This window comes from Phoenix dactylifera, chromosome 14 (assembly GCF_009389715.1).
Source record: "Phoenix dactylifera cultivar Barhee BC4 chromosome 14, palm_55x_up_171113_PBpolish2nd_filt_p, whole genome shotgun sequence".
Taxonomy (NCBI): Eukaryota; Viridiplantae; Streptophyta; class Magnoliopsida; order Arecales; family Arecaceae; genus Phoenix; species Phoenix dactylifera.
In genome coordinates this window covers 11,333,034-11,443,849 of record NC_052405.1, presented here as the reverse complement: position 1 = coordinate 11,443,849, position 110,816 = coordinate 11,333,034, and the positions used below count along the sequence as shown (strand labels likewise).

The 110,816-nt window shown below is 38.3% G+C and overlaps 9 protein-coding genes across 24 annotated transcripts; 4 read left to right on the top strand and 5 right to left on the bottom strand.

Annotated features, from left to right (window-relative positions):
- Positions 1–1,807: 1,807 nt before the first annotated feature.
- Positions 1,808–2,602, bottom strand: LOC103714734. Its single transcript, XM_008802114.4, has one exon. It carries the CDS (start codon positions 2,421–2,423, stop codon positions 1,938–1,940), a length of 486 nt encoding a protein of 161 aa, XP_008800336.1. The 5' UTR covers positions 2,424–2,602; the 3' UTR covers positions 1,808–1,937.
- A 469-nt stretch (positions 2,603–3,071) lies between these two features.
- On the top strand, positions 3,072–8,462 carry LOC103714745 (protein THYLAKOID ASSEMBLY 8-like, chloroplastic). 2 transcript variants are annotated; one of them, XM_017844721.3, is made up of 3 exons: positions 3,072–3,465; positions 4,823–5,209; positions 8,022–8,462. In XM_017844721.3, the coding sequence occupies exons 1-3, from the start codon at positions 3,121–3,123 to the stop codon at positions 8,073–8,075; spliced, it is 786 nt and encodes a 261-aa protein (XP_017700210.1). In that variant the 5' UTR covers positions 3,072–3,120; the 3' UTR covers positions 8,076–8,462. The 2 variants fall into 2 exon arrangements, with proteins under 2 accessions (XP_017700210.1, XP_008800347.2); XM_008802125.4 differs by having other exon boundaries at positions 3,083–3,465; positions 8,046–8,396.
- An 836-nt stretch (positions 8,463–9,298) lies between these two features.
- On the bottom strand, positions 9,299–23,996 carry LOC103714753 (TBC1 domain family member 22B-like). 3 transcript variants are annotated; one of them, XM_039133686.1, is made up of 10 exons: positions 23,686–23,996; positions 22,523–22,679; positions 22,246–22,429; positions 21,293–21,363; positions 17,986–18,123; positions 17,799–17,890; positions 16,356–16,627; positions 15,822–15,907; positions 15,631–15,732; positions 9,299–10,636 (listed from the first exon to the last, which is right to left on the bottom strand). In XM_039133686.1, the coding sequence occupies exons 2-10, from the start codon at positions 22,556–22,558 to the stop codon at positions 10,475–10,477; spliced, it is 1,143 nt and encodes a 380-aa protein (XP_038989614.1). In that variant the 5' UTR covers positions 22,559–22,679; positions 23,686–23,996; the 3' UTR covers positions 9,299–10,474. The 3 variants fall into 3 exon arrangements, with proteins under 3 accessions (XP_038989614.1, XP_008800360.3, XP_008800378.3); XM_008802138.3 differs by having other exon boundaries at positions 23,776–23,995; XM_008802156.3 differs by lacking the exon at positions 21,293–21,363 and having other exon boundaries at positions 17,986–18,101; positions 23,776–23,996.
- A 2,865-nt stretch (positions 23,997–26,861) lies between these two features.
- Positions 26,862–39,040, top strand: LOC103714763 (uncharacterized GPI-anchored protein At1g61900-like). Of its 9 annotated transcripts, none has more exons than XM_039133682.1 (10): positions 26,867–27,044; positions 27,264–27,319; positions 29,436–29,499; positions 32,011–32,420; positions 32,498–33,352; positions 33,932–34,177; positions 34,582–34,596; positions 34,685–34,825; positions 35,001–35,048; positions 38,306–39,040. In XM_039133682.1, the coding sequence occupies exons 4-10, from the start codon at positions 32,384–32,386 to the stop codon at positions 38,371–38,373; spliced, it is 1,410 nt and encodes a 469-aa protein (XP_038989610.1). In that variant the 5' UTR covers positions 26,867–27,044; positions 27,264–27,319; positions 29,436–29,499; positions 32,011–32,383; the 3' UTR covers positions 38,374–39,040. The 9 variants fall into 9 exon arrangements, with proteins under 9 accessions (XP_038989608.1, XP_038989612.1, XP_038989610.1 ...); XM_039133681.1 differs by having other exon boundaries at positions 29,335–29,499; XM_039133685.1 differs by lacking the exon at positions 32,011–32,420 and adding an exon at positions 29,335–29,347 and having other exon boundaries at positions 26,869–27,044.
- A 3,457-nt stretch (positions 39,041–42,497) lies between these two features.
- LOC103714816 lies at positions 42,498–57,467 on the top strand. Of its 4 annotated transcripts, XM_008802254.4 has the most exons (9): positions 42,498–42,702; positions 43,071–43,158; positions 44,494–44,574; positions 51,496–51,574; positions 51,994–52,027; positions 54,111–55,698; positions 55,807–55,900; positions 56,017–56,876; positions 56,985–57,467. In XM_008802254.4, exons 6-8 carry the CDS (start codon positions 54,216–54,218, stop codon positions 56,054–56,056), a joined length of 1,617 nt encoding a protein of 538 aa, XP_008800476.1. In that variant the 5' UTR covers positions 42,498–42,702; positions 43,071–43,158; positions 44,494–44,574; positions 51,496–51,574; positions 51,994–52,027; positions 54,111–54,215; the 3' UTR covers positions 56,057–56,876; positions 56,985–57,467. The 4 variants fall into 4 exon arrangements, with proteins under 4 accessions (XP_008800476.1, XP_008800458.1, XP_038989607.1 ...); XM_008802236.4 differs by lacking the exon at positions 51,496–51,574; XM_026807705.1 differs by lacking the exons at positions 42,498–42,702; positions 43,071–43,158 and having other exon boundaries at positions 44,478–44,574.
- Positions 57,468–58,359: 892 nt separating this feature from the next.
- Positions 58,360–73,052, bottom strand: LOC103714835 (putative RNA-binding protein Luc7-like 2). Its single transcript, XM_008802265.3, has 13 exons — positions 72,789–73,052; positions 72,221–72,273; positions 71,506–71,674; positions 71,350–71,413; positions 68,190–68,269; positions 67,854–68,010; positions 67,154–67,215; positions 66,871–66,933; positions 65,811–65,869; positions 65,408–65,489; positions 62,669–62,718; positions 62,264–62,524; positions 58,360–58,885 (listed from the first exon to the last, which is right to left on the bottom strand). Exons 1-13 carry the CDS (start codon positions 72,933–72,935, stop codon positions 58,858–58,860), a joined length of 1,275 nt encoding a protein of 424 aa, XP_008800487.1. The 5' UTR covers positions 72,936–73,052; the 3' UTR covers positions 58,360–58,857.
- A 3,145-nt stretch (positions 73,053–76,197) lies between these two features.
- LOC103714843 (ER membrane protein complex subunit 10) lies at positions 76,198–93,759 on the top strand. 2 transcript variants are annotated; one of them, XM_039133678.1, is made up of 9 exons: positions 76,198–76,672; positions 77,328–77,390; positions 77,481–77,576; positions 79,839–79,886; positions 81,135–81,206; positions 92,198–92,256; positions 92,522–92,612; positions 92,782–92,937; positions 93,341–93,759. In XM_039133678.1, exons 1-8 carry the CDS (start codon positions 76,340–76,342, stop codon positions 92,932–92,934), a joined length of 915 nt encoding a protein of 304 aa, XP_038989606.1. In that variant the 5' UTR covers positions 76,198–76,339; the 3' UTR covers positions 92,935–92,937; positions 93,341–93,759. The 2 variants fall into 2 exon arrangements, with proteins under 2 accessions (XP_038989606.1, XP_038989605.1); XM_039133677.1 differs by having other exon boundaries at positions 76,199–76,672; positions 93,348–93,759.
- Positions 93,760–94,700: 941 nt separating this feature from the next.
- Positions 94,701–101,711, bottom strand: LOC103698388 (probable transcription factor PosF21). Its single transcript, XM_008780386.4, has 5 exons — positions 101,372–101,711; positions 100,420–101,296; positions 96,821–96,953; positions 95,655–95,739; positions 94,701–95,268 (listed from the first exon to the last, which is right to left on the bottom strand). The coding sequence occupies exons 2-5, from the start codon at positions 101,112–101,114 to the stop codon at positions 94,937–94,939; spliced, it is 1,245 nt and encodes a 414-aa protein (XP_008778608.1). The 5' UTR covers positions 101,115–101,296; positions 101,372–101,711; the 3' UTR covers positions 94,701–94,936.
- A 2,207-nt stretch (positions 101,712–103,918) lies between these two features.
- Positions 103,919–107,875, bottom strand: LOC103698386 (F-box protein SKIP16). The gene is made up of 5 exons (XM_008780385.4): positions 107,561–107,875; positions 105,731–106,450; positions 104,864–105,082; positions 104,616–104,722; positions 103,919–104,405 (listed from the first exon to the last, which is right to left on the bottom strand). Exons 1-5 carry the CDS (start codon positions 107,768–107,770, stop codon positions 104,327–104,329), a joined length of 1,335 nt encoding a protein of 444 aa, XP_008778607.1. The 5' UTR covers positions 107,771–107,875; the 3' UTR covers positions 103,919–104,326.
- Between the last annotated feature and the right edge of the window lie 2,941 nt (positions 107,876–110,816).

The window sequence follows — 110,816 nt, the reverse complement described above, 5'->3', positions numbered from 1 at the left end:
CTATTGCAAATGGCATGTAAGGCCGTTTTGTCTGATAGCCATCCATCTCTTGATAGCAACTATTGAGCACTGCACGGCACTCTACGATGCAATCTAGGCATTGCAGATGATCCAAGCTTATAGGGGCGAGCAATTACCACATTATAAGTATGTTATAGCATAAGATAAGGAAAGGTAGATGTTTTCGGCTCATATGGAATGGTGGGGTTAACTTAAGTTGGACAGTTTATTGAGCAATCAGTTGCGAAGAGGCATTGGCAACCTAAACAATTTCCTGATTCCTTGACAGCCAAATGAGCCATGAAGCATGATCTAATATAGATTTAATTCTAGTAATATGCTGAGAAGTATTAGCAGGTACTTCTCTCCAGAACATACTGGCTTAACAAAGAGCTAAGATGAGTCGACATATCTCAAGTCTCTATTCAGTGGCAAAACAAGCGATCTAGGGATTCAGTATGCTCTTGACAACACAAACAAAGTGAAGGCTGTAGCAACCACTTGATATTTTACTCTGGACCTGCATCATCTTGTTGCTAGGGATAGGGGTTGTACCTTTCGCACAAAAGAAGGATTCACCTTCCTTCGTGCTAATCCACCATTGGATCACGCAAGAGTCACTTCGAGATCTGTGTAGACAGTTGAACGAAGTTTGGAGTGCTTTGAGATTTGCGCGGAGCAACAAGCCAAAGGTCGATGTTGCAAAAGAAATCATTTTTTACACAAAAGATACAACCCGTACCCCTTTGACAGATGTATATCATTTATAATTTTCAATGCAGACAGATTGGTTAACCATAATAACAAAGAAAATGCCTGAAAAAGGAGAGAGAAATTATGTACTTTGAGGCCCAATACCATATTTTGAACTAAGGAAGCCAGTCCAATGTATAGCAAGACAAGAGCAGGACATGACCAAGGTTGGCAGAAATGACAATAGAACACTGTTGATGCAAACATCCAGAGCGAGACTGATGCATTATAAAACTACACACATCACAAGATCTATGCACTGTAGATATGCTATGGCTAGTGTCCTAATATGAAGCGGCTTTTCTAATGAATTGCCTGATATTATGTAAGTTTGATCCATCATGAGCCTTCAGTTGATGGCTACAATGGTCTGCTAATATTAGAATCAACAATATCACCAAGCAGAGGGTTCATCACCTTGGTCCTTGGCATCAGTTTAATAAAAATAACTCAATCTTCATACCAAGATTTACTCTTTTGATACCAGATCGCGTACCGATGCCACACTAGGATAGTATCAGTACTGTATGGATTTTTTTAACGTACCAAGTGTTGAACTAGGTATACCATTCATACCAGATACTAGTACGGAACCGATATGATATGTCTTATACCACTTGGTTCGGGCTGGCACACCATATCTTATCTTACACTATTTGATTTTTTTTTTTCACACCATGATCTCGGCCTAGATACAAACACTCCGCATCATTACAAGGCAAAACCTTGCTAAGTTTCAGCCCCTCCTCCTCCTCGATTAATTGAGGCTTTGCCTAAAATTATAAAGTAGTGTATAATTATGTATTTTACTAAAAGATACATAAAAATTTATTTTTGTAAAATCCATAGAAAAATAATGAAACATGAGTTTGCAAGTTGAACAACACGATCAGTTTTTCTGAAAGCAGGTTTTATCAAGAGCAAGCAAGCAAGCAAGTTCATAAAGTTGATTTATTTAAAATTTTTGCAAACCTATTTTAATAATATCAACATCAAAAAAACGAACCTAAATTTTTCACTTTATTTTGTTTTAAAGTTTTGAAGCAATAGCAAATAAGAGAGAGAATCACACCTGATACTAGAATATAAATTATAGAATACATAAGCTTGACTTCGAAATTGCAAAAGCTTGGCTTAATATTTCGCCCCTAATATTTACAAGATCTACAACCGTAGCCCTGGGATTAAGACAAGCTGAGAAAAACGGCGGCGACGACTCCGACGGCGTAAACCCCCATCACCCTCCCGACGACCTCCGCCCCCGCGTGCGTCACCATCCCGACGCCGGCGATCCCCGCGACACCGATCGGGACCCTCCGGAGGACCGCCGCGCCGGCGCCGGCCAGGATGGCGTCCTTGAAGAGCTCCGCCGCGAAGTCCCGGAACTCCGCCGAGCCCAGGGCCTCCGCTTCCGGGTCGACCCGCCGGAGCGCCGCGTCGACCTGGGCCTGTCCGGGGGGCGAGGGGACCCACCGCCTGACGAGGGGGAGGGAGGCGGAGAGCGCGGGGTGGAGGCGAGCGGCGGCGCCAGCGAGCTGGTAGGGGCGGACGCCGGGGAAGGCGTGCTGGGCGTCGGCGATGCAGCGGTCGTAGACGGACTCGCAGGCGGCGTCGAACTCAGGCGAGGAACGGAGCGATTTCTCCACTCGCTTCGATACGTTGAGCCCCATCGAGATCGAGAAAGAAGGTTGGGTGGGGTGGGAGATGTTGGGAAGTGTACTTCGGGAATTAAATAGTCGGAATTAGATATCCAGGCCCGGGCGGTGAGAAGAACGAGGAACCAACCATTGGCCCCTGGCGTCATCTAGTGATCTACTCATCTGTTTGGTCTAGCTCGGGTTTCCATAACGGCGTTATTCAGTTAATAAAGGAACCCCTCGAGCTTCTCTCAATTAAACATTTTCAACTTTCCTTTTTTTTTTACCAAATATTACTGTATCACCTAAAAATTGAAGGAAGATTCTGCCATCTTGATTGATCACCTTCAGGCAGGAAGATGGAAGGAGGAAGAGCACTCGCTTCTATATGACATACGTCGGATGCTACGAAAGTGTCGGACTATTCAAGTTAGACACGTCCTTCGGAAGGCGAATCAAGCAGCTAATTGGGTAGCCTCCTATGTTGCTCAGCATTTCGGAGAATTTTTATGGATCCAGCAAACTTCAGCTCCTTTTGTTTTTTATAGTCTTCTTCATAGAGATGTAGCTGGTTGTGCGCATTTTAAAAAACCGACCCTCCAAAAAAAAAAAAAATTGGCCCACCAAAAAGCTCTGCCAAAAGCCGTAAAGGCTCAGATTAATCGCCCGTGGATAACGCCGTAAAAGCTGTATATATCTCCTTCATTGCCGTCCATTCTGCTTCGCTCTGATGGGTTCCCTCGGGCTCCGCTTCCCCTCTCCATCTCTCCGAATTTTTTCTCCTAAAAAGCCGAAGGCGCCGCTTTCTGGGATAATCCGATGCGGGCTGAGAGGCGGGCCGAGGAAGCCGCTGTGGCGGGGGCGGGTGCTGTCCACGGAGGCCATCCACGCCGTCCATGCCCTCAAGCTCGCCAAATCCTCGCCAAAACCCAAACCCTCCTCCTCGCCCAATACCAAACCTAATAATAGAATGGAGGAGGTCTTCCGCGATAAGCTCGGCCGGCTCCTGAAGGCGGACCAAATCGCCGTGCTCGCCGAGCTCCGCCGCCAGAACGAATGGGAGATGGCCCTCCAGGTTTGCCTCTTCTTCTTCGTTCCTAGCTTTAAATCGATGCATTCGTTTTTAAGCAGAATTTTGTGGTTACTAATTTGGCCGGAGAAGAAAAGAATGGATATTAGCAATCCAATCATCCGTGTTGGAAGCTACCTGCTACAATTGATGATGATTAATTTGGGACTGTCGGTCAAATATAAATTTGACTGAGGAGACCATTTTCTTTTACGCGCGCGCGCGCACAAAAAAAAAAGAATCATAATGCTTAAATAAAAAGTTCAATTGGTTAAGGTCTTGGTGAGTTGGTGGTGTCGATTTTGAAGGTGGATTCATTGTCCTCTTCTGGTTTTCTGGCCATGTAGTGTGGTGCATGATTTATGTCCCCCTAGATTTGTAATGCCATAATATTTGATATCCGGTTGCTGCTTTGTCATGCCCTGTACATGAAGTTATCGTGTTTGATTAAATGTTTATGAGAAATTGGTCATCTGTGCTGATAGTTTGTCTTGATATGAAAGATGCAATTCTTCTAGGTTTCTAACAGGATTTGGGTCAAACAAAAAGTGGAAGTTTGATTCCTTCGGCCGATTCCATAATTCCTGTCAAACTTGAGTATCCATGTCCTATGAGACTATGCTCTTTGTGTGTGCATATATGGCTTGTACATGCACACATGCATACATACGCATGTATGCTTGCAGATGTTTTATCCTGCCGATGGAAGATGACCTCGAGCTTGTGGCCCACATGTGGAAAGTTTGTACTTGGTCTCCCACTTCCACCCCTGAAGCCTAGCTTCTCTTAGCATGGAAGTAATGGAATTACTTAATAACTTAACACCTTTATGAGGGTTCTAGCCTCTAGTTTCTTGATATAAGGACTTGGCTACATGTGGATGTATGCAAATAGTGTTGTCCTCTGGATGGATGTCCTATCATAATTGCACATGTCAACGCCAATAAATGTTTGTAAAACATTCAGAAACAATGTTTCAAACCATGATCAGAAGAAACATATAATTTTATACGGTAGGAACAAGTAGGAAAGAAAAGACGCCTAAAAATTGCAGACAAATGGGTAGATTGTTGCAGAGGATGTTAAATAGCTTACTAACTTGCCGTTTTCATCAAGAGAATCCAGAGTATCCTTGTTTATCTTCAACTGTACGAGGGACAAGTTTTGTAGAAGAAAAAGGGACAAAGGATCATCTCATGAATTAAGAACTAATCATCCATGCACTCAAATGCTATGTGAGACTGTTTTGAGTGTGCTGTCCTTTTGATGTATTTAAAATCATCCTTAATTGCCTGATTTTTCTATGTTATTATTGTCCTATTCATTTTTTTTTCATTTATCTGATAAAGAATCAGGGTTTTAGGTGTTTGCATTTATTCGAAAGGAGGTGTGGTATAAACCAGATCTATCTCTCTACAGTGATATGATTTTCATGGTGGGAAAGAACAAGCTGATTGAAATTGCTGAGCAGCTTTTTTCTGAATTAAAGAAAGAGGGCTTGCAACCTGATACCAGGACCTATACTGAAATGATAGGAGCCTTTCTGCAAGTTGGTATGGTGGAGAAGGCAATGGATATGTACAAGTTGATGAAGGAGTCAGGCTGCAATCCAGATAAGTTGACCTTAACCATTTTAATCAGGAATCTTGAAAAAGCTGGAGAGAAAGATCTTGCCTCTGCTGTAAGGAAGGAATGTGCGGAGTATATGGACTTCCCGGAGAAATTTCTTGAAGAAGTTGACAAAAAATTTGTGAGTATCCTGCTTGGCAAATTGCAAATCTTTTTATTCTGTATCTTGTGCTCTCTTTTTTTATTGTTTTAGCTCTATGTTGTTTCTGTTGTTGACACTATTTGAGGAGTCATTTCACAGCAATATGATTGCCCAAGGACAGTGAAAGGAAGATTTTACACATAAAAACATACCAACACATAATTGCATGGGAATATCCTGCATTTGACATGTAAAAATGGAGAACAGAAACCTCTAAGACCATCAGTAAGGGAAAACTTATGATATGGGTGAAAACTCTGTTATTTGAGTATTGTTCTACATTCTGAAACTGAAAATGAGCTTTTATATCTATTGGAAGAACATTTTGAGTAGAGGTAGCTATGACAGACAAGTTATTGAAGATATCTCTTAAAAATAAAAACAAAAAAGAGGAAAAAAAATGTCAACCTGAAAACCAGCTGTTTCTCCTTTGGGATTTTCTTTTAGTCTGCTAAACTGCAGAACATATTTCATCTCATCTCAAAAAAAAAAAAGAAGAGAAAAGTCTTTTCATCTCCATACATTCCGGTCCATGATAACTTTTTTATTAAAAGCTTAAGTATAGATATGTTTCTTTTGAAAATGAAAAGAGAATGATGTTTTTGACTCTAAAATTGCAATGATTTTATCATTTCTCATTTTAGTAGCTTTTAACTTAGCTTACTCATTGCACAATTATTTAGATATATTCATCAAGTTTGGTTAGGATGGCTGTTGATCTGAACCTCAAACAGTAAACCTTGTTTTGCTAATTTTAGCATGAACTAGTTTAGTCAATGAATTTGAGAATAGGGGATGTTGCACAGGTAAGATTCCAAGTTACTAGTAGGACATTTTGACTTTGAAATGTCTTGGTTTTTTTCTCAAAATTGAGTTTGTTAATACAAAGTATTTTTCAAGAATCAATTGAACAGAATTCAGCTTATCACTGCTTCAGCTAAGGAGTTAATTGCAACAGCAATTAATTGTCGGCATCTCACCTCTTTGTTAGTGAGATAGTAGACAAGCAATTTTTTAAAAGTAATCACCTTAAGATCTTTTTACATAAAATATTCTTGATATTTCATTTTTGGAAAAATATTCCCGATCCATTACAAGTCAAAACCATTCAAAATTTACAACCTCCTCCCCTCAAAAAGAAAAGAAAGAAAGACAAAAAAAATCAATGATAGAATATGAAAAAAGTTAACCCAAAATTTCAAAATTCATGTTCCCATGTAACCGAAGAGAAACTGCAAGTATAATAAGACATATTTATAACGACTAGTTATAATGCGCTTGCTTAACGTGTATAAAGAAAAATTTAGTTATTTGATATATTTAAAAAAAATAAAAGGGATTACCTCTGATCATTCCTTATTAAATTATTTAAATTTTGCTTTTAGTCTAGATTAGTTTAAGTTATACTATGCCCGGCATCACTAATTATTTGAACCTGGAGGATATGAGACTTATGGAACCTACAATCATGGACTAATATCCCTACAAGAGTTTCTCCTTCAGCTTCTTTCTGATACTTTAGCAATCTTAGAATCCCTTTTTTATATAATAGTTTAGTTGCAGTGTTCTAAGGTTATAATGGAAATTAAAATGTTGGGAAATATAGTTGCTTTTATATAGTGTCGGGATAGCAACTTTTTCTTAGCCCAACCTATGCCAATATGACTCTTGGACGCTACTCTCGTGCAAAAAATTAATGCCTAAACAACAGGGATCCTAATGACACTTGAACTCATACTAAAAGTGGAAAACAAAGGAGTGACAAAGTTCATATATTGGGAGAAATTTTCTATGCAAAAGGATTTCTATGTGATGCAGTCTCTATATTCTTCCGAGCCATCCTAAGATTACTGCAATTTTGCAATTTTTATTGCAACAAATGTCCAGTACAACATCCAAATAAAGAGGTTGGATGCTAGCAAGCAATTTATAATATGTATGCTATAGAATTACACAGCAGCGCACCATGCTACCATGCTTGATGCTGAATGAAATGGTACAACTATTACACTAAAATGCTAGCTCAGACGAAAAATTTGGAGGGTAGAACTACATTGATAGTGAGTCACAAAAATTTTGATGTTATGGTAACTCAGATTCACAAGACAATTGCTTGTCATGCCATGCAGAAAGGCAAATTGATTTCTCCTTGCTTTGCCTAGTCTACTAAGATCCCATCATAAAATAACTTTTTTTTTTATGCATATCCTTGAACTAAGATGGCATCTAGAATTTTGAGTTGGATGCTTTTGATATCAAATTGTCGGTCTCAATGTTTTAAAAGAAAATGCAAAAATGAAATACCTATACTTTCCCTCGAATCAAGCCCGACATTTGAGTGTACTATACTATTATGTAATGCCCTAATCAGTATCGCGGTTGTTATGTGTTTAGTCTTACACTGCAATATAGAGCTATATATGTGAATACGTGACAAGATTCGCCTATAATTATGTTACTTATAGATGAAAGTCGCAGACTAGAACCACTAAACGGTCTTATAACACTTTTAAATGGATTTGATAATTTCTTCTTACATATTGTAATGCTGTTATTGTAGTGGCCGTTCTAAGCCATCAATAATGGCTTATAACAGAGATATGACCCTCTTATTATTAGCTTATTTCAAGAATGTTTAGCATAAGATAAGGAGATAGGGCTCAAGAAGGTACTGTTGAACATAGGTGAAGTGCTTGAATTAGTTCTAGTTTGTTAAACAAAAATAGATTGAAGATGATATTGTTAACAATATACCTCTGTAGTTAGATTTTTCACTTATGTGATGCATTAGCATTTTTCTATTTCCCTTCTGCAGCCAAAAAGGAGGTCACTCGAACTTGTTTGAATTACATGAGATCATTGCCCATGAAAGCTGATACAGTCCTCTTGCAAGGACATAAACTTGGTTCACCATTTGAGGGGCACATCAGAAGTTATGTCAATGGCATGGGTGTGGCTATCTTGAGGTGCCCGCTAAGCTCAAAGCATGAGATGGATATATCTGGAGCTTGGGCCACATCTGCAACTTCTCGTGAGTTTCTCAATTCCATCAAAGGAGTATAACTCTGCAATCATCAGGCAACAGATATTGTTCATCTTTGTAGCATGGAGTTAAAAGCAGTAGCATGTACATTTCTGATTCAAAAATCCCTGAAGTTATTCATGACGATGGCTTGACTGATTCACTTAGAACTTTCTCATTAAATAACTAAATCTATTTCGGTTGCTTGTTTCTCTTGTGTTGAGTTAATTAAGTCCAATCATTTCTTAGTGAATAGACATTATTTCTGTAGTCATCTTAATGCAGTTCAGACTGGTTGTTCTTATCCATGGTTTGGAAACTCGAGAAAGTGCCATATTGAGGACCACTGCCCATGGACTGGGGACGTTGATCCCTAGAGAACTTGGAGACAGGAATTGACTTTTCCTTTGACAATTTTGTTGGTTCGTGCTTTACATAATCCTATCGTATAGGAAGTAATCATACCTTTTCCCATGTCTCTTGTTTACTTTGATGCAGATTTTTGAAGTGCAACCACATTGATAGCACCAAACAATGTACAAGTAGGATGATTACTGATAAATAGTAGGTGCCTTAGAGTTCTATTATGCATTCCAGATCTGTGGGTTAGCAAATCAGCTCCTAGGAGGAAAATTTCTCAATTTGTAATGGAGTGCAGAAATAATTTATTTGATTAGATCTAATCAAAAACTGAAAATGTTTTATTTTCACAGGTATCTATGGCTTCTGATGCCCTAAGATTTTCACCATTGATTATCCTTGATAATGGTGTTATGTTGGTTTGTTGTGGGAGGGGGAGGGGGGTTGGTGTGTAAAGGAGAACCTTCAAAATAGGAACAAACATTTCTCTAGGGTCCCCAAATTCTACCATTCCCACATTTTATTCCCACTTGGTTATTAAGAATACCCAAAAATCCTTTCATCAGTCCAAAAGAAAGCAAGAATTGCCTTTTCTTTGAAATAATGACCAGCATATGCATGCTATACTTGATAATGATATTATGGGGATAAACACAGTTATTGCCACTTCATTTTTTGAATTATCCTTGCTTAATGCACTTTATTTGGGAACTGGTTGTACCCATGGAAGATACCAAGTTGTCCCCAGTTGCTTATCCTACTTCCGAAAACTAGGCCTGAAGTTTTTAGTATTTGCTTATCCAGATTTGACCTGAATTAAACATCAAATCTCAACTCGGTTGTCTCTTGGTTTAAATCAAAACTATATGCCTTTTATTGGCCCTGTGGATTAGTCAGCAAATCAGCATCGAACCTACTTCCAGTCCCAAGTGACAATGAGCTTTTGCATGTTGAGTGCATTATACTGAGAAACTTGGCATCCTGTTGCAGATCCATGACTTACCTTTTTATGTGTACATACCACGTAGCATTGCATAATACATCTAAAAACTACAAATACAGCTCAGTTCATTTCCGTAAAGCATAGTAAACTGCATTTAAAAGTAATCTAATACAAATATCCCTCTCACATATCAGATCATAGATTTTTTTTTCTTTTTTTTTTTAGTGAAATGTCATTCTAAAATATCATTCGCCTCAACATAAAGGGCACAGACTATCTGCCAAAATTTTAAGCGACTGCAATCCTACCTCATTTATAGGTTACAAATATCAAATCCCTCAGCCACACCCTATATGAGCACCAAAAGACAACATTAGCAGTAGCTGCTTCTCAATAAGCAAGCACATTTTCTTAGCCATCTCCAACTGTTACTTCCTGATCACTGAAATGAATACCAAGCCAGGGTCTTCACTATGTTGGGAGATGACAATGAAACTGTCTGCTAAATTTCCACCTCGCTGATCTCCAAAAGAGAGGCTTACTAGTCTTGTTATGCACCTAAATAAAGTTTAGATTCAGGTTAAATAGCAGGCTTAAATCTTTTTCTAGTCCTTGATTAGCTCAAACCTATATACCTGCTAAAATGAGCAAGCAGATAACAAATATAGTTTACCAAACAAAGGAAAAGTTGCTTGCTTACAAAAACCCCCTGAAATTCATTAAAAGTACTACAAAATAATGTTGGAAATTCATATGCTGACATTTACAGATTCTGTCACATAGCAAATACATGTATAAGATTACAAATGACAACTCAACCTTCCTCCGCTGTTGGAAAATAATATAAAGGAAAATGATTTAACTGCAGAGAAAAGAATGGATAAAAGAAAAATAAACTAGGGAACTAAAATTAGCTTGCCTAGCTTGCAAGGTGTCTAGGAGAGTTGTTGAACATCACGTGCCACATGTATGCTCTTGATAGAACCATTTCCAGCTCATGGTGGGTCCAATTCTGCGTTGGAAGATGTTGGAGGAACATGACCATCTCCTGGAAATCAAGCTTTAGGAGCTCATCTGACCACTGTAACAGGATGATAGCACATTGAAAAATTTCTTGGTGGATACAGGAAATATATAATTGTTAACGCAAGCAGCTGAGCACAGATGTCAGATAGTACTTGCATGTGTGATACTCATTTATAGGTTAAGCTAACATCAGAAGCAAATGAAGCCTCTGGATTAGTTACGTATGATAAACCAAAATATTCAATACGAGAACTAATTGAACGGCAATATGCTTCTTTACCAACAAAATAAGACTCTAAAGGCCTGCTTGGATATTCCTACAAAACTGGGCTAAAAATTCTATAGAATTTGTGGATTGGGCCGTCCATTAAGCATAGCCCTGTATCAACCGAACACCACCCAGCCCAAATCCTGTGAGAAGAAAATAAAGACCTCCATGGTTTTTTGTTTCCCCTTCATGTAGCCCAAAGGCTAAGACCTGGGTTTGGACAAGCTCTTAGATGAGCCAACAAGCCCAATTCCTACAGAATGCCTAATCCTGTAGGAATATCCAAACATGTCCTAAGATAATATGTAGAGAATGAAGAATAGATATTGCATGTTACAAGACCCCAGTGCTTCAAGGGTGCCTGATTGGGGATTTTAAGATAGAAATACTATTATTTCTCCCTTGGAGTAAGCCTATCAATCTTTCAAAGAATTTATGAAATCATAGCTAGGTATGAACCATATATGTGATTGCAATCTAGCTATAAGATGAGGAAGAAAGGAGAACTCTTCATCATTAACACCGACAAAAATTGGTAGAGACAGGTAAATATTATTAACTTTCCAAAAAGGCAGGTTTTGCTGGCATTAACATCACCTGTCAGGAAATCTCTGATCATTGTAATCTCATTTTTGCAAATTCTTTTCACATTTCTGATTATGAGTTTGAGAGATTAATCCTAGACAAATTTACAACCTTAAAGCTCTTATCTTGGTTGCAATACTCACAAATTTTTTCTCCAACCACACAGTATAGAAGTTTCTGGATCATAACCCCATAATCTAAATTGTTCCTCTATAATAGTGTTCTAGACATTTGCTTTGATTGTCCAGTCAGAACTGCCAGCAAGCAAATAGAAAACAACCCTCATTAAATTTCCAAAAACCTGTAACCCAGCCCAAAACCAGATCTGAGCATGCAATACCGACAAAGAAATCTTATCTGATATCTTCTACATTTTCAATGGGCATCTCAAAATGAATGTTCTGTTTTCAGCATTCTAACACAAAATACTAGTGAATAAAAGGATTTGGATGTTCGAATCATTCACTTGCTGGTGCTCAGGGTTTAACACCAATGTCCCATGTTAATCTCCTTAAATATCAAGAAAGAAGGTCCTGGACTTGTCTGCCAGCTGGTTAATTGGCTTAAAACAATAACATGACTGGATTTTTCACCTCAACGTGAAGCATATCTGAATCAAATCTATCAAATCTGAACCTACTCGGACTGCCACTAAGTTGACATGACAGATTGGCCTCCATCTGATCCTAGGATATTATATGTTGTGATGTGTTAAGAGGCCAATACAGGCTGACACGAGCTGCCGGTTGCCACATATCTCTCATGCCTCGGGCCACCTCTTCAAAGGAAGAAAGAGATGCCTTGAAAGTAAAAGAAGATGATGAAAGAAAGGGGTATGATGTGTGGAAATGAATGTTTTTATCATGGCATGTGATATTCCAAGCAGATTCAAAAGCAATGTTCCGAGACTTGTTGGGGTAAAACAGGTTTACCCACCCAAACCAACACCCACTATATGCCTAAAAACCCTTTTGAATTGCTGACCCAAGCAGTTCAGCTGTTCAAAACAGATGGGCCAGCAGCCTGAATGACCCTCATGTCACTGTTGTGATAAGATCGGCACAATCCCAAAATTTGCTCTTTTCAAAAGCTAAACCCTGGGCTCTATTGTTCTTCGACTTTTTAGCATCCAATGGCTCAAGCATTACCATCAGATGCTTGGAGGAGGGGCGATAAGCAGGAGGTCCATACTAGGATGAGGATGGATGGGGAGGTTGTGGGGAAGGGTTTCTGGTTTACTTGTCTATGACATTGAGATGATAGTTGGCTACTGAATGAAAGGTCTAGGCCTCATTAGAGTGGGAAAGGGGGAGGGGAGCGTGTTGCCATATTTTGTTGGCTAGAGCCCAGTCCTGTTGGAGTTTGGAAGATAACCAATTTAATGACAACTGGGGAGAACCTATTCTTCTTCCTTTTCTTCTCATCCTTAACCAGACTGCATACTTTTTTTATCTCATCCTTGATTAGATCCAGGCCCTTGTTCAGAGAGAGAAGGGGGAGGAGGGAGGGAGGAGGTGTGGTAGCTTCAAGCCTTCAAATTTTCAAGAGTGAAAATGGTAAGATCAAAAAGGAGGGGGAATAATTGGCCAGTTGAGTCACGATTGATCATAGGTTGAACTAGGAAACCATGACTCGGCTACTCCAGCAGTTTGATCTAGGTCACCAGGTCCAAAACACTACTCAAGAGAAACATATAGAGAAATTAGTGGATCTCTAATTAAAGACAATGAGAGTCTTTTTCTCTCTTGAATTCAATATGTTGTAGTTTCTTGGCTAAAAGCCTAGAAAACATATTCAATAAGATTCCAAAATTCTCTATCGTAGTAGGCAGGTTCCATTGCCCCAGATCCAAAAGATATTTGTGGTGGCTTTATTGGATCGCCTAAATTTAAGGAGCTAAATGTGGATTTTCATAATCAGTGAAGAGCTTCAAACATGGGTTGCTACAAGATTTTAGCAAAAGACAACTATTTTCATGGTTTAGCTTGATATTTCTGAAAATGCTACAAGCACTTTTATCCAGATTTTACTGATCAGGATGTATGCATTTTTACGGAAAATATTACACCCAAGGCTTGGGACATGTGAGCCTAATTAACAAGGAGCCATCTGATGCTTCGATATATGATTGACTTTAACTGAATGCTCCCATATACAATTGAGTTTATACTCACTTATTTGATTTTGAATTAATTCAATGGACAAGGTATTGCTAAAATATGTTATTGATAGTTAGAATTTGGCCATATATACATATTGCCACTTAATGCATGTTAATACGATAATAAGTTGGTCATGATGTACCAGGAATGAGCTCCATATGCACATTACCAAATGGGCTACGGTCATTAACACTAATTAATGGCATCATGTTGCTAAAAATCTCAACCGGTACCAGACCATATATAGTATTAGGTCGAAAAAGCTACTTCTTTGTTCCGTTGGAGTAGGGCAACCTGCAAACTATAATTGAGATGATATCGCTAGAGAGTTGGATGGGCAACCTGCAAACCCACCACACCACCAACCTGAGATAAGCTGGTCCCGGTTTAGCATAAACAGATTCTTGTTGTAAATGCATCGACTCAACTAATTAGGTTTAGGTTAAGAATCTTGACATGTCTAACCCAATTTGATTTCTTTTATAACTGCATAAGGTCAGCAAGGTTACAAGCAGATGCATTTAAGACCCACTTTAAATATTTTCTTTCATGGATTAATACATGTGTCAGATCATGTTAAGAGGTCATCCTAGATCAATCCTGACTCAACTTATTTATTAAATGGGTTACATGTGTTGATTGTGTTACCTCTTTAATAACTGCGGTGGTTTTTTTTTTTTTTGACCTATTTAATAAATCAATCGGAATCGAGTTGATGGGCTTTTCCTAATACCTATGCCTCAACATGACCCGAATATGATTAAACCCAACCAATTGCCACCCCTAAAACCAATCAGACTTGGATCAGTTGCCACCCTTAACCATCACTTTCCTTGAACTTTGTTTGCTTTAGACAAACATTGCTATTGGACTATAATATCTAATACAAGGCATATATCAATTCTCTAGAACGCAAGTCAGTTAAGTTGCATTAGGTTTCTAGAAATTTTAAGGAATCTATCACTGTCCTTGATCACTGTTTTTCTATATGTCAATCGCAAATGTCCCAAGAAGAAATGTTATTCATGGAGTTGTAGCATCAATAGCTTAATCTACTTGTCTGAAAGAGATCTTCAACATGATCCAGTTGATAGAGTTTCTTGACTTGACCAAGTTTTTCCATTTTCCATCAATACCTTCTGCAGTTTGATGCCACAATATCAATGCCTGTATCGTTAGGGGATAATAGGAGGGCATTACTATTGCTGCTTCATGGAACCCTAGGAAATGGAGCAAGTAATGAGTTGAAGATTCTCTAGAAACAAATGAATTTTATGCTTCATCTATTAGAAATTAAAATTTTGGATAGTCATTGATCAAGAAACAGGGAACAAATGCATAAAGCAGGAAAAAAGCACTGCAATTTGTTGAGGTAACTGGTTTCTGGGTGGCTATTTTGAAAGTGAAAAATCGGGCATGAAATTGTGTTGCAGTGCCATTGTTAATGAAGAGCCAACTATCAAGAATAGCAATAATCCTAAGGGATTCACATCAAATGTTTGTTTGCAATTCTACATGGTCATGTTCAGTTCTTAGACTGTGTTCAGTTTGGAGACATAAGTTCAACCTTCATCGTATGTTCACCCTAAAATTGGAATGTCAACTTTGCAATCATCAATATTGAAATCATCTATGTTTTGAAACCATATTACCATGGAGGCTAGAAATACAAAGCTTATGATAACATTTTCCAAGGTCAAATATATGATTAGATCAATAGGCAAAAATGTGTTCCAAGTAATAAGGCAGGAATCAGGAATCCTCCTAAAGTACAAAAACTAAGAACCGGAGATTTATCATTGATAACTATAAACATTACCAACAAGCCTTATCCCATCTATTGAGTCTACTGTCAATATTGATCAAATTACAAATTAAGGATACTGCATTTTTTTTTAAAAAAAAAGAGATACGAAAATAGCAATTACAAGTTGTTGGAGTTCTAAATTTCCAGGTATATGATTAATAAGTTTATTTCAGGCAGGCAGTTTTCAAGGCTTGGAACAGAAATCAAGTGAAGACCAGTAAACTCACCGTCAACAAAAGGCTAGCACATATATACACAAGAAAATCTGGCAGTGCATCTCCTTCCGCAAGATAAGTATCCCATAAACGTGTAACTAGGTGGAATGGGATCTGCAAATTTTCGAATTATGATACTTTAGATTAGTTTTCCTAATTAGAATCCCAATCATACATTAGTTAAGAATCAGCGAAAAGCTTACCTCACGTATAAGGAGACAGTTCAACCAGCGAAAAGCAAACTGAAGAAACTCCAGCCCTTCCTCCTCCATGTGCCTTGAAACTCGTTCTATACAGGCCCAAAATTAAGTCAAAGGTCAATGATTGGAATTATGTTTATATGTGGAACTCAGAAATTGTTACTATCTGAAGTAACAAGTAACACTGGATACAAAAATACCAGGTGACTGACTTGGTCAAGAAGTTGGTATAGGCAAAATAAAATTTTGAATAGTATAAAGTTTTTCTCAGGTAAATGTAAGTTTCAGGCACCCTTTAAATTTAAATTAATAGAATATATCTAGTATTTGGATCTTTGTTTGAATGCTGTGCACATTATTTGGAATTCCTACATATTGAGATACTTGCACTGAACAACTTGCAGCAAAGGTTGAAACATGGCACTAAGCCAAATAACTATATACGAGTAGTGATTCCAAACTTGTGAAAAAGCATAGGACAAATTTTTTTGGAAAAGAAAAGACAAAGAAGCGGATATCTTATGAAAATGGAAGTACCATCAATCCGGTGAACTAGCTCTTTCAGTTTGAAAATAAGGCGCTGAATTCCTGGTTGAGCAAATGTGTAATGGTCTTGCATACTATCAAGCAATTTGGAGAGACACCAATAGCAGTCAGCTTCCACATTAGAGATTTTCTGAGGTGAGAGATCCGAAACAGACCAACTCTCCATGCCACCATCTAGATGTTCTGACAAGAACACCATAAGAAATGGTGTAACAAGATCATTAATTCCTTGAACATATCCACTTGCTGGATGACGAATGGCCCTGGAAACATTTTTTGAAGGCAACATTCATGAAGAAAATAAAACTGAACTTAGGGCGAAAGCTCATAAAAAATGTATTTTGAAACAAGAGGAGTGAGTGAAATGGCAAAGCAAGACCATCATTCCCTACAAAATCAACTAGCTTTGCCATCAAAATCCCTCCAGAAAGATCAGAGACATCATGATCTTCCAAAAACATTTGAAGTTTTAGATTTGTAAAAATTAACTGCACTCCCCAATCCATTGCATCGAGGCACACTAATCTATCAACTACATTAGTTTCTTGAAACCTAACATCAGGTTAGAGCAAAATCATGATTTTTGATCTGTGAAAATTGTCCATCCTAAATCAATGGCCATATACCATTGTTGAAAACCGTTTGCTTGAGTTAACAAAAAAATGTTAATTGACATGAATCACCAATCATTGATTTAAGTAGACAGTAAGAAAATAAGAAAGATACAACCTCTAAGGTAACAAGGTTCAAGAGAAGAAGAAGACATGCAGTTCAGACTATTCTGGGTACTTGAACTGGAATTAAGAGATAGACTATTAACTATTTGTGGATCTTCACCCTTTGCACAAATTGCAACCCAACATCAATGGTACAGGTGGGTCTGATGATCAATAACATTCGTCAATACAGAAGCAAAGCTTTATTTAGAGATGGAAGTCAATCCAAGCTGTATTCTGGAGAAGCAGCAGAAAGAATATGCCATTCTGACCTCATAAAACAGAGTTTTAGAGACTCGAAAAGGCAAAGAGTAGAGCAATACAATTGGAAACATTGAGCAGTAATTCACATTTGCATGCTGCTCGAAGCAGCGAGTATAGCTGCCATAAACCAGAACCTCAACTCTGATTGTAAAAATGACTTGAAGATGAGCTCTATGAACATCCTCCATTCAAATTGTACTGAGATTAAGATGTTTGAATGAAACAAATTGCAAAGGGAGGGAGTTGTCAATGAACAAGAACAATGTTTCTTGGTTTAGTTTATTTTATTTCACTGAAGTAGATACAAGTGCTTCTTATTATGCACTTCCACCAGAAACTAATTCAATATAATTCATATTTATGCGCCACTCTGTATACTCAAAAGTGAGGGTCAAATTCTACAGCTGGAAATCACCTTTTGATTCAAGCAACCATTGAATAAAAGAAGTCTAACCATGTATAAAGAATGCGCTCCAAGGATTTCTGAACTTGCTCTTGCTGGAAAAAGGTGACATCAGGTACAGTCCTTGGGCAATCAACAGCAATCTGAGCAGCAAGAGCAAAAAGTTAATGCAGATATAAGAATTGAATCTCAGCAAAATGAATGAGTTTAGGTGATCATGTATTATGCTAGTAATAACCTGGCGAAGCATATTGATCTCATCATCTGAACGTTCAGTTTCAGGAATATCATAATACTGTGAAGCACAATCGACATATTCAAGTCGTTTCCTCGTCAAAAGTCTCCCGCGACTATCTGGATTAGGTGATGCATATCCCTGTCGTCAGCTGATATTTAAATTACAACTTCTTAAGAACTCATGCATAAGCAGTTTGGTACTCCTACATAAGTGCACTGGCAAGGAACATTTTCCACAGGAAAAAATGTATGTACGGATACCTCTTAAAACCACATGGATAGTTACATATGGACCAGAACAGAGATAGTCATAGCTTGAACTGTATTAATAAAGAATAAGTTAATGATTGTTTGGTTTGGGTTTAATGTTAATGAAGTGAACAGAAACAAGGTGTTCTTCTAACTAATGAAAAACCAAACCCAAGGTTGAAATAGTGGCACCGGTACCCATACAGCTATCTTATTGGTACAGTATGTTGGACTAGTATGGTATAATACCATAGTGACATGAAGCATGCCACTCAGTGACAGCACAGAAAAAATGAGGGCTGATGTACCGTGTGTCAGTAGTCAATACATGATAGCACCAGTACCTTACTTAAAACTTTAGGTTCAATTTTGATACTTTCTAACAAAGTTCGTCGTCTCGATACTAGACCTCGTACTAGTGCCACACTAGCACTGTATCAGTACAGTATGGTACAGAGCCTTTTCGGCATACCGAGTATCGGTACGTCATCTGTACCGAGTACCAGTACTGAACCAATACGGTATGGTGTGCCCCATATTGCCCGACTAGAAGAACCTTAGAACCTTCTCCTAATCTTGCTTTATAACCACAACATGAAAAATCTATGCACTATTCTGAAAACTCAAATAGCCATTTGAAAATATGGCAAGTTATTGAAGATTTAAAATCTTTCCTTTTCATTCCTTAACCCTAGCAGAGAATCAAACTAACACAACAATTTATGGAAATTTCTGAAAAATATCCTTCATTTGAAAGTCTGCATGAGATGTAGATACCTAAAAGGGCCATTGTAGATCAAGATCAACTTAATTGCCGATTCCCCTATGACAATAGGGAGAGAGAATTTCATCACAAAACCAGTTAAGCACTTATTAAGCAAGGCCAACGGGCTAAAATACATCACATCTATGTCAGAAAATTTTGAACTTTCTAAGCCACATGTGCAAGCCCCATAAAATGATCATAATAACTTGTTCCCACCGAACCGACAAAGTTAAAAGCATAGCTAAGACTAAAACAAAGATCAAGGCACATGTCTTCGTAAAGAGCAGCTCCATCACTTTTGGTTTATTCACACCCAATAGTGGATTGCAAAATCATAATGTTGCCTAAATCTATACCTATACATTAAAGGAGAGTCCGACTCTCTCCCAGCATGCCATGTGTCAAGCATTAGATGTGCAATGTGGCCCATCTTTTTTTTTTTTCCTTCTTGGTGAGTATAGCTTGTCCTTGGTTAGTAGTGGAGAGGGATACACCCTCTCCCACACGCCAATGTGGAGAGAGGTGCACGCCTTCTCCTATCTTGTTTACGGCTTTTTTTCCAACCCTCCCAGCACACCACATGTCGAGTACCACTATGGTCTATCCTTGGTTAACAGCTCGGAGAGGGATGCACGTCCTCTCTAGCACGTCAATGCGGAGAGTGATGCACGCCCTCTCTCGCATGCAACCCATGTCTGTTTTTTTTCTTGGGGACTGCGACCTGTCCTTGGTTAGTAGCACAGAGGGGACGAATGCCTTCTCACGCACATAGACCCTCGTACGCCCCTCACTGCCCCGAGCTAAAGAGTGACGCAACCCCCCTCCCCCTAATCTAGAGAAGATGAAAGAGGTTGGATGGGTGGGTGGAGAGAGAGAGAGAGAGAAGATGGATGCTAGGCCAAGGTTTCATTGGAGGTCAAGCAGCAATGGCCCTTCGCCTCCCCCTCTCCGTTGCTCTCTCCCTCCCTCTCGTCTTCTCTTTCTCTCACTCTCACCAGCCCCTTAGATAGCTTACCGTGCCTCACTGGCCAAGGAGAGGGGTGCATGTCATGACCCCTCTCTCTTTCCTATGACACCCACCTGCTCCCCGTACATGAGAGGTCAATGGCAGCATGGCCACCCGTCAGGATGAGCATGGCTCAAACAAGGGAGAGCATGGCCCTCCCCTATTTCTCCCACCCTCTATCCATCCGATCCACTACCCACCATAAGTAGATAATGGCGACGCACGAATACTAGATACGCTCTCAAGTCCTTTCATCCTCATCCAATCCGCTGCCCACCATCGGGTATTATATAAATACATGTATCCCATTGCCTCTTCTATATGTGTTCACATTCTATCGTCTTCTCTATTCTTCTCTCAATTGATCAAAAATGGGGAGGAAGAGGAGCGTGTCGACGCTAAAGGATATGGATATGAAGAGGAAGTGAGTGTTCATGAGGATGGATCTGAACATGCCCTCGATGATGGTCTCAAGATCAGCAATGACACCCGGATCAGGGCCACCATCCCCACCATCAAGCACCTCATGGATCATGGCGCCCGTATCATCCTCTCTAGCCACCTGCTGAGCTCTCTTTTTCTTCTTCTTCTTTTTCTTTATTTTTTTCCTCTCATTATGTCTATTTTACTTTGATATTCATTGTTCCTTTGTTGTTCTTTTGGTTAGCAATCACTTGCTGATATAGCAGCTATAGATAGAGAGACCTACTTTGAGTTGTATTTATTACAATTTTTACATCCTCTACACCTGCCTCCTTTGCTTGGATTCCCTCTACGGTGGACTAAATCCTACCACAGAGCATGGGTTACTTGCTAGTTTGACATTGTAGTTCAGCCTCATGGGCAAGCTAAGATGCCTGGGATCAGAGACAGTGTCAACAGGAAAATAAACACTTCAACAGTAAACTATTTATCCAAATAGTTATGATGTTAGGTGCTGACTTGAGTTACAAAAACTGCTCAGTCTAGAAGCAGTATACTTGTATCTTCTAGTTAGAGCAACATGGAACTGAATTTGGTATTGCTTTCTGGGGAAAAAATAATATCAAAAGTAACCATAAAGGTACCAACTTCTGACATGGATAACCATGTTATTAATACCAAAGAAGACAAAAAAAAAGAAAAAGAACAGCATTCATTAGTAAAACGTGAGCAAGTTCTCTAGTCTGCGCTGCAGAACTGCAAATTTACACTATCATGCATTTGAGTCAAGCAGAACATTGATGTACCACTTCTAAATACTTAAACAGCTTCCTAGCCTAAGCCTATTATCAAGTAGTCCCATACCAATAGAAGCCTCCATATGCTAGGACGCATATCTGGTGGTACGCCATTCCAAGCTAATTCACGCAATTTTTCTGCATGACAGAGATCATTAAAATATTTGAAGTTCACCAAATTCTAGAATTAATACAAGAGACTATGCTTGATGCATACGTAATTAAATTTAAATAGAAAAAGAACTCAAGCCCTACAAAAGGAAGCTTTTTGAAAGCTTCAACAATGCATAGAGCAGGTTTTTTATGTGCAAGTTTGCACCAGCCATATGTTGGCATGGCAAACGTGCATGCAGAGATATCTTGCACATTGTAGAGCAACAACCCATTCCAGCCCATACAGATCCCTGCCAGTTTGGCATGCCTTGACATGTGTTGCATTGCTTAGTACCAAGCCAAAAGGTCCCCTCTTTCGTTTTAAGTTCTGACATGGCACAGCACCTGCCATGCTGATCACATGGCACAGCACCTGCCATGCTGATCACATGGCCTTTCATGCCCCATTTCAATGACTGTTAAAACCTTCATATTGAGAAGGTATTAGCAGCTCCTCTTTATGTCTATCCTTTTTTTATTTTATGTTTTCTTTGTTTAGGTGAGAGAGGAAAAAGAAAACAATGCATGCTCCCAGCATGCTGCAAAAATTTAAATAGGTAAGCAACAGACCAACAAATTCCTGTCTCCCACTTCTTTTTGGTTTCCAACATTTCAATGTCACAGCAAATCATAAATGTGCCTTCTAGCCAACTCTTTCCATTTTCCAAATTGGAATGTGTCCAATTCTTCTAGCTTTAGATCAAGCTTTGTTGAGGATAGGGGATAAGGTTGTTGCATTTGTTCAAGCACTATGACCAAGCATGCTAAGAACCAGTGCAGATAATAGAACAAAGGTTACCCATAAAACTGACTAAATAAGTTTGCAATCATATCTGGAACCAAACAACAAGAAGCAGGTTAGTGTACCTAATATGACAGATGATCCAGACAGTGCTTTTGTGAACTTTGTAATTCTTGCAGAATCTACAGCTCTAGCTCCAGAAGCAGATCTCAGGGCATCTGACAATTTACTCTCACTGTTTGTCATAGTTATTTTCAACTTTTGAAATTCTGCACTTTTTATCCTGTTCCCGGAACTCTGAAGCTCTTCCTGTAGTGTAAAACACTTGAAATGTTAATGAAGAATGTTCAAGTAATGTGGATTAATTAAATTCTAGTTTTGAAGATAAAGTCAACATGTTACCTCAGAAGAATTATTTGCCCTTTTACTTTGGCCCATATCATTTTCAGAGTAACTTCTCTCAAAGTTTTGTTGGCGTACAGGTGAGGTCAACTCGCTCGAGGGCTCAGATTTGCGGGTCAGCGAAACTTTACCAGGAAAGCTGCTGCCTAATAGTAGCCTGCATAAGATAGAAAAAAATGGGGAAATTTTTAAATATTTTGACAAACTACATGCCTGGTCAGCATTGCACCAACCATACTAGGTTAAAAATCACTAGTAGTAGCTAAAACATAGTTTAAAAGATCATAGGAAAAGATTTCGAATGCAAAAAGGCCTTCATACAATTTAGCTGGTGCAAAAGAAATTGGTTTTACAAGTTAAAAAGGTTACAATAATTTCCAATTTTCTTAAGAAACAGACATTTGTTATCTTAATATGTTCTCTTATAGAGCTAAATGAATGTGTCTGAGAAATTTAACCATGTATGCAGTATTTATCCCACAATAGTTTTCGCTTATGTGAATCAGAAAACTAAATTTGAGTGGAAGACAGACATATGAACTAGATCGATGCTGATATAGATAGAAGCACTGAAGTTGGGAAAGAAACTAATGGAAGCAGATAGACAACTCTTTAAAAGGAGAGGGGGGAGAAAAGAAGTGAATTATTTTAGAGACAAATTCAAGTTTCTTTATTTTTCCCATATAAAAACATAACTGTGACTTGATCGATTAATTAACAACTGAATTCCTCGCTTCACCGATGATTGGATCTTTATATACCTAAACATCCGATTGCCGCGGGAATCAACCATAATCTCCATTACACTATAGACAGACATGCATTAATAGCCAAAATGTTCAACAATTCGCAAGATTTACGACCACATGATGTCAGATTCCGAGACCTGAAAACCTCACGAAAGCTTTCCAAGAAAGAAGAATTCTCTTCAAGATTTCCAAACAACAGATCCATTTCAAAAATACCATTTCAAAATAATTTCCCATCCAAAGTAATCGAAAGCTTATTTTAGCACAAATCCAGATCAATTTTCTACACAGGCCATCAAAATTAAAGATCAAACACTCAAAGAACAAACAGGATTCAATCTTTCTGCAATCCCGAGCTATAAAAACGTAAAAATTGTTCAGAAAACTAAAAAAAAAAGCACAAGATCAACAGACTTTCCACCAAGAATCGGTTGGTTTCCACATCGTCCGAGACAAGCTAGAAGAGAACAAATCTAATGCGAAGGCACTAGATCAAGATCGTACTCCTGGACGCTTCTGAGGGTCTGATTGAACCTCGACTCGAGATTGGAGGTCGCATTGCTGCTTCCCTTCTCCTTCTTCTTCTTCTCCTCCTCTCTTGGGTTCTTCATGGCGTCGTCTTCTTCTCGGTTGTAATAACAATCACCATGGCAGCGTTGGCTTCTCCTTTTGCTCCTTTGTTCCTTCCTCCTTTCCAGCGCCCAAAACAGCACTAAAAGGAGATGGGTGATGTGCGAAGCCACCACAAAGCTTGAGATTTGTATTGAATAAAATCTCATCCGTCGGTTTGGTGTTCTCAGTTGATTTGGTCCGCTTGATCGGGCTTCTGAGATTGGTGAGCTAGGTGGTTAAATTCGTTACCAGTAACCAGAACAGGAAAGGTAGGGTACCGATGCATCCCCAGAGAATAATGGTTTTGAGCTTCACCTGCAATTTTAGGGCACTCATTGCTATTATTTTGTCACAATGTTATTATTCATCCATTATTTTAAGATGTAGCTTTGATTAAAAAAAGAAAACAAGAGCATTAAGCACCATCAATTATTGAAGCAAGATGAGAGCATTAATTATCATTGTGAAAGTATGGCATGAGTTTTTAGTTTATTTTAAGTCTAACATGTAATGCACCATAGTTTGCAATGGTTATAATCATCTTGTAAAAACTTACTTTTTTATGCTAATTTGGAATCTTATCATATATGTTTTGGTAAAGTTTATAATTGTTGGCCAAAATAGTCTGTTTCGTATTTTTAGAGCATCCAATGTAGTCAATGAAGAGATATAACTCGATTGCTTTGAAAATTTGAAAATTATAATCATTGATCGACTTAACAATATCTTATGCTATTTTTATACTGTAGACTGAACATTTATTGTAATTGAATGTAAGCACTTTAAAGTGCAAAATGTGCCATGAATTTCACTTCCATTCATACTATACATATTTGATAAATATAAACAAGCAATTAAATCATTATTTGATGTATAATATACTTTATTGTTTCTTGTGTTAAAGAGTTATTGCCTATTTTAATAATTAATTGATGATTAGCAATGCTAGAAAGAAGCAGGATGCTTACATGTTGTATGCTGGCATTAAAAATAACCATTAGTTTTTCATGAGTTTGAGTTCTGGAGAGGGCATGATTTCCTTTTAAGTATCTGGGTTTGCATGGTGGTTTAGGTGAAGAGGAGCCCCTTTCTCTCCCTTTTAAATTTTTATATTAATATGCATTTTTTTGAAATATAGAGATATTGGTGGGATCTATCTGAAAAATCACTCTAAAATCTAAATCCCTTTCATTCATAAAAGTTACTCATATCAAGTGGAATATATGTCCCTTTACAGGAAGTAATGAGTTATATGTTATTTATAAGGTTTCTAAACTCATCCTTCTAGGATCTAATTCTAATAGGAGTAATACAAAAAGATACTTGTTTGGTATATACAAAAAGTGTTAAATGGCCCATGGCAGAAGAGCATTAGTGTAACCTTATAAACAAAACTTTTTAATGCAATTTGTGAGAAATTTTTATAAACAAAACTATGAAAGAAATGGTCATGAAATGCATGTAGGGGAAGATTTGGCTCCTGTCTTTGGGAGGATGTCAACAAATTTTATTAGCTAAAAATTGTGTACCTCTAGACATTTTGATTGGATAGAAGAACTTGGACATATCATAGAGTTTTTCATATTTTTTTTTAAAAAAAAACACTTAAAACCAACTGTCCTAACATATTTGATGTGGGCCCAAGTTGCACAATCAATAATAATTTTCAGATACCTTCATCAAAAAAATTTCAGCTCCAACACCCACCATTATTCCTCATTGCAGGTTCCTGCTTTAAGATGTTAAGTAGTAATTAATCAAGATAAACAGTGAATTTCTAGTACTTTCGAACAAATTAACATCCATTGTCATAGACTGGTTGGTAATGTTTAAAAATTGTTTAATTTAGAATCTAATTAAAATGGTTATGAGCTCTGCACCTACACACCCGTGTATGAGGCGCTGTTGTACTTAAAAAAAATAAAAAAAAAAGATGGTTATGAGATCAACCCAAAACCGAACTAGAGCTAGAGTTGTCACATGGATCTAACATGAGTTGGTTTATTCAGATGTATAATTTAACCAATTTTAGAGTATTTGCTCAAGCCTAACTCTAACTTATCAAACTCTCTCTCTCTTTCCCTTCTACATAGCCAACTCCCAAGTAATTGCACAATTGGACTCACACCCAACCTTTCATGGGTATATACTTCACTTTTGTTTCAAGAAAAAAAAAATACATTATGAAAAAAAAGTACATTTATCAAGTTGTAAATAATAATTAAAAAAATAGACGAGCGGATCACAGCCATCCATCCTTCCTCTCTCATGTTCTTTTAATTTAAGCATTAACTCAAACACTCCCCGACTCAAACCTAGGCCCCAGCCTTAATAATGAAATTATTTTATTCCAACCCATCTTTAATGTATTGTTATCCCCACCGCGTGAATAACTTTATAGGACTAAACACAGACATGACAGTTGTGCAATATCCCCCCACCCCAATAAAAGCATAGTAACGAGCCAATTCCAACGTCTTTCTTTTAGCGTTATTCTAGGAACAACTCACCGGACCCCACGCCTCCAAATCTAATTTCTTTTGCCGCCCCCTTGACCCCCGCCGCAGAATCCCAGGGCACGGTCCAATTAAATTGTGACGCTACGAGTCCCAAACAAAACTCTAACCACAATTAATTTGGTATCAGAGTTGGGTCCCGAAGTACTCTCTTACATTAAAGAACGCGGAACCCAAATTTCCTATCCCATCAAAATGACCGAATCAAAAGATCTGCCGTCCATCCGGTGGATCCAAGCTCAGACTTGGGCACGGTCCATATTTTCTCACCACTCTCAAAGCAACGAAATTGGCTCTCCGACCGTCCGATTAGTGGAGTCCGCTTGCTGTTCCATGGTGGTAATTTGGAGTCACTTTTTTGAAGGGCATTTTGGGAAGTCGGTTCGGACAATCATTCAGATAGCCGAAATAAATTGCCGTTTGGCATCCGCTGGTATAAAAGAAAGCTAAAAGCGCGAGAGAGAGAAAGAGGGAGAGAGAGAGAGAGAGAGGGAGGGGAAGAGAGTGAGGAGTATAAAAAGGAGAAAGAATTATGGATGGAAAAGGGGAAAGTAGCGAGGAAAGGAAGAAGGGAAAGGGGTTTTAGCGGAGGCGATTCGGAATCTGCATTTCGCGATTTGTGGTGGAAAAATCGCAAAAAAAGAGGTATTTTTTGTGGTTCTCTTTGCTGCAGATTTGTCTGATTTGTTGATTTCTTCTCCTGTTCCTAACCTAAGAACTTGTTGATGAAATGTGGGAGAAAGAGTAGATGTATAGGATGCTTGGTTGTTTTATTGTACCATTTTTGTTCTAAAGTCTGGATTCCTGCATTGCATTATAAAATTCTAGCAGTTATTGAGTTTAAAAAGGGATTTTTTTTTGCAGCTGTTATATGTTTGATCTGCTGATGAGTGTGGATTCTGAGTTACTGTTCGATTGAAGTATGGAGCGTCAGATATTTAGTGGATAACAGTTTTTGTTGTGTTATTTATCTGTTTATCTGTTTCTTTTTAGCTGTCACTTTTATGTGCTTGATGTCTGTTGAAAAGTTTTGGTTTCTCTTTTTTAATTTCACTGTACATGCTATGATTAATTGATAAAGCGGTATCTGTTTAAAAAAGAATGTAGACAGATTTTGAAAGTATATGAGCAGATCAAAAATTGCATCCCTAGATTTGAGAAAACAGGCTTGATCTTTTGCAACACAAGTTTGATGATGATATCCTGAATAGGGCGATCTAATTGAAATGGGATTGTAAGCAGTGTGGGGTGATCTATGAGAAGAACATTGTTTTCTTTTCGTGAATACCTACAACCCTTGCTCATTTATTGTGATTCTTTGTGGAGATTGTTTCCACTTTCAATGCAAAAATGTGGCTGATCTTTAATATTAATGCAGAGATAGTATAGATTGTGAGAAGTGGTTTCATTTGCATCTTTTCTTTTCATAGTCAGCAAACCTGTAACCCAAGTTAGATGAAATCATCCTCATACTAGTAGTAAAGCTAAGTTTGCTATGTCTTTCACTATTCTTGTATGACTCTTTTTGAGTGGAGGTCTAACACATGTAAGATCCTTTAGAAGACTCACTTGGTTGACAGAACTGGGTAGATATTATTTGCTTGTGGCAATGTTTGAAAGTGTGAGGTAGAGGGGTAGCCAGGGGTGCACTCAAAATTACCTAGAGCGCAGAAATTACAGAAATAGGCACAAGATACTTAAAACAAATTTAGCAACAATTAACAATTGAATGTTCGAAATATTGTACCTTATTTTCATGTCTGTTTGACCATGGAGCCATGAGAAAGCAATTGTTCAAAGTGGTGAAGAATTTCAAGAGAGAAAGTGGATAGAGAGAAGAAGAGTGCGGTTCTTTTTTTTTTTTTGGGGGGGGGGGGTCTAAACAAGCTTTCATCATCTAATCCTTTACCCGGCAAAATGGGGTTGATTATGGATCATAACTCTTAGTTCACTGGTTCTTTGGAAGAGCTGAGCAAATATTTATGATTAGCTTTTGACTATAGATAAACATTTAAAAAATTCACTCTGAATTCCTTTCCAGGGAACTCTAAACACGAGAGGGGCTTGCGAAAGAACCTCGAAGCCAACTGGTTGTAAGAGGCTTTCCTTAGTAGTTGTAGTTTAAGATCACGCAACAGGGAGCAGTCCTCCACTACTTTTCTAAACTCGTGAAAATCCTAGAGGAAGAAGTATGACAAGGTTTAGTCTTTTATAAATGAATGGCCTTCATCTATAAGGCACATTTTATAAGACAGTTAAATTGAATTATAATCTTCTAATAAGTTTTGAAGCTCCAACATGCCTCTTTCTTCACTGTATTGTGCTCTTGGTTTCATCATATATGACGTGGCCATCTTTGTCATTATACCATGTATTATCATCAACCGATATACCAGTCACCAGATCTTATTGTCATGTCAAATCATTTAGCGAACTCGTTCTTGGCTTTGCTTTTCCTAGTTGTACTAGAAATACTCAACATCTTCTACTTTTCTGCCTGGGTTTTTTGCACGTACACCCTCTTTATTGCCCAAATCTTTGATGCGTGCAGCATGATTGTGCTTTCTGCAATTCTAAAAATTTTTCTGTAGGGACTCATCTATCTTTAATGATCAGATCTTTCTAGAAGTGCATCTCCACATTATCCATCTTGCTTGATACTGCTTCTTGAGTCATTTTTCCTGTAAATCTGAGACATTAGAAACAATTAGCGATCAAACTGTGGTATATCATGAGAATCAATTTAATTGGAGTCTGTAATGACACATCAAGCTGCCTACACTAGACAATGTGATTAGCTAGGTCACCTTTTGAATGTAAACAATAATTTTATTGCTACCACGGGTAAATAGATTAAAGTATATTATGTTAAGAAGTACTTGCTTCTTAAAATATCTATCATTGAAGTAACCCTTCTGCATTCTCCATCCTGAAGTTTGTAGCTGCAGGTAATCTACAAGGCATTTCACTATATGCTGGAACTATGGTGTGTTGGTGAATAAATAACTGGGTGCCTTGTGGCACTTCTTCTTGCAGGCACCTATGTCATCAAAAGGTTGAGGAGATATGGAGCCTCTTAACGCTGATTTTCACCTTTGCAGTAAGTGGCTAAAAGAAAATCTCAGATTTTTTTCTGAAAATTTTCAAAAACAACATCTTAAAAAATTGTGACTTCATGACTGTCTGCAAGGCACTGCCATTTCCTATCCTTTTTCCCTTGTCATTATTTATGCTTTTGCTATATTTTCTTCATTTGTTTTACCAGTTTATCTATTTAAAGAGAATGTCTGAGTTAAATGGTTTTAATTTCTCTATTTGCTAGGATATAATGACTTTTTCAAAGATATGATAAATTGTTCTGTAGATATTTACTAACCATCGAATGAATAACACTCGAAAGGTTCTGGTCAGATGCATTTTTAACCAAAAATAAAATTGAAGCTGCATTAGAAAAGGCCATTTAACTTTTCCATAAGTATCTGACACGAGAATCTTCTAATAATCTGGCATAGAGACATGTTTGTGTCTTATAGATATATATGTATATGTAAGTGTGTGTGTGTATATTATATTCGAATATGTATTTTTTTTCTTTAAGGAGGGAGCGGGAGAGGGAAGAAGGGAGAGCACTGGGTTAGCATGGCTCACTTCCTGCGGGTTAAAAAGAGATCTTTTTTTGGTCTTGCAGGAGCGGCCCCACAAGCCCTATGCTCTTCCTTTTCCACTCTTCAGCTCCCTTCCTCCCCGACCTTGGCGCTTACTTTCTGGCTATCCCACAGGATCTTGTGTGAAGTGCGCAAATGGGCCCTTAAGGTGATCTAAGTCTCGAGTTTTATCCTTGGAGAGAAACTAGGATTAGAAAATCTTGATGGTCACCTGGTTAAGTGGCTTGAACCTATGACATCTTGCATGTAAGCAAGAGGGTGCTACCACTAAGCTAAGCTCAGTTTACATATTCAAATATGTATCCATGTATGCATATAATGAATAATGAGCTAATCCATGCTACTTAAGTTCATAATGTCTGATCAAATGACTGAGAGTTGCTATGTTAGACTCGGTAACTTTCATAAAGATGTGCCAAAAGTAGACATGTAACAATGGTAGCATCATGATTTGATAATATGAAGTGTCAAGCACTGTCATGAAATGTCCCAAGTGTCCAAGTGTCTGACACATCAAAATACCCAAAATTTGAAGTGTCCAGCTAGCACTACATAAAATCATCTACGCGTTAAGCATTCATGAATATAGCAATATGACATTTCATTGGCAACGCTGGCATATTGATCAAGCAATTTATATTTGCAAAAATCCATAAATACAAGAAGGAAAAGGGTGGGATTTTGTAATGTTTATACCAAGGTCCGCCGTACCGGTACCGGTCGGCGTACCGGTGGCCGGCCGGACCGGTACGGTACCGGTCCGGTCCGGTACGTACCGGCTGGTACCGGTCCCGTACCGGCCGGTACGCGGTGGTTTCAAAAACCACAGCGCGCGGTGCGGGGCCCAAACTGGCCGGTACGCACCCGTACCGGCCGGTTCAGATAAAAAATCGGAAAATACCGGTTTTTGATCCGTTCCGGTACCGGTCCACGGCCGGACCGGTACGTACCGGCCCGTACCGGCCGGTACGGGCCGGTACGGCATTCCATGGTTTATACTGGGTACACATGCCTGTAACATAGTTGAGCATGGGAATTATAAATTTTGCTTGTTAGTGTATTAAGCAATGAATGAGCTCTGTTGAAGTTCAACTGTACATATTTAACATGCAAATAACAAACTCTGACCATGATTATGGATATTACTATCATGGATTCTAAGTCCACCTTTTCAATACATGTCCCCAAGTCTTATGGGAAACCCAAAAATGTCCTTTTCCAACCATGATAGCCCAGCAGTTTGTTCTTCCTTTTTGTAGCCATCATCTCATTAAAAACATGCTTAAATTGGTAGTAGCCTGTAAAGTTATGTATACACATAGCATCACAAAAATGGATGTTAGAACATATTGCCATAAACATGGCTAACGACCTGAAAATATCTTATACTACCTTGTATGTTTGATAACATTGTCAAAAATATGTTATTTTCAAAGGTGTTCTTATATGCATAGGACATATTGGTGAAATGGCAATGCTCCTATTGATACAACTAGAAAGATCTCCTAGTTTTGCAAGGGGATTAACCTGTTTTTCTTTGGACAATCATTGTGAACACATAATTCCATTAGCTATTATCTCAGATCCTGGACAACAAACTTAAATTGGTAAAACATGCATTATTCCACGTAGATGCTAGACATAGCTACCTAAATATGACTATCAGGTTGCATGCTAAATGACCTTATATGAAAGTGATCACATTTAATATATTGCATGCAGAATATGTGTGTGTGTGTGTGTGTATAAATTTTAGACTTATTGGTACATCTTGTGGCTTGGTAATGCGAGGTGGTTTTGGTTCTGCAAAACTTGTTGGCAACAAAATGTCATTGCAGCATACTATCTATACCAGTATATAATGAAAATATGCATGATTAATCAATGCTTCTCACTGGACGTTCAACTGACCATCTCATGTGATGGCATGCGAGATGGAAAACCAGGATTCAACAGTACGTTTGAGAGTCCAACTAAGAGAAGGAAAGATGGGATTAGTGACATCATTGGGGACAGATGGGATTTCTTCTATAATTAGTAGTCTTAAAAAGGGTAAAAAAAGAAAGAAACATCAGGAATTCTAGTTGGACCAGGCTGGGAAGACACAAATGAATTGAGATTCCTGAGAAACCACATGAGCATAGGAGAAATGTGATATTTGAAAGGAAAAAAGTGAGTACTTGATGGCTGGAAGCTTGGGATTCCTGTGACCTTATGATTCACATCTCTCTCTCTCTCTCTCTCTCTCTCTCTGCTGGATAGTGTCTTTATTTAATCACAATCATCTACCCATTTTCATGTGTGGCTGTCTGGTCCACAATGTGTGCGACATGCTTTCCTGTTCCTTGCATGCAAGGTACCATGTCCTCTAATACTAATGATATTGATGCTTATAATTCAATAAATGCTGACTAGAGATATGTTTTATTGCAGGTACATTATATCGTCGATTTCTCATATTTGCAATTTGGTTATGTAGTTTCCAGCAGGTTGTGTCTCAGGAAGTAGTACTTAAACCAAAGCCCAGTGTTCCTGATAAATTTATGCTGTCTGATCCGCCTGCTGGCCTCTTTGATCCAATAGAGATCTCTCCTGCTGTCATTCCACGTAATCCGTATCCTGTAGAACCACTATCACCAATGTACCCGTCGTTTCCCAGCACATATGAGCCAGTTCTGACTGGGAAATGCCCTGTAAATTTTTCTTCAATTTCGGATATTGTGGATAAGACTGCTTCCGATTGTTCTGCACCTTTAGCAGCATTAGTTGGGAAAGTTATTTGTTGTCCCCAGGTTAATAGTTTGATGCACATTTTCCAGGCCACTTACAGCAGTGAATCTGACACGCTAGTTCTGCACCAGGCTGCTGCTAATGATTGTTTTTCAGATGTCATGAGTATATTAGCTAGCAGAGGGGCAAACAATACTATCCCTACACTTTGCTCTGTGAAACCATCAAATCTTACTGGTGGTTCGTGTCCTGTGAAAGATATTACATCATTTGAGAAAACAGTTAACACAAGCAAACTGCTAGATGCATGCAGCACTGTTGACCCACTTAAGGAGTGCTGCAGGCCAGTCTGTCAACCTGCAATCATGGAAGCTGCACTTCGCATCTCTCTAGGAGGAGCAAGTATGCTTGAGATTTCTAATCTACCTGGTGGTGGCACTGCAGTCAATGTTGTCAATGACTGCAAAGGGGTGGTGTATGCTTGGCTTTCTAGGAAGCTCTCACCAGAGGCTGCTAACACTGCTTTTCGGATATTATCTGGCTGCAAAGTTAACAAAGGTCTGTTGTATTATTATCTTGTAGTTTTGCAGCAAGCATTTTCCTTGCTTACAATAATATGACATGCTTTTCTCCTTCACCACCTCTCTCTCTCTATACGTGCATACATGCATACAAACATACATACATATATCCTGAAATCAGGCATTCCCCCCCCCCCCCTCTTTCAAAAAGTATAATTCCAACATTACAAAATTGCTTGAATATTAGCCAAATATTGCTCCATACTGAAAAGAAAGCTGATGCCAAAGCAATGAGATAAGAAAATTATATGAGAAAAAATAGGAGAAACTAGCAGACTGAATGGAAAAGTATGAGACTATATACGTATACTATTATAAATACCCATGCATGCTTCCACTCCTAAATGCTCATTTGCCTGCATGTGTACCTCTGTGCACTGATGCTGCATTAATGCTTTACCTTGCATTCATAGTCCTCTTATTGTATGCTAGCACTTGATGGTGGAACTATGTTCACAACTATAAATGCAATAATCAGGGATTCTGCTTCACACAATGTTGATACAACAACACAAGTTCATGACATGCGACTGACATTTGGTCTATTCTCTCATAGTTTGTCCCCTGACATTTGAAGAGCCTTCATCAGTTATCAAAGCATGCCATGATGCGGCTTCTCCGAGTCCTTCCTGCTGTGCTTCATTAAATACTTATATTGCAGCAATACAAAAACAAATGCTGATAACAAATAGGCAAGCCATCAACTGCGCAACACTCTTTGGGTCAATGCTACAGAAAGGAGGTGTTATGACAAATGTATATGAACTTTGTGATGTTGACTTGAAAGACTTCAGCCTTCAGGGTATATTTATGATTTCAGGCCTGTTTGGATATTTCTACAGGATTGGGCTGAAAATCCTGTAGGAATCGGGCCTTTTGGCCCTTCTAGCTTATATTTTATAAGAGCTTGTCCAAACCCATCCTAGATCCCAGTCTTTGGGCTGTGGGAAGAAAAAAAAGACCTATGGAGGTCTTATTTTTTTTTACTTCCTACAGGGTTGGGCTGGGCCATGTTTGGTTGATACATGGTCATGCTTAAATGAACAGTCCAATCCACGAATCATAAAGAATTTTCAGCCCAGACCTGTAGAAATATCCAAACAGGCTCTTATTAGCACTTTTATTCTCTACTTTAAGCCCTCTGAATTGTGACTGATCTCTAACATTATTTTACTTATGTTGATCTGTGCTATGCAATTGGGGCAGCATATGGGCAACAAGGTTTGCTATACACTTCTTTCAATATCGAATTCATAGGTACTTTTCGCACAGTACGGCATCTTTACCTATAGAATATTTTTGAATGCAGGTTGTCTGCTTCGGAGTTTACCAGCAGACATTGTACTTGATAATGTTACCGGAGTTAGCTTTACATGTGACTTGAGTGACAATATTGCTGCACCATGGCCTTCCTCATCTTCTCTTTCATCCTTGTCCCTTTGTGCCCCTGGTGAGTAAAATACTGATTTTCTAGCTGGTTGTAATCAGGATTTAGGACAATGTTTCTTGCAATTTTGCTTTTTTGAGACATATCCCAACTTACCCAATATTATTTAAAACAATGCAAGCTTGACGTTTTTCACGATTTGAAACTAATCTTCCAATCTGGTTTCTTGAATTTACAGAGATGTCATTGCCGGCGTTACCAATACCACAGACCTCTAGAAGCTCAGGTACGTTGTATTGAATGATATCAGTATTATTTGCTATGGACATGCTCGTATACATCATGTGCTCCTCAAACTGATATCCTCTATACCAAACTTGTGCTTGCAAGGATTTTCTCTGCTGATATAGTTGCATGTAATGTATTCTATCTCATAGGAATTATTGTTGGAGGCTTTCCGTTGTGTGTGCTTACAGGATGCAGGGATTATGTGGCTAAGTATCTCTCTAAAGTCTGGTCATTTTGAGCAATCATGTTGGATACTGATGTTCTATAAAACTACCTTTCTTTGCACCTAGTATAGTTGCAAAACTTACTAATATATGATGTCAAAAATGTTCTCCTTCAATTATTTCCTGGTGCTCCTTTTCCTGCCCTAGTGTCCAAGTTCCAAATAAGGAAACTTAAAGAAACACAGAATCAGAAACCTCACCACCCATGGTGTTAAGCACAATATTGAAGTAATGACCATCAAGTTGAGATACATGCTTATGCGTAATAATAGGACATTGGCAAAGACGGCCTAGATTTGTGTAGAAAGCTAGAAAAGAAGAACAGGAGATCTGAAAAATCCTATGGTAATGAGGATCAGCCTTTATATAGGGTAGTATGGTGAAGAAGGAAGCATAACCAAACCTAGATAAATGGGTTAAAACTTGTTGGCAATGGTTCTTATCACCTCGATATGCTCTGTAAATGGCCAATGCTATTGAAACTTTTATGGAAAACGACCTCAGAAGGCTATGAACCATTTAGCTGATGCTTGAATTGTATATCATGTTCGTTTATTAGTTTTCTGCTAGGGTGACCACCTCTATAACTTCTACATTGCATGTGGATATTGAAACTTGAGTGATTTTTTTTTTCTACTTAATTGGTAGAAAAATCATAGTTTAATAAGTGCCTTTCGCATGCTAGTTTATTTTAAACTCTGGGTGGTTCGAATGGGGGAGTATTCATCAAAAAGAAAAGTTTTTCTTTTTATTATTTCCAAAGGAAAGACCGTGCCAAATAGTTAGATTCTAACAAATGTAATTCTTCTTTGTCAATCTTGATAACACATTGAACTCTACGAACCATTCTGCTTATGCCAAAAACCTGATTGTTAGTACATCGATGTTGGCAGCCAAGTTTGCTTACCGTGCATCTTTGTGAATAATTATAAACCGACTAATAACAAAATGCACAGCTTCCCCCTTACAGTCAGAGATAATGGAAGATTGTAACGAGCTCAATTGAGGTCGTATGCCTAAATTTGTTTTACTAACTGCAGTTATTTTGTTCTTTCTTTCTTACTTTTTGATTAAGTTTGGGCGCACTGCTTTTTTTTTAGAAAAAAAAATTGTATGTGGCTTTGTTGAAGTAATTGGGACCTATGTCCTCTTTGCAAGAGGAGCAGTGTCATTCAAATATGAGGTGGAAATAAAAGAGTTCAGCTGTTTTTGTAAAACTTAGACGTGTAAGGTATCAGTTTGTAGATGACAAGTTACAGCATGTCTAGGAGTTCAAAGAATCTTATCACTGAGCAGGCTCGCCTTAAGGTGATACTTAAGGTATGCGGTCAAATTCTTTGTTTTTTCTTTATCCTTGAAGTAATAGGCCTTGCTTCACATTATACATTGGAATATTATGTTGTATTATTCAAATAAGGGCAGACAAAGAAATATATTCCAAAGAGGAAAGAACTGGACTGTCTTGACCAGCAAAGAGAGCTCTAGAAGAGAGAATTGTAAACATATAATGAGTTGGATAAAGTGGTGCTATTTTTATGATTTTAAAACCTGAAGCGCTGTTGTTCCCCATGTCCATTAGCTTACCGATCAGGAGTAAAGGTTCATTTTAACTGTTGGATTATATCAAATGTCATCTTTTCTCCCTTTTCAGAAACTCTGATATAATATGAGATCTGATATTTACTTCAGATTCAATCAGAAGATCAAATTTACACAATGTTTTTAATCCAGCAACATATTTATGGGTGATGCATAAATTTGAGAGATCTCCTTCAACATGTGGGCACCTAAGAAGCTTATGAACAAAGATGGTTTTGGTGTAATTGAAGACGCTCCTTCATATCTGTATGCGTGCAAGGAAAGTTGGTTGCTGGTGGAAAAGCCATATGATGATGAGAGGCTCCAGCTGATGAGGAGATGAAAGTTTAGAAGTTGCTGCGATGAACTGAATAGGGGCAGATTCATATGGCACATAAAATAATCATAATTTACCGTTGGATGTGTCACTAAATCAAGTCAAAATTTCTGTGCAAATTATTTATATTATATCAATGGTGCACACCAAGGAGGACTTGAAGCTTCTTGAATAGGATGGTTGAGGTTGATTGTGTGGCATGATTGCTGGCTCAATGATTTTTCAGATGCTTCATATACTGCAAAATAAATGGCACTGGCCACTATGGCATTTCATGGCATCAACAAAGTTTGGATTAAGCGAGGCTGTTTGAAGTATTTTTGAAACTTGGATTAGATTATGGGATCTGAAGTTCTGAACACAGCTTTCTGTCTGGAGATTTTAGTTGTATTTGAGTTTTGCAATTACGTGTTGGACTAATATAGACTCCAGTGGTGTACGAGGGATAACCTTTGTGCTTGAAAGGAGTGGCTATAGTAGCATTTGTGCCTGGTAAGGCAAGTATGGGCCATGGTTCCTCATAGATTGTAAGAGAATACTAGAGTTACAATGGACTAGCTGTGATCGGTAGGTCAGTGTAATAAGAGGGACTAATAAACTTAAATTTTCCATATGGATTCTTCCCTTCTCTCGTGAATATTTGAACCTGCAGGATTTTACAATATGCTTCTAAATAGGCAACCTAAGTTTTTGTCATTTTAAAAGCTCATTGTCACTAATTTGTACCCTTTTTTTTCCAAAAAAAAAAACTAGAGGAGAAATTAGTTAAATTTATCAGAGAACACTATATGCTTGCTTTGAAGGTGATTCATGTGTTTTCTTAAGCTATCGGTCACTGATTTTTTTTGTTTATTTATCCTTTTTATCGGCGGGCAATGTTTTTAGAGTTTTTGGATTTGAAGAATAATCAGAAGTCATGCATGCTTGCTATTGATGTTGCAAGTTGGTTCCTCCACGTACGGTTCAATATAGTCTGTGTGAATTGCTTTCTAGTTTAGCACCTAACAATTCCTTATTTTCGCTGAACAGATTTTTTTCAGTTACTTATTTAATTCACATCAAACTCAGGCTCTCTGCTACATGTTTGCTGACAATTTGATGTTCCACCTCTCTCAGGTAGCTATGGCATCGAAGTGAGAACTTCGATTCCCCTTCTGTATTTAGTGTCCAGCTTATTGTTTTGAAGCGCGCTCTTGGGTTTCAAAGTTATATCCAGCAGATATTGCAGAGGCTGGGAGATCCCTTTCCTGGGTGGTCGTTCTGTAAATCGAGCAAGCTGATCCCTTTTTTGATATGCTTTAGAACCAGAATTCTATGTGGGGATATGGCATGAAAGACCCTTCGTAGGGACACCAGTGTTCTTGAAATGAAGAAAACACCCAAATGATCCCAAGGATCTTTGTGAATAGGAAGTAAGCTGAATGGGTGCTTCTCTCCTTTGAGGCCATCTCTGCCATTTCCATTATTTTTGTTCTTCAATGGTAACTTTGCAGCCTTGAAAGCATGCACGGTTGTTGCTGGGCTTGTTGGAGTGGAAATGCTTGGCATTGATGCAGGTTTGCGATTTGCACTCTAATTGTAATATCCTGCCGATGGATTCATCTCTAACGAAACCATTTGGGCCTATCTCGTTTCTCTTACAGTGATTGGTGTGTTAGCTGTATACTGTGGCTTGCTGTTGCTTTTTCTTGGTCCTTATTCTCAAGTAACATAGATTTCCCAAGTGAATTGAGTGCCATTGGGCTGTGGGATTATCCCCTGCTTTGACAATAGTGGTTTGATACCGGAACTCCGTGTTAAAATTACCACCATATATGATCTTATTAGTAAAAGAACGGGAGCTTTCACTTATTTTTGTCTCTTTTTTTCCCATTCCGGATCCTAAAATGTTCAATTAGAATAATGTGGAAGCAGCTAAACCTTTCCCCTCCCCCCTTCATTTTATCTTTTAGCATGTCTCTCCTCTAAGAGCATTTTAACTTAATATATGCTTGACTGTTAATAAGTTCCATTTCACTGGCCTTGTATCAACCCAAGTGTTGGCATAATTTTAGAGATCATGTAACAATTTGTATTATTCATAATATTTTTTTTATTAGTGTGATCATGTATTAATTTATATTTTTTTTTATTAACATGATCTTTTTAGAATAATTTTAGAAATTATATGGCAACATGTATCATTTATGCTATTTTTTATTAGCGTGATTATATATCGGTTTATATATTTTTTGTCACGCCCCCACTTTCGCGGAGCACGTGAGGCACCTAGCATCCACGTGGGGGCTACATGAGGAGGGAAACACGGGTTTTCCTGCCAGATATTGTCCGGTTCCGGAGCTTCACGCAAGCGTCCTTCATCCTTCTCCGGTTTTGTTTTCCATCCAAAACGCGTCTGCAGGATTTGCAGACATCCGCCTCATATGCCCAGGCTCTGGAACGAGTCTTTCCGATGTGGGACTATTGGGCCTCATACCCTTCCCACCATCAGACAAGAGCCGTCTTTGGCTCTGATACCAAATGTCACGCCCTCATCTCCGCGAGGCACGTGAGGCATCCAGTGCCCACGTGAGGGCCACATGAGAGGGGAACACGGGGCTCTTCTGTCAGATATTGTCCGGTTCCGAAGCTTGACGTAAGCGTCCTTCATCCCTCCCCGATTTTATTTTCCATCCAAAACGCGTCTGCAGGATTTGGAGACACCCGCCTCATATGTCCAGGCTCTGGAACGAGTCTTTTCGATGTGGGACTATTGGACCTCACACTCTTCCCACCATCAGACAAGAGCTGTCCTCGTTCTAGAGATTATATAACAATTTATACCATTTACATTATTTTTTCTATTAACATGATCATGTATTAACTTATATTACTTTTCTTTTGTCAACATGTTTTTGTTAGAGTAATTTTAAAAGTTACATGGCAACCTGTATCACTCATGCTATTTTTTTATTAGCATGATTATATATCAAGTTATATTATTTTTTTATATGAAGTCTGTATATGAGTATGTATAATTTTTGAGGTGTACCAGAATAGAAAAATAAAATCAATTTTTTTCCTTTTTTTTTTGTTTTATCTTTTTTCTGTAAATTTTTTAACACTGAGCTAATGACTTTTTATTTAAATAAAAAAGTTGGTACATGAGGATGACATCATTTCTCAGAGCCACCTGATTCTAAGTGAGCGAGAATGCAATACTATGTGGAGTCAGTGATCATCCTTTCCAGTTTTGATGAGGCAACAATCCCCAGGAATGTTGTCACCGGCCATAACAGAAAAAAAATCCATAATAGCAGCAAAATGACTGAATTATTGGACATAATTAATCAATCTTCATACAACACGCTGACATCTATGATATAAAAGGTATACCCCTGCTCAAATAATGCAAACTGAGAGATGGGAAGAGCCCAGCCTCGCTTGAACTCACTTCCTAAGAAGAGGACGTCCCTTTTTTTTTTTTGCTTAAAAGTACGTCCCTCTTTCAACAATGTGCAGCAGAAATGAAATTAACAGTGTCCGAGGAATATAACCAGTTTAATTAATTTAACATATAGGATTCATAAGTAATAAGTTACAAAATTACAAAGATTAAAATATAAATACAGAAAAGACACGCACTAATATGTAAATAAGAGAAATTTTAAAAAATTAATCTAGAAAACTAAAATAAAAGTGCTTAATATTTTTCTCCATAGTTTTACTAATAAATCATGCCTTAACCAAAATTTCAGAGGTCAAAGCTATTTAGAGGAGCGCCATTTCTTATTAGTGTTTTCAAACTCAACTAATAGTGGCGTTTAGTAAAAAATCAGAAAGCTATTTTGGCTTTGCTAGAAAGCTAAAAGGTCTATCTAGGAAAAGTTCTATTTTGGAGTTTCTTTCCAAAAATGCTTTTTGACCAATGTCAGAAAACTATCTTAATTTTAATAAAATTTTTCTGATGACCAAAATGCCCACTAACAAATCTTCTGATTACATCTTATGTCATACCGTATCGTAATATTTTATTATACAATAAATATACTATAATATAATAATAGAGTAAAAATATATTATGTTGTAGAAAGCTGAAAAGGTTTATCTCGGAAAAGTTCTTATTGGACCTTCTCCTCAAAAGTGCTTTATGACCAATGTCAGCAAGCTATTTTGATTTTAATAAATTTTTTCTGATAACCAAAATGCCCACCAACAAATTTTATGATTACATCTTATATCATATCATATCATATCATAATATATTATTATACTATAAATATACTATAATATATCATATCATATAATAATATATTATTATACATAATATATATATTATAATATATATATATATAATAGGTACATTTATATGTATATTTATATACATACATGTCCATATATGTATATATAGACATATATATTATTACAATCATAATTTTATATTATAATAATAATAATAATAATAATAATAGTATTATGATAATATATTATATTATTATTATTATTATATTATAATATATGATTAATAATATAAATGATAATATATTGGATTATATTACATGATATTATATTCTACTATATGATTGTATTATAATATTAGTATAATTATTATTGAGTATATATATAATAATATCAAATAATATATATATATAACCTATTATTTGATTAGACCTCGGTCGTGCTTCTGGTTTCCATTCTTTCTAATTCGTTATATTATATTATATTATCATATTATATTACAAGACAATATTATATTATATTATATTACAATTATAATAGTGTTATATTATATTATAGTAATATTGTTCTACTAATAATACATTACTATATCATATTATGTTATATTCTTATATTGTAGTAATCAATATTATATTACACTATATTATAATAATATTATACAAAACAATAATATTTTAATATATAATATTATATTGTATTATATTTTACTATGTAATGCTATGCAATATTTTTTATTATTATTTTATTATACTAAAAGCATTTTCTTATTTTGATTACGAAACATATATTATAGTTTTATAGTACTTTAGAAACGTAGTTACCAAACTGTAAGTAGCTTTTAATAAAATGTCTATCTTTAAAAATTTACTTCTAAAAACTCTACTACCAATAGTAATCTCAAATAGGGCCAAGTGAGCCCTGCAATCTATCTCACCAACTAGGCTACCAGACGGCTCTGGTCCAAACCTAGCATTACATAAAACCTGGTTGAACCGCCGAACCCAAACGGTTCAAACTGTCAGCGGCTCAATTGACTCGGACCCGAGCCGGTGGCAATATTAGAAGAAAAGAAGGAAGCACTAATAGATTGAAGCCCTGACGAAGGCCTCGTCGGGATTGCGTTCTTCGCCTTCTTCTTCTTCGGCCGGCACCGCCCTCTCCTTCTTATTCTTCTCGATCAGCAGAGCGGTGGGGTGTTCATCGGTAAAACCCGGCGATCCCCGCCAGCCGACGCCGACCAAACGCGAATAAGAGGAGCTGTCGGATCGCGCCGCCCATCTCAGTCTCTCGCCCTTGTATGAAAAGCTCCATCCCTTACGAACTTGAAAGAGAGACGCACAAACGCCTTTTTGTTTAAAAAAAAAAAAATTTTTCTAATCAAATCCCTTTTCTATTTATTTTTTTTACAATCTTCTTAGATTCTTTCCATCTCGTTTTAGATTTCCTTATCGCACGTCAAATTGTCTAGTCTTTTTTGCGATCTCTCTCGCTTGGTTTCTCGATTTCGGTGTTGGGTTTCATTCAATCTAGTGGCGAGGCATTTTATCTAGTAACACCTTGATGATGTACGTAATTTGTTTTACTTTCTTGCCGTTCGCTCCACTTTTGTCCCCTGGTTTCTTGATATGTGCTGTTCATTTTTCCGATTCTTAAAAAAAAACAGATTAAGCGATGGAGGTATCAGTTCAAGATGCTAAAAGGTTATGGTCGCTCCTCTGGAATAAGGATGATCAGCTAGATAAGAAAAGGAGGTTTTTCGAACGCCACTCTCTTTTTTCATTGCATAAAGTTCCATCGCTTTTCCTCTAATTCACTGAAAAATTTGTGCTCTATTTATTTAATTATTTCTGTTTTTGATGATGGATGAGTTCTTTGTGACTATGCTGAAGGTATGGTTACACTGCGCAAAGAATATGATCTCTAAATTAAACTGAGAAGCCCTAGATTTTTAAGCACTTTGCAGTCAGTAGTACATTCCCTAAAATATTGGGAGCAAAATTGGAAAACAAGAAACAGCTATTGTTGGTTGTTTGTGTTGCCAATCCAAGCTACGAAGCTTGGTAAATGCCAACCTCTTGAAAGGATATACCCCTCATAATAATATGGCATGACTCTATAATAGTGCCATAGCAGAACAATACTTGTCTGCATCATGTTTATTTTAGTCAACCGATATATTTGTTTGTGTGATGATGAATTTTGCAGCATGTTTTGGTTTATTTTTTGATTTTTAGATAGAAGTTCAGTTTACACATGCTTTGCAAACTTGAGTTTGTCGATAAAGAAACATCATATGGCAGTCTATTTTTGTTACATCATATGGCAGTCTATTTTTGTTGTGACCAGTTAGACATTAACCAAAGACACACACACACACACACACAAACGTGGCTGTTAAGCATTTCTTACCATATGAGAAATGAAAACAGTGTTTGTGAAATGTTTGCCTCCAACCAATCTAAAATATTATCATCTAGCCAGGTCATTTCTGCCAATTTGTCCAATTTTTGTGCAAGCTCTTTATGATGGAGCGCCCAATGATATTAAATGATACCATATTGCATCTATTTCACAAATCAGATATCACTTAATTCATAGTGTATACCATAGAGACAGAATGAGGAATCAGAGATACAGAAGGAATATGAAATGTAATTGTGAGGAAGCATCTAATCAAAGTTATATAAGTTTTTATATATTGGCATGAATTTGAGTATTTGGGGTTTGTTTTTGAATTTATATATGAAAGATATGTTTGAAGGGTGAAAATGAAAAAAGTAAGTTAATTCAATCAGAAATGGGTTCGTGAAAAACATAGTTTCAATAGAAGAGAGTAGCAGAAGCATCTAGGAATTTGAATGTCTGAAGATTTTAACTATGAAAGAAAGGAGATGAAAATGCTAAATTGGTTGCCGTACCACCCTTGACAGTATGAAATTACAGAGGTCATAAATCTAACCTTATTTATATGTGATTTGCTTGTGGTTTAATGAGTTATCTAGAAGATGTTTTTCGGTTTGTAAAAGTTCAAAATATTTTAAATATTTCATTTAGCTGATAAGAAATAGCATATGGTCCCTGTGCAGGTGGTTGCTGCAACCTGCAATCATGTCTACATCCGAGGGCAGTCAAAAGAAGTCCAAAAGACCAAAGTTTTTGACAGATGCGTAAGTGATCATTTTTTTTCCTTCCAATCTAATAAATAGCATACTATCCTAAAATTTTTTTGATGGTGCCATCAATTTAGCCTGTCAGCCATGTTGAGACTGATTGAGATCCTGCAGCAAAACAATTTGTAGAGATTTGGGTTATAAAGGAAGCTTGTTTATTCTTGTTCAATGGACTTATGTATGATTGTTATGGGGCCTTGTTCCTTCAAACTTATTGAGTAATAGGTTTTGCACCAATATATTAATTGATACCCCTGCATTACATAATGATTTGTCACACAAATGTTGCTCCAAATTTTAGGTGCTGCTGCCTCTACAAAAGAATGCCTACGTATTTACAATTGGTTAAATGAGTTAAACTTATGCACCGCAGGCCTGGCTTTATAAAAAATTTTCTGCTTTGCTAATGGCATTTCCTCAGTGAAATGAGGACCAGCTTGTAATGCATAGAAATCTTTCCGTTCGATGCTTGGTTGTCCATAAGATGAGCTGGCGGCGGCACTTCAGATTTCTTGCCATGCTTAATGGACGGCCTCTGCTGGGTATATAGGTTGTTAAATGGTTGAGGCTGTCTGAACAATTTATGTTATTGATTTAATATTGCAAGATTTGCCTAATTTTTATCTGTAGCTTTTGTGATATATAAATCCTACATTTGATTCATCAGATTTAAATATACCACATGTGGAGAAAATTTCAAGGATGTGTCAGCTGGGTCTAGTCTGACAATCCTTATATTTCGCTGCGATATTAATTTACAGGATATTCAGAGGTTATCCTGTTGGTGCTTTTCACTTTTTATTGGTACTATGATTACAGACCTCTAATATGTAAAAGGAAAAATGGATCTTATGGTATGCAATAAAATTATAAATTGTGCTTTTTTGTCCTCTATTTATTGTATGATTGAAATTTCATCCAAAATGCACATTTTGGACTAGTTATATCAGGTTTTGAGGATCCAAAATGCAACTAGGTGTTGACATGTAATCCTAGTTCCCCCCCTACTCAACCCAAATATACCAAATATTTCTGCTTCCCCTAAAGTTAATTGAAATCAAACCTACATAACTAACATATGATTTCAGTTTTCTTCTTTGTCATATATGAGGGTAACTACATCTAAATGTCTAGATTTACTGTTGTCTGGATGGAGATTGGAGAGCCCAGGATCTGAGGAGAGCTAGAACTTATATTTTAAAGGCATTCTGCAGACTTTCTTGCCCCTTCAGAACTAGAAACAATTGTTGTACAAATACTACAAATACTACAGGAAGGCCATATGTTGGTGGTACTGTTAGAAGCTTATATACTATATGATTTCGTGAGTTTGACCTTTAGATTGATACCAAATGATGATTTCCTTTTAAAAAATCATCATCATGTTTTTGAAGTTTGGATCTTCAAGTCCTCATAAAAGTAAATTCAGCAGGGAAGAGTTCTAGACTATGTATATAAGAAAAGGCTGTTCAGAATGGTCACCTGCAAGTTAAAATGAGGAGGTGAGATGTCAACCACCTGTATGAAACAATGTATTAATCCTACTCAATTCATACCAAGGTGAGATGCATCAATATTGTAAATATGCATCGGCAGAGGAATGCACACTCAACTGTATTCATTCACTGTGCAGATAATTTATATATGGTACACTAGGGATGAGAATTTAGATCCTTAAGTCTATGATGCCAATATCTTTTAGAAATTAGATTTCTTCCGTCACTTAAGAGAATGGAACATTTGTTAGGAATGAAGCACAGAAATATTATCCTCTTCCTTACTAGAATTCTTCTGCTTGGTGTTGTTATTAGTATCAGGCATTTGCCATCACATATATGATTGTTAGTTCTCTTAGGATTCTACTGGAATAAAAGAATTCTAGAATCCTGCAAACCAAGTCTTAACCAATTGGGATGGTTTTTATTTGGGATCCATTTAAATTAATCTTTTGATGGATATTTTTGTAAATTGTGCTTCTTTTATGACTTAAAAGTGTGACTTTGGCTCAAATCATAGACATGTTTCATAAATTTGCCTCTTAGTATATTATTTTGTTAGAACTTAGGAACATAGCAAATCCTTTTTGTTTGTTAAATGCTCTAGTAAAACCAATAATAGACACATCCTAATACATAGGACTCTGTAAGGTATTGTACTGGTTCCTGATATGGAGACTCAAATCACGTACGATCATCAATACCAGTTTTTGTAAGCAAAATGGACATGTGATATTCTGGCAAGTTGAATAGAAAGGAGTCGCTTGGAGTTTTTAGGACCAAGGATGGCAAAACAAATACCGACAGGCGTGATGGCTGGTGCCCGATGCCCGGTGCGGTACAGTACCAGTTCGTACCATATTGAACTGCAGTGTACTGGAACTATGGGGAGGGAGAGGGAGAGAGCTGGAGAGGAAGACAAAAAGGGAGAGGGGGGAGGAGAAGAAGGAGAGGGAGGGGGAGAGAGAGAGAGAGGGTGAGGGACTCACCTGGTTGGTCTCCCAAGTTCGGCGGCCATAGCCGGGGAAGGACGGGGAGCAAGAGAAAGGTCGGATGAAGGAGGAGGAGGGCTTTGGCAGCGGCAATTGGAGGTAGGAGAGATTCAAGGGTTTCGAAGGGCTGCACAGGGGAGTAAGAGGGAAGGGGGGAGGGGGGGTGGAGGAGGAGGTGAAGGGGCTGAGGGGATCTGCGATGGGGCAGTGACGACGGACAAGTAGGGTTTTGAAGAACTCGGGGTGGGAGTTAATCGTAAATCGAGGCTGGGGTGTGACCTATTGTCACGACCCCCGCCCCGTTCTCGGCGGGCCGCCGCGACGGTCCTAGGGTGCGGGTAGGCATAAGGCCACCAGCCACCGCGTAGAACCCTACTACCTATCAATCATCAATAAATCTTGAAAATTTTGGCATGATACATGCACAAAACGATCACTTTTTCTATAGTGACCTGTCAGGATTATCTCAATACATACAACACACTACCTGTCAGAGCAGCAATCACATAACCTGTCACATAACGAATCTGGACAATATATATCAATACATCATCACAGGCATATAACTCAACTGCATAAAAATCTGGTTTCCATTCCATCCATGGTCAAACCCATATCCACAATAGGATCTATGACTATAACTATACACTATATACGACAGAAGGTTTATAATACACCAAAATGTATAAACCTCTATCTACATTATATTATACTATGGAGCGGCACAGCTAGCAGGCAACCACTAATCCTGCTCCTCTCTATACAATACCTGCCCTGCAATCAAAAACACCAAACTGGGGAGTGAGTATATGAATACTCAGTGAGTGGAGTAGAGAGTACTATGCACATGAGACAAGATATAATCATGGCTCGAGGTGAAATCTAAAGAGCATATGAGCAGTCGTCAAGAACAGGATACACATAACTCAACATAAGAAATAAGGAGTAAATCATCACAATCCTAATCAACTCATCTGGAGCATATATAGAATAATCAAATAAGTATGTATGATAACATGAATATGCTCAACAGGTCATAGTACTGAATCATATAAATCAGGTGTCAATAGGCTGAATCATCAACAAGATAGCTATCGGGAGGTGGGTTTTACGCCCCAGGCGAACCAGCAATAACTCCCTACTGCCATATGCATACATCACCACACCAATATGTAAATCATCACTGGACAGCTGTCGGGAGGTGGGCTTTACGCCCCAGGCGAACCAGCAACAACTCCCCACTGTCACATGCATATGCAGGATAAGACACCATACTGATAATGTAAATGCTAGACAGCTGTCGGGAGGTGGGTTTTACGCCCCAGGCGAACCAGCAACAACTCCCCACTGTCACATGCATATGCAGGATAAGATACTACACTGATCATGTAAATGCTGGCCAGTATCCAGAACAGAAATCCATCTCACATCTATATACTAAACGGCACCTCGCGGGAATTCTACATCCGCGGAAAGCCATACTGCACCTCGCGGGGTCTTACTATATCCGGCGGCAAGCAGAATATAAGTCGTAGGACCGGCCGATCCTACACCTAGGGCCGTGTCCCCCCTAGGAAGGGACTGGGCTCCGCCCACCCAGAAGGCTACTATGTGCACAAAGGCCGATGTTCAACCCCATCGACTATAGGTGTCCTGCAGATACTGCCAAGCCATGCATGAATGCCATAATGCACCCTCCCAATACTCTACTAAAAAGGAGCATAATCAAGACTACCACTCACTCGGCCACGACCCAATCATAACTAACATCAGGGTTGGGAGTGAGGAATCATGGGAGCGCAATGCAACTCAATATACCACTGAAAAGGGCTCTACAAGTCTTTGAAATGGAGGAAATGAAATCAATTTACAAAAGAAATCATTTCACAATTCAGAATCAATTTGATTACTCATCAACCCCTCGTAATTCCTCTCAATGTTTCCTCAAATGCATGTACAGAATAATCAAGCATGAAGAATCAAGATTATAGAGGAATCTATTACAACAATTAATCAATAAGCTCAGGTGGAATCAAGTCACACTTGGCAACATTCATAAAAATAAATAAGGAATGTGCTCATGGTGCAAAGTACAAACTCCCACTCACCTGTCAATCTGGCACAGCCCTGATACGCCTCCAAAAATCTATAGCTGGCAGTGGGGAACTTCTTCCTCTTGTTCCCTAGCTTCTTGCCCAACTGATACATGCATTTACAATATATTTAGTTTTTTATCAAGGGCTATAATCTACGTGCCAATTATAATATAGGGAACTTTAATTGATTCAACTCCCCCGTTTCCTAAATCTTTTCTTTCTTTTTTTCTTTTTCTATTAATTAACTCATCATTTATGTGTATTAGGGACTCCCTTGCACGAGTACAAGGTCTCTCTTAGCCTAATCTAGGCTTAATACCCTATTATGGCATGAAATTTCTTATTTCCCACCCGGATGAACAGTAATCCGGACCGACAGCGGGTTATTTCATCCCGATTTTGGTCCACTTTCCAAACTCCAAATTTTATGAAATTTATACCCAATATTCTACACTCATTGGGGTTTCCAAAATGGTAACATGCATCCCCATCGGAGGCCGATTGACCCCCAAAATAATTCACCGAAGTTGGGACTTCGATACAGTTTTTCCGTAGTGCCGGAAAAATTTGTCGAAATCCAATTCTTCCTCTTTTAACCACCTCTACAACCCTTATCTGACCCCTCTAGACTACATCCACCCTTTGTATAGCCTAATATCATCAAAAGACTAGATAGAGATGGATATTTATCTTTTTCTTTTTGGAAATCGAGGTCCTTGCGTAGAGGGAAAGGAGATCTACGTTTTTTCCTTCAGCTGGCAACGCAACCGGGATCTCCTTCCTTTTCTTTTTCTTCTTCTTCTTTCTCTTTCTTTCTTCCTTTCCTTTCCTCTCCTTCTTTTTCTTCCTCTCTGTTGCCGTCTGAGAACCCTCCCCCTCTCCTCTCTGTTTCACTCCCTGAGCCAGCTCAAGCCCCATTTAAGTCCCATCAGAATACTATTCACCCTTTATTTATATTATTAATTTCTCATTTTGCCCCTAACACTTCAACATATCTACAACTATGCCATTATCTTTACTTCCTTTCAATTTTACCCCTTATATCAATTTTAAAGGACTATTCTATCCCTTTTTTATTAAAAAAAAATATTTTGGGGTTATTACACCTATTTAATCAACGTGCTAACGGGGAGGGATTGGGTTTAGCCTGTTTAATGAAAAGGGCTAATCGGGGAGCCTTTTTAATTGGGTTCGGCTTGTTTATAGTGCCGATAGGGTTAATTGTCCTGGTTATCTGTTAGTTCGGTTCGACACACCTTGAATCGAATGGTTCGAGGCTGTACAATTAACCATGCTTAGGACCATAAGGATTTGATATCTGAAAGATTGTGTTAGTATATGGTTCTTTTATGATGAAATAATTGATTATTTGTGCTCAGTTCATGTGCAACTATTTCCATATTGATGTTCTAGTTAAGCTTTTATCTATCACCTTCTTACTATATTCCCTTTATGGGTACACTAAGTGGTTAATTAAGGTTAGCAAAGCTGTAACTAAGCATCCACTCATACTCATAGAGTTCTGTATACATGCTTTGTTACTTTGCTCCTCTATGATTTAGCTATTGCATGTAAGATTTGTCTTATGAGGAATATGTAAAAAAGGGAAATTATCAACCATGTATAAACTGTTTATTGAGTCTGGAAAAAGTTGGTATGTAATGTGGATTATGATACAGAGGCTTTCAGCAACTCTACCTGACGAGTCTTTGATATGTTTGATGCATATCCCTAGGTTCATCTTGCTATTACTTTTCGTGCATGAATTTCTGTCTTGTTTGAGCTTTAGCCTTGATTAGTTTTTGACAAGATGCTTCTTCTCAGTATGAATCTTCAGCCAAAATTATTGTTTTCCGACCTCTAGGCTGGGACATGGATTAGTGTATAAGGGTCCAAAAATGGAGGAACAATGGCAGCATACTGAAACACTGAAATTCTGGATGTGAGAATGGTGAACATCCATAATAGATTTAAATGAAACTGATCTGTTTAGAGTTAGCTGAAACTGTGATAGGACACAAGCCTTTTAATATGAAGACCCATATTACAAAATTTTTAAAAAACGGAAGCCCAGCCCACGAGGTTCCCTTCCATTGTAGGGTTTGGGAAGGGTTAGATGTATTATAAAATTTTTATTTAGTAGAACAGCGGTTGTAGGAAATTAATAGGGTTCATGCTCCTTTCTGTGCAGTGCAAAATTGCTCGTTATTGTTGAGTGCTAACAAATCCATTTTATCTTTGATATAGTTGGATTTTTAGTTTATTTTCTTTTGCATCATTACTGTATTTTTGAAGCCAGCCAGAATATTCAATTCCTATCCCAAAATCTTGTAGGCTCAATGAATCAGAACATATTGGACTTGTTTTCAAGATTTCTTCAATGCGTTCCTGATTGGTTGAATCGGTAGCATGGGTATCTTTTCCACCCCATATTTTTTATGTTAATATTTTAGATTTTAAAACAAATTTATCCAAAACTTATACACGCTTTATGTCTTTTGACGGCTTTATATAATATACATCAGTTCTTCTATAACAGGGAGATGATAGAAAAATATTGATCTCTTAAGAAACTGATACAGAATGGTCATCTGCAATTCCAAGATCTTGGATTTTCTCCCTTGGTTTTTGGATCAGAGTTCAAAACTAACTGAACATCTAATGGTTACCCTTTTATTGGCAAAACAGAAGAGTCCAATAGAGAGTTTTGATTACTTTCCATTATTGCTGTTTTTTTTGAGTGATGGTATCTGTTATGATTTGTTCTATCTGTTGCAAGAAGTGAGAGTCTAATCTAGAAAGATATGATAGATATTTGTGGTGTCTGTGCAGGTATTTGCTGGAATCACACATTAGGAGTCATGAGGTTAGTTGCTGACTTACTTTTCATAAATGGCTTAGCTCTAAAAATTTGAGCTCTGATTGGTGCTAATTGTATCATTCATTTGGGAAGGAGTGCAATGACATGTCTTTGTTTGAAATCTTGATGGTTGAAGTATTGATGAATGAGGCTAACAATTGTTTACTCAATTGGTTGGCACCTCTCCCGCAAGGGCTTGACCTTGGAGGAGTTATAGGTTGTAAATCCTAGGTCTTGCTCAAATAGCCACGTGCGGGGCGGGGGTGGGTGTCATGGGGAGAAATTCATGCACTTGTGTTTTAAATGTTACCAAATTTGACTTAAACAAATAACAATAGCATGGTCATTGCCATTCCATGCCTTACCAAATAATAATCTAAAAGACACAAATGTTTCTTCTACAAGAGACTGCGGTCATAGGTGAATTCATTGAGATTGTGATGCTAAGAGTTTGCATAAAATGTATGTATGTTGCATGATTAAATCCCTGATTGCTTCTATATCTATTGCCTTATGGGTGCTTCTTTTTTTGTAACAACAATTATTTAAGTGGACTTTGTTTGTTTTATATGATGAAAATATGAAAGCATGCTTTGAGCATGCAAGTGTGTGCTTTGAAGAGGACATGTTCATGCCAAGCATACCATACCATTCTTGTAGCGAACTGGTACTTTATATACCCCTTGGCGCTGTACTAACACTTGCCAAGCACTAGTTATTACATGACCATCCTTTCCATGATTGTGCTTGAAGTTTAAATGTCCTTACAACACCCAGCAACCACCCCCCCCCCCCCCCCCCCCCCCCAAAAAAAAAAAAAGAGCTACTGTTCAAGAAAAATCAATCATATAGTATGTGAATATGTGTTATAAATCTTAAATCTTTGTAAGATTCTATAATTGGTGATTTAACAATGGGCTTTCTTTATCCCATAAAGTAAAGTAATTCAAAATGCATTATTGAATAATATTTATGATCTACAATTTAATTTCAAATTTGATGCTTTATTTCATCGAAGCATGCAAAAAGCGTGTCTGTGCTTGGCTATGCATCTATTCCTTGATTTATGGAGGATTCATGCCAAATGAATACCTCTGGAATTTGCCTTTTGATGCAGCAACTTCAGAAAAGGAAGTGATTGGCTGATCCTGAAGATTTGGATGGCTTGCTTATAAGGATTCTTGTCCAAATCCTTGTGGACAAACTGTCTGTATGCTGACCTTGCATTGCCTTTTCCTTATTGTTTTCCTATTAATTCTCTCCACTTTCAATAAATACTGATCCTTTTAAGAGGTTGCAAATGGTTTGATGTCATCAGAAAAATTACAGAATCAATCCAAATTGCTACACCAACCTAAACTTGGTATTAGCATTCAAACTGGTGTTTATTCTATTGAGAAGCCCTAAAGATATTTTGAAGGAAGCTTAGGTTCTCATTTCCCACCAAACAAGCTGCATTACCTTCTAAAATCTTAAAAGTATCCATGTTATTCAAAGTAACTTCGAAATTTTAGCCCAAATTGTTTGGTTATTGTTATGTTAGATAATTTTTAGCACGTGGTAGCTGACTTTGTTGTTTGTGTTGTTGAATTCTATTAGAGTTTGTGTGTGGGTGTGCTTCGGCTTTGTTTGGACAACTTTTACATATCCTGATATACAAAAAATAGTCTGTCTCAATGTTATCAGCTTATTATTCAAGCGTATGATATGTTTTATTGCTGATAATAGGTAGATTGTAATAAGAATCTGATATCATGATCTTTTAGTTTCAGTTTGTACTTGAATCTGTTTCCACTTGATTATAACTATGAAACTCAACAGGAAGACGGTCCAATGAATTGTAATAAGCAATAAAAGCAATAAGCACTGATCTGGGTTTATTTAAAAGCAATAAGCACTGTCATTATAAGGCATTATAATTAAAAATTTAACTACTGTAATTTTTTGTGATTTGTTTTATGTCAAATAAATGCTGTACATCAAATTTGACCCTTGATAAAGGTCTTGGATGTTTTTACCCATTCAGATGATCAACAATTATGTATTTGTTTTTCTATTTTTATCTCTTATACACCATTTCCTTTGTCAGGTTTCCTCCGAGATTGTAAGAGCTAATGTGGAGAGGTGCTTTGGATCAGATCATGATAGTCAAGGGACACACCATGCGGTTCAGGACTACCTGCAGCACTTTGGCATGCATAACATGGAGAGTTACTCTGTAAACCCATCCAACTTAAAGACTTTTTCCTTAATAATCAACAACTTGAACAATGATGCACTCTGTGCTGTGGCTAACATAGTCAGCAACAACAATGTTAGCTTTGAGAAAACCCGTCCCAGGAGGAGAAAGGTCATAAAGAATCTTCTTCGCAGATATTTCACAGAATCAAATTGCAAACGTAACCCAACTGCACTGAAAAAGTTATCAGATATTTTCAGAAATCCATGCAATTTTCAGGAGAAACAATTGATGCTCGCCGCTCCTATCTCTCCACCTCTTCTTTCGACTATTTACAAGGTCTTGGAAAGACTTGGTGAAATGCCTCTTCGGGACCTCATTGCGATGAATAGAAGGCTCAAGGGTCGAGCGGTTGCCCCTCAATTTCCACCTGTCCATTATAGCTCTAAAAAGGACATGCTTTTAAAACGAGTGAGGAAAAGATGTGAAGATTCTCTTTCAGCAGTTAAGGAAGGGGATGACATGCCGGAACGATTAGCTAAGGCACTGTCAGTCATGCTTTTGTCTCTCAAGCTGAAATCAGGAAGTATTGAAATGCTCACATCAACATTTTACCCCTTTTCATCAGATATAGTAAGCTTGCAGCATGGAATTTTAAATGCTATATGGTCACTCCCTAAATTTAAATATGCTGATCTGAAAGCCTTGAAACCTTTAGTGGATCCAGAAGCTAAACTTTCCAAGAGGAGTTTCAGGATAGCTCTTAAAAATTATTTGAAGGAGTATTTGTTTGCATGTGATGAAATAAATATTCCAAAGGAAGTACAAAGTGCTCTTTCTTTTATCAATGAGACGCTGAAGCATCAACCCTGCATGTTTTCCAAAGAGACTAGGGAAGAGGAGGTAGAGGCTGTGTTGTCTGTGAGCAGTCAGTTTAAGCAAATTATATTGGACCTGATTCCAGACCATAGTATTGTTGAAAAATGTGGGGTTGCATGTTCAGGGGAGCTAGGAACTGATGAGAGCAGCGAGAGTGATGATTTTGAATTGTCAGCAAGTGACTATTTCTCTGGTTCTGATGACTGTGAACACAAGCAAACATATGATTCTTGTTCAAATGATGAAGCGGAGACTATTGGGGATTCAAGACCTAAATCTTCCCCTATCATTGCTAGCGGCATAGACTCTTCTCAGCTTGCTGCAGCTGCTAGAAATACAACCGACATTATCCTTAAAAAGACTAAATTGGAGCATAATAAAATGAGTGCTCTCCAGCACGATCCTGAAAAGTTGATAAAACCTAATATTCAAAATTCTTTCCAGAGGACAGCAAGCATGGGTGAAAAAGCAGTTCAGGATATCTGTGACAGGACAGCTGTAGTTTCGCATCGTCTAATTGGCTCTATGCTGGAGAAGTTTCTGCAATTCGAAGGCAGAGATGTGGATGCGATGACAAGATCTTATCTTAGAGGTGGATTATCTCCTGTAGATTCACAAGGTATTTTTAAGATCCCTCGTTAAATATTTTGTTATAATTCTGTCCATAAATATTATATCAAAGTTTATTGAGTAAACAAGTTCTAATGTGTCCTATTCTTGTGATCAGGTGCTGAAGTTCTGTTGAATACTCCAAAGAAGGATTTGAAGGCTCAGGTTCTTGTTCAAGCTGTAGAGGAGCTGCTACCTTCTTTTCCAAAGAGGTATCAAATTTAAAGCATAGCTTAAGTCTTCTTATTTTACCTATTTGCATGTGGAACTAGGTTTCCAAAAGATGGTGGTGATAGAATTTCTCTTATTGATGTCACTGTTTCTGCAGTTGTATAGAAAGAGTGAAGAAGTTGATGGAGCTGCCATAACTTGTCGGACTCATAAACTTCAGTTCTTAAGGCATACTTGGGAGGTAGTGTCAATCAGGGATGACAAAATTTGGAAGTTGCCTCCCCAAATGTTGAGAACTAGATTGGCTGTTCTGGATTTTGGATCTAAGACAAGTTTTGGTTGGTATCAACACGCATCGGATAACAGAGAGAGCAGTAATTTCAGCAGAATAACAGGGCCTGGTAGCATCGGTAATGCTAATGAGGATCGCTTGGTGATTCATTCATCTTCCTTCGGGAACCTAATTCTTGAAAGCAGCACAAAGGTGCCATGGGTAGTCATGCAAAATGAAGCTTGAATAGCATAATTACCATTTTTCTGGAGCAGCTCCACATTGGAACATGGGTGCAAGAAATAACACACGGTATTAGAAGTGATTAAAGGGGAAGCATCAGCAATGCTGACTAACTACTAAATATTTTCCAGCTGTACCTCGGACATACTCTTCTTACAGGCATTGGTTTGTCGTTCTAACTATCATATCCTACATTTTTTTGGAGGCAGAATTGCGGTGAAATTTATGAGAGCATTTTGTAACAAGAAAGCATGTTCTGAGCATCAACTAGCATAGTATGATAAGATGGTGCTAATTACTCTGCAGAAGAAGGTAGCAGTTGCAAGGTGTTGGGTGTGTTGATTTCCTCTTCTTGGTTGTGTAACCATCGAAGCAGCACATGGTTCCTTACATTGTTGTTGCACTAACAATTCATGTTATATTCCTCCATGGTCTCAAAATTTCCTGTGTCGAGCACATTTCCTGATCCAGCATTAGCACCATTATATTGATCGCTATGTTGTGTGAGTTAGCACCTTGACTTCTCTCCTTTTTTCATCGATGGCTTGCTTAGTTTGGAAGTTTGAATTACAGGGTTCCTAATCCAGAATATGTTTTTATTGATTAACCAGGAAGAGAGCGGAGATATCATTCAAGAGGTGTGAAGTAGTGCTGCAATTTTTGACTGACAAATTGGGCCAAGTTGTGTTCTCTGGGGATGCGATAGCGGAAAGAGATGTTCCAAATAACTCGGCACCCTTTTTGAATTGATGAGAAGCGGCTTCTCCGACTTTTCTGCACAAATGGTCAACGTTCCTCTTCTCCTTTCCTGTGCATCCAAGCAAGAGTTTGCTCTTCTTTTCAGTTCCTTTCTCTATTTCCCCTTACTTTTTTGGTTTCTTCTCCACCACAAAGTAGGCAAACAGTGTAAAAGAGTCGGTTACGAAAGACCTTGGTAGTGGTTTTGTTATATAATAAAGGAGGGGTGGCAATCGGCTCGGGTCAGCTCAGAATCAACTATAAAGACCAGTGGGAGTACAAGATGGTTAGTTTGTGCTATGTTGCTTATCATATTTGGTTGGGAAATGATAGATTAGTTAAGAACATTGATTAAAGCTCCCAAGTGACTCTGACGAGATTTATACTCCATGCCTCAGAATTTATACTTGCCAGGAAAGAGTCGTTGATAACTAGAAAAATCTGAGATCCTAATTTTCTTAAAATCAATTTCGATAATAATATGAAAGATGGAGGACCCAATGCTGGAACGGGGTACTTCGTTTGACATTGTAGCTCATACTTGGTAGCTATAGGAAAGACTCGATTATATGACAACCATACCGAGGGTTGACAATATAATCTTGGAAAGGGATTCAAAAATAGTAATCTCCTTGATCAATAGCCGAGCAAATCGGGACACTCACCCCTTATTTGTGCATACCTAGAGGTTTTCCTCGATTCTTACCTCCTTGGTTGCCATGCATGTTTATAGGAAAGGTTAATAGTGCTGCCTGCTAGAGTCCTTAGAGAGTCCTCATCCGTCATCCCCGCGCACCTCAAGGAAATTTTGGGAAAACAGCCATATTTGCTCCACGGCTCGGCAAAACAACCATCTCGACCAAAAGAAAACGAAAAAAAAGAGAAAAGAACAGAATTTTCTACAAGCAGACTTTGTGTCGAATTTAAATGCTGATGGGCTCGCATAACCTAGACAAATGAGAAATCGGGCAAACTTTACATGAAACCTCTTGCTGTAAAAGAAAATCAGTTGCAAAAACCTATAAAACTGAGTTCTAGGGAAGGAAGGCAGAATACTTGATTAACATTAAAAAAAATAAAAATAAAAAACATATTCTATGATTATCCATTCACCTTAAATCGAAGAACAACCAAACGGTCCAGTAAATCTCCGAATCATGCTTCCAATATCCTTATCCATGTCAAACGTTTATCTATTAACGTAGTTTTTTTTTTATTTAAAAAGAAATACACTGCAGTACAACCTTGTGCAATTGAAATGCCTGGTCTCTAGTTATATAAATTTTCTTACAAATTCCTCGCCTCTGCATTGTTCAAGGAGACAAGGTATCCAAATTCTGCTAGTCATTTACATGTGCCTAGCAGTGACGCAAATACATTTCACGAAGAGAGAGATTTACAGAAACAGAAACAAACACAAAGGAAAGCAACCAAAACACAAACTACTAGTCAATGCAATTTTTTTCCAACAGAGTGGCACCAATCTTTTACGTTTCACAAAAGAGTACTTTCAAAAGCAGTTAAACGACCTAAGAAGGTTTTCATGCTATTAAACAGGCAACTACTAAGTAGGCTTATAAATTCCTTCACAAGTGCTGGAATCACCCGCCAGGGAAATCCAGATAAAAGGACTTTGTATTCAACTGAACTGAATCTACAGGCACGAAACCACACCGTGACACCAGCCATAGCATACGCATTCAGACCTCAACACTCCATATCTCCCTCCCATCCTGAAATAAAAGTTCAGTATCGATTGTATCGATCATGACGCCTGCAAATAATGAAAAAAATTAGTCAATTAGATAGGTAAGTTTAACAAAGATTATAGGCCAACATCTTTACACCTTAACCCCATCAAACATCTAAAGACCACCAATAATGAGTTGATTCCAAAGACCATTCACTGCATGGTACGATATATTTGCAAATAAAAACTAACAAGAATAACAAAATTCCTCTCTAGCCTGAAATCCTTCTGTTATTTTATTTTCTAATACTTATTACTAACAGTCTTGTACCATTGTAGTTCTGACAACATTTGTCAAAGTTACTGTAGAGAATCATAAAATCTTGGGTACTCCCTAGATTAAGAAGTCCACAAACAAGTTAAAGCAAATCAGGACACGGTAAATACTATTGAAGTCAGAATATTAAAAGAGTACTGCTACATATCACCCATCCAGTCACTCCTCAGTTCACCAATCCTCTGTAGCTGTTGGAGGAACCCTCACGGATGGGATGGGGGCAAGGGTTGGGGGTTCAGTCAGCCAATCACCAACGACCACATAAGATTGGTAAACTGAGCAGATAAGAGAACAAGTGACCATCAGCATTTTCCTTAACAGATATCAAAATTGCTCGGCAATAAGAATTTCTGCATATCATCCCCATTACCATAGGTGCTTCCAAAGAGACAAGATCATAGTCATTAGACCCAGACACAAATTGCTCGGCAATAAAAATTTCTGCATATCATCCCCATTACCATAGGTGCTTCCAAAGAGACAAGATCATAGTCATTAGACCCAGACACAACCTTCAAGGACAAGGACCCGCATCACTAGATTATCAGGTCAATTGGTCCATAGATCGGAGCAAAGGCCAGGTCAGGACAACTTGGGTTCAGGCTAGGCTTGGATCCTATATCAGGACAATTTTTCCCAGCCCAAGACTAGCCCAGCTCAAATTGGGTTGAAAGTCCAGAGCCTAGCCCAGCCTGGATTGGGTCGGAAGTCCATAGCCTGAGCTTGACCTGGCACAAATATTAAAAGCCCGGGCTCGACTACCAGCCTGAGCCAACCTAGGCTTGGTCTCCATCTTGCACACAAGAGAGAGGGGTGGGAAGCAATGGCGTTCTGCATCAAACCAAGGGCAGGGCGGGAGGTGGGGACAGCCTTCACGGAAGGAGGTGGATGGGAGGAAGGCGGGAGAGACGGTGGTAGTGCAGGAGTGACCTTGACAGGAGTAGAGAGAGGCAAGGAGAGGAGGGAGAGCAAGGCTTGGTGGAAGGAAGAGAGGAGGGAGGGAAGGGGGGGGGGGGGGCAGCCAAAGTCAACCGTCACTCAGAGAGAGAGAGAGAAAGAGAGAGATGCAAATTAAGGTGGAGATTAAAATGTCCGTATAGATGAAGTGAAGAGAGAGAGAGAGAATTAGGAATTTTGGGTTTGTTTCTTTCCCTTTCCCATTATATTTTCCATTTTAATTTCAAAACAACTTAAAAAATTATAATTATATAATTTATAATATATAATAAATAAAATAAATAAATATAAAATATTTTTGAGTCACGTTGCACCGAGTATAGTAAGTCCAAGCCTGAGAATAGCTCAAACTTAGTCAAGCTTGAAAAATGGAGGCTCGGCCCAGTCCAATGGACCAAAAAACTGGAGCCCAAGCCCAAAAATAAAGTCGAGCTGGGCTGACTTTCCGTAGGTCTGTCAATCAAACAGAGTTCACGTTTAAATATATTTAAAAGTTTAATATTGGATAAATATAAACATACAACTACTAATAAGTTTTCTATTCTAAATACTTGTAAACGACATGCATTTACAATATAAATTCCTCTTTAATTTTAACATAAATGCACCAAAGTTTACGGACCAATCGGCATTGGCGCATTGACCGTACCGTACCAAATCAGTACGTGGTACGAGAGGCATACTGACACTCAGTACACCGAACATGCCTCATATTGAGCATTATATACCAATATTGTATTAGGATGGTGCCAGTACGAGGTCCAGTACTGAGACAACGTATCTTGAATAGAACATAATCATGAATCACAAAAGACAATGTAAAAAAGTATATATAACTCATTGATATTTTAAATTATTATAAATATTATAGTTTTCAAAACAGCCAAAAGAATAAAATGAGGTTCATTTATTTTTTTTATAATCTACTAAAGAGAAATAGAATTCATCAATTTCTGCTGAAACAATTCGACTACTATTTTACAGCATATTTATAGCAGCTTCATCTAATTACATTGACATAATATAAATACAATAATTCATCATAATGATATAATATCAAAAGATGTCTAAGTGGTTGAGAGATCCTTTGTCATAGAAGAGGTCAGGAGTTCAAATCACCACATATGGATTATTATTTCAATTTTCCGTGCACCTGGTTGACCTGGATTTCTGCCTGCCCAGGTCCCAGTTTTGACGAAAACCAGACAATTATACATTTCCGGTCTGATTATTAAACCAGACTGGATGAGGGCTGGTTCACCAGTTTTGTAGTCTGACTGGCCAGTCTGGTCCAGTTTTAAACAACAATGGACATGACAGTCGCATACATTGAGGCATAGATAAAATCTGAAAAAAATTACGAGATCAAAATAGATGACGAAAAGCAAAAAATTTGCATACAGGAGTAATCTCAGATGTCGATAATTCATTAGGAATACATAAACGAGGAGAAAAGGACAAGACACAAGAGGCTCTAAAGACTTGAGAAATAATATGAAACATATTCAAGAAATGGGCAGGGTACCAATTTGAACCTAATTTAAGTGCAAATCAAATAAGAAGTGATTCGGTTAAGCTAAAAGGCCAAGGCATACTTTTTTTGACAAGAAAATAAAGAATGGCCTAGCCAAACAATTGAGCCAGACAACAGCCAATTATGAAAACAAGCATAAACATGAAGAAGTCAGCTTCTGAAATTTCATAAGCTTTCAGAATAAGATCTAAACTCTGAAAACATCCAAGATCTGAACTCAGAAAACATCCAAGATCTGAACTCAGAAAACATCCAAGATAGCTAGATTCATCGGATTTAAACATATCAATGCAAATGCTGTTAAATAATTTTCATGATGCACCAAGAAGTGTCGTGATTACTTATAGGTTGAAGAAATAGTTGTACTAAGCCTACAATTCATCATCTCCAGCTGTCTGTTCTCTTCAAATGAGTGGAGGCGGAACCACTCAAGTAGCCAGAAGGAAGCAAACAGCTTTGGTGGGAGAGATGTTTCAACATGTACCTCGGTACTTGTACAATAGGAGTCAATCAACTAAAAGACATTTCACCATGAGAATTACACAGGCATTGCAGTTGCCAGCACAGTCAATACAGATCAAACATAATGAATACAAATTAAAGTAGGCCATTATTAGTATAATTGCTCTAGTACCTGTGCCGATCATAATCTCTAGGGCGTTCCATTGAATGAGAACGTGACCTTCGGCGGCTCCTTGAATCATAACTGCGAGACCGATCCGATTCTCTCTCTCGGTCACGATCATATCCTCGATCTCTATCATAATGACGATCATAGTCTCTGCTCCTACGATCATAATCCCTCCCCTTGTCACGACTATCACCTCGGTCCTCTCTATCTCTGTCCCGATCCCTACTTGCTGCTCTATCACGGTCCTGACTTTGTTCTCTTGACCTGAAAATGAATGAGGTGATAAATTTTATCCGTGTGTTTGGAATTGCTTTCCAGAAAAACAAGGAAATAAAGGAGGAGAGGAAGACAGAGTTTGACCCTTAGTGGCACTACCCAAGTTCACAGAAGACCTGGTGAAATAAGTACCTTCTATCATATTCAGATCGCTCCAACTTTCGCCTCTTATTTCTCTCTTCCTGACAAAATAAATGATTAAGTATTTCATATATATAACCTTTGAATTACATAAAAAAGCATTATCCCCAAAGATGACAGAATTCTCAGAACAGAAGATATGAAACATCTAAGCACACTTTGCAACAGAAAATTGACAGCCATAGCTTTTTCTTCTCCATATAACCAACATTAAAATGTGCATATTATTGAATGCCAACAAAGAACAAGAGATTCGTCTGCTTGTTGAATAATTATTTCCAAAATGTTAAATTTGATGCATTTAATATCAAAGGAAAAGATCTTCTTGGGCATGTTCACAATTTATTGGAAGGCAGATAAGATTTATGGTGCAGTATGTACAGTTTTTGAGGAGTAATTTCTGTGCATGTAGGCAAGAAATGAATAATTTATGCTGCTAAAGCATTGCCATCCAACCAACACCTTCCCATCACCAGCGGTGTCATGCCTCCTAAAAACTGAAGGCACATTACCACAAGCTTTTCAGGAACCCCCAGAAAACAGTAATTGTGGTACCATCTTTAAGAACCAGAAATCTAGAAAAGCATTCACAGATAAATCACATGTTCGCATATCATAGCAACCAAGCAAGGAATCCAGCAAAGACATCCTTCTCTTCAACAACACAAATATGAACCCAGAAGTTTGACATGTTTTTCAGATCTCACTAAGGATTAACAACAGCTTCTGGTCAATTAAAGCACCTGCTATAGCATTCTAAAATTGCCTAGATGACCAAACTGTAAAGAAATATCAGACTAGGTAACCACCCCCCCCCCCCCAACAAAAAAAAAGATTCACTGACCAAATTCCATCAATTAATAAAAGATTCAGAAGTAAAAAAAAAATGAAGAAGAATATGACTAGTACTGTTCTGTACAGGTATACTGAGGTGCATAAGTAGGGATTTTTGGCTTAAGGGTTCTAAATACCATAACACCTGAAAATACTATGAGAATGTAAAAGACTAACTGTGGGTCCAAATACAGTGCATGCACTTCCGCAAGGTCGTAACATTCAAATCTGCACTAGATTGTGTATGTGAATGCATGTAAGCTAATATTCATAAATAAACTGGCATATGCAAATCCATGCACAGCCAAACAATCCCATGAAACACCAAACTGTGGAGCAATGAAATAAGCACATAAAGACATACTCAAGCAAGCAAAAGGAGCACAGTCATATAATCCAGCATGATGGAAATCTTGACCATGAGTAAAACCCCTTATAGGAAGGTATTTAATCGATATTCAACTCTTTTAAAAAATACAAGGCCTCTGGTCATGAATTAAGTAGGTGCAACACAGCAGACAGCGGCCAACATGGTGAGGTGCATATCACTACAATCTGAAATTACACTTGATAGAAATGAATTGGCCAGTGAAATATAGAAGTGAGAACATTGTGCTTCAATCATATTTTACTATGTGAAAACTGGAACAGCTCCCATTCTACTTCTCAGAAAAGAGATCATGGACAAGTGTAGAATTTCCTGGGTTAATAACATATACAAAAAACAACATGGAATAAGAAGCAATGGTCACAGAATTCTGTGCCGGTCCCATGCCAGGCTAGCACTGACCTGGTATGTATCATGCTGTGTGGAAGCATTGCACACAACTGGCATCGTAGCAATGCCACATGGTTGTAAGGCACTAGACCAGTAGATGCTGATCCATGACTGCCAGCATGGACAGCACCATAATCTATGATGCGGACAATAAAGTGAATAAACTATGTCATGGAATTTAACACACTACCAACTCCATTATTTTGCATTTTGTTTTCATCAGTGGCATGAGATGGTCTTATCGTGGTTATCCTGAATTTAGGAAAATGTTGGGAGGGAATAAAACTAAATTGTCTGACAACTTGTTGAGGTTAGAAAACTCACTAATACCAAGCAGAATTACTTCTTTAATAAAAAAAAACAACTTAAGCAATGAGATCTTTGTTGTGATGCAACCTCCATAAAAGTCTTTCCCAATACCTCAGGCCAGATAAATGCCACTGTTTTACATATCCTATTCAATCACCCCACGCCTTCACTCTCAGAAGATTATAAGCCTTAGTAATAACATAACAATCACCAAAATCTATCATCATAGCAGTAATTGTTGATGTCACACGAAGTAGCATTACTATTAACTATGAAAGCAACCACAGTAAGCTCCACCAAGTAAACTTTTCTAATGCAAGGTCCAAATGTACGCCAATTGTTTTTCCACCATATACCACCATTTATCATATAATTTTAGTATAAGCAAGCTTTATATGACATTTTACCCAAGTTTTTTACATTGCATTTTCTATGTACCAGATTAGATTAAATTTAATTATCTAGCAAAACTTTAATTATAGTCTATTCACAAGGCTGGATCTTTTGTCCTAATACCACTCTGATTAAAATTTCAGAAACTGTATAAAGAATGTGAAACATATTACAGCACCTGAGCATGTATAAGAGTTTAAATTTTAAGAAATGTAATGCAACTGATACTAAAACAAATACATCAGGCATAAATAAATAAATCTATAACAATTCAGGGTGCAATTCTTCACATTACACTCTCAGTGTGTACTTGTCTCATGTAAACCATCTGCTGGAGGAATATTTGAATACAACAATAATACATAATCAAAACATAACTATTGACAACAGGAGGAAAAGAATTTGCAAAAACTAACCTGCAGTTCTCCTAACTTCTCACGAATTTGCATATAGCCCAAGTGAAGCTTTCCTCCAAAATGATCAGCCAAACGACGATCACTGCATACCACAGAACCAACAAGATATCACATTCGCTATTAAAAGCATAAGTCTGAAAGCCTCCTACAGATTTGCATAATGTATAGTGACCCCATAACTTCTGACAATTATAACTACAAGCATAATTAATAAAACACGCACATTCTTTAGCTGCAAAAGTAATCCTCGTAAAACTGGGCCCAAAAGCCTGCTGGTGACAAGGAGGTATAATGCGCCCGTCAAAATCTGAATTACTTGAAACCCCAAACACTAGTCTTCTTTTGCCCTCAGAATTGTAGGAACATAGCTGAAATTACAGGGCAAGAGAATAAAAGGATTTACCTGTCATAGACACTCAAGAATGCTCCACATATGTCACATACACGTAACTTCTGATCAGTCTGCAAAATAAATCATAAATGTCAGTCATCATTATGTTTATCAAGATCAACTTTGCATCTCACACATTGCAAATAACAACAGCAATAACACCAATGCTAAAGGGTGTGTACTAGGGAACTGATTAGCCACCACATGCATGAATTAACTAGTAAATAAAGGTCAAATTATTGCATTTGAGCCCTGAATTAGGAATCCAGAGTTTAATTCATTCAAACTATTAAATATACACACACATAAACATAGCAGTTGGGATTTAGGAATTACAAATAACGTGAAAAATTAGGACTCGATATTGAGATTGCACGTCCTGCTTTCATATGACACATACATTGTGGAGCAGTGCCTTTTGCACTTCAAGATGTTGCCCAATTATCCGATCCTGTCCTAAGTCAGATACTACATATAAAACTTCCCAGGTCATGAACGTCAAAGTAATAATAGTGATAATAATAAAATCACACTTTCAAAAAAAAAATATATATATTACAGATACACAAATACAGACACATATATCAATGCTATGTTGTGTGTAATCCTGTCCATATGGGTGGACATGTGTAAGGTTGGGTCGAAACTTTTAGACAAAACCTGAGGGTTACTTTTGGTCATCTCCCAAAAATTTCCCTTGCCAATAGAATATGCAATTATAAATTCAGTTACTATAATATCTTTATAGAGGCATATCCCTTAGGTCATCTTTAATGCTCTTTGTACCCATCTATGCTTGTGAGCATACAGCATGATAAAGTATTTTGCCTTTTGGATTAAAGGATCAGACACTATTTGATATCCTATAACTGGACTAAAGATTCAAGAAAAAGTGATTTTTTTTGTTCTTATCAACAACAGGAACAGTGGAAATAACGAATAACTCTTTCTCTGATATGGCAAATTCTAACGTGTATCAAATGGATGGGTGTGGACAAATTTTGAAAAAAAGTAATAAAAAAACATTCAGAGTTACAAATAAGAAAGATATGCACCCATGGATTGAACTCACAATTCGCACATCTGCAGCAGTATACTTTGAAGAATCTAAGACTGGCTCCTGGCGTGCACCCAACTGAAAAATGAAAATGATAAAGTATTAGGTTTCTGGGCAAAAGAGCATGGTAAAACAACAAAAAGTTTAAGAAAAATCATATGGAGGCAAAAATTCAAATCATATACTTTTGGAAGAGTAAAAGATGTCATTGGACTACTCTCCAAGTAAATTGATATGGAGTTTAGACAGATGGATCAAATGATAAACTCATTTGTGTCCGTCCAGAAAGAAAAAAAACCTTTTTCAGAGCTTCTGCCTCTTCCAAAGCTTTCTGAGCTTCGTCTACCATTCCCTTCTCACCTGCCAATAAAAAAGCATCCCAATCAATTTAGAAAATCAAATATCGTCTATTGTGGATGATTAAGCAGCATAAAATGTGCTTAACTTATAATGCTTTAAACAGTTATGCTCAACCTGCCCATCAATCCACTTCATCAGGGTGTACATAAGTAGAACCATTTTTAATGAGTTCTCTTGCATGCAAAAAAAAAAAAAAGAAAAAAGAAAGTTTAACACTCGTAAAAACATCAGACCAGCTGGAACTGCATCATAAACCCATATATTGTCAGCAAGCAAAATGTTTATATCAGGTTAATTAGATAAAGATATATAACAAGAGAATATATATGTTTCCTTTATGAGATAAGAATTCCTATTGTCATCGGGGTTTGTGTAGTAACACAAGAAAATCAGAGCTAAAACAAATACATTAGTGAATAGCTGTAGCATCAGACAGAAACAAAGATGAAAAGCAACTGCATGTTTGATCAACTGCCTTATAATTGACATAATAGAAGAATATCAACTTGGGAAGGGCTGGAAACTAAAGTTACTTGGAGTAAATTACTAATTACTAAAAAAATGCAAAACTGATAAATATTCCAAGGAGTGAATAATTATGGATCACAATTTCCACTAAAAGGTAAAAGTGTATATACCAAGCTCTTCTGCCTTTCTAAGTTTTTCATTGATCATTTCTTGTGTTCGGGGATCTGGAGGAATAGGTACTGGCATTGATGATAATTGAGAGGTATTCTGAAGTGGTTGTGGCAAGGAAGCCCTGTCTTTGTTGAAGGCATCAAGAAGAAGCATCGACTGCAGTGAGAATAACAACAAAATAATGAATTAAATCATAGACTGGAAATGTAGCAATAGACATAGATACAGAAAAAACAATACTAAAAGTTGTGCTCCAAAAATTCATACTTTTCAAGAACATTATACTTCACAAGGATAACAGAATTATGTCAATTGCTTGTATAGCAAAAAGGTACCTGCTTATCAGCTCTTTTTGTTCTAAGCTCTTCAACCTCCTCCATGGTCCGAATTTTACTGTCAGTTTTTCCTTCCAAATCTAAAAAACAATATTTCATAAACACCTAAGTCATTGATTATAATACCCAGAGTTTATGGGAAAAGGATAAGCAGGCACAATACATATAATAACCATAGACATGAAACCAAGAAAAAAATGCAATCCACTAAAAGAAAACAATGACCAAAGAACAGAACAGCAGAAAAAAGGCAGAACAGTTGGCAGCAAAAGCTAACATTAAGAACCAACTTCTAAAGCCTAGAGGCACATGGATGTACATGTATATAAATTATGAATATTGAAATTGTGAAGCAATGTATGCATGTGCCTGAACCCCCCCCCCCCCCCCCCCCCAAAAAAAAAAAAAAAAAAAAGGAAACATAGTTAACAGCCAAAATGTCATAAGCATCCATTTAACAAACAATCCAGTTCTCAGTGGAACCACCTTACTATGCAATCAGCCAAGGCATGATTAAGCTCACCATAGCCTAAAGAAGGTATGAGGCTAGTGTTACCAGATGCGCAAAAGATACACATGTATTAGAATGTTTTTTAATCAAATGATTAGTTGTCTTACTTTTGCAATTTACTGTCAGAATTTATTAGTAATTTAATATAGATATGTATAAACCTACTACGTATAAGCTTTATTAAAATAATGTCTCGCTAATTTTCACAAAATCTGTTTTGGAAAAACCAACAACATAAAACCCCAAGAATAAATGTGCGGCTATAATAAATGCTAGAAGTCACTGCTCATGCACCTTGTTATATCCTCATAGCAATGCAGTGCTGCTGTGGCATGTCGGATTTGACCAATCTACCAATCCCCCATGAATCCGATCAACCCTCAGAATAGCACAAACCCCACAACAAATAGTTAAAAAATATTTTTAGTAGACAATATTTCATGTGAATGATTATGGGTTTTAAGAATCTACACACAGTCAATAGTAGTGATTATTATGTATGACAATATAGCACCCATATTAACTATGAAAAAAGTATGTTATGATATATACGTACAAAAATTATTAAAAATGGATCCTTTCAGGATTAGAATTAAAAAAAAAAAACCTCAGGCTCCATCCTTTTGGTCTGACAAACAATGTTTGGAGCCCAATTCTTTGGTCTTAGGAACGCTGGATTCTAATAACAAGTGATTGCCCTTCTTTGACCCTTACTATCCAACCGCAAGCGGACAGCTAATGATTCCTTGAGCAGCTCAAAAGAGCCCGGACAGGCTTATGGAAACAGGAAATAAAATCAGATAAGCATCGAATGAATGGATACTCTATGAAAGAACGAGAAAAAAATTGATTACAAATGTGGCACGTTCGTATCAGTAAGTTATGGAACAAACTGTATGGAATCAGAAAATACAGACTAGCATTTGGTGATGGCACATAACATTTTAATAGAAATTACAATTGTTATATTTGACATTTTATGATTATATTAATGACTTGAAATGAATCTATTATTCCCACAAACATGTCAAAAAAGAAAAAAGATTGTTAAATGAAACAGATAAGTAAATTATACTTCACTACTTAAGCATACAGAAGTATTGCACAAAACAAACAGAAAAAAAGAAGCGGAGAAAGAATATAATTAGAAAGAATGGATATGCACCAGAAGAATAACTCAAACTTGTCAGCAGGTGAGTGAGGCTTAGATGACCACATTAATGCAAGGAACATTTGGCAGGGAAGAATATTTATAAAAGATCAAAATGGGCATCTAGAGATGAATGATGGTGAATTTGAGCAAGAGCAAGATGGGTTCCGATCTGGAACTAAGAATTAGGTGGGAAATGTGATACATAATTTTGTACTGACACATAACATAAGGGTCACATTGATTTATAAAAATAAAAATACCATCTTGAGAATTCTAAGAATGTTGCAGTTTCACCAGTAGAACACGGAAATTAAGATCATCAAGGATATGCATGAAGAACAAACTGAGCAACTGAAGTGCTACGAATAGTTAAGGCAACATAGCTTTCAGAGGCGATAGACTGCACCAAGATTTTTCAAAGCACTCAATTTTGCAACTTCTGTTTCCTTTGCCTTGCACATTTTCATTAACAAACAGACCGCAAATAGAGGAGATTTCATGGTGTCAAAGTTGAAGATATATAGTTAACTGATGAGACAATGATAGGATGAACCATGTTGGATCTACAAATGCCTACATGCAACAAGCACCACACAGCAACTCCTTATCTGTATGGGTCCCATATGCCAGGTTAGATGGGTCCCATGTGCCAGGTTAGATGGGTCCCCATATGCCAGGTTAGATGGGTCCCCCATATGCTACACATAAAAACAATATCAGCATAATTTGCCCGCATATTTGTGTAGATTAAGCATGGCTCCATACTAGGACTTTTTTCCAAATTAGCTTATCAAGAAAAGATTTGAAGCATTGCATTCTCACAAGCTCAAAGATTTATCACAAATAATATTAATGTAACACTTACCATAACAAAATTAAAAATTAGGCCTGATCAAATCCAAAAGCCAAGACGGTCCAAGGTTTGATCATTTTCTCCATGCATAATTTGTTATACAGAAAATCAGTAAGGTAAATAAAGATATATCTAATAAAGCTTTACCATGTTTGGATGAAATTGCAAGGACCTATTGTCTGTTGCATAATAGACCCATCCCCTTAGGTTAATGGAAAAAGAATTATAATTTGAAATGAAGACCAACAGAGAACTTAAAGCGTGGCAATAAAGAGGAGAGAGCATTACAACAATCAGCTCAACATAGTACACAACCACATATTTTTAAATTGGTTGACACAAGAACAATAAGGAGCAATGCTTGAGATCTTGCTCATTGTTGATGCAACATAAAAGAGTTAATTTGATTGTTGCAACTTTGCCCAATAAAGAACTCAAATCTATCGCTAACATTTTGTAATTGCATATCCAGCCATATCAGTTTCCAGATAATCTAGCCAATATGCTAACAAATGCGATGATGAACTTCAGAAGTGCACAGGAAGTACAAATTAATCATCTTCATTTTTAACATGTGACAATGGTTAAGACTGCAAATGTCCATGTAAGCTCGATCATCTATATGACTGGCTAAGTGAATTACCAAAAGCATCAGCTTCTTTCAATTTCTCCTTGATTTGCTTTGACAACTCCATGGCCTCAGGTGTCTGTATTTCATAATAAACAGTTCCATGGCAAAGTTTTAGTAAGATCATCACCAAATGGAAAGGTACAAGGTCAAAAGGAATGCAGCAAGTACCTGGGTAACTTCTGATACGGATATTGCAATAGCAGCTTTGGCATCCTCTTCCTCTAGACGCTTAAGGGCTCTCTGGATTTTCCTTTCACATTCAACAATTAGCCTTTCTATCATATCCTCCAGTTCTCTATCAAAATCATGAATGCCCTTTGCTTTGGCTTCTTCATACCTATGACGTGTTCAGGAAGAACAACAGAGTACGTTGCTTCAAAAGCACCTCACTAAACAAATAAGGAAATACTATAAACACATGGCATGATGTTTCTCCGAGGCATGGCAAAGAAAGATCAGCAAACAAGGTTAACAGGAACACACTGCAATGATTTTTCACTTAGACAGTGGCTCAGACAAAGCCCATAAATAATGGAAACCTAGAATGAATAACAACGTCCACATGCTAGAATTTACTTAATATTTACATAAAAGATGCAGAAATAACCATAACAAAGGTGACAAGGCCCCATGCCAGCTACAGCAGAACAGCTTCCATGGATAATAATTAATGGTACCCAAGACAAATAATGCATTGTATAAAATATATAACCTCGTCAACATTTTATATTAAAGCTTCATCCCTGAAAGCTTTAAGAATTATTGGCCCACAGTCGCAGTAATTTGAATTATAAATTCAGGAACATAACTTGCTGTATCAACATTGATATATTTAATAACAAAAAGAACGTACAGACTTTTATTGTGGTATTGCAAAGGATACTCTTTCCTCAGCTGTAAAGAATGCACCTTCGGACAAGGACCCATATCCATTTTCTGAGGTAAAACCAAAGACCAGAATCATGATGTCAGTTTAAACAACAAATATTACAAAATACATCAAAGTGATCAAATCCATAGTTAAAATTGCCGTCCCCAAGCCCAACATTTTTACACTTTTTAAACAGGCGCATGAAAATATCCAACTAAAATCCAAATAAGTTGACAATGATCATCGTATAAAAAGTAAACATATGTTAAAAAATGTAACGCCTTTGTAGAAATCTAACAGAATAACCTGAAATTGATAGAGAATTCAAGACAACCAATCAAATACAACAAACACGAGTACAAGTCAATGGTTTTCGTCGATAAAACGAGATAAATAAGCAAACGGCAGTGGAAATAGAATTAACCTCAAACCCCAAAATCGCTACTAGAGTATCAAATCAGAAATCCTAAGATTGAAAACTAATGTGAACCCTATGCCGATTGAGAGAGAGAGAGAGAGAGAGAGAGAGAGAGAGAGAGATCGAGTAGGCATCAAATAGGCTCGGGTTTGAGATCGGGACCGTGAGCTGGAAGAGGTCGTGGGGGCAAAGGCCAGCCATGAAGAGACGGCAGACGTCGCGGTCGTAGTACTTGCGTTTCACCTCCATGACGTCGCCGTTCCGGTTAGCCCCCATGAGGACGTCGAGCTGCTTCCTGATCGCGTCCATGGCTGGGGTTAGGTTTACCGTTAGGGTTAGGGTTTTTCCGACAGTCGCTCAGTAGAAAGAGGGGAGAAGAGTAACAGAGAGACCGATCCGAGAGGCAAACGAGGAAGGACACCCGATTAGCGAGATGAGTCGCAATTTATACATGGCCGAGTTCTTTGATTCGGTGTGAGTCTCTTACCGGCACTAAAATTCTGCGGAAGACTTCCCCGGTGCTCCCTGTTCTGGGTTAGAATCTCCGCCCTCCAACCGTTCGATGCGGCAACGTACGGCCATGATGGTTTGATGGGAAGGGGGGTTTGGATAACTTTGTTTTTTGGGCACAAGTATTGGAAAAGACCTGTCACGCCAGCATTTGATCCAAAATAGTTGGTGCAAAACTAATATCGTTTACGAGCTTCAGGCCAAGCATGCTTTTCATAAAATTAATAAAGATGTGGATTGGATGGCCGCCTATGTGGCTAATCATACGCGTGATACTATATGGGCTAGAGATGAGAAGCTATTTCGGGTACTCCGAGATGCTTTATTTTTCAATTTTATTAAATATGTTCGTACTCGTCAAATATGAACCGTCCGTTCCAGCAAAAAAGAAAAAATATAGTTTCCAGATATGAAGTAACGACAAAATAAAGGACAATTTGAACATATTTGAGAGATAATTTCACTTTTTAATAGCCTATTTTTGGATAATTATGTGCAATCCAATCTTATTTTATAATATTCACAAAAAAATGTTTCTTAATGAGGCAAACTAAATTTTATGAAAAAAAATACTAGTTCTATTTTTCCCGTCACATGAGAATGGACTGAAAAAAATCTAATTGATATGACCAGACCTCATATTCTATAATATTAGATATAATTTATGCACATAATTTAAAAAATATATGCTGCACTCGCCAAAACTAATTTTTATAGAATTTTTGCATGAATATATTTCTAAAAATTTAAATTTGCATATTTTTTTAAAATTTATATTTATTTTTATATTTATATAAAATACTATTTTTTATAAATGTTCTCAATATAACTGTTCTTCTAATACCATTAATAAAACCATATTTATTTTAATTAAAAATGAAATAAAAAAGTAAAATTACATTTTTGTTCTCATTTGCGGTCGTTTTATTAAATATATACCTATTTAAAAATATTTTAGTTATTTTAATTTAAAATCGTTAATTTTTTAATGGCGTTAGGCGTGAGTACATATACCAAAATAAGGATAAAAAAATAAAATAAAAAATTAAGTATTTTATAAAGATATATAGATAAATATTAATTTTAAAAAATATTTATATAAAATTTGATATTTTAAAAAAAATATTCGTGTAAAAAAATTATATTTTCTCTTTCTTAAACTAGTCGGGCACTAGTGCATATATAGCCGGGTGGTTCTATATACACCCCCCCTATTGCTCAGGACACCCCCCAAAAATTAAAAAAAAATTAAATACTCTCTACACCCCCCCATTTGGGGTGGTTCTATATACACCCCCCCTATTGCTCAGGACACCCCCAAAAATTAAAAAAAAATTAAATACTCTCTACACCCCCCCATTTGCTAAGGACACCCCTAAAAAATTAAAAATTCCTAAATTACCCCCCACCCTCCCCACCCCCCCACCTAAATTGCTCTCTACACCCCCCAAACCCCCCCCACCCCGCTCTTCCCCTCCAAAACACCTCGCCAACGCCCAAACCCCCCCGTTCCCCCTTCTCCCTCTCGTCGCCGGCATTCTCCCGATCTCCGACCACCTCGCCGGCTTCTCCCGGAACCACCTCGCCGGCTTCTCCCGAAATTTTTTTTTTTCACGGTTCGTGCTCCGTTCGGCACTGGACCGCCGAACAAAAGGCTTCTGTTCGGCTGAACAGTGCCGGACAGAAGCCTTCTGTTCGGCACTGTGCAGCCGAACAGATCTGTTCGGTTGAGGGTTGCCGAACAGAAGGCTTCTGTTCGGCATTGTTCAGCCGAACAGAAGCCTTTTGTTCGGCGGTCCAGTGCCGAACGGAGCACGAACCGTGAAAAAAAAAAATTTCGGGAGAAGCCGGCGAGGTGGTTCCGGGAGAAGCCGGCGAGGTGGTCGGAGATCGGGAGAATGCCGGCGACGAGAGGGAAAAGGGGGAACGGCGGAGGAGGGGTTTAAGGGGGATTTGAGGGGTGTTTTTTTTTTTTCTTTTCAAAACGAAACGGAGGAGGAGGAAGGGGGGTGTATGAGAAAATTTCAAGGGCAATATGGTAATTACACTAAAGGTTAGTTTGGGTATTTTTTTTTTGGTTTTTGGGGGGTGTCCTGAGCAATAGGGGGGGTGTATATAGAACTACCCCCCCATTTGCTAAGGACACCTCTAAAAAATTAAAAATTCCTAAATTACCCCCCACCCTCCCCACCCCCTCACCTAAATTGCTCTCTACACCCCCCAAACCCCCCCACCCCGCTCTTCCCCTCCAAAACACCTCGCCAACGCCCAAAACCCCCCCGTTCCCCCTTCTCCCTCTCGTCGCCGGCATTCTCCCGATCTCCGACCACCTCGCCGGCTTCTCCCGGAACCACCTCGCCGGCTTCTCCCGAAATTTTTTTTTTCACGGTTCGTGCTCCGTTCGGCACTGGATCGCCGAACAAAAGGCTTCTGTTCGGCTGAACAGTGCCGGACAGAAGCCTTCTGTTCGGCACTGTGCAGCCGAACAGATCTGTTCGGTTGAGGGTTGCCGAACAGAAGGCTTCTGTTCGGCACTGTTCAGCCGAACAGAAGCCTTTTGTTCGACGATCCAGTGCCGAACGGAGCACGAACCGTGAAAAAAAAAAATTTCGGGAGAAGCCGGCGAGGTGGTTCCGGGAGAAGCCGGCGAGGTGGTCGGAGATCGGGAGAATGCCGGCGACGAGAGGGAGAAGGGGGAACGGGGGAGGAGGAGTTTAAGGGGGGTTTGAGGGGTGTTTTTTTTTTTTTCTTTTCAAAATGAAACGGAGGAGGAGGAGGGGGGGTGTATGAGAAAATTTCAAGGGCAATATGGTAATTACACTAAAGGTTAGTTTGGGTATTTTTTTTTTGGTTTTTGGGGGGGGTGTCCTGGTGTATATAGAACTACCCTATATAGCCTCATGTCAACAAATTTATTTTTACAAAAATCTCCTTGGCGCATACAAATTATTCAGAAAATTTCAAAAGATCGGTGAATATTGTAAATTATGTTTTTGAGCTTCTTTTTTTTTTCCATCTAAACCCATCTATTTAAACACTAATAAATTTATATGTGCACTAGGTTATAAAAGGGACGGCCTGATCGACGAATCCTTCCCGTCTATTGGGTTCGAAGTCATCGATCTCGCCGTCGCCTCTTTACAAGGTTGCTATAGAAGAAGAGACCATCTCTTGCTCTCTTCGCAGTTCTCGGGTCGCCGGAGATGAGGTCTTTCCGTCCCATATCCCTCCTCGGCTTCCTCCTTCCTCTCCTTCTCCTATTATTCTCCTTCTCCTCGGCCTTCCAATCCGACGAGCTTCTCCAAGACGATGAGGAATTCGGCCTGGAAGGAGCCCCTCGCTCCCCCGATCTCGACCACCCAAGCCCTACCCGACCGCCGCCCCGCCGGAGGCCCGATCTGGATCTTTCTTCCTCCGTATCCACCTCGGATTCCAAGTCGGTCCAGTTCTCGCTCGAGCACGCCTTCGGCGACTCCAATTTCTCCCCCGCCGGGACCTTCACCGCTCGGCTCAAGTCCTGGAGCCACGGCGGGCAGGTCGTGTTCGATTTGCCCCTTTTTTTTTGGAAATTTCTGATCTTTTGGCCTCCTTCTGGTTTTAGCTGTGCCAATTCGGCTGATTTTGTTGTGATCTTGTTGGACTTGGTTCCTCTTTTGGTGATCTCTTATGTTTGAACTCCGAAGCTAGTCATGATTTTAATATAGTTCGAGTTAATTGCAAGTTATAGAACCAGTCGCTTATAAAAAAAAAACAACCCTTTTTTTTAGTTTTTTAATTGTTTCTTTGAATTAGTTTTACGCACTTGAGATGATTAATTTTTATTATATCTCTACTACTACAACTTTTGTACCTTTGCTAACTTTCTAGATCATATTTTGTAAGTTCTATTTTTGAGTTCAATTTTTATGTTATAGAAAAAATTGCTGCTTAAAGTTCCAAAAAAACCTTTTTTGCCTTTTTTTTTAACACAGTCTATTGGCATTAATTCAGATAATTAATTTCATGGGTGCTCTATTAATCCAAATTTTGTATCTTTTTAGAACACATTTAAACTCTATTTTTTTTAATTCATCAATTTGGAAAGTATCGAAGAAGCGAAGAAAAAAAAAAGAAAACAAAAACAAGTACCTAAACATGTATTTCTGGCAGTGAGTTGATTTTCTTTTTGTCGTCTATTTTAATTTTTGACAGACTCTTACCAAGCTTCGCTTTTCAAGGAATGCTCTTACAGAAGCAGAGAAGGCAGCATTTGAAGTATCTTCTCTCCACCTGCTTTTATGCTGTGGGTTGTTATTTCACGCTTATAAGAAAGAGTACCTAACCTGATCGTATTGTTTCTTGCAGAGGCTATTGAAAGATGATGACTATTATAGGATTCGAGTACCCTCTAATGTATTGAGTCCTCCAGGAAAAGATTTTGTTATTTCATCTGTCAGAGCTGTAAGTTGACATGTTTAATTATTCTCATTCCATAGTTTATTGTGCTGATGCTATGCATAACATGGATGAAAGCATCATGCTCATTCATCTTTCTGTTTACTAGTATGCATAGAGGTTGCTGTGTCTCGTATTTCTACGTCATTTGTGGTTGTTTATTCTTTCACACATGTCTAAGCAATAAAATAGATTACTTTTGATTATGGAGTAATTACTTGCAAGTAAGCAAGGCCTGCTTGTTTGTTGTTAATATTCAGAATAGGCATACTTTGTGGTCTTTCCACCCTTCTAATAGCATAGAAAGGTCTCAATCTGTTGTCATGCAAGGACTTGTTATGAAGAGGGCATCCAACAAGAGCAGGGAAAATTGGAGAATAAAACATAAAGTCATACTTGATTATTGAAAATTTTATTTACTGTAAAAAGCTAAGGCTTCCATTGTCTTCATGGCGCTCATCCCTTCACCCAATTTGTACTCATATCTGTATATGGTGAGGAATATAAGCTCTTTTGGTTTAGCTGAGGAGAGGAGGCAGAAGAAGTGAAAGGTTGGATAGAAAAGGCTGAAATTAGGTTGGATCAAAAGGGCTGTTAATCCCACTGGGCAACTATTGAGGTCTCCAGAATTTTTTTATGTTTGCCTCTTAATGTGACATCAATGTTCTATTGGTGTTGAACTAGCGAAGGTAATTATGGACAAGCCAAGGCTTGTGATGACACTTGGAAGACCAATTTATCGGTGGATTCACATGAAACCTAACTTATTCACTACTATGTACACCCAAATTTAACACATGTCCGATCTACTGTTATAATTGGTCAGCAACGATGCATTGACCAAGATTTGTTGAATTATTTATTTATGACAGTCAAAGATATCATAATTGGCCGCTTGTCTCTCTTACAAGAGGCCGTGAGTTGGGTAAATTTTTCTAGAATCAAGTATCATAAAGGAGTTGTTCATGGTGGGGGCAACCACTAAAAGGGAACCCAAGCAACCACCATGAAAAGTTAATGGAGAGAATCACCCAAAGAAAGTTAACTTGTTTTGGTAGAAAGATGCCTCTCCTTTCACCATAAGAGGACAAAGAAGGCTTTATTTGCTCTCTCTTTCCAGCATATTCGATAGTAAGATGCTAGTCATCTTTTATCTTAGGTTAGAGATCTCTCAAGAATGGATGATCTACCTTGCTCTAGGGGTTTAGGTTGGGCTAGGTTTAGACATGCCTATAACGAGTATGTTAGCCTACACTAGCCCTGGATGATTTCTAGAGTCAACACATTCCTCGACTATGGATAATCGACCTGCCGTTAGCTCGGTGGCTTAGGTCCTGCAGATGCCATCAATTTCTAGTTTGCTTGTGCATGGGGTAACTAGGGTTTGAGTGACATTCTGAATGTTGGACAACAATTTTATTATCTAGGGAGTGGTTCAAGTCCTGTGGACAGAGTGTATGTCTAGCTTGCTTGTGCATGAAATTTGACTAACATCTTGATCGTGATAGGAGTGGATGTGCAGCTTGTTCGACAACAAGGAGGTTTATTCTAAACTTGTGCTTCTAATCAATATAAATGAAGAATGTTAACTCTGCCTCCTTTGCTTCTTTCTTTTCAATTTTTTTTTTTTGAACTTACATCTTGTTGATGTGCTTTGACAAGAAATAGTGAACTGTTGTTAATTGGGGCATTGACCCCATGTTGACTGAATTCAAGTGACCTTTGTGTTGCTATGTTGACCTCCATACTCATTTAATCGGCTGAGTTGATCTTGTCCAGTGTGCTCCGTAATTAGGCAGACCAAATTCAGGACTTTAAAGTTTTCTCCCAACAAAGCAGTGGGGAAAACAACTACATAATTTTTAACCAGGCTTAAATCCTGGGAGATCCGCTATAAGTGGAGAGTTTAAATGAACAAGCAAACTGCATTTAGGATAATGAATGGGATATATGCTTTTCAATGTATTTAATTCTAACTACAAATACATAACATAAAGTCTCAAGTTCTATATTGTCTAGTTGAATTTGTATAAAAGATGACTTCAGCATTTTTGCCTTTTCTTCTGAAAACAAGATATGCTACGGGCATTGTTATGAATCTTATGATGTATTGAGCAGAATAACATATCAATTGAATGGAGCATATTGTGGTACATGTGATCTTGCATGCCTTTTATATGATGGAAGCTGTAAATTCAACTATTTTCAATTCTGTCACAAGCATGATATCTATACATTGCCCTAATTGGTGAACTCTTTTCATTTCAGAGGTGTATTCCCCGCGAGACTTTGGATGAGCATTTTGTAATTCACATGGTAATTCCGAACATGTGATTTTTTACCACCTAAATATGTTCAGTGCCATCTTCCACATATGAATTTTTAATTCCTTTAATGTTTTATTGGCTCTTTATGGTACTATTACATTTTCTGGAAAAGACTCATAGATGCATATTTTTCTACTTGATAACTATATCTCATTTTTTCTTGAAAATGTGGTAATTGAACTAAATTACATTAAATCAAATAGAATATCGCAGACCTAGGTCTACAATTTCGATACCGAGTATTGTATTGATACATTATCAGTTTAGTATGGTATGGTCAGTACGATATAGTATGCACCTCGTACTAAGACAGTTTTCGATATCACAGTACTGCCTAAAACTAGCCAATACAGGTTGGTACTATACATACCCCGATTTTGTGCGAGTGTTGGGCTGTATGGGCTGGTTCCATTTAGTTCGGAGTGATATGGACTAGTTCAACTCATATACTGAATTGAACCTCGGTATTGTACCGATACCTATGTTATGATAGGTACATGTTAGTACGGCATACCTTGATACAGACATTCTAAATGAATGAATCTCCAATTTCATGTTGAAGTTGTCCTTCAAAATCCTAATGGCAATATTGCTCCATTGCCTTGTTTGCTACCCCATTTCGATTATGGTCTCTCTGGTTGCGAGACAAGCTGTTTGGAAAATGTAGTTTCCTTAGAAAGCCTAGCCTTCCATTTGTTTTTTCGACAAAAAAATTGAAAATTCTTTTATAGTCAATTATACATCTCTGAATTTTTTTTCCAATTCATTGGAATTGCCAATTTCCCTTTCCTTTTCCATAGATTTCCTTGCATCCAAACAAACCGTGTTGGATGGCTTTGCAGCCAAACTGGAACTCTGGGTTGATAAATGAAGGTTTTGAAATGAATGGTTGGGGGCCTTAATATGGGAAAAGTGGAAAACTTTTAAAGGCTTCTGGGAAGCATATGAGAAAGGAAGTTTAGCTGGAACTTATGTGTTTTTGAGGAAAATATATAACTCGAACATATTCTTTCTGGCATCTATTTTGGCAGCCAGCACAATTTGATTAAAGAATTCAGTGAGTGACAGTGTAGTTCAGTAGTAGTCCTTTTAGTAGTGCAATCTGTTTTCTGTTGAAAAAGCATTGATCACCAATCACTTTTAACCATTGTTACATAACAGAATTTCTAAACTAAACTGCACATTTTCTGATGTTATTGCTCTCATTAAATTCTTAATATTCGTGTTTCTTTCACAGGATGGTGGGAATATTTTGGCAGTGAACTATGGTTCTGCTGGTGCTTGCCAGTACCCACGCTCACTAAATTATGTAAGTTATGATCAACCCCTCTTAATATATTACACTTTCTAATAGTTGTTAGCATTCACTTAATCCAAACTCTTCTGTAGCTAATTGCTCAAGGGGAAAATTGCTATCTGGGGTTGTCAATGCTGCCATGTTCGGTTAATGGTTGTGACAAGTTTTCAGAGCATGGAGGACTCTAAAGCTCCCTAAACCTTGAAATTTTCTATTAGCCTCCTATTTTTAACGACCAAATCACGATGCTACCGAGAACTAGATTTTCTATTCTCCACGCATTTTCTATCAATCCAGAAAACTAGCTGCATGATTTTCTCTCTGTTTTTTTTGAAAAGAAATGGGCTGAGACCCAAATTTGTTAGGTGTACTGGAGCTCACTGTGCTTGTGCAACCTATTGAAAGATTTAAACCTTTCTTTTTTGTAAGAGTAACAGCCACAAAGAAGCTTCTCTGTACAATCACTAAACAATATTGTCCAAGTTTAGTAGGCACCAGTTTAGCTGGACTAGTGTTGAACCTCAGGGGATACTATCTGAAGACCATAATACCTTCAAACTCTAATCCCATTATTACAATTCATGATCTGATCTTGCTTTATGCATCTTTACTCTAGGAATCATCATCGTTCTATGTTACTGGTGTAGTTCTTTAATATCTCATAACTTCTCGTAATATCTGTTCCTTTTTGTACTCTCTATGGAACTCTTCAAATTGATACTTCTGCAGTTCCCAAAGACTTGATCCATGTTCTCAAACTTGCCCTTACCCTAGACCGGGATCCCAATTCCACTTTTTACTGTATGTTACATAAAATCAAATTTTTATATTTTGCTACCCAAACCTTTCAAGTTCATCTAATTTAAACAAATTAGACAGTTTCCTTACAACACCATTACCTGATTCTAGTGAAATCTTTAATTGGTATTGGCCAATTGCTTCTTTCTTCCAAAAAGCTTTAATTGCTGGAGGTCGAGCAGTCCCAAAAATATTTCATCGTCCTAGAAGCTTTATGGTTTTCTTTTGGTGTTTACAATTATAATGGGATTTACATAGTCCATTAAGTATTAAATTTCGACTATTTTTCCTTTCTTTTCTACAGTTGAAAAGATAGACAGCTAGATTCATGGATAGATATATAATAAGCATAATCCTTGACGTGTTAAGACCTCTGTAAAGGCTCTTATTGGTTATTACAATACTTCGTAAAGATTAAAGAGCAAGTAGATGCAAGCCATTTCATAAGAATAACTTATTTTTACATAAAATAGATGTAGCACTCTTTAATTACATATATCTGATACTTAAACTCATAAATGAGAGAAATGCCAAACTTTAATATTCATTTGAATTCTACTAAATGTGAATAAAAATATTTAAATGCAGAAGGCACTAAAAAGTTTTAGAATTGCTAATAATGAATTTTTGAACATTTAAAGTTTGAAGTTTTTAAACAGATTTACGCTACCACAAGATTATGACAACCACTTAGTGCATGCGGTTGAGATATCAAAACTCAAAATGTTAAGAGATCGGGTGGGCAGCATCTAAGAAGTAAATAACATTTATTCATAATAAAAATTACCAACATATTTAATGAATTTCATTCATATGCAATACTAACTTCAGACTTAAAATGTCAAAACTACACAAGTAAAGAGCCTATATACCTATATTATTTATTTTTTTGAATTCTTTCTTGTTTTTTTTTTTTGACCAAAACTTTGAGGTTTGGAACAAAACTTTCAAACCTGCTGAGACTACTGAAATTGAAACTTCACATATGTCGTTCAAAGCGAAACTAAGTTTTCGAACCTTGTCAGTTAGACCAGGATGGTATAGGCCCATACCCCCATGAAAGCTTGTGGATGGTTGGATGCTAATGCTTGGATGCATCATGGTTAAGACTTCACTTGTGGTGGTAATTCCTTGGGCTTGTTATTGGTTATACTTGATCTCAGATACATCATGGTTAAGACTTCTCTTATGGTGGTAATTCCTTGGGAATTGTTATTAGTGATGGATGATGGTGGGGACACAGACCACCGTTTCCAGCATGTGTATAGGCGTCGCCGACGTGCATAGCACTTCGGCCACCCTAGTTTTATTTTCTTGTGTATTTTCGTTTATTTATTATGTATTTTCGTCTTTTGTTAGTTGCTGGTTTGTATGACTGTATTTAGCTAGTGTAGTGACCCATGATGTTGTTGGATCATGGGTAGTTACATGATCATTTGTGGGGATCATGGATAGTTGCATAGGGGGGTATATATGGCACCCCCATATCACCTGTTTTAGTTAAAATATTTTGAAATGAAAACTTTGTCTTGACATCTGGTGGACTCTAGAACTTCCCTCCCCTCCCCTTTCTATTCTCATTTTCTTCCCTAAATCATCTGTCCCGCATCAGTTTGGTATCAGAGCCCCCCCGGTTTTGCCACTATTGCCAAAACCTCTCCCATTCTGGGCTGCAGTGGGACAGAATACACACAAAAAAAAACATCATGTTGCTGTCTCCTTGTTCCCGAAAACTCCCACAGAAGTTTCACCCTGTGTATGGCGGAGCAGCGCCGGATTCCTGGATTCAGGTGGGCGCACGAGATCTACGTTGTACCCTGACCACCACGGACGCCGGAGCGTGTTGAAGGACCACGCCCAACTCGTGTGACCAAAAGGAAGGAGCCTAGCTTTCCTTTTTTCATCTCTGTCACTCGGTTCCACCGTAGCAGCCGCAGACCCCACTCACAGAGAAGAGATCCGGGGAGAGCAACGGTGCTCAGAGCGGGTGGCCGGCCGCCATCCACCACCGTAGGCCACGGGATCCACTCTGCAGCGGTAGCCACAGAGTTCGGAACCACCTTCCGAAACCGTTAGGAGGTTGAAGGAGCACTGGTTAACGGGTAAGTCCCTCACCCGTTACCCAGTTTATTAGCCCGGATCCACTCCAAAAAAAAAAAAGAAAAAAAGAAAGCACGTGAGTTGCACGTGCCCCAACCCACGTGAGGCCCACGTGCTTCATCGCACGTGAGTCGCATGAGTTAGTCAAAAAAAAAACTGTGTACCTTTCTTCCCCGAGAACTCCATCGCAGAGCTGCCGCCGGCAGGCTGCAGCGCCGCCTCCTTGCCGACGAACAACGCCGCCGAGCTCCTCTGCACGCTGCGCCGCTTCAGTCCTCGCCGCGCCGCTGTGTCGCAGCTTCACCCCACTCCGCCTCCTTTTCGTCACCGTTGCCTCGGTCACACCACTACCTCCCCTTTCATCTTCTCCGCTGCCTCCACCCTCCACCAACCTTCGAGTCCACCCTGTTCGTCTCCCTTCCGGCTCACTGAGACCTTCTCCCTCCCATACCTCATCCCTAAAAAAAAAACCTAATCCCCTTTCTTCTTCTCCCTTTCATCTCACCGAGATCCCTTCTTCCTCTGTGTCGCCACCTCTGACTTCCGTCGCCGACTCCATCCTCCGCCTCCGCCGACCTCCATCGCTCCCCAAAACGAGGGATCCCGCCCTCTGACGTCGCTCTTCTCTTTCACCCCCCCCCCCCCCCCCCCCCCCCCCCCGCGCCCCCCGTGTCTCCCTCAAGTCTTCTCCCAAACACATAGAGGGATCTGAAGCCATCTAGAAGCTTCGGGTCCCATCTAGTTCTTCTGATTTCGGGCGAGCGGGCCGACCCCCAGCCTTCGGCCCGTTATCACGTGAGCTCCTTTGGCCCGTTGTCTCGTGGGCCCGGTTTTTCAGACTTCTACAATTGGATCCAGACCCTGCAACGTGTTGGGCTTCCACAACGATACCCGCAGTTGGCCGTCTTCCAGCAGCATCTCCTACAAATCGTCAGGCTCCGGTTTTGCATCCTGCACTCTGACATCCAAACTCTTCCACTGACTCAGATCTGTAAGAAAAGGTCGTATCTTTCCTTTAAATAATTTTTTTCAGCCTTTCCCTACAAACTAGTTTATCTTTAGATTGTTATTGCTTTCACTTTATGTTGTCGGTTTGAGATAGGACCTTAACTTTATAAGAGCCTGTGCCCCTTGAAAACACATATTGAGCCTTACAAATTATTTTCAAATCCTCAAAAGGCAACTAGGAAATCTTACTTGAATCTGGTGAAACCCTAATCAATTTGAAGGACCCCACTTTCATTAGATTAACCTGCAAAGATTTTGCATGACCCAGACCAAGGTTAGCAGTATCTAAAGTCCTGATATTTAGTTATCACCTGTGCAAATTCTAGAGCATGACAACTCGCAGCGGTACATCCTACTCACATGAGATGTCTACTAACCCAAACCAACAGGTTAGATGCCATAGCAGCATTAGAAACCAGATTAGGGGCAAGGATCACTGACCTTGAAATTAGGCTGAACACCCGCTTGACTTTGGCTGAAAATTCAATCACCAATCTCCAAGTTATTCACAACGATGGAGAGTTTGAACTTGGTGAGTTTGAACCGCCCCGCCCCAGAGGCCTTGGGCAACATGGCCAAAGGGACTATCTAAGAGCGCGTGAGACACCAGATGAGCATGTAATGCGCAGTATTAAGATCGATGCACCAAGTTATGATGGTCGTCTCGACCCAAAAGTCTTCATTGACTAGCTCGCTGATATGGACCATTACTTTGAATGGTATAATCTATCTGAAGATCGCAGAGTTCGTTTTGCAAAAATGAAGCTCACTGGTCCCGCAAAGTTGCATTGGAACACCATAGAAAATATGCTTGCTAGAGCTAGGCAACCCCCTGTGGTACAATGGGATGAAATGAAGGAGAAGTTAAAAGAAAAATATCTTCCGACATCCTATAAGAGTCGCCTGCTAGATCAGTGGCAACGACTGATTCAAGGAAACAAACCCGTGTTTGAGTACATCGCTCGCTTTGATGAGTTCTTCATGCGATGCGATGCACGCGAGAGTATGGAATTGACCCTTTCTAGGTTTAAGTCCGGATTGCGAGATGATTTACAAAAAGAGCTTATTCTACGCGAGATCAATTCATTAGAACATGCCTATCAATTTGTCCAAGACATCGAGTGTTATACTAATAAGACAACCTTTAGGCGATTAGATCTTAAGGAGGCCAATTATAAGTTCACCCACGGTAGTCAAACTAGCACTTGGAGTAAGTATTAGAAATCAAGCGACAGAGTCCCCAAAAATTAATGATCTAAAGAATAAGGAAATTTTAAGTGAACCACCCAAAATTTCTCGAGATCAGTGTTACAAATATTTTGGTTTTGGGCATAGAGTTAGTCAATGTCCTACTAAGAAAACACTGGTCATCAAAGGAGATAGAAATGATGAAGAGGATGAGTTGGTCTATGAACCAGAGATAGACCCTAAAGAGTCAGATGAAGGTGAGGAACCCGGCTCACTTAAGGGTTCCACTCCTTTAGGTGTAGTTAGGTGTGTTCTTACACAACCTAAGCAAGAAGATGATGACTGGAGGCGTCGATCCATATTTCACACCTATATCAAATGTGACGAACATAGCTGTAAGGTTATCATCGACAGTGGGAGTAGTGTCAATGTTGTATCCACAAGAACTGTCAAGAAGCTACAGTTAAAAATAGTGCCTCATCCTAACCCTTATAATGTGTCTTGGGTGGATAAAACCGCCATACCAGTCATTGAGCGCTATCTAGTCCAAATCAACTTTTCTGAATATAATGATAAGGTCTGGTGTGATGTTATTCCGATGGACGTTGGACACATCATCCTTGGTAGATCGTGGCTTTATGATTTGGATGTGACCATTTATGGCAAATCCAATTCCTGTTCTTTTGTTCGCCAAGGAAAGAAAATTCGACTAAACCCTTTGCCTCCTAGGCCTTCTGTTGCTGGAAAGAAGGATGTAAAGGTTGAAAAGCGCCTTCAAATCATTAGTCCTAAGGAATTTGAGAAAGCAGCAGCCCAAGAATCCATAGTCATTGTGTTAGTGTCCAAAGAAGTTGTTCCTGATTTTCAAATAAATTTTCCGAAGGAAGTTCATCATGTTCTGGAAGAATTTAAGGATCTCTTTCCTGAAGACCTTCCAGATGAGCTTCCCCCTATGCGTGACATTCAGCACGCCATAGACTTGGTTCCAGGGGCGACTCTCCCGAACTTGCCTCATTATAGACTCAATCCGATTGAACACGCTGAATTGAAACGGCAAGTTGATGAACTACTCCAAAAAGGGTTCATCCGAGAGAGTCTTAGTCCATGTGCGGTGCCTGCGCTTCTAACGCCCAAAAAAGACGGCACTTGAAGAATGTGTGTGGATAGCAGGGCAATTAATAAGATAATGGTTAAATATCGATTTTCAATACCACAATTGGATGACATGCTTGATATGATGGCAGGTGCCACTATCTTTTCCAAAATTGACCTTAAGAGTGGTTACCACTAAATCCGTATCCGCCCAGGTGATGAATGGAAAACAGCTTTCAAAACCAAGGATGGGTTATATGGGTGGCTAGTCATGCCCTTTGGGTTAACAAATGCACTTAGCACATTTATGTGAATTATGACCCAAGTGCTAAGAACTTTCATGGAAAAATTTCTTGTAGTCTATTTTGACGATATCTTAATTTATAGCAAAAACAAGGAACAACACCTTGAGCACCTACGTTTGATCTGCAATTCACTAAGAAAAGAAAGCTTATATGCGAATCTTAAGAAGTGTTCATTTATGACTGATCGTGTAATCTTCTTAGGATTCGTTGTTTCTTCTGAGGGTGTTTCTGCAGACCCACAGAAGGTCCAAGCTATTCTTGAATGGCCCGAACCCACTACATTATTTGAGGTGCGAAGCTTCCACGGCCTAGCCACCTTTTATAGGAGGTTCATCAAGAATTTTAGTATGATCACGACACCGATTACGGATTGTATCCGGAAAGGTGAATTTCATTGGACCGTTGCGGCCTCAAAGGCATTCCAAGAGATCAAGACTAGAATGACAGAAGCCCTGATAATGCGCCTCCCAGATTTTACTAAAGTTTTTGAAGTCTCTTGTGATGCATCTGGTATAGGTATAGGTGGTGTCTTAAGCCAAGAAAAACATCATATCGCATACTTCAGTGAGAAGCTGAATGATGCCAAACGGAAATATTCCACCTATGACAGAATTTTACGCAGTTGTCCAAGCGCCGCGTCACTGGCGTCACTATTTGTTACCTCAAGAGTTCGTATTATATTCCGATCATGAAGCTTTGAGGTACTTGAATTTCCAGAAACGATTGAGTTCACGACACGGAAAGTGGGTTGAATTTCTTCAAGAATACACCTTCGTGTTATGTCATAAAGCAGGAATTGACAACAAGGCAGCTGATGCCTTAAGCCGCCGTGTAGCATTGCTTTTGTCAGTTAGCGTAAAGGTTACTGGATTTGATCGTACGATTGCCGATTATGCAACTTGTCCAGATTTTGCTAAGATCTATGCTAGTGTGTTAGAAGGTCACACCAGGGACAATAGTGACTACCTTGTGGTTGATGCTTTCCTGTTCCGAGAAAACAAGCTGTGTATCCCTCAAACATCCCATAGAGATTTTCTTGTTTGGGAACTTCATGCAGGAGGAATAGCTGGCCATTTTGGTGGAAATAAAATCATTGATATGGTCGAACAAAGATTTTATTGGCCTAGTTTAAAACGGGATGTTGCAAAAATTGTTAGTCAGTGTCGTACTTGTCATTTATCCAAACAGCGCAAACAAAACACTGGCTTATATACCCCCCTTCCTGTCCCAAATCGTTCTTGGCAGGACATTAGTATGGATTTCGTGCTAGGTTTGCCAAAAACTAGAAGTAAGCATGATTCCATTCTCGTGGTAGTGGATCGGTTCTCTAAGATGGCATATTTTCTGCCCACTTCCAAGACTTCTGATGCCTCCAAAGTTGCGAGGATCATCTTTGATGAGGTCGTTAGGCTCCACAGGCTTCCAAAATCGATAGTGACTGATAGAGATGTCAAATTTGTTAGTTATTTTTGGAAGACCCTCTGGAATTTTATGGGTACCAAGGTTAAATATTCCACAGCCTATCACCCTCAGACAGATGGGCAAACTGAGGTGTTCAACCGCAGCCTAGGAAACCTTCTACGATGTTTAGTGGATGACCACCCAGGTAATTGGGATCTTCTCCTATCCACGGCTGAATTCGCTTACAATAGCTCTGTAAACAGGACCTCTGGCTTGAGCCCTTTCGAAATTGTCTTAGGCTATGTTCCACGAAAACTTGTTGATCTTATCCCAGTAGCACCTAACAATAGAATCTCTGAGACCGCTGAGTCCTTTGCGCAACACATGCAAAATTTACATAAAGAGATTAATAAGAAAATTAAAATCAATAATGCGAGATATAAAATGGCCGTTGACTTACGTCGACGTTATCAAGAATTTCGAGTGGGTGATGATGTAATGATCAGAATCATACCTGAACGGTTTCCACCAGGAGCCGATAGAAAATTGCATGCCCGAAGTATGAATCCATACAAAATTCTGAAACGGGTTGGATCTAATGTATATGTGGTGGATATTCCAAGTGATTTTAGGATTAATCCAGTTTTTAATGTAGAAGACTTAGTTGCCTACCGAGGTCCGACAACTATTCCTGCAGACCCACTCAATGAGCCTGACACTGACCTCACATCCAATTTTGAGAACATATCTCCTGCTCCTGCATTGCCTCCTGTACCTTTTTCTCCGCAGATCACAGACACAGTGGAACAGATTTTGGACGATCAGATTGTTAGTACGCAGAACGGTGGTTATCAGCGATATCTAGTCAGATGGCATGGTCGACCTCCGTCAGATGATACCTGGATTAGCAGAGATGAGCTTCAGCGACTTGCTTCAGGCCTGTTGGAGCATTACTAGACATCCGTTTCGCCAGAGGCGAACTCTTCTCCGCTGAGGGGAGTTGGTGGGGACACAGACCACCGTTTCCAGCATGTGTATAGGCGTCGCCGACGTGCATAGCACTTCGGCCACCCTAGTTTTATTTTCTTGTGTATTTTCGTTTATTTATTATGTATTTTCGTCTTTTGTTAGTTGCTGGTTTGTATGACTGTATTTAGCTAGTGTAGTGACCCATGATGTTGTTGGATCATGGATAGTTACATGATCATTTGTGGGGATCATGGATAGTTGCATAGGGGGGTATATATGGCACCCCCATGTCTCCTGTTTTAGTTAGAATATTTTGAAATGAAAACTTTGTCTTGACATCTGGTGGACTCCAGAACTTCCCTCCCCTCCCCTTTCTATTCTCATTTTCTTCCCTAAATCATCTGTCCCACATCACTTGACCTCTTTATGGGGTGTCAAAAGCCCAGATGTCTGCAGATATGTTGCTTTTTGAACTAGTAGGTCTATTTTATTTCACATGGCCTTGTCCTTACGTTATAGATATTGCACAAAGCCTCTGTTGCAACCTGCATGTATTACTCATATTTACACCATATTTAGGCACTACTTTATTCGACTTTCCAACACTTTTATTTTGTGATTTCTTTTAAAAGTCGTGCTAAACCCTAGTAGCATTAAAATCCCAAACACCTAATCATGGGGTGCTTACCTGTGTGACTCTCTTGATCTCATCTTCACCTTGGTTTTTTGTTTTGTTCTTTGTGTAGATTCTCATCGGGATTGAGGTTCTTTTTCCAAAATGTGAATCTTATGAAAGTTCTAGTTGGACTTAAGAAAAAGGCTTGCTACTCCTAACACATGATCAATTAATACTAGATGCGATGTCAATAGGATCGTTAAGCAATCCAGCAATTTGCCAGAAGAATTTCTCTTTAAGAACTAGGATCAGAGAAATCCTGGCTGAAAATCAAGTGTAGGGTGGGACTCGAACCCAGGTCATTGATACCAACATTCAGTACTTTCACCAACTGATTAGTTGGCACCTTCGTCTGCTAGAAGAATTTCACACTAATCTTATACCAAAATGAGCTTCAGCAAGATTAGTGATTATATCATAGAATGGGCTCATGCACCAATACATGGATTCATATTCTGATTCCCTGCAATTCTGAGTGATCGGCTTCATTGGGATCCATTTGGTAGCATTTATTTATCTGCCTTTGGCACTTAGCCATCCCCTCTATACTCTGTTTTGGGAATTCAGATGTTTTCCTTGTAAGAATTGATACAATCATCACATTCAGGGCTGGCACATTTAAGCACAAAGGTTTGTGCCACGGGCACATTGTCTATGTCAGCTGATTAAACACCGGGCTTAGGTTCTGGAGAGTTGAGATATTTCACCTTCTCCACTAACCCCCATGGCAATGTCCTGTTCTATGTCTCCCTCTTTAAAATTGTCTGTCTTTATGACTCACGTTCTCTTTTCACTTGTCGTCATCTTTGTCACTCACATTCTACAGCTTATCATCTTATTAATAGCTTGACTTCAATGTTGCATCATATCCATCATTGACCCTTAGTTGACTGTAGCCTGTTAAGGAGAGTAATTTGATTTGATCTGTGCATCGGTCTCTATCTTTGAAATGCTGATTTTTTTCACGAGAAAAATAATGACCTTAGGTTCTTTATCTAATCGACCCATATTAGTTTTTCTAAAGGTTAATATGGAACTGTTTTGAGGCAATTCTTTTTTATTTTTTTGATTTGTTTTTATTCCTTTTCATCTTTTCTGCGATACCATTTTCCAGCAAAAAAATTTCTAGTATATATTAATTCTTCAGTCCGAGCATTATGTATGAGCGATTGTTTTTCTGAGTTACTCTTTTTATGCTAGATTGCCGGCTTTGGGATGTCCTTCGACTTTTATTTGAAGGCCAAACTTTGGATTTCCATGGCACATGCACGCATGCATGAAAAATAAATTTATTTTTTTCTTGTTTGTTGTGTGATTTTATGATGAAATGGAAGGGATAGCTTGTGAAATTGACTAGTGAGGATATTAGACTAATATGTAAGCTTGGGAAGATGTGGTGTAACTTTTTCTTTTCCATTTTGAAATGTACGATTATGTTGTTATCACTCTTCTCACATTGATTTCAGCCAGCAAAATGGTCATTCAACTCATACACATTTCTGAAGAACAGCGAGCAAGCACCGAGGTAAAAAATAATATTTTTGAATGCAAATTTTGCACATGTTTATAGGATTTCAACCCAGTCATTTGGCTCTTGAATTGACTTATCATACCTTCTGTTTCCAATTATCTTTCTATTTTAATGTAAAATTTTTCATATGACGACATCTCAGCAAGTTTATCTGTCTTGCAAAACCATTATCAGCTGTTTCATTTCACTTGTTCCATGTACCAGGAAGATGCAAATTACCTTATTAGAATTTTAACATACTATTGTGTCACACTGGCAGAACTCCAACATTTGCTGAAGAATTGCTTGCAGTGGAGAGTGGACTTGGTGAGGGCGTAAAACCACCTGAAAAGTCATTTTGGGCTAAATATGTGAGTAATCCAACACACATTCTTCTGATAGCAGCTAAACATGTGTGTCTAGGGGGTTGATCATCTTTAGCTAATTATTTCTTCAGTAGAATAGTAGGGTGTTTACCATTTCTACTGATATGTTAAGACCCTAACTGTTTGCGTCCTTCATTTTTGTTTTAATTTGCAGTGGATGTATCTAATCCCTCTGGGTCTCATTGTCATGAATGCCATCACGCAAGCCATGAACATGGCCGAGGAACAGACTGCTGGGCAGTCTGCTTCGCAAGGACAGCAAGCGGGTGCACAGCGAGCACCAAATGCTGCTGTGAGAAGAAGATGATAGGTTAGCCCTTTATTTATGCATCATTCATTTAATCTCTATTTAATTTTATTAGATATTGCTTGTCAATGTTGTCATGACTCACATGATAACCAGAACTTGGGATCAAGTTAGACCAAGATTCAATGCACTTCAGAATGGCCAAAATTTTCTCATAAAACGAGCTCTAACGCGTGATGTTACTTTTTGGGATCCGCAGTTGATAGAGAAACCAGAATTTTGCAGTATCATAAGATATTTTGCCTGAGACGTTCCATTTAGTTTCATATGGTCTATCATTATCAAATACTCCCAATGTTCTGAAAAATAGCCAAATTTCTATTGTTAGCTTTCCATTGTTCTGATGGGTCTTTCATTGCATGCTGGAGGCTTCTTTGTTATATACTTACGAACTTAATATTGCAAGGTTTCAGGCTTTGACCAAGGCATGGGTTGCGACCATGTAAGCTCGCAGCAGTTTGTGTTTGGAACAGCAGCTGGATGAAAATTGATTTTTCTGTCTCGTGTTCACTGTTCATTAAAAGTAACTTCAGTTTTCTACTTATAAAGTCCTTGACAAGTAACAAGTCCCAAGTGGAGGAGATTAAGAGGTCATTAAGTTTGTAGACTTTCCAAGAAGCTGCCATGCAATTGAGCATCGAGACATTCGTGTGCTTGAGGGGACGTGTCATATGCCTCTCAATCCATTGGTACTGTTGGATCCTCACGAGCATTTTGATTGATGTTCATACCCTTAGACAATGATTGTACCTTCCAGGAAAATTTGATATCTAATATATCTTTGGAGCTGATATAATATATAATGGACTCGTTCATTGTTTTTCCTTCGGTCTTTTTTTTTTTCATGCATTCCTTGACATGGCATTAAAAATCTGGGTCTTAAGCTTGGATGGTGGAAATATATTTCTCTTTCCTTCTTTTTTTCCCCACTTCATGTCACTTTTAGCTTTGCTTTGACACGGGCAGGAATGCCATTTGAACCAACTTTCAGTAAATGCTGCAGTAATACTCTTTTGAGCAGGACAAGATCCGATCCACTTGTGTTACCGATTCCTCGTGAGCAACAAAATAACACCGTGGCTGAGCCTTGAGCACTGCCTGAAGCGAATTTTGTTTTGGATTCATACAAGATCAGGACTCAGTAGTGCTCTTAATCTGTCAGGATTCAGGGATGCTTTCCCATCTATCTAGAATGATGGGGCTCCAACATCCGTAGAAGGAGATCTAGCTACATAATTATGTCAAAACTGATGGATCGCTAGGTATAAAAGTGCAGCTTTACTGGCCATTTGACAAACAACCTGTAGGGATGAGCTAATTTGAACAGCGTTCCGTCTTTGGTTCCAAAATCATCGTCTATTTCATAAATCCTGGTTGATTTTAATCAGAAGTGAATCTTTAAATTCAAAAGCTATCCGTCTATATTCATCAAACATCAGCGGCAAAACACTCAAAAGGAGCCAAGTAGCACATGATCTAGCCCAACACAAATTGCCCCCACCGCCACCGGCGCAACCAAAAAGCAAACATTTGAGACATGCAAAACCAGCACCACTACTTCCCTTTTAACATGGCGAGTGAAATTATTGAGCCGATAACCACCAAAGCACCAGAACAAGGAGCAATCAAAGGTACAAACCAACCAGTCCGGCACAACGAATCTGAATGCTCTCACCTCAAAAGAGAATCTGAATGGTGATCAGGCACTCGGTATACTGCAACGAGTTGCAAACGGTGGCTGTAACTCTAGTCACAAAGCATCGAGCTTATGCAATCACCACATTTATTGAATCTAATTCAGCAAGAATTTAAGTGGGGCTATTAACAGTAAGGCATTACCCATAAAGATAGCATTGTCTATCTGAAGCATGACGAAAAAGCAAGCGAATGTGGATTGTTAAAAGATCTTCATCATCCAAGTACTTTCAAGAAAAGCATTTGCAATAGGTACCTGAATATTCAACACCAACTAACCAAACTACTGGATATTCCCTTTGATCAATCATTCCTGCGAAGTGCTGTTATCTGAAGTGCTCTCTCTTTGAGAAGTCATCACTCCTTTCATTTTCAGCTCAGCCGGGGACTGCTGCTGTTGCTGTTGGACTTGAGGCTGGTGCTGTTGCAGATGCATTTGTTGCAGATGCTGCGAATGGATTTGGAGTTGCTGAAGTTGCTGGGCAGCCAAAAGTGACTGCATTGCCGGATTGTGCTGATAGTATTGCTGAGTGGCTCCAAAAGATGGTCCAAAGTTAATCATCTGTCCACCACTAGGAACTGCCTGCCCAGTTGCAATTTTCAATCGCTGAACCTCCTCTCTGAGAGCATCATTTAATGCTACACCAAGCATTTGGGAAAAAAAAAAAAAGTTCAGCAAATGACATTATCTGGTGTAGGGCATGGAAGCCAAGCCACACATTCCCAGTTTGATAAAATTCTTAAAACTTTCAACAAATCAGATGAGGTAATGAAGCTGATAAATCATAGAAAGATCTAAATCTTGACAACATTTTTTCTTTTCGTTGTCTTTGCTGCTGCCATCAGATATTGTCTTCGTGGACCACTATAACATATTACATATAATAGATAAAAAAGCCAACATAGTATGAATATTAAAATTGATGAAAGAACTCTAGTAAGTCATTCAGAAAAAAAAGGAAATCTGGTAAGGAGATAATCTGAAGATATGCACAATGTTTAAGGTTGTAAAGCTGGGAACTTACCATCTTGCAGGTGAACCTGCTGCTCCATGGTCTGAAGACGCAGCTTCAACTCATTATTTTCAGCAGTCAATCCAGTAGTGTCTCTCTGTCAAGATTAGCCAACATGACCGATTGAATGAATGACTAGTCAGCCTTTGTAAGCATTCCATGTTCATTTCCCATAGGAAGCTAATAAAAATAGAATGCTACTGAAATATTATTACTAGGGTGAAGGAAATTTGTCAGGAAACCAGATGAAGTCAGATTTACTACTAATACATTCTACTCCAACATCATATTATCACTGTAATAGCTTCATGCTTCTTTTTCTCTTCTGGTGCCTTACTAATACATGATTGACTCCAACATCATATCATCAGTATCATAGCTTTGTCCTTTTTCTTAATCACTATCATAGCTTTGTCCTCTTGTGTGTGCGTATGCACGCGCGCGCGTGTTGATTCGGATTTACTACTAATACATGCTTTACTCCAAACATCATATGATCACTATCGTAGCTTACTACCTTTTTTTTAATCATTACCATAGCATTGTCTTTTTTTGGTCTTTAGATAGAACTTGGAACATTTGGGGATCCTTACAAGACAGTGCTTAGAGTAAGATGAATTGGAAAAATGTCAAGGACAGTATTTTGCTTATCTCCTAAGTATCTGCATTTTACACTAGCTGTTTCCATATTAGTTTCTCTTATCGCTTTAAAATAATGGTTCCTCAGTGTGAAGAACATATATTTCAATGTGCAAGTTGAGAACCACCACTTAAAAATAGAAAGAAACAAATTCTCGGTAATAACTAGCATCATAGTTTTTCCTGCAAGCTTGATTGCAGGATGGAATACCTAAGTCAAGAATCCATAGGAATTGTTTCAGAGAAAACCCTTTATAACACATAGAAGACAAACTTTAGCTGTTTGTATAGTTATAAATATGAAGTGAATCAAGACATAAGTTTTGTGGAAAAGTTAGTCTGTGACCTGATGTGGGTATGAAGGCTCCAATATGCAGGGGCCTACAAATAAAACATCTTATAAGGTATGCTAACCAACCTTCTTATCATGCATCACTGAAAAGAAAAAAAAGAAGTATAAATATCGCATGTGCACTCACAGAGAGGAACCCTTCTGACTTACTAACTCCCAATTTACATGATTTGTAGGATAAAAATACCTGTAACATGGCCAACTGAGCTGATAATGTTGTAGCTTCTGTCTGCAGGGTTTGCACTTTTCGCTCAAGCTCTGAGATGTAACGCATCTTTCTTTCTTTTGACCTAGCAGCTGACTGCCTATTCGCCCAGATCCTATCATATTCCACCAGAGTACTTGTTATATAAGACCATGTAAAAAAAAGGAATTGTATAATAATGTCATGAAGATAGAAATGGTTATATCTGAAGATTATATGAGAAATTAACTTGCACAAATAACATATTGTAATCACAAGCCTCATATCTGGATTTATCTTCCATTTCTTCGCTTCTATTTATACAATGAAATTCTCATAAATTGGACTAAGACTATCGAAGTCACCTAGCTCTCTTTGAGCACAAAAAATGCCCAAAACCAAAATTGGAAATGCAAATCATACATCTTTCTAATATTTGGCGTGATGGCAAGCACAAGCCAATCATTAGTGCATATGAAAACTTATGTATATATTCTATAGACTAAATTGCTTCTGCTTAAGAAATGCTGGCTTAAGCAAAAAAAACTCGTCCAAGATTTTACTGAAAACTTGTAACATCAGCATGGAGACTAAGCAAATGCTGGCAGAAAGATTAAATTAAAGGGTAAATACAATCTCTGTTAACTTTTTGACATTGCTGGATCTTAGTGCTCCATTTTGTAATTTCCAATAATAATCCAAGTATGAAGGCTCTCACATGACTGCTTTATGAAATCAGGCCTTTTCTGTAAGACATTTTAAATAAACAAGCTGAAAGAAGTGACTGGATGGATATCCTAAGTACTTGGATGTTGTTTACTCTACCGTCAGATTTAGAAGAAATATTGTTAAGATCCAATGGGATTGTCAATATAGGATGCATCAATGGCTCAGTGCAAAATTACAAATAGATAGAGGGCTCGTTTGGTTCGCAGGAAAAGAGGAGGGAAAGTGTGGTCAATGAGAAAGTAAAGAGATGCCTCTTGTTTAGTTGGAGTTTTCAAAGGAGAGAGACGCAAAAGTTGTATTCCCGTGGGAATATGATTCCCACGTTTCATGAAAAAGTCTTTCCCATGAGAAACATGGAAAAGTTACTTTTCCGTGATCCGGAAATCGAAACATTTTTAATTTTTTCTAAAAAGGCCCTTCTTGATCTTATATAGGAGGGACGGGTTTGTGAATCTAAGCATCAAATCAAGGATCCTTATTTGATCCAAAGTATTAAAGACCTAATTTTTATTAAGGGTATAATAAGAATTATACATAACTTTTCTAGGAAAGTGGATGGTCAACCAAACATAAGCACTCTAGAAATCTGTCATTTTTTCATGGTCAACCAAACATGCCAAAAGTATTTTTTCAGACATCCTCTTCCTAGGAATCATATTCCTATAAGGAAAAATGCTTCCCGCGAACCAAACAAGCCCAGAATGAACATATTGCTGCCAGAATAGAGCCAAACCAGATCTACAATTTTGCAATCCTTCTCAACTTAGTTTCGTGTTTAAAAAACAACTTTGCATGTGATGGCAAAAGGCTTGGGTAAGATATCATCATAACCAAAGAAATACGGTACATCTTAAGGTTAGTCATATATTTGTCCAAAGAAAGAAATGCATATTCAAGGAAAAGATACTGATAATCACCTCAATCAAAGTCAAGAAAAAGAGAAAATAGTCTTTAAGAAGCAAATAAACTTTTAGGGTACAATATACTTGTTGCATTTCTTCCCGTGTTTTAAAATGCGGTGCATGTAGCTGCATATGCATACTCTTAGCAGAACTACATATGTAACCCAATTAGCATTCTAGGACCACTACAGTCCCTGCAGATGAATCAGGTTCAGATGATGGTTGTGTTTGATGTTGATTTCATGTGGGACAGATATAGGTTTTAATAATGTTACTAATGTTAATTACATTATAACTATTGCTGTTAGGTATTAATTACTAAGTGGAAGTGGTAACTGTTAGTTGTTATTGCTATTAACATGATTATTGCTTATCAAAAAATTACTTTCATTTTTGCTGTTGTTGTTATATATTTAATATATTTTGTTCTTAAACAATTAAAAAAGAGTAACCGCATATGTACCCATATATGCACTATGCAGTCTCTTGACCGGCTGCATATTGCAGCCACCTTTTAAAACACGAATAGCTTCATCTTAATATTCCACCTAATCCACCTTGCTTAAACTCATTCTATTCAAGCAAGTTATAAGAACTCCAAAATCACATTCCCATAAGCCTTTCTTCCACCTATCAAAGAAAACTGTTTTCACCCAATCAATCCCCCCTTACCCCTAAAAAAATAAAAATAAATAAATCTACATGGTTCATTGAACTTACAAATTATAAGAATAGTGTTTTCTATGTGCTTGCCTTAATAAAAATGCACTTTGGTTCCCAAAAAGTAATGTTTCCAAACTTCATTTGCTTCATCTTGCTAGCACTTAACTCGAGAATTATTTATTTTAATTAACTAATGGACCTATTATCATAAGACCCACAAATTCATTAACTTGGGGATGAGGACAATAAAAAGTAAACTATTCCAAAATAAATTTCTAGAGTGCCCATCATCTCATCTTCCTCAAACATGCCGAAACTTTTGTATGAAAGTAGTGGAACCCATTAGGCTCAGAGCTTTCTGTGCTTCCTTTCAAAAGCTTCTTCTATCATGTCCTCATCTAACTTCCTTCAAAGCACTCTTCCCTCACCATCAATAACCTTGATGTGGGTAAAACTAGAGCTCTTGCTATTACCCCTCATGAAATCTCTAAAAGAAATATTATTTAAGCTAAAACCGTTGTGTTCTTTTTAGTCTTACTCAGCAAATTTGAAGATATCTGGTCCCTTCCCTCCTATTGTAAGATAAAACTTCATAGAGATTAAGATCAAGGCATTTAAGACCTTGTTGATCTAGTCCAAGACAATCCACCTGCCAGGTAAATGCTCGATCAAGCTACGCATGAAAGTAATCCTAAATCCCTAATAATACATTGAGTCATGGAAAACCTACAGATTACGTTAATTAAGTATAACGTAATTTTTTCCATTCATTTATCTTTCAGTTGTTAGCTAACAAAACCATAAAATCATAGAAAGTCTTAGCTCAGGTCCCCAGAGAGGAGTTGTCCAAAAACGAGGTCCTATGGAATTAAAGAGAAGTGAAACACAAGGACCTATAATCTTCATACTTGACTTGTTTTGTTCCCGGATGCTTTAGAGATAGAAAAATCATTTTTATAGTTTACTTAATGGATTATGAATCTTAATAAGATAGAATTCAAGTATATGATCCATTATCCTTTTTCTGTTTAGCAACTTCCTAACCTAGGTATAGATCTATCCTGATGTCTAAAATTATTCTTTTCTTTGAGAACTCCATTAAATCTAAAATTATTCTCTTCTCTGAATACTTCAATTCTTCTTCTTGCTATCCTATGCTGAATAAGAATGGGAACTTATTTGCATTGTAAAATCCATAATAATGCATTCTTTCGATGCAATTAACTTTGCAATTCTCAAAGGAAAAATGAAATGACAATGTTTATCCAATTAAATATTTTAAAGAGAAGTCTTTCTTAAGAACCAAACCTTTTTGCTCGCTTTGGATCAACAAGTGTAAGATCAGCAAGCTTTGCAGCTGACATGGCTTTCTTTGTCTCCGCTAAAGATGGACCTTCTGAGCCCGATGCCAGCATCTCTGGCTTGATCGTTGTAGACCCATCCATAGATTGGCTATGTTGGTGCCTCACCCTTGGCCTCTCTTTGGAAGCTGAGGCCGAATTTTCAGTGTGACAAGGAAAACTAGGTGCAGGCGCTGGTGCAGTCACTGAAGTCTCAATCCCCGGCAAATCCAACCCAGATGTCTCAGAAAACGAGGTGAACTTGTCCATGTCGAGGTACATAGAGAGTGGGTCTTCCTCAGTCTCATCAGACAGCGATGGGCCTTCACCAGACCCTACAACCCCAAGGTCGCTGTCAAAGCTAATATCATCAGGGAGGCTCAAAATCTCAGATTGAGCCCTCCGGTGACCGACATTTCTTGGTGGGTAATCTGGCATTCCGCTTATATCATGACTGAACTGCCCGGCATCCGGCACCGCTGCCCGACTAAAATGGCCAGACTCGGGAGCGGCCCCAGCAATAGAAGAAGAAGATGAGGCCTCGCATTTAACAGGGAAGCTACGGGATGGTGAGGCAAACACAGTATACCGAGACGATGGAGGTGGTAAACCACCACCACCGCCACCAACACCTCCATGGACTGGGGATTTATCCTTCTCCATAACTACAAATCTTCCAACCTCAAGCAGCACAAATATATTAACTCCCGATAGATAAGCAAGACGAACCAGAGCACCCACACTACAAAACCCTAGCAATGGCAGATCTGAGATACCTTAAAACCCTCAAGATCAATGATCAGGGGTTTCTCTCACAGAACACGACCGAGAAAACCGCAAAACCCCTAACAAAAAAACTTCTCAGCTACAAAAAAACACTAATCAAAACAGTAGAAAGACGCGGATTTGTTGAGACTAACCTCCAATCTCCAAAATCCAAGAAGCAAAGAAATGAAGCGGAAATCGGTCAAAACGAGTCTTCTCCGGTCGATGCTGAGTTCCAAAAGCGGAATTTTTCACAGGGAGTGCAGAGAATAGGGCTGAAACCCTAGAAATGCAAAGATCTGGGCTGCCAGAGCACCCAGAAGACCGCCATTTCGGAGGAATCGAGCATTGCGTTGAAGGGTTTTTATCGAATCGGAAAGAAAAAGGCGAGTCCTGGAACGCGGAGTTGGCAAGAGGGATTAGAGAAAAGCACGAGGAAGACCCATGCAAGAAGCAACCGCGGGAGAGAGAAGCTTCTGAGGACAGAGAGGCAGATTTATAGCAAGGGGGATTTTAAGAAATTTGAGGTTTTTGAAATGTTGGTCCGAAAACCAAAAGTAGAGGTAATAATTTTATACGAAAATTTATCCAAAAAAAATTTATACAAAATTTAAAAAAAATAAATTTTTATCAAATTTGGACGGATTCAGAGAGTAAATTTTTGAATTAATCCGTACATAACTAAAATAAATTTTATGGGTATGCCATCCATTGTGATTCCTAATAATTAATAATTTTATAAAAAATATACCTAAAAAAATTTATACTAAATTAATAGACTGCAGTATTAGAAGCTCATCGATTATTTATTTAATATTATTATTTTTAAAAAAAATTGAATTTGTTGTAATGTTTTAGATGATGTATTATTCAGTCGAAACTATATATCAAAATTTTAACCCAATATAACACCTTACACCTCAAAAGCAGCTTTGCAAATATTTTACATTATATTTAAAATAACAAAAAAATGTTTATTTTCATTCACATTTATGAAAAGAAATTTGAAAAATATATATCTTTAATATAAAATTTTATTTTTATAAAAGTACAAGTCAAAATAACTATCAGTTTTATAATTTTGAATAACATGTTACAGTGGTTTTTTCCTACATTATTATGTATATAATGTAAAAGGGGGATGTAGAAATTATTACAATGATAGTTGTAGTGGTCCTAATACTGTTAGTTTTAAATATAGATTAGTTTTAGTTACCAGATGAGCACATGGTTAGAAGGTTAAGCACATGCTTACCAAGAATTTTATGAACATATAATATATTAAATGGTAATGATGTGTTTCGAGGCATCTTATCCATGAAGTACTTTGTACACTGGGTGTTGTTGTATTTACTATTATAAGGACTATAATAGCTATTAAACTTGGCATTAAAATGATGTTGGTTGTTTGAAGTCTAAAATATTTCTCAAATAATAATTTATTTTGATGTTATAGCAACTAATAATAATACTTTCACATCGAATTTTGTTGCATTTTCTATTACAACGGCTATAACATCTATTATAATATAGTATTGAGATGATATTGTTTATAAGTCTCAAATATTTCATCAAATAGTAATTTATTATAATGTTATAGCAATTAATAGCAGTTTTATCTCTTGGCTATTAAAAGTCTGTTAGAATGAAATCACTAGTTTATCGATATGGAGATTTAAACACAGTTAGATTGTAATCGGGTCGAACTTGACCGAGCACGGTCCAAGTTTGGCTTGAAATTAATTTTGAACTTGAAATTTGGCATCAAGCTTGGATCTTTATTAATTGATCGATCTTAATCGAGTCTAATTGCTAATCAAGAGAAACACAAAGTTATTTTTGACCAGCTTGATAATCAAATAGAGCCAACATTATCTTAAACTCATACCAAGCTCATTTCAAGATTAGTTCTGCGTAGAATTGTAGCTCAGTTCTAGATTAAATGTAACTTGATTTCAACAATTCAAATAATATGCTAATTAAATCGTTAAACTTGAATTATATATTCAGAATGTTAGATGTTGGATCTATTTCAACAAACGATGTATTTGTGTTGTTGTTTTGCATCCATTCTATTTCAAGCCTCATGATGTAGGGTTTTCAATCAAGCTCAAGCTTGGCTCAATTAACTTGGGACCGTGCTTGATCAAGTTTATATACTAGAGACAACCTGGAGACATAGTCGAGCTACCTGGATTAATTGATTGCCTCATGCCCACCTTTGAAGATACTCCATTTATCATATTATGCCGCTTCAGCCTTGCACAAAGTTTTATGTGAAGTATAAGGCATCTTCTCTAGACGTTATAAACCTTTGCTTAGTAACTAAAGATTTTGGATTTGATTCTTGGATGGTTTATTTACAAAAGTTTGAAGCTAGAAAATTAGTGTGGGTAGGACTTCCCAGTCTCTCTCAAAAAAAAAAATAGAAAAAGACTTTATGACCTCTTCTCCGGTTTCTCATGCCATTTTGGAGTCAAGCCACCTCTATAGAAATGTTGGTTTAGATTTCAAATGGTTCAGATATGATATTAGAAGTGCTACATTACCCATTCCTACTCAGCTGATTCAGCTGGCTCTGGTGGAAATGCTTTATCATCTGCTAGGCACACAAACCTATGATAGCATGGCTGCATAAAAACAGATTAGCTAATTCCTACTCACAGCTTCATGGATTACTTCGAAAAAGCTTTCATGATCAATTGATAGCAACATATTTCCAAGAACAATATTGAAAAGTTTCAGAACATCACCTGCTTTCAGAATTCTGTGCAGCCTGCTTTAAGTCCAAATGCACAAGATGATTATATACATAAAACCTAGCTTGTTAAATAAAAAACTACCATAAACACTGCAATGCCATGCTGGACTCCTGGCAGTCACATTGTCCCCCATCTGTTTCAATTAATCTCAATCGGACGACCAGGATATACCTCATGCAATTTTCATGTTTCAATTGGTATCTTGCATGAACAACATGATTTGGGTCAAAAAAAAAAGACAATATAGTCAAATAAACAACTCATACTAAAGCGAATACCCCCAAAGAAAAAAGTCATATACTGCAGAGGTCTGCACAGAATAGCAATTATAGACCATGCCTTCACTGATTAGAAGATGTACTTTGGTTCTTCAAGAATGAAAGGTGCCACTTTCACATCAAACTGCTTCCCTTCAGGCTTCCTCAACCTAAAGGCAAAGAAATAGATAATCATTCGAGATGAGGTATTGTTGGCATAACACGAAGATAATAAATTTAAATCGACAATTAAAAATAAAGAATGACCGTGCTCATTGGGATACTCTAAGATGTCCTCCTACAGGACATGGATCGGTAGCTTTAACCATTACATGTAATATTCTTTTTGGGTAACACAAGTAATATGCTCATTTAAGTACCTGCCAGGAACAAATGTAAAAGAGCCCTCAACAGATCCAGGAGCCCCTGGCAAGGGGGTGCAACTTTCATAGACAAACTCTTCCTTATCAGGGAACAGGAGAGGAAACTGCAGCCACAAACAGTGAAAAATGAACATTAATTGATCCTTTGCTTGCTCTCACAACAAAAACTGAAGGTATGCAAACTTAAAATCTTGTCAACTTATGTGCCGTGTCATAGAAGACATCTAAAATAAGGCAAAGCCTACCTTTCCTATTACAGCTTCACCATGCACATCAGATACAACAATATCCCTGCAACGGATAATCCAATGCCGTGAATGGAGCTGGCATGAGGAGAAGTACATGCCACCCAGCATGCATCCCTCAGGAAGGAGAGACATCCGAATTGAGTAAGAATAATAATACTCTTGATCCCCTCCATTAAGATCAGATGCTTCCGGCACAAACACAGCAGATGCACGCACCTTCAGACATCAGGCAAAAATCCATATGGCAACAGATAAAGGTTTCATTATTCCAGGATTATGAAGAATACAGTTCCTTGCAAGAGAACTTAAAATCTAATGAATTAAACAAGTAATAAAGGATTGTGAGGTTTCCTGTGCAAAGGGAATCTAAACAAAGGTAGCTATGAGAGGCATACAAAATGTCAAAACCTGACAACAGGTTATTAGGTGCAGGTCCATGCCAAGCAACTCCAAGTTCTAGGCATGTGGTAACCATTGAGAAACAAGCAAACCACTCCGCACGTCTCTTGGTGCTGACCCATATCAAACTTTCCCAGTTCTGTATGGCTCAACAGTACTCTGTACTGCACCTAAAAGCCACTAACCATCTTTTCTTTTCTTTTTCTTTTTCTTTTTTGGCCAAAATTCAGATCTTGGAACAAGCGTTGAGCTAGGAATGACAAAATTATAATACGGCAAGCGGACAACCTATGACTTGACAAGCAAACAACTGGGAAACAGATCTCACGTGAATATCGTTTAAGGCAAATGCCATTGTAATCATATATTACATTAAGATATTGCAGATAATCAAGGATGCTCTAAGAATATTGCCATAAAAATCACAAATACAGGCTGCGATGAAACAAAATGAGTTTTTCATACCTGAACCCCATTAGTCACTGCAACAGAACATAATGGAGGTAGCTCAGGATATAAGCTGATACTTCGAAATGATCTTTCTCCACGAAGGCAAATTACACCACTATGCAGACGCCTGGAATGCTCTTCCAACCACAACAGCAATGCATCTTGTGGCACATGATTACCAGCATCAAGCATTGGGTTTATCAATTCTTGTGGTACACATGGCAACATTTCTCCATCAGTCATCAGATTCTTCGTGCCAACATAAAGTTGGCCATCAGCACAATTAAGGAAAAAGTACTTCCCTGAATAATATGAAGCTGCCAAGATAATATACTTCGACCTGGTTGGAAAACCTAGCCTTCTGGAAAATATTTTAGTATATGCAACAATCTGCTTTAGAGGTAACAAGTGCACATTTACATAATGGTCATAAAACTCATAGCCTCCTATAATCCCCAAAGAGGCCAGACGTTTTCCCTCAGATGGATCTTCAGACATCGTCTGCTGACCATCACAAAATTGAAACATGACCCTTGTTGGCACAGGTAATTTTACCCCTAGCGATTCCTCTGCCCATTTTATTTCAGCTTCAGATGCACCTTTCCTCAAAGTATCATGGGCTTCTGGATAATTTACAGCCATCCAACTCTTGATTGAAACCCAACATTGTTTGGCTCTCTTTACTAGAGGCAAGGGGTACCTACCAAATGATCGAAACCAAATCTTATATGCAGCCTGCAAAATAGTTATACATTTATAATTATCAGATACTTGCATATGATTGCAAGAGCAAAGAAAGGAAGAAAGATATATCCAGCATTGCAAGTGGAATAAAGAAACCAGACTTTGTTTACATTATCTCTTCAGAAGTGCTATTCAAGCTGCATGTCCTCAGGGCACGAAAGATGTTGGCAAAACAATCAAAAAGTTTTCAGAATTGTAATCAACTCCATAGTTAACAGATGGGTTGAGCTGGATATGGATGGGTAATGCTATGCTGCTCATTGTTGCCTATTGTATATCATGACAACATGCAGCAGGTCTGTGCTCATTTTTTTTTAAGATCTAAGAAATTTAAAACACTCAGGATCACAGCTGTTCTTTTTGGCCGCCAAGTATGTCACAGAACTCTTCACATATATATTTCCACCCATAAATGCGTGATCAAAAGTGGGGTCATTGGAGAGCATCCTTGATTAGGTTAAGCACAACTATAATTTGAGAAAAGCAAAGCAACTCACTTAAATTTCAAAACTTTATGCAGAAATCAAGAAGTTTAATGTTCAAAATTCCAGCAACTTCGTTTCCTCACCTACGAATATTCAAAATCAATCTGATCCAACTTTCCTTTTTGTTCCTTATAAGTTATAGCTGCATTTTTTTTTCTTTTCTTTTTCGCCTCTTCCTGCTAATTCTTGCTCTTTAGAATATTTATCTCTTTATGCATCATTTAGTACCAAATACATAAATAAATATGTAGAATGAGTTCTCAACTTATCTTACACTTTCCCCTTTCTTCCCCCATTTCTAGGATTTGGATCCCATTTCCGAATTATCTCCAAAGGAAAAACCCTTCCTTTTTTCCTTTTCTCCCTTCTCAGCCAAAAACACAAATTTCTCAAAAAAAAAGATCCCATCTCTCTTAAATTCAAACCCCAAGTCGCTAACTTCCCCCCAGAAAACCCTACCATGCCGTCCCCCCATCATCCCTCTTCATCCCCACCCATTCCCCCTCCCCACCTACTGAAAAGAGAGACATCAGGAGCGATCGACAACACAATCGAGGACCATATAGAGGAATCCGTCGAAACTGAGCTCGGAAAGAAGAGAAGGAGAGGGAGATACCTTGAAGGATGGGCAAGGGTTGCCGTCGGGGTCGAGGGGGGCGTCGAGGCCGAGATCGCGGGTGCAGAAGTGGCGCCAGAGCGCGTCCTCGGAGGCGGCGGCCCTCAGCTTGGTAGAGACGCAGGCGACAGTGGTGACAACTACAGGTTCGAGCTTGGAGAGGATGGTCTCCAAGATCAGACCCTCCAATCCCTCCAGCCCCACCGCCATTTCCCTTCTCCTGTCGAGCTCCACCGATCGATTCCTTCAAATAAATTGGGGCACGATAGCTACGTGTCGTGGATATCCTTGTGGCGTTATCTTGTGTTTGGTGTATCCGATCCAGTGGATACATTGAAATCGTCGTGTTCCATTTGGTGTATCTGATCATTTTATTTATTTATTTATTATTTTTCTTTTTATAATAGATGGAAAGTAAAACAAAATAAATAACAGTAAGAAACGATAAAACATAAAATGGCACGTCACTGCCTTCGCCTAAAAACCAGGAACATAATCTAAACCTATTGCGTCCGCAGAAGATTAAATTCTCAAGGAAGAACTGAGTCCACGTGAAGCTCACAACTAACATCATTGCCAAGATACCCCAAAATTAGCCTCCTTCGACGCATGTTCAGCATTGAAATAAGCTTTTTTTTAGCACAACGGCGGCTCACACCCTACGAGTATGAATACAACCTACAAAATCAGAAAATAGAAGGCTATACAGGAGGTTTGGCGCAGATACGTAGTTCGTCCAAATAAACTTTTCAGAGTGATGAGCAGCGAAAGAGGCAATTCAGTCAGCGACACCGTTTGCCTCTCTATAAACATACATTGTCTGATAGGAGTCACACTCTTCTAGTAGGCTGTGGATGTTGTGGAACAGCGACCTCTCCTTAGCATCGTCTCTCCAACCTCGAACTCACTCGATCACTGTGGTTGAGTCTGTCACGCTCCAGCCTCCGCGGAGCACGTGAGGCATCCAGTGCCCACGTGGGAGCCACATGAGGGGAAAACACAGGGCTCCCCTACCAGATATTGTACAGTTTTGGGGCTTCACACAAGCATCCTTCACCCCTCTCAGGTTTTATTTCCCTTCCAAAATGCATCTGCAGGATTTGGAAACACCCGCTGTTGACCCCCTAATGGATTTTGATGAATACAAAACACTAGAGTATAATTCCATTTATCTTAACAATTTAATTGAGGAATTCATGTGATTAATTGAGAATATTGTTAAGAAATGTCTAGGCAAGTTCCCATAATTTTTATGAATTTATTGATGAATATTTTGAGTTAAAGAAAGCAGATCAGGGACAGCCGAGACGTCTCCGGATAGTTTCAGAGACGTCTCTGGCACAAACAGGAAGAACTGGGACACTTGGAGACGTCCCCGGCACCTGCCGAGTCGTCCCCGCGCTAGCGGAGTCGACTCTCTCAGTAGCGGAGTCGACTCTCTCAGTGGCGGCAGAAAGGCAATTTTCAAGAGATATGCGCGAGACGTCCCCACTGTACGCGGAGTCGTCCCCACAAGTAAAAAGGAGACTTCCCGAGTCGTCCCCAAGATAGCGGAGACGGCTCTCTCAGGGTTTTCCAGAGAATGGTCTTTTCGGTGATAAGGAAGCGGAGTCGACCCTGAGACAGCGGAGTCGTCCCCATGCATAAAGTGCAAACAAGCCGAGACGTCCCCTGAAGGAGCGGAGTCGACTCTCTCAGGGAATTCCAGAGGACATGTTTTTCAGAGATAAAGAAGCGGAGTCGTCCCCAAAGCAGCGGAGTCGTCCCTATTCAAAAAGTACAAACAAGCCGAGACGTCCCCTTAAAGTGCCGAGTCGACCCCAGACAACGTAAAAAGTGAAATCTTGTAGCCGAGACGTCTCTCGTTGAAGCGGAGACGTCCCCGGAGCGCCTGGAACGCGACTGATAGCTTTTCAGGTTTGGTTTGAATTTCAAATCCTTTTTACTTTGTCTCTAACGGCTATATTTGCTTTTTTGGGCTATAAAAGGGACCTCTTAAGTGCTTCTCAACAACTCTTCACCAACCCAAAGCTAGATCATTCAAGAGAGAAGTAAGAAAGAAAAGTTCAAGGGAGTGAGTGCATTCAAGTGAAGAAATCAAGTGTTTTCAAGCTTCCCAAGTGATTTCAAGCTCAATCACTCTCGTGCGCTTGGGATTAAAAGCTCACACTCAATCCTACGCGCTCCACATCGGAAGAATCAATATCTCCCACGCTTCCAACGGCAAAAGGATTCTTCCGGGTTCTATTGTTCATAATTGCAATATTTGCTTTTTAGAGCTTTTCCTTTCTTTTGTAAACTCTTTCGTTGTGGTGCTTGTTCCAGTCAAGGGACTTGGAACAAGGGAAAGGCGTCCCAAGCCTAAGTGAAATTGGGGGTTTTAGGGTTTGTTGTGAGCCCGGTGTAAAACAACGAGTTGGGTAGTGAACTCGCAAAACTACCGTACTGTAATCGTGGATTATAGTGAAAATTCCCAAAGGTGATTTGGGGAGTGGATGTAGGAGCAGTGGAAGCTCCGAACCACTATAAAACCTTGTGTTTGCGATTGACCTTTCTCATTCCTCCTTCTTTACTTTAGTGCATATATTCGTGTGTTTTATTTTTAATTAGTCAAAAGTTTTTAAAACACCCAATTCACCCCCCTCTTGGGTGACCATCTCTGGGCAACAAGTGGTATCAGAGCTGGTGCTCTGTGTATTTCTTGAAAGACCTAACCGTCTTAGCCAAAGATCTAGATGGCAACACCCTTTAACAATGTCCCTGCCGGGGGGCAAGCAACCAATAGACCTCCACTCTTCAATGGGACAAATTATACCTATTGGAAGACTAGAATGAGAATCTTCATTCAAGCACAAGACTATGCCTTGTGGAGGGTTATTGTAATAACCCCAAAATTTTTTTTTATATATAAAAAAGGGATAGAATAGTCCTTTTCAATTGATATAAGGGGTAAAATTGGAAGGAATCAAAAGTTAATGGCATAACCGTAGATATGTTGAAGTGTTAGGGGCAAAACGGAAATTTAATAATATTAAACAAAGGGTGAATAGTGTCTTGATGTGATTTAATTGGAGGGTTTGAGCTGGCTTTTGGAATCAAACCGAGAGAAAGAGGGAGGGGGTTCTCAGGCGTGAAACAGAGGAAAGAAAGAAAGAAAAAGAGAAGAAGAAGAAGAAGAAAGAAGAAGAGGAAGGGGATTCAAGGAGGAAAGGGATCCCGGTTGCACTTCCAGCTGAAGGGAAAAACGTAGATCTCC

Bases quoted from the DNA above. Each gene is read 5' to 3' on its own strand.
- LOC103714816 (XM_008802236.4), top strand. From the start codon at position 43,079: ATGGAGGTATCAGTTCAAGATGCTAAAAGGTTATGGTCGCTCCTCTGG. The intron at 44,575-51,993 runs GTAAGTGATCAT...GTGTCTGTGCAG, and splicing joins CCAAAGTTTTTGACAGATGC to GTATTTGCTGGAATCACACA. The intron at 55,901-56,016 runs GTATCAAATTTA...CTGTTTCTGCAG, and splicing joins CTACCTTCTTTTCCAAAGAG to TTGTATAGAAAGAGTGAAGA.
- LOC103714835 (XM_008802265.3), bottom strand. From the start codon at position 72,935: ATGGACGCGATCAGGAAGCAGCTCGACGTCCTCATGGGGGCTAACCGG. The intron at 66,934-67,153 runs GTTTTTTTTCTT...TTCATTTTTCAG, and splicing joins AGGCAGAAGCTCTGAAAAAG to TTGGGTGCACGCCAGGAGCC. The intron at 62,525-62,668 runs GTACTTATTTCA...ATTCATTTTCAG, and splicing joins CGATCTGAATATGATAGAAG to GTCAAGAGAACAAAGTCAGG.
- LOC103714753 (XM_008802138.3), bottom strand. From the start codon at position 23,882: ATGAAGAACCCAAGAGAGGAGGAGAAGAAGAAGAAGGAGAAGGGAAGC. The intron at 22,430-22,522 runs GTAACATGTTGA...TTTACACTACAG, and splicing joins GGGCAAATAATTCTTCTGAG to GAAGAGCTTCAGAGTTCCGG. The intron at 10,637-15,630 runs GTGAGTTTACTG...ATCCTGTTACAG, and splicing joins GTGCTAGCCTTTTGTTGACG to TGGTCAGATGAGCTCCTAAA.
- LOC103714734 (XM_008802114.4), bottom strand. From the start codon at position 2,423: ATGGGGCTCAACGTATCGAAGCGAGTGGAGAAATCGCTCCGTTCCTCG.
- LOC103698386 (XM_008780385.4), bottom strand. From the start codon at position 107,770: ATGGCGGTGGGGCTGGAGGGATTGGAGGGTCTGATCTTGGAGACCATC. The intron at 104,723-104,863 runs GTAGGCTTTGCC...TTGTGGCTGCAG, and splicing joins GTGAAGCTGTAATAGGAAAG to TTTCCTCTCCTGTTCCCTGA. The intron at 104,406-104,615 runs GTACTTAAATGA...CTTTGCCTTTAG, and splicing joins TTTACATTTGTTCCTGGCAG to GTTGAGGAAGCCTGAAGGGA.
- LOC103714763 (XM_039133680.1), top strand. From the start codon at position 32,384: ATGTGTGCGACATGCTTTCCTGTTCCTTGCATGCAAG. The intron at 33,353-33,931 runs GTCTGTTGTATT...ATTCTCTCATAG, and splicing joins TGGCTGCAAAGTTAACAAAG to TTTGTCCCCTGACATTTGAA. The intron at 34,826-35,000 runs GTGAGTAAAATA...TTGAATTTACAG, and splicing joins CTTGTCCCTTTGTGCCCCTG to AGATGTCATTGCCGGCGTTA.
- LOC103714745 (XM_017844721.3), top strand. From the start codon at position 3,121: ATGGGTTCCCTCGGGCTCCGCTTCCCCTCTCCATCTCTCCGAATTTTT. The intron at 3,466-4,822 runs GTTTGCCTCTTC...TCAGGGTTTTAG, and splicing joins AATGGGAGATGGCCCTCCAG to GTGTTTGCATTTATTCGAAA. The intron at 5,210-8,021 runs GTGAGTATCCTG...GTGATGCATTAG, and splicing joins AAGAAGTTGACAAAAAATTT to CATTTTTCTATTTCCCTTCT.
- LOC103714843 (XM_039133678.1), top strand. From the start codon at position 76,340: ATGAGGTCTTTCCGTCCCATATCCCTCCTCGGCTTCCTCCTTCCTCTC. The intron at 92,257-92,521 runs GTAAAAAATAAT...TCACACTGGCAG, and splicing joins AACAGCGAGCAAGCACCGAG to AACTCCAACATTTGCTGAAG. The intron at 92,613-92,781 runs GTGAGTAATCCA...TTTAATTTGCAG, and splicing joins AGTCATTTTGGGCTAAATAT to TGGATGTATCTAATCCCTCT.
- LOC103698388 (XM_008780386.4), bottom strand. From the start codon at position 101,114: ATGGAGAAGGATAAATCCCCAGTCCATGGAGGTGTTGGTGGCGGTGGT. The intron at 95,740-96,820 runs GTATTTTTATCC...TAATCTTGACAG, and splicing joins CTCAGTTGGCCATGTTACAG to AGAGACACTACTGGATTGAC. The intron at 95,269-95,654 runs GTAAGTTCCCAG...TGCTTGGTGTAG, and splicing joins GCAGGTTCACCTGCAAGATG to CATTAAATGATGCTCTCAGA.